Source organism: Astatotilapia calliptera, chromosome 6 (assembly GCF_900246225.1).
Source record: "Astatotilapia calliptera chromosome 6, fAstCal1.2, whole genome shotgun sequence".
Taxonomy (NCBI): Eukaryota; Metazoa; Chordata; class Actinopteri; order Cichliformes; family Cichlidae; genus Astatotilapia; species Astatotilapia calliptera.
In genome coordinates, this window is record NC_039307.1 from 11,180,425 (window position 1) to 11,300,328 (window position 119,904).

General features: G+C 38.6%; 8 protein-coding genes across 14 annotated transcripts; 6 read left to right on the plus strand and 2 right to left on the minus strand.

The window, feature by feature from the left end:
* Positions 1-26,062: 26,062 nt before the first annotated feature.
* LOC113023238 (uncharacterized) lies at positions 26,063-30,441 on the plus strand. 2 transcript variants are annotated; one of them, XM_026169264.1, is made up of 4 exons: positions 26,063-26,219; positions 26,315-26,638; positions 28,187-28,332; positions 29,911-30,441. In XM_026169264.1, exons 1-4 carry the CDS (start codon positions 26,153-26,155, stop codon positions 30,244-30,246), a joined length of 873 nt encoding a protein of 290 aa, XP_026025049.1. In that variant the 5' UTR covers positions 26,063-26,152; the 3' UTR covers positions 30,247-30,441. The 2 variants fall into 2 exon arrangements, with proteins under 2 accessions (XP_026025049.1, XP_026025050.1); XM_026169265.1 differs by having other exon boundaries at positions 26,318-26,638.
* Positions 30,442-30,822: 381 nt separating this feature from the next.
* Positions 30,823-36,543, plus strand: LOC113023239 (CMRF35-like molecule 8). Its single transcript, XM_026169266.1, has 5 exons — positions 30,823-30,933; positions 34,711-35,010; positions 35,212-35,253; positions 35,398-35,505; positions 35,719-36,543. The coding sequence occupies exons 1-5, from the start codon at positions 30,894-30,896 to the stop codon at positions 36,018-36,020; spliced, it is 792 nt and encodes a 263-aa protein (XP_026025051.1). The 5' UTR covers positions 30,823-30,893; the 3' UTR covers positions 36,021-36,543.
* Positions 36,544-46,624: 10,081 nt separating this feature from the next.
* On the plus strand, positions 46,625-55,765 carry LOC113023242 (CMRF35-like molecule 1). The gene is made up of 8 exons (XM_026169267.1): positions 46,625-46,855; positions 46,952-47,008; positions 48,653-48,970; positions 49,089-49,412; positions 53,820-53,888; positions 54,030-54,131; positions 54,431-54,486; positions 54,816-55,765. The coding sequence occupies exons 1-8, from the start codon at positions 46,819-46,821 to the stop codon at positions 55,239-55,241; spliced, it is 1,389 nt and encodes a 462-aa protein (XP_026025052.1). The 5' UTR covers positions 46,625-46,818; the 3' UTR covers positions 55,242-55,765.
* An 819-nt stretch (positions 55,766-56,584) lies between these two features.
* dnm2b (dynamin 2b) lies at positions 56,585-80,236 on the plus strand. 5 transcript variants are annotated; one of them, XM_026170278.1, is made up of 20 exons: positions 56,589-57,038; positions 59,565-59,638; positions 59,904-60,053; positions 60,146-60,349; positions 60,568-60,666; positions 63,011-63,171; positions 63,279-63,421; positions 63,512-63,647; positions 63,844-63,911; positions 64,223-64,361; positions 66,186-66,272; positions 66,362-66,432; positions 73,405-73,459; positions 75,214-75,324; positions 75,539-75,648; positions 75,748-75,859; positions 76,659-76,826; positions 77,146-77,372; positions 78,038-78,253; positions 79,741-80,236. In XM_026170278.1, exons 1-20 carry the CDS (start codon positions 56,878-56,880, stop codon positions 79,778-79,780), a joined length of 2,532 nt encoding a protein of 843 aa, XP_026026063.1. In that variant the 5' UTR covers positions 56,589-56,877; the 3' UTR covers positions 79,781-80,236. The 5 variants fall into 5 exon arrangements, with proteins under 5 accessions (XP_026026064.1, XP_026026063.1, XP_026026061.1 ...); XM_026170276.1 differs by lacking the exon at positions 79,741-80,236 and adding an exon at positions 78,482-78,889; XM_026170280.1 differs by lacking the exons at positions 64,223-64,361; positions 79,741-80,236 and adding exons at positions 65,239-65,377; positions 78,485-78,889.
* A 52-nt stretch (positions 80,237-80,288) lies between these two features.
* tmed1b (transmembrane p24 trafficking protein 1b) lies at positions 80,289-86,243 on the minus strand. The gene is made up of 5 exons (XM_026170281.1): positions 85,962-86,243; positions 84,527-84,624; positions 84,242-84,431; positions 81,443-81,610; positions 80,289-81,337 (listed from the first exon to the last, which is right to left on the minus strand). Exons 1-5 carry the CDS (start codon positions 86,157-86,159, stop codon positions 81,287-81,289), a joined length of 705 nt encoding a protein of 234 aa, XP_026026066.1. The 5' UTR covers positions 86,160-86,243; the 3' UTR covers positions 80,289-81,286.
* An 8,404-nt stretch (positions 86,244-94,647) lies between these two features.
* LOC113023243 (tumor necrosis factor ligand superfamily member 14-like) lies at positions 94,648-97,423 on the plus strand. 2 transcript variants are annotated; one of them, XM_026169268.1, is made up of 6 exons: positions 94,648-94,941; positions 95,227-95,477; positions 96,163-96,232; positions 96,477-96,524; positions 96,622-96,856; positions 96,987-97,423. In XM_026169268.1, exons 2-6 carry the CDS (start codon positions 95,280-95,282, stop codon positions 97,174-97,176), a joined length of 741 nt encoding a protein of 246 aa, XP_026025053.1. In that variant the 5' UTR covers positions 94,648-94,941; positions 95,227-95,279; the 3' UTR covers positions 97,177-97,423. The 2 variants fall into 2 exon arrangements, with proteins under 2 accessions (XP_026025053.1, XP_026025054.1); XM_026169269.1 differs by having other exon boundaries at positions 95,260-95,477.
* Positions 97,424-101,479: 4,056 nt separating this feature from the next.
* On the minus strand, positions 101,480-103,168 carry LOC113023244 (uncharacterized). The gene is made up of 3 exons (XM_026169270.1): positions 102,642-103,168; positions 102,490-102,526; positions 101,480-102,157 (listed from the first exon to the last, which is right to left on the minus strand). The coding sequence occupies exons 1-3, from the start codon at positions 102,885-102,887 to the stop codon at positions 101,781-101,783; spliced, it is 660 nt and encodes a 219-aa protein (XP_026025055.1). The 5' UTR covers positions 102,888-103,168; the 3' UTR covers positions 101,480-101,780.
* Positions 103,169-112,051: 8,883 nt separating this feature from the next.
* LOC113023865 (phospholipid phosphatase 3-like) lies at positions 112,052-118,714 on the plus strand. Its single transcript, XM_026170282.1, has 7 exons — positions 112,052-112,253; positions 112,418-112,586; positions 114,431-114,588; positions 114,695-114,981; positions 115,062-115,119; positions 117,636-117,812; positions 117,913-118,714. The coding sequence occupies exons 1-7, from the start codon at positions 112,197-112,199 to the stop codon at positions 118,009-118,011; spliced, it is 1,005 nt and encodes a 334-aa protein (XP_026026067.1). The 5' UTR covers positions 112,052-112,196; the 3' UTR covers positions 118,012-118,714.
* The last annotated feature ends 1,190 nt before the right edge of the window (positions 118,715-119,904 follow it).

Below are 119,904 nucleotides of genomic sequence, written 5' to 3' on the forward strand. Positions count from 1 at the left end.
GATTTTGGTTTGGAGAATAAACAAAAGTTTACTGATGTACTTAAGTGTGGATTACACTGCACAGGCAGCTGCAGACATGACAAATGAGGTGTCACTCCTGTCATAGTGCTTTGAAGTCGCAAAGTAACCATGTCTAGTTGTCACATTGTAGTAGTGTCTTCACTGATGACGCCACGTGGTCACAAAACAATGACAGGTACACAGATGTTTGTGCAAAGCCTTAGTTCACTGTCTGGTGATGAAATTCCCATTACTCTGACACAAGTGGACTTAGGCAGATGCAGAAACTGTATCATGCCCATAAAATTTAGTGTTGCGCGGGCAAACATTAAAGCCACCTTTGTATTACTGGTCTTAAGCTGAGGTGTGATGCTTAGAGCGTCTCTTTGTCACAACCAAAATAGCATGCTTATGGGTGATGGGAGGGGTGGAGGGTAATGATTTGGGCTAGTTTCGCAACTACAGGACTTGTTACTGTTACTTTTTGTAAGGTGTTCACACACACACACACACACACACACACACACACACACACACACACACACACACACACACACACACACACACACACACACACAGTATTGATTTTAAACCTGCAAAGGAGAACATTTGCCACAACTTTTGCCATTACAAAGTTCAAAGTAGTGTTCCAGTAAGCACTGCACACATGTACTATGGTTCCACCTTTGCACTCTTTATTCTGATCCCTTTTAAAAAATATGGCTTTAGGTCACATTTGAACCATTTTAAAGACTTCTCACCCATTTAATTCACACTTGTGTGTTGCTTGTTGTTATACATACAGCAGGCGTGTATAAAAGTCAAAGACTGAATGTAACAGCCTGCTCTGTGGAAGAAACTGGGCATCACCTTTGTCTCTGGTTATTATACAGGAAGCAAATAGAAGAGTGGAATTACCTTTATAGAGTTGTATTTTATTTGCATAGACATAGCAATAACTGCATATAACTGCTATTGCTATGATATTAGGTCAGTTTTGTTGCATTATTCCTAAGCAGATAATAAGCAAATATAAGTATGTAAGAATACTTGAAATAGTGACAATAAAACATTTTCAGTTTTTGAAGTGGCTCTGCTTTGAGACTTTAACAAAAATATTTTAGTACACTATGCTCTTTGACTACATCTATAGTATTTGTATACTGTACACATGATGTGTTGAGGACAGTGATAAAGTCAGAGAAAAGCAGTATAAACACATTTGTGACATAACATCTCTGGTCACATGAAGTCAACCAGAAATATTTCTTGAATATAAATTCTCTTTATTGAATGGTCACTACAGTCACCAGATATCAGTTCAACAGAACGCATTGGGGATGTGGAGGTACAGCTATAATTCTTCTATATAATAGGTCAAATATCGACAAATGATAACAAAAATTATACTCTATAAAATCAGGTGCTTTCCAATTTGTGAAATTAGAGATCTATAGAATCAAAGTTTGATCTTTACTTGGAAATGTTAGTCTGGAGAAGGGAAAGACGTGCAGTCCAGCAATTACACAGAATCTGCCAAAATTCCCTCCATTGATAGCTGTCAGCACATCTAATGACATAGAGTAAAAATTAACTTTGATAGTTATTTTCGCAAACCTTATTTTTTTCTAATGTATAAACAAATGTGAAGGGAAATGGCATTCATGCTACTACCACAAAGAAACTGTGTAACAGTTAAAGGAGGCGGAGGGTCATGAAGGATGTTGTGTACATGTCAGATTGAAAGAGACTATAGGACCTGCTCCTCCCTTGATGTCTGCCCATAAAACCTTCAAGAGTGAGATCAGTTTGCGTAAACAGAATGCAGCTGATATTTTAGCCTGCAGGATTGGGTCTGTTCTCCATTTGTGGTACAAGTGTTTAACTTTTAGGCTGTAAATGCAGAGCCCGTAACAACCACTTAGAATGAGAAGGATCTACAGAGCTGGCACTTTATCAGCCATAATGAAGAGCATTTTTTTCTTCTCCTGTTTTTTATATGGTAAGTGACTACCTAAAATTAATACATTAATTAATTTAAATGCTCAATTTGATGCCTTATAATGTCAAATGTAATGTCATTTGTTTTAGCAGCTGAACTAACAGAAGGAGTCATAATTAAAGTAGAGGGATTCGAGGGGAGAAATGTCTCCTTCCAATGCTCGCACACACTTGCATGGAAAAACCATAAGTATTTTTGCAAAGATCCATGCACACGCATGGAAGACATACTGGTTACTGTAGAATCTGGCAGAAGAGCAGAGTCCGGGAGGATAACTCTGGTGGACTCTGGGAATGGATCTTTCTCTGTGACCTTCAGTCATCTCCAGCTGTCAGACTCACAGAAATACCGGTGTGGAGTAGACAGGCCTGGTTTGGACTCATACATTGATGTACAGCTCACAGTAATGAAATGTACGTGTATAATCCTATTTCTTTTAGCTTGATTAAAAATGCATCACTACAGTGAATTCTATAGCTGTATCTAAAGGTTGGTAAAGTTTTACATATTCATTTCTTACTAGCAAAAATATATTACAAACAACATTGTTACAAACTCTGAACATAAATGCTGTGATTTTTTTCCGCATGTTAAATACTTTCAAGTATTTAATATATGAAAGGATAATTAAAATATTTAAAAAACCGGAGGTACCTAAAACATAAACCACATACAATACAAAATAACACCAAAACACAGTAACTCAAAAACACTGGGTCAAAATGACCCAGTACTATGACAACAATCAGAAAAACATTATATTGCAAAAAAAGAACTACTGACATGAAAATGTAAAGTGTTTTTTAAATGTAATTTAGTGAAAAAAGAAGAGAACTTTATTTTTGAATTTCATGTTGAAGCGAGCAAATATCACAAGTTGTACCAGAAAAAAACCCCCAAACAAAAGTATCCAACAATACTCTAATCAAAATAGAAAAAAAAATAACTGAGACACATTTTTTTCCTTGCGTACTTCGATATCAAAGTATAGTAAGCAGATAATACGTTTGACAAACTTTAGCATTTTAATGATTTCATTTGTATTATTTTTACAGAACTTATCATCTCTCTAAATAACTCTTCTACCACTTCTTCTTACACAGCTGTTGAAAATGAGACTGATATTTCTTCTACATTGCCATATCCGAATCCCACCTTGAAGCAGTCCACAACAGGTATAAGTTCTGTCTGATATTATGCATTATAAGAAGAAAAAGTTGTATAAAGGCTACATGATTCAAGATTTCTTTTTAATACATCAGGCAACATCATTTGTGCTACCGTTGGGGGTGTTATTCTGATCTCTGTCTTGATGATGGCAGTACGCTTCAAGAAATCCAGAAGAACATCAAACAATAAACTACAGGTTTACACCAACAGAGCAGACACCAGAAATTCAAATGAAAGCAAGGTATGAGTTAGAAAATGGAAGACACCTGTTAGGAAGAAGGAATATAAAAGAAGTTATATATAAAAAAAACTTTCTGGGTGGAATTACAGAATTATATTGAAAAGTAAATCATGAGAGTTATACAACCCCAACTCTGTACCAAAACCACTTTCATGTCCTTCTCTTAAATATAATGGCAAAACAGGAGGTGGTTGTCTGAGATTTTCAGACACTGGGACATGGGAGAAATGGTTTGTCTGGCTCTATTACCAGATAAGCATACCCGGAGGGCACTTGCTAACATTTTTATATCTCAGTTTACTTCTATTAGAGCCTCCTTGACTCCTCAAGTATTCATTAAATGGCCAGTCGACAAAACTAAAAACAAAATTACAAATCATGTCAAAGAAATCGTCTGGCTGACGGCTCCCTTAAAAATGCACCTGGTTTTTGTGTGTTTGTTTGTTTGTTTTTTGTCTTTAATGGATTAAATTTGACTAAATTTGTTTGATAGCCTATACCCCATGCTTTCTGTCTTTCAGTTAAACTAAGCAGAGCAAAGCCAACTGGCTGCGCATAAACTTTCATATTTCATATGTATCATTAAAAACTTTGGATTTTTATATATATCTATATATCTCAACACTTTTTTGTCACTTTTTAATAGGTCAGTTGTGGGTACAATGACACTGACACGAGAACAAACAACTGTAGCAAGCTGTCTGCAAGTTCTTCTGTCTCTACTCATCAACAAAGATCAGATCTACAAACATTTAAACCCACATAAACCAAATGCAGCACACTCACTGCTGTCTATAAAGCCATTTATTTCTCCAGCCCTCTGGCAGGTTCAGGGTATTCGCCCATGGAGGGCTCAAATGAATAATAATAACTGGCATCTACATTAATGTCTTGCCATCTTTAATATATGAAAGAACCTGTGATTGCAGGAACCTCAGGAAGTTAAGTTATAATCTGTACTTTTTATGGACATTTGGAGACAAATACATTTTCCAATTATGAGCAACACTTGTTTTCATTATAATATGCCTATACACTGAATTAAAAGTTATTGTTTCCACTCCATGTCTGCTGTGCTCTGTGATCACAATGTGATGTTAAGTATGGGAAAGCATGGATCCATCATGCCTTGTATGAATGGTTATCCTTTAATGACCATGTTTTATTTTCTCATGGCTGCTTCTAGCATGATGTCACAAAGCTCGTATCATCTCAACTGTTTTCCTGAAAGTGGCAATAAATTCTCTGTAGATAAATGGACTGCGCAGTCATCAGATTTCAATCCAATAGAGAACATTCACATCCATTCGTTTTTCATTTTAAAAACTGTTTCCAGTCACAAAGTAATTCACTGATAAATGTCAGTGCATCTAGTGACACGCAGCAAAGATTAACTTCAATAGTTAATTTTGAAAAACTGTTTCTCAGTGTAAACAAATGTGGAGGAAAGTAACATTCATGCTTCCTCCACAGAGTAACACTGTGTGTGGCCGTTCAATGAGGCTGAGGGTCATGAAGCATGCTGTGTATGTATTGAAAGAGGTCATTGGATCGGCTCATGACCGGCTCTTGTTTATTAATAAATATATTTCATTTGCAAATGCGTACAGTGGTGCTATAAGCCTTTAACTTTGTAACTCCAAATGCAGAGTCTGTAGCAACAACAGAGCTGGCACTTTTTCCAGCATTTCTTTCATCTCCTGTCTTTTATGTGGTAAGCGAAATCCTAAATTTATACATGAATTCATTTAAATGTTGAAGTTGATGCCTTCTTCTAATAACATGAATGGCTTTAGCAGCTGCATTGACTGAGTGAGCCATAATCAACAACAGGGCAGATCTGAGCAATGCAAACAAGAGAGGTATGAATCAGATACTGCTATCAAAGGCAGTGATCAGGGTGATCTCTAATCACTGTGAATAAAATAAAGCATAAAATATATTCGGGGTTGAATTTGCTGGAGCAAAGTGAGAGTAAGTCATTAGAAGTTGTACCAGCTGTGTTGATGTTATGGATTTTTTGTTGTGTCAGACAACCAGCTGTTTGATGGCTTGGTTTAGATTTGTCTGGAATAAATCAGAGCTAATCGCAAAGATATATGAGATTTGTGTAAATTTTATGGAAATTCCTCGACAAGTGGATACTCCGGGTATTAAAAGCTTCATCTGAAATCTTCGTCACACTGAGGGTGTATGCTAAATTTCACTGTGGTTATTTCTAATTCACCACTGTAGCTGCCTGTGTTTCTGTAACTCAAAAATTTATTTATTTATTTATTTTTTTTGGCCTGTCCCGTTTGGCTCTTTTGCCATCAGAATTGTTGTCTAAAGGCAAAGAAAGATGCCCAACGGATTTACTTTACCAAACTGACCATCCCAGCCTTGCCGTAATGGTCCATTTGATTCACCTTTTATTGTTTATTTTATTTTCACTTACTGAATACGGGACAGACTTGACTGGGGGAAAGAAGGGGAGAAAGAAAGAAGGAAAGAGAAACAGCTGAGAAGAGGGACGGGGGAGAAGGGCAAAAGACAAAAACCAACAGAACGGGCAGAGAAAAAAAAATGCATATATCAATCACCTGGATCACCTGCTGAGAAAGAAAAAAGAAAGCAAGCAGAAGAGAACAAGAGTAATAGAATAAACAACATCACAATGATATATGGGAATATGACAGTAAATACTAAATATTAAACATTATTGTGCAGCACATAAGATCAACAGAACACAGTGTGCTTTGAGGTAGGAGCCAAAAAGGGTGTAGTTTGTGGGTGTGATCACCCATGTGTACACCTGTGAGCATGGACGCGCTTGTTTTTTGTTTTTTAAAAGGTTCCTTCATGTAATAATCTGCTAGAGGGTGTGGGGGGGCCACAGCCCCGTCCTCCAGGGCGTGAAGCAGGTGTAGAGGAGATCAAAACTCCAGACATCCAGAGGCCCCCAGAACACAAGAGACCAAGGAAGACCAACAGAGGGGCAGCTGCGCCACTGTCCCGGAAAGAGCTGAGGAGAGTCCCAGATGAGGGCTCACTCAGCAGCCGCGGAGCAGAAGCCAGGGGAGTTGCAGTGACGCGCCCGTGAGCTCCGCCGGCAGCCAGCTGCGCCTGAGTGACCGAGCCCCAGGCCGAGAGGCCGGGGGCACCCCACCTTCGAAGTGGCCCGAGCGAGCCCCAGGGGCTCCAGGCCCCCGATAAGCGGCGCCAAGGGTGAGCCGGTGTGTACTGGACGCCCACGGAACAAAGACACCACGCACCGAGTTGCCGGCAGGGGAAGTGTGGTAGGGGGAGAAGCCACCAACCAGGCCTGAGTTCGAAGTGGCCTGACACCCAACCTGACATATGACAAGACAACGCCACCACAGATACAAACATCCATTCCCACCCTCATGCTCTCATATGCACTTACTCCACACTCAACCAACGTGGAGACAGACATAAAGAGACGTTGTACACACGATCACACTCCCCAAGCATACTCTACAAACCGGGTCTGCACCCAGACCCAGGTGGTGTTTCCCTTTTCCCTGCGGTGGGGGAGGCAGACCGCCCCGACTCCGCAGCAGCAGGAAGGCTCCACACTCCAGACCGCAGTCGGACGGCCAACTCCTCCTCCTAGTCCTAGCCCCCCTGCTCCAGCAGGTCGCAGAGAATGGGGGTGAGAGAAGACTCCAAACCTCCCTCCACCCGCTCATTGTAGTGTTGATGCATGTGTGTTCTAAGGTGCATTTAAAACCCAGGAGGGCTTGGAGCTACCTGCCAGAGAGCAGCAGGTAAGCGCATGGTCCCTCCTGCTAGCCCTCAATGTCTACGTGTATTTAAAATTGAGAGGTGGGCAACGATGCCAGGGGTGGGGTGTACACCCTGATGGTACTTTGGACTCCGTGTATCGTGCCCACCCCCAAGATCCTATATGTATGTGTAATGAGAGTGTGAGTAATGTGAATGTCTAAGTTGTGGGATAAAATTGAGGCAGAGGCAGCCCGAAGGGGACAGAGGGGGGGGGGGGGGGGGGGGTAGCCTCCTCTGCACCCTGGTGACATACCCCTACTCCAAGGCCCTGCATGTGTGGGTGGTTGTGGTGGAGCGGGAAGAGGGAGGCAGCTGGAGATGGGGAGGGAAGGAAGGGAGGGGCAAGTGACCCCTCCCTGGGGCCAGCTCCCCCGCTGACCCCAGTAGGCACCCCCATACTCCGCGACCCGCCAGGGAAAGGGGGCCCAGGCCCATCCAGACCGGGGCCCAGTGCAGCAGCACCGCCCGGCCCCACAGAGCCCGGGACAGTCCACCCAACCCCACCACAGAGAAAACTGCACCCACCCCACCATCCACTCATCTTCCAGACTACATAAGACAATAGACACCCAGGCTGAGATCTTCCTCCACCTCTCCTGTATCTCCCCCTCCTGCAGAGGGAGCTCCTGAGGAGAGGAAAGCTCCTGCAAGATGTGACAATCTCCCCCACCAGTTGAAGAGCCCCCCAGGTGGCTCGACACACCGGCGGCACCCTGCTCCAGGGCTGGGCCCCCATGCACCCACCCGCCCACAACCCCGGCAACACACCAACCAGGACCCAAGCCCCCGAGGCCCGGTCCGGGTCCCAGCCCAGAGACGGAGCGCCCCCAGAACCTCACGCCCATCCCGGACCCACCCAGGGGCAGCCAGGCTACCAGGTCAGTAACCCACGTCCGTCAGCACAGACCCTCCCCTAGCCCCGCTGCACGCAGCCGTGAGGAAACAGTCACCTGAGAGCCAACAGAGCCCCTAACCGGACATGACCGCTACCCCGGGTTGAGCCCCCCAAGGAAGATGCCTCCGGGGAACCCCCCGACGCCCTAAGCCTGTCCCTACCCCCACACCAATCACAACAGTGGAGGCGGGACCAGACTATGACCCCCCACCCCCACTAGGTGATGGAGCTGATCAAAGGAGCCCAGAGCAATTGATCTGATGTGGTAGCAGAGGCTGTATCAAGACTAATGTAATCTAATAGATAATTTCTATATTGGTTAGAATTAAGATTATTTTTATTTTTCCAGTTCATGAGGACAGTTTTCTTGGCTATGCATAGGGCAGTGAAAACCATATGGGCGATATTCTTTTCTGAAGTGACATTATCTAAGCTGCCCAACAAACACACTAAGGGGGAAGTTGGAATGTTGCATTTCAGACACTTCGATAAGTCTTCACATATCTCACGCCAAAACTTCTGCACTGGTGGACAGAACCAAAGAGCGTGGATATAATTGTCCGGTGAATTGGTTTGGCAGTGTGAGCAGTTGTTGGTAGACGTAAAGCCCATCTTGAACATCCGATGACCTGTATAGTGCACTCTATGTAATATTTTGTATTGAATTAATTGAAGACTGGGATTTCTAATTAGATGAAAGGTTTTTAAGCAAATCTGCCCACACAGAAAAGAAATAGTAAAAACTTATATGATTTACTCATGAAAGTGGCCACTTTCGCATTACTTTCATACATTGTTTTAGTAAGTATCCAAAACATACAAGTTTCATTATATAATTTTTCAAGGGATCTTATATCTGTTTTCACTCTTGTATGCTTTTCATACAAGTTTCACACAAGACAGATACAAACTTTATAAGATTTATATATATCTTTTCCATATGGGTGAGACCAGAAGTTTAGGTCTAAGTTAACTGATAAATCCGCTTCCCATTTTGCAATAGGAAGTGATATTGATTCATCTGTTTTAGAAAGCATTCTGTATATTTTGGATAGTAATTTGGGGGGTTTAAGAGTAAGAAATTGAACCACACTTGGTGGTGTTTGTAGTTCAACTTGACCCGGTTTAAATTTCTTTTTTACTATGGATTTAATTTGTTGATATTCTAAAAATCTTTTCTTGTTGATCCCATATTGTGTAACTAGTCCGTCAAATGAAATAAATTCTGTTCCTTCTAGTATATGTTCTAAATATTTGATTCCTTTATCACTCCAATCTGAAAAGTTTATCATATTATTGTTTTGTAATATGTCAGGGTTGTTCCAGATAGGTGTACGTTTGCATGGGATTAATGAAGACGCCGTCAATTTTAGAAACTCCCACCATGCTGTCAGAGAAGAGCTGATGTTGATGCTTTTAAAGCATTCATGTCGTTGGATGTTTGAGCTGATAAATGGTAGGTCTGAGATCTCTAGATTATTGCAGAGTGCTTGTTCTACATCTAGCCAAGGTTCATCTAAGAGGGTGTGTTTTAGCCATCCTGAGATAAACTGAAGCCTGTTGGCTAAGAAGTAGTGCTGAAAGTTAGGCAGTTCTAGTCCTCCTTTATCCTTGGTCTTTTGTAGTGTTTTTAAGCTTATACGTGGGGGTTTATTTTTCCAAAGGAATTTGGACATACATGAATCTAGAGATCTGAACCCTAACTCAAAATTTTTTTGCATTTGAATATAAAAAGCTTGTTCACATAAGGTTAACCAGGTCTGAAATACCACTTCATATGGTTGACTCCTCTGGTTAAGGTCAGAGTAAGAGGGAAGTTCAGTAGATGAAGTTTAGTCACTGTAGTATGCTGTGGTGCGTTTATTTTTTACCTTCATGACCATACTTGTGAATATTGTGGTTGTTGTCACAGAACAGGGGTTGCATTTGCAATTAGTGACACCTTGTGAAAATGTGAGTAATGTCATGTCTTTACAGATACTCTATCCTCATATAACATGCCAGATACTTGGATTTTTGTCCGTCCCAGGGGTCATATTAATAAAGACACTGTGAGGGTCAGCACTGATATAAACAACCCCAAACAGACTTTATTACTGTAAAACGGTGAAACTTCTTCTTCTTCTTTTTTTCTTTTTTTTTTGAAACATAACACCACACTGATCTGTAATTTACAATGAAGAGCAAAAGGGAAGTTTCAACATTTCTTGCATGGGTAGTGTTATAGAAGCCATGTTTACTGGAGAAGCAGATGGATAGTGATAAATTAAAGAACAGGACACATGCCAAAAGACAGCTTAAACTGAATAAAAGACCAAGAGTGGCAGGACAAACTAAACTGTCTGTGTTTTATACCTTTAATCTTTTACAAAGAAATAATCTTTAAATACTATTTATCCCTTTTTCCCATTTTTAACCATGTTCAGATGAATTACCTGGTAATGGCCTCAATTCACACACTCGCTTGTGTGAAGTGAAAATGAATAATATATGAAAATAAACAAATACATGTCTTAGAAAGTGTTCACACAGTTTAAACATTGTTTTTATGTTGTTCACAGAACAAGCTATATCCAGTCAACATCCTGGGTAATCAAGAGTCTTGTTTGGGGCCTTCTATCAATTATTTTTGAAAGAGTGTTGTTCATGCATTTTTGCATTCATAATTCCATCAATTTTGATAAGATCGCCAACACCACTGGCTGAAATGCAGGCCCCAAAAATATCAAAGCTTCCACCACATTTTACAGATAGGTATACACAACTGGAACCAAACTTTTCAAATTTTGGTTCGTCACGTATTTTCATTCCAGGTGTTGTTATTTGGCATATCTCAGTTGTTTTTTCTGTTTTTCTTCCTTAAGCATTACTTTTTGACACCCACCCTTCCACTGAGACCATTTCTCTTGAAGCTTCAACAAGGCCGGGTGTGTCTCACAGCTCCTATGTCAAAGTGTTTTAGCCATTTAATTTCATGTTGTCATATACAGTTTCAGGCCTGCCACCTTTTCCCTCCATTTGTCCAATTTCCTCATATTTTTTTCAAAAACAAACTACACACCATACATATTATGCCAGGTTTTTAATACCAGCTCTTTGGGTCTCACATTGTTGGTATTTAAAAAAATTTTTTAATAACAACAAACTTTGTCATCATGGGCTTTTTTTTTTTGTAGAATCAACTAAAGAAATGGCAATAAAGTGTCTTTTTACAACAGGCTGCTAACAAATTTCCTAAAATGATGAGAATGGCACTTATCACTGGCAGCATTTTAAATCACAAATTAGCATTCGTATCTATATACTGTCCAGATGAGCCAGACAGAGACTTTTTTACCTATTTTGCCAACGCACTATTAGAACAAAATGACTGTTCCTTAGTGTTGGGAGATGACTTCAGTGCCGTTATTAACCCTGTTTTTGATAAATCTAATCCAGATGCAGCAACTAATCTCTCATCCACTCTGCTGAATGCACTCATTAGAGATCTCACCCTTATCAATCTCTGGCGTATGCAGAACATTGACACCAAGGATTACACATTCTTCTCCAATAAACACAAGACATTCTGTAGGATAAATTACATTTTTTTTTAGCCCTTGCCTAATTTCAGGTAGTACTTCTATTCAGCCAATCTTGTTATCTGATGACTCGGCCTTATTATGGAGCATCGACCTGCCTAATACTAAGACTAGGACCCCTAGGTGGTGACTGAATACATCGCTGTTAATCAACCCTACTCTTCTTAGCATGCTTTAGCTCCAGCTGAAAGATTTCTTAGATATCAGCACCAATGTAGACATTGACCCACAGGTCTTATGGGAGACTACAAAATGTTTTATTCATGGTTTTTGCATCTCATTCTCCTCTGTGCAGGCAAAATCAAAAGTTGCTCAGGTCTCTATTTTAGAAAATCAAATAGAATTATTACAGAATTTACAAAAAAAAAGTTAGATTACCAGTCTACACTCCTAGCATCACAGACAGATGAATACAATGCAGTAACCTTATCTAAAGCAGAGTTCATCTTCCATAGAACCAGACAGAAGTACTATTTTGAATCAGAGTGTCCTTGTCATCTGTTGGTACTTATGCTTAAACAAGGACACCCATCCCAGTAATAAAAGCTGCAGATGGTAAAATTGCAACAAACCCCCAAGCAATACCACTGCCTTTTTATATTGCTTTTTGAATATCTGTATAAATCAGAGATCAATTTCAAGGAGTCTACTTGTAAGAGTTTTCTTGATAGTTTGGAACTACCATAAATCTCACAAGCAGCTCAGGACGGGTTGGAGGCCCCATTAACTCTGGATGAGCTGCATAGAGCGCTGAAAGGTCTAAATAAAAGGCTAAATCTTGGAATAGATGGCTTTGGGATATGATCGGCTCACTTATGCTTGACTCTTAATTTTGCAATCCAGAATGTCTCTTTCCAGAGAGATGAGAAAATAGCACTTATTACTCTTCTCTTAAAAAAGGTAAAGGATCCTCTGAGTGATCTAGTTTCAGACCAATATCCCTACTCACAACTGATCTCAAAGTATTAGTGATGTGTCGGTCTCGAACGAAATGGCTCTTAGAGCCGGATCTTTGACGTGAACAATGCGGGCCGTGGGGTATTTTTTCTTTCTCTCACCTTCTCTCTTGCACTTTTTTCCGCTTCACTCTGCACGCCAGCCTTGTGCTTTGTGCTGGGAAGAAGGGGGAGGGGCAGTAGTTACACTCGCAGTAGTACAGGAACAGAGAGAGAGAGAGAAAGAGAGCCAGGGACAACAACGTCACATTAGAAAGGTATAGTAGTCATCCACAACTATTTTCAGTTGCAGATGATAAAGGATTCAGAAAGTTTATTCATGCAGGCCCATATGACAGAGAATGTGCATCTTCTTTTTGTTTTCATATTTTAATTTATATTTAATTGTGTTGTAGTTTGCAGGAAAAAGCTGGAAATAGTTAAAAGTTGAAATGTGAATAGTTGGTTTTTGTATTATATGATTTATTTATTACATTTTATGTGGAGTGAATAAATAAAAGTATATTTACGGTGGCCACTAGAGACAAAGCACGTACAAACTCCGAAGCACATAAAAACTCAAAACACGTACAAAACACAGCAGAAGTGCTACAGGATGCTAGGGGCAGTGTTGAGCTTTTGTTACCTAGTGGCTACACAAGCCAGCAAGTAAAATGGCCTGACTTTGTATAGCGCTTTTCTAGTCCTTAAGGACCCCAGAGTGCTTTACACTACATTCAGTCATTCACCCATTCACACACACATTCACACACTAGCAATAGCAAGCTACATTGTAGCCACAGCTGCCCTGGGGCGCACTGACAGAAGTACCAACCACCGGATTTGGTGTGTGGTAGTAACAGGTAAATGAACTTTTTTTTTTTATTATTTGAATATATATGAGTGATTGTGTATAAATATACAAACAATATGCTTTCAATTGTGTAATTTAAGTGATCTAGGAAGCTCTGTTTGGGAAGTTCAGTTAATGCTAGAAATGTGTTTTGGAATTTGTACGTGTTTTGTCTCTAGGGGCCACCGTATATATTTATATATAAATATATATGAATAAAACCACTTTTTTTGCATTAGTAATTCCTTTTGTGCATAATTTCATATTGTTGTTAATAATAAATTAATTAAAGCAACAAAACAACCTGAAGAGCCGGTTCTCTAAAAAGATCCCATCACTACAAAGTATGTGCCAAGTCTCTCGCATTGCGCTTGGAAAGAGTTATTCACGTTTTAGTTAATGCAGACCAGACAGGATTTATCTGAGGGAGGCTCACATCTGATAACATAAGAAGGCTGTTGCATATCATAGATGCCACAGATGGCTATCATAATCCATGTGCAGTATTCTTACATGATGCGGAGAAAGCCTTTGACAGGCTAGAGTGGGAATATACATGGACAGTATTAAAACACTTTGGGTTTAAGCAGAAGTTTGTTGCAATGATTAAGACAGACCACTCACCCTTTGCAAGTGTACTAACAGGGGACCTTATTTCTCCCTTGTTTACATTCAGTGTTGTTACATCCCCACAAATGAGATCTAGGGGAAAGTGTGGGGAGCGGTAACAAACAGGACCGGAAAAGAATGAAAACGAAACCAAACAAAGGTGTTTAGCATATATTAAGATTTTATTACAAATACTCTTAACACAAAGAGACAGCAACACCACTTTATCAATAAGACTAAATAAGAAAAAGATAACAACAGCAAGAAAACAACTAATAAACAACAAAGTAAAGTGCACTTCCGAGGGCCCACAGGCCCACCCTTCGCTAGCAGCAGCAAGCTCTACTGCTGTTGAGGCCCACACTACTCACTTGGCGCAGTTACTGTCTCCACTTCTCCCAACGCTCCACACCACAGGCAGCACAATCACACAATAAGACCTTTCAATCACCTAGAAAGCAATGTAGAGACACAGGACAACCACCCTGCACCACACAATTCTTCCCAAGTAACCTCTGAGAGGTAATTGCTGACTGAGTTCAGGTGCCAAACGAGGGAAAGGGCATCAGCTAGGGCAGAGCAAAAGAAAGACAGAGGGGAGGAGCAAGAGAGGAGGAGGCGGAGAGAGAGGAACAGCACACCCACACACTCCCACAGCCTCACAAGATGTAACAACCATGGGACAAGGCAGGGTTGCCCACTTTCCCCTCTCTTGTTCTGCCTCTCTCTCTCTCTCTCTCTCTCTCTCTCTTTCTCTCTCTCTCTCTCTCTCTCTCTCTCTCTCTCGCTTTCTCTCTCTTGATGCCTTTGGACGATGAAGGTACCAAAGCTTCTTTGCCTGGGTGCATTCAGATTAAAAGCACTTTTACTTATTTGGCCAGTACAATTCATAACAACATACAAAAGATAAACAGGCACAACTTGAATACCATGCAAAAAAGGTGGTTTGGCAGTTCCAAAAACTTTACTTTTTGCTAAAGCATATCGTTAGGGCTGGATCAGGTGACCCTAAATCCTCCTTTAGTTGTGCTGCAAAAGTTGTAGGCTGCCGGGGGATTCCCATGATGCATTGAGTATCTCTTTTTCAGTCACCTTTCTCACTCACTGTGTGACTTCTCTGCACTGAATCATACTTGTTATTCATCTCTGGCTCTCTTCCACAGCATGTCTTTTATCCTGTCTTGCTTCTCTCACTCCAACTGGTCACAGCAGATAGCTGCTCATCCCTGAGCCTGGTTCTGCCGGAGGTTTCTTCCTGTTAAAATTGAGTTTTTCCTTCTACTGTCCTTAAAGTGCTAGCTCATAGGGGATCATGATTGTTGGGTTTTCCTCTGTATTTATTATTGTAGAGTCTACCTTACAATGTAAAGTAAAGTACCTTCAGGTGACTGTTGTTGTGATTTGTGTGTGTGTGTGTGTGTGTGTGTGTGTGTGTGTGTGTGTGTGTGTGTGTGAGAGGGGAGTCAGCTCGAGAAACGTTGGTGCTGAACCAAGAAAAAACATTTTTGGTGTGCTGAATAAAGTATCTGTGAGAAAGACACCTTTTTTCTTTTTTTTTTGTATACAGAACAGGGGTAACAATGGTAACTTTATTGTCCCCAGTGGGAAATTGATTTGCAGTCTGTTTATACAGACACACAAAAAAAAAAAAAATAAACCACGCACATCCTCACCACCTTGTGGGGCAGCTGCAGAGCTGAAAAAAAATAATGCACAAAAAACTCCAGATATCTACCTCTAGCAGATCTTTTAATTTTAGTTCTACAGTCTGCAAACTGTTAATTCTTTTCTATGTTTTATTTTATATTTTAAAATTGAAAAAATTTAAATCATACCTTATGAAAAGTGAATTTTATATATTTTTTTTACATGTGCAGCTTACTGCACAGTTGTTGATCGACATCAACAGATGCAGATATAAGAAGTATAAAGTAAGATGTATTCAGTATGTTGTTGTAGGTTTGTGGTGAATCTAAATTTCTGTTCCTACTTTGGTTTGGTTTGTCAAGTCACCAGAATGATACTCATGCAACTGAAACTAAATGTAGGCAAATACTGGAGTCATCATTATTTCACGTCTTCCTGTTTTTGCTTTTTGTAAAGGAGACGTTGTAGGTGTCAGGCAACAATGTGAGAAGTTTATTGAAAATGAAATCAATAGTAAATATGTTTGGGGAAATTAAATATTATTAAATATATGAGGGCCGTTACCACATTTGTACTGAAAATTCAAATTTAAATCAAGTTCTTCCCTCCCAATATTACAAAGATGAGTGGCAAAATTAAATGACCCTCTGGGATTACCAGTTAATTTGAAAGCAGAAATAGAATCAGGTGTTTTCAACTGAAAAACTTTTGATTTTTTTTTTTAAAGACCAATTAAAGCAAAGTCTGAAACAGTGTTGGATTTTCTTCTGGTCAAAACAACCATAGCACAAATACCCAAGAGGTTAAGACAGCAATGTAGTGGGAGTATAACCAGTCTTTAATCAGTTGCATGTTATTGTAAATGCTGTTACTGCTGAGTCCGGCTCCTCCTCTGTGTCTGGATCTAGTTTCAAATCAGATTTCCTTGATGACCATTTTGCTGCTTCCTCCTCGCCCTGCTGTGTCTGTGCCCCTCACTGGCTGGCACTGTGTGATTCCTCTGCCTCTTTTTAAAACCAGCTGGACTGAACGGGTGTAATTCCTATTGTTACTTACACAGATGTCGACGGGAAGTAAACCAGTTTTCAAAATTAAAGTACGGTCTTTGATTAAAATGAGTAAAATCCTGTTTGGAGAAGGAAAACACTGTAGCTAAGCTTTTAAACAGGGAGGTTTCAGAACTTTAAAATGTATTCACTATCAAACTCATCTACAGATGTAGATGACTTGATCACAAATCTAACGCTACGTGCTAAAAGAAAAAAATATAGACAACTATGGCATAAAACTGTGCTGCTGTCAACGAGTAACTGTCAGTTAACTGAGGCCGTCATCAAGTTTGTGTAGGTGTCAGTTCTTTGAAGCAGTTCCTTCCTTTCTTTGCTTTCACAAGTCAGGTCAATTCACGCGAGAGGAGTGCAGCTGTGACACATCTGCGGAGGCGTGTTTGCCCCCCACTCATCACAAACAAACGCTTCTCTGCACACCGTGACTGCTCTGTGCGCTTATAGTAAGCTCGCACCTTGTATTCTTTCGCAATCATTTGTATGTGACAGTGATTTCATTTACTTGGTAAATATTTTCGACTAGTTTACAGTTTTATCGCGATCGTGACTTACAATATAATTCAATTCATGTGCACAACCTCGTACAGTGGTGGAGCAAACTGAAAGAGTTTGACCAGTCGTAAATACCTGAAAGGACCACCAAGATAAGAACCACTGAGCTGGCAGTTTATCAGCCAAAATGAAGACCATCTATATCATCTGTCTTTTTTGCAGTAAGTGGCTTAGAAAAATTATATTAATGTAATTAATTAACGTATTAATGTTTTCTAACATTTGTTTAACTCCGGGATGCACTATATCTTGCCAATTTTAGCAGCTACGTTGGCAGATGGAAACAAGTTGATGAAGATAGAAGGATTTCAAGGCAGAAATGTCTCCTTCAAGTGCTCACACAGACTTGCATGGACGTATAATAAATACTTTTGCAAAGATCCATGTGGGAGCGAGAAAGACAGGCTGGCTACTGTAAAATCTGGTGGAAGAACAGAGTCCGGGAGGATAACTCTGGTGGATTCTGGAGATGGATCCTTCACTGTGACCTTCAGTGATCTCCAGCTGTCAGACTCACATCAGAAATATTGGTGTGGAGTGGACAGGCCTGGTTTGGACACATACACTCAGATACAGCTCACAGTAAAGAAAGGTATGTCATCATTTTATTTCTTCTGAGTTTATTTTATCAGTACGCTTAATTTGAATTATGCATCTGCATTCTTACTTCAAAAGATAAGGAAAAAAAAATACTCCACGTTTCTTATAGTTCTTTATTTCAGAAAAAAATTACTGCATATAAAAGCATAGCTTGTGAATTAAAATGCATTTTATAATCCGGTTTATAATCTGGTGGTTCCAAGTAATTTCCCCTCGTGGCTTGACTGGATCTTCTTGTTAAAAGATTCAAAAGATTTATTTCCCCTTTTTTTCTTCTCACGTGGTTTTATTGTATTTTTGGAGGCTCAGTGAAGAAAAACATCCAGTTCATAACATATTAGAAACATCAGAGCATTAAAACAATCAAATAGGTTTATTTTAACTTTTTGTTTTTCTTGTTCTAAGTCATCTCTCGATAAGCTATATTAATACAAAGTTGTTAAAACTAGCTTCTGGACACCTGAAGTGAATACATCTGTAAAATGCATCAATTCCTTTTTGCATCAGTATATTAAAAATTCCACTTATATATCCATGACATAAAACTTATTTTGCAGAAAACATCCCTAGATATATATAAAAAATAAAGGTATCTAAAAACAGTGATCTTATTGCGGAATTAAATTTTGAATGAAAAACTTTTACTTTTAGAATATATATATTGTATATTGATTAGTTAATAATAGTACCATAATTTGCCCCTTTCTCTTATACAGCTGTTGAAACTGAGACACCTGATGTTCCTACCACATGGACATATCAGAATACCAACACAACACAGTTAACAACTGGAACAGACACCATTAAGCCTACAAAACCTTCAATGGGTATAAAAACAATGTATTACAAATTATTGATTTACAGTCCTTACAAATATAAATTCTGGATACATTTTACATAAAGAAGTAATATTGAGTCCTGTTTTGCAGAATCATTCTCCACTAAAGAACAACCTAAAATCAGCACAGGTGAGTTTCCACTTGAGGATGTGATTGGTGTATGAGTTACTGATGAATAAGATGATTCTATAATCTTGTTTTCATCAGGCACCATTGTGTATGCTGCAGTCGGGGGCATTGCTATGGCATGTCTCCTGATGCTGACAGTATGCTTCAGGAAGTACAGAAAAACCTCAAAACCTCAACTACAAGTTTGCTTCAACAACACAGATGTCAGCAGTGCGCATCAACAAGAGGTATGAGATGGAAAATTGGAGATCACACTATCAGGAGGTTCATTCCCTCCTAGAGATCAGTGATTGCCTTAGACAGCAAATTAAATAAAGTAGAATATGATTGGGGTTTTTTTTTTTTATACATCAAATGTAAGTATGTGACGAGGGGTTTTCCAAAAGTCATTTCTCATTTTTTTATATTGTGGAATTTTTCAATGGGGATGTGTTAAAACCACAGTGTTACATTAGTGTTGTGCTAAAGGAATGGTTTGACATTTTAAGTAAAATGCTTCTTCCCCTTACAATTGAAAAGTCAAAAGTCATATTGTGTATAGCTCTGGTGATAAATCTGGGTCAACTAAAAAGGTATTCTTGCAAAGTAACAGATACTGGCACTGGAAGTCACTCCTGTTTCAGAAGCACACACTCACTGACACCATTAGATGCAAAGATAAGTTCTACTGTCTTCCTGTTAAAAGTAGCAAGATAAAAATACTAACCTTCAAGCAACATGATGGTTAACTAAGCACAATTAAGAAAGTGAGAAGGGGGAGAGATAGTCTGGCTATGTCTGGTGATCTGGTACACAGAGAAACTGAATTCTGCATTCAAGTGTCTCAGAAGTACACTGACTAACATTTTACATTTCTGTTTAATTTGTAGTGAATTACATTTAAAGAAGAACACAGAGGCCTTTTTGAGTAGAAAACTCATACACTACCAGTCAAAAGTTTGGACACACCTTCTCATTTAATGATTTTTCTGTATTTTTACTACTTTCTACATTGTAGATACATACTGAAGACATCAAATGTATGAATTTATGGATATTTGCAGCAAAGAAAAAATATAAATAACTCAAAAAATGTCTTATATTTTAGATTCCTGAAAGTAGCCAGCCTTTGCTTTGTAACAGCTCTGCACACCTTTCTCTCAGTGAGCTTCATGATGTAGTCACCTTTTCCTTCTTAATGGCATTGGGACCATTGTGTTGTGCAGAAGTCAGGTTGGTGCACAGCTGACAGCCCTATTTAAAAACTGTTAGAATTCATATTATGGCAAGAATCAATCAGCTAAGTAAAGAGAAATGACAGTCCCTAACCCATCATTATTTTAAGAACTGAAGGTCAGTCAGTCCAGAAAATTGCAAAAAAAAAAAAAAAAAAAGGGCTAACTGGCTCAAATGAGGACTGCCCCAGGAAAGAAAGACAAAGAATCACATCTGCTGCTTAGGATAAATTGATCTGAGTCACCAGCCTCAAAAATTGCAATTTAACCACACCTCAGATTGGAGCCCAGATCAATGTTCCAGTAGCAGATATTCCTCTACATCAGGGCTGCCCAATCCCAGTCCTCGAGAGCTACTATCCTGCAGCTTTTAGATGCATCCCTACTCCAACACAGCTGAATCAAATGAATGGCTTGTTATCAGGCCTTTGCCAAACACGATGGCATGCTGAAGAGGTAATCAAACCATTTGATTCAGCTGTGTTGGAGTAGGGATGCATCTAAAAGCTGTAGGACGGTAGCTCTCGAGGACCGGGATTGGGCACCCCTGCTCAAAATCACAAATCAAATCAAATCACTTTTTATTGTCACATCACATGTGCAGGCACACTGGCACAGCACATGCGAGTGAAATTCTTGTGTGCGAGCCCCACAAGCAACAGAGATGTGCAAACACAACAACACAAACGAGCAAAATACAATAATGGCCAACCTGAAACTAATAAATATATGTACAATATATAATAGTGTATGCATTTCTGGATGTGTATACTAAATATTTTCCTACGTGTGTGTGTGTGTGTGTGTGTATACACATTTTTACAAATTAAATAGTAAAAAAATAAAATAAAATAATAATAATAATAATAATAATAAAATATATAAAATATACAGAGTTGAATATGTGCAAAACAAGTGGCATTTATATACAGTGTGGAGTGCATAATGTTGAAGTTCCAGTAGTGAAGCTGAGGTGTCTATGACGTGTTCAGCAGTCTGATGGCCTGATGGCTCTACATCAACTGTTCAGAGGAGACTGTGCGAATCCGACCTTTATGGTCAAATAGCTTCTAAGAAACCACTACTAAGGAAAAGCAACAAGCAGAAGAGACTTGCTTGGGCCAAGAAACACAAGGAATAAACATTGGACCAGTTGAAATCTGTATTTTGGTCTTATGAGTCCAAATGTGAGATCTTTGCTTCCACCCACCATGCAGAAAAGGTGAACTGATGGTCTCTACATGCATGGTTCCCACCGTGAAGCACAGAGGAGGTGGCATGATGGTGTGCTGGTGCTTTGCTGGTGACACTGTTGGGGATTTATTCAAAATTGAAGACACACTGAACCAATATGAGTACCACAACATCGTGCAGCAACATGCTATCCCATCTGGTTTGCGTTTAGTTGGACTGTCATGTGTAATTCAACAGGACAATGACGCCAAACACGCCTCCAGGCTGTGAAGGGCTATTTGACCAAGAAGTATTGTGACAACTAACAACGAGTCTTTCACATCACTGTGGAGGAAATTCAGTCACTTTAGGAAAGCTTTTTAAGTAGGGCTGAACGATATATCGCATTTGCGATAATATCGCGACATGATCAAGTGCAATTTTCTAACCGCAAAGGCTGCGATTATACTCTGGACATGTCCAAATTCATGGGCTGCATCCTCCTGAGGCCGCATTTGTAGACCGATTACGTCACAGCGACGCGCCGAAGGCTGTCCAAATTACTACCATATCCCAGAATTCATAGCGCGGCCCAGCCAAACTCCAGTTTCCAACAATGGCGGCCGCTACTAAGTTTTAAAATTACTCATACTAATCTTTCAGGGTCACAAAATAAACTTTAAAAATATTTTCAGGCGAGAAAGTAGTTGTGTAAACATCAAATATCTGCTCGGTTTATCAAGATATCCCATATTTGCAAAAGTGCTTCGACGTTTTCAGAGGCGTCTGCTACCCACCAGCTCGACAGCTCGAGGGTTACTGATGCGGCCGAGAACGGCACAACTCCCGGCACATCATTTTCAGATCACCGCGGAGTTTCGCTGCTCGGGTTAAACGTAATATATAAGTCACTTAGACAACCTAAAAATGTTATTGTTGGGCTTTTTTCAGTGTTTTGTTTGTTCGTGAGTAAATCGGTTTGGCTGAGATTAAAGTTATTAGATTAGATAAAATAAAACTTTATTAATCCCCCGGGTGGGTTCCTCCTTGGTTTTCACACAGCTGACTAAACGTCAAACAGAAAACTTATTAAACAGAAGTATGAGACAGTCGAGAATTTACACCAGTGTCTGGTTATATTTTAGATAGCAAGAAGCAGACGGCCGAGTTTATTAAACTCCACCGAGACAGCGGTGACGCTAATCAGAAGGCTAGACCGTCCAATTTCACGCCTTTAAACTTTAAAGGCGTGTTTGTGTGTGTGTTTATACAATTGCTATTATGTTTGCACTTTATGTGTAATGTTACTGACTGCAGAGATCAGTAAGATGTGTGTATTTTTTATTTATTAGTTTTATTTATTTAATATTATTTTTTAATTGAATGACTGTCTAGTAGTTCACAGATGTCGAAAAACTGAGTGTGGTAAAGCCACTGATTTTGTTTATGTATATTTCTGCAATCTGCACATTGTACTGACTTTCATTTTAATGTTTACACCAGGGTTCCTTGTCAGCACTTTATGCTCAGATGTTTGTAAGCTAAAAATAAACTATTGTGTATGTTCAAATATACTGTTGTGATTGAAGAAGTTAAATAAAAATGTCAGTCATCAATTCATGCATCACCTCATGTCATCATAACAGAGGTCTGTCTTCCAGGAAAGAACAGTTTAAAATTAATGTAATATAGTATTGGCCATACTATATGATGTATTGCTTGTCTTTGTTTAATAATACAGAAGACAAAGACCTTAAAAAATAATCGCATATCGCATCGCAATCGCAATATTGGGGCAAAAAAATCGCAATTAGATTATTTTCCATAATCGTTCAGCCCTATTTTTAAGCCTGATCGCCTATTTAAGGTCATACAAAAGCATCTTTAAGTCTGGTCTTTGATTGGACCTAGTCTTTGACTCCCAACACCCTCTGGAACACAAACTCTCAAAACATGTGGTTAACCAGACTGGGCTTTCATCAAATCAGCAAAGATGCACAGGAAAAAAGGTCAGACACCAACTAGGGAGAATCAGGACAAACAGAACAATATTGCCATTTTTCTGCATAATCCATCATACAAAATGTAATCAAATGGAAAAGTCTCTTTTTAAAACTTGTTTTATTAGTTTTAATCTTTTAACTTTATGCATCAAGCAAAAATTTAATTATATGCAACATTCTCTGACTGGAAGAAATTTGTTTAACATTTAAACCTATTTTCTGCACATTCCAGCACATAAAATATTTTATTGTGTGTTTACACTCACTCTTTCAAATAGATGCAAGTGAAACACAGCAGAAAATAAATAAAATCAAAGACTAGCGGTCCTGTTGTTCTATTTTCACCTGTAAAGCAGGAGTGGGGTAGGCGGAGGTTTGCCCTGGTGCAGGTGTGCCGCAGCGGTCAGTTGAAGAATCCACGAGTTTCTCTGTGAATTTCCCATTAGCCTACTTTTCCTTGGCAGACAGGCTCTATTTAAGTGTTTTCTTTATCAAACAGGTCTGGACATTAGCAATTCTAGGTGTGTAGTGAAATTGAACTCAGCTTTTCAAAAACAGGTTAATTAATTACTTGATGATTTAACAAGAGGATGCATTTACTTTTTCACAAAGGGCCAGAAAGATTTGGATTACTTATTTTTCCTTAATAAACATTTTTAATGCATTTTGTATTTACTCCAGTTCTCTTTAAATAATAAACAAAAATGTATTTGATGCTCTGAAACATTTAAGTGTAAGAAATATGCAAAAAACTGAGAAATCAGGAATAGTGGAAATACATTTTGATGGCACCGTGCATGCCTCTATCCTTACTGTAGAAAGATTTAGATTTATACATTTTTGTCTAATTCACATAGTAATTACTCAGCTAATAAGTAATGCTATTCAATGCCATGTGAGTAAAATAAAATAAAATAAATATTTTGAACATATAAGAAAATTCTGATTTATTTATTTATGTTTGTTTTTTTATTTTTGTCTGTTTTCAAGGGAGCAGAGCATCTTCAGAAGTTACCTGGGCGTTCCTCTATTCATACACACCATCAAAGACTGGATCCACCAGCAACTGAACCAACAGAAACGACATCTAGCCTACACCTTCATATCTATGAGAACATATCCGTGTCCAAACTTGCTGCAGCTTCAGAACATCCACCCGCAGAGCATCAAAATGACCACGATAATAACTCTGGGATCTACATAAATCCTTTGCCAGATGTAATATCTGAAAGAACAGGTGTTAGCAAGTGTAGGAAACACAGAGATAAACCTTTGACATCCAAAAATACAACGAGCGGTACTAATAGTGCATCTCCTTGTGTCTCCAGAGCTCCCTGTGAATCCACCGAAGAGAAGCCCAGAACACTTTGGTTTGGTTTAGATTTATCAGGAGTAAATCAGAGTTGATCTCAAAGATAGAATGTATATATTTTTCTGACAGTTATAAGCAAAACCTATTTCCATCATTATAAGCTTTTACACTAAATGGTGCTGTTAAGTGTTTTGATTACACATGTGGTTTAATATGTGTCTTAATCAAATTTACCTTACACTGGAGAAAAAAATGTGTGTGAACTACCATTTGACACTGTTAATATTTCTAGGTAAGTTCAGGGGAAGTGCTGGACTACATCCCTAGTGAATGAATACATTTAGCAGCTAGACTGCGTATTTGCCTTTGGTGTGAGTTTGTAGTAAAAGTGATTTGCACTTTTTCACTTAGTTAGTTGTAGTAATGATGTAGTTCTGCATTTGTGATACATGTAGTGTATTTTGAGGTTGATGCTTATCTGGAAGTATTTTGTGGGAGGGTAGTTTCAGTAGCTCCCTTTAAAAAAAAAAAAAAAAATAGAGGTCACCACAGGAAACGCATGTATTCCGATGACTCCTAGTGGTCATGTGAATAAAGACACATTGGCAGTGAGGGCTGATATAAATAACCAAATATGAACTTCCTGTACCTTACTACAAAAAAATCATATTTTTGTAATATAATGTCACACTGATGCCTAGCTTTCAATGCAGCAAAAAAAAAAGCTCTTTCAAGATGGCGTAATTTATTTGTCAAAAAGACAGTGACTTGTTGACAGTACATCTAACATAAAATCAAAGACAAAATTAATAATTTCCAACTGGAAATAAGCCATGAAGCAGTTTCAAAAAGATGCAGCAGAGAGAAACAAACAAAAATGTTGAACCCTCTAAGCTTTTTGTTTAATGCTTTCTATAAATAATAGTTTCATGTATTTTGTCTAATATTAAAAAACTAAATCTTCTACTTAAATGTCTGCTTGGCAAACCTAGTTGGCCAACCAAGTCTTGTTAATCATGCCTGTTAACATGCAAATACCCCTAATTAATACGAATACTTAATAAATGCTATATTAGACCTCAAGAGTGTTTGTTGTTTGTTTGTTTGTTTGTTTGTTTGTTTGTTTGTTTGTTTTGTTTTGTTTGTTTGTTTTTGGGGGGGGGGGTTGACTTGGGAGTAACAGGCTATATGGAAAATTTTTCCAAGAACCTACCAAATTTTAGTCCAACATTAGTTTCTTTTACCATCTCTATGAAAAATATAAAATCTCTCTACCTGCTTAATGCTGAAGAAAGTTCGACAGTCACTAAACGTGCTGAATAACTGGTGCACAGTTGGTTTATTATAAAAAATGAAACCGCTTCCTGCAGTGGTTGAATGTTATGGGTGTACAGTTTTTTACATGAAAGAGGAAGAGTTTCAAAGCCATAACCATGAAAGCACCTGACTGAACACAGGGAGACAATCATTAGTCCAGGTTGTTACCTTCTTCAGTGGCTGAGGGGAGAACCTGACTCTGGCCTGAAGGTAAATTAGAAGTAATGGGAACCATCTTAGACTCATGGAGAATAACTACAGCTGTCATTATTACTATACTACACATCCAAGGTGAGTTTTATAGTATTTAGATTTAAAACCTAGTACTAGACTGCTTATTACAAAAATAATTAAAATGTGTAACTAACACCAATGTTTTATGACAGCAGTAATCAGCACCAAAACCACAGTTTTTTCTGGTGTGGAAGGTGAGAGTTTTGTCTTCAGATGTGAATATCCAAATGGCCTGACGGAGAATTTGAAGTACCTGTGCCGTATTGATGAATGCTCCAGTTACTTGATAATGACAGACAAACATAACCGGTGGGAGACCAAAGGACGCTTCTCCATGTACGACAACACCACTGGAAGCTTCTTCATTGTCAAGGTGGATAAACTGAGGTTAAATGACAGTGGGACGTATCAGTGTGGAGTGGATATCAGCCTCCAACCTGATTATCACAGCGCCATAAAACTGAATGTTTCCCAAGGTATAGTATAAATATTTACACCACAGTTCTCAGTTGGCTGGCTAAATATGGTCTCCAGTTATGCATATTTCAACTACTCAGAGCAGACTGGTTTCTGGTTAGTGGGAATTGTCCCATAGGACAACCACAACTGATCAAATCAAATCAAATCACTTTTATTGTCACATCACATCAACTGAGATGATATAAGTAAGTTAGATAAGTTAACTAAGGCTAAAAAATAGAAGGTATATGTGCTGTTCAGCAAGGTGATGAATTCACAGGAATAAAATATTATAGCTCTTATGAATTCTGTTTGTGACCCCAAAAATAATAGGCCATAAATGACATTCATGAGAAATCAGTCGTACTAATTCCATGTTCTGCTTTCATGAGGTTTCTGTTTCTGTAAAGATGTACAGTGGAGTCGAAAAGTTGGACTTACTTTTTATTTTAACTTTATCTTTTAAAATATTTCTATGTAAATGTGAAAATATCTTGAAAAGCTTTAAAGTACACACTTATAAATTAATTTTGTATAATTAACTGACCAAAAGCAAATTTGTGTTATTGATTGTGTTATTGCTTTGTTACAAAAGGTCAGATTCAGTTATCTCCTTTTCATGTAAACAACATTCAAGCAATATTCAAGTGTATTTAAGGACATTTTTTCCCCCGTTTAAGCATTAGTGTAGTTTAACGTTCATAGTTTCATAAGTGAAACTCAGAACATAAGGGACTTTCTCGTCAATTGACTGGAGGTTTCTTCTGAGGAAGTAAACAAGACTAAATCATTTGGGTAACATACCAGTATTTCACAGACATGATCGGAAAGGAAGCCATGTCTGCTGCTGAAAGTTTGAGACTTCTGGCCTGAACAGCCAAAATAAATGGAAGCGTTTATGAAGATAAAAAAGGAAAAGAGCGATGCAGCAGCATATCAGACCAACAGCGAAACAGGGTGGTTAGAGGCTATTTTGGGCTTGAACACGTGCACAGAATCAATTTCACTCTTAGCAAGGAGAAGTGGTACTTCAGTCTCATGAAAACTTTTCCACCCAGTAGTTTACATGCTTGCAAAGAAAAAGTCACGCTGCAGTAACATATTTAGCAATTTGAAAAAGAAAAGCATTTTTAAAAATTGAATAAGAATTCAATTAGAATTTTCAATGCATTTTCCAAGGGTTGGAGGGCCAGAGACTAAATCCCAGCCACTATAGGGTGGCCTTAAGCACACCCTGAACAGGCTGCCAATCGTATGCAGGGCTAACACATAGAGAGAGACAACCACTCACACTATGGGGCAATTTAAAATCACAAATTAACCAAACCTCATTAGTTGCATGTCTTTGGACTGTGGGAGGAAGTCGGGGTACCTCTGTGCATACTTTCATTTTATTTGCTCATTTATAAATTCCTCTTTTTGTATTTTCATTTTCCTGTAAAAGTAATACCAGCCAATAGTGAAGACACAATAGAGAGTAAGTGATGTGTTTGATGTGTTTGTGTGCGCGTGTATTTTCATCTGTTTTATTAGCACTGAGATTTGTATTTGTGTAAATGTTCCAGCATATGAACCTCAGCTGTTGTTCCACCTGCCGCTGGTCCTGACTGCTGTTATGTGCGTGGCAGCACTCATGTTTGTGTGTCTGTTCACATTATGTCTTCTACTGGTTCTGAAACACAGAAGATCAATCCCACCGCAGAATAAAGAGGTTTGTCCACCACAGACACTTTTAGATATGCTAGCAGTATAAGCAACAGCAAAGTGGTTCAACACTGTACATTTGAAGTTTCTCATTATTAGTCAGTAACATTTATGAAATGTGAAACATTCATGAAACCTAAGGTTATATCGCAATAACAGGTCAAAATGTGAAGAGGATGTCAGTGATGAGTCATAAAGGTAGAACATAACATGTCATAAGCTTACTCTGGAAAAACACACCTTCAGAAAGGAAATAATAGTAAAATCACTACATGGAGTTGACAGGCTCACAAAATACCTTTACCTGGCAAATGTTTTCTGATAACTATTTTCCTAAAGCTAATGTAAGCTGTGTGTTAGCAGAGATACCTACAAAAACAATAACATTGCTGACAAGTTCTCTGCTGTAATAACACAAATAAAAACACTTTGACCAACATAGCAAAAAGTATACAGTAATCTAAAGTTCACTTATCCCCTTAACATCTAGTTTGATACATACAGTTGAGACTTATACAGCATCAGTCTGATTTGAAGATGAATAAATACATTTTAGCAATAAACTGCAATATAAGACAAATTAAAACTCATATATGCATTTGTTTTACATTGGATTGAATTATTTCATGGTTCAGGCTTTAAAGTCTTATCATGTTTATCTTATGAGTAGCAAAATGATTCCCACAAACAGTGTGAGTGAGTGTCACGATCACACATGCATTGTGTCTTAATGCTCATGCCCACTTCTCTGGCCTGATAAAAGGTCTGGATTTTTAGTTTGGAAGCTTTAAAAGTTTCGTTTTTTGTTACAATATGTCCCACCATCTCCACTACTTCTTTGGACATGTTTTCAGATTAGTGGTAGCCGAAGGAATTGACATGGAGGTATGTTCACAAAATACACTGGAGAATGATATGCTTGTTAGCCCTGTAGTGTAGTTGAAATCTGTGTGTAATTACTCGTGTGATGACTTCTTTAATTTTCCAAGTCTCTGCTTTGATTAAAAACTGGTAGTTTTTGAAGATGTATTTATTTCCAATGAACCCTTCCTCTAAGGCAGAGGTTCTCAAACTGTGGGCTGTGCCCCCACTGGGGCATAAACAGAAGTGGTGACTTTCCATAGAGTATAAAACCATTTTGATGCTTGTTCATTAAAAACCTTTTTTTACCACTTATCTATTTTATTTTTCAATAATGTATTTAAAATAAATTAATTAATTGAAAAGGACCAGAGTTGAGGATGAGGTTGATGACCAACAAACTGACTATCGTCCTCACTTTTCCCTTACAAAACATGTGGGAGAATCTTTGGCAGCTGTCACTTGAATGTAATGTGTGGTTTGTCTGCTCTGGCCTACTGAATCTTTTTTTAAAGAAGGCTCTGTAGAAAAGGCTCATTCTAAGCTAACAAAAATACAATCATAAATAGTTACAGGTGATGAATCAAAATCTATATACTCCATGTATGCCTATAGATACACAATAGTGTTGTAATGTGTAATTTGACTGCAGAAAATGCCACATTGTTTACTCAGCACAAAGAAAACATGATCTCACTCTAAGTGTTCTTCTGGTATCTTGCAGATAACGTCTGACTATGAGACTATGATGCCAGGTCTAAAAGCTGAGCCTCAATGTTGCTGCAGCTGTTCAGCCCCAAACTGCAGTGATCCTTCATCTTTACCATTACCACCACCACCTGACCTCTGCTCCAGCTTCCTACCAAAGCATCGGGAGTCTGCTCTCTCATTCGGCGTTGGTGAATATGTTGATGTGGATGTACTAGGAAATATCTGCCAGTACCAACATCTGGATCTCAGCCAGTTAGAAGAGCATGTCTATCACAGTCTTCATGTACATAGTTGTCCTAAACATGAACCTATTAAAGAGGAGATGAACTGTTTAAATGTCAAAAGATAATTCTGGGCTAATCATACCTTAAGTCTTAGTAGTGTGGTTTCAATCAGCCTCTCACAAAAAGTACTAGTGATATAGAGTAGCTTGGTAAATCTGTAATTAATAATTCAACTAATGAAATCAAATGACCAATCCTGATCCAGATCCTGATTTAATATATTAGTTTTATCCTTTTACAGTGTTTGAATGACAGAAAGAGCTGAGTAACTCAAAACTTTTGGATCTTTATGCAATTTCTTTAAGTGTATATTTTTGTTTTGTTTAAATGGCAAAAAGAAAAAAGAAAAACAAAAAAATCTGAGTGGATGGTTTAAGCAGTGTCACTGTGCTCTACAATTTTTATAATATTTACCAAAATAAACAAACAGGTTTATATCTGAAGTTTTTCTTGTAGTTATTATTTACTGACCTGTTACCTCTTGATTACTCATTGTGAGAAAAGCGCATGGGAGGGACATGCTGATGGTCATGGTTTTTGGGGAGAGAATCAGACAGAGGAAACTGATGAAAGACAGGAAGTGAAAGGAAAAAGAGGAACCCGTGAAGAAAAGCAGACTTGGTATTCATTTAGAAAGACTCACAAGGGCAAAGAATCAGGGTGATTAAAGTAAAGCCCAAGGACGGTAACAAAAAGAAACCTTACGTGAAGCATGGAGATGACTGTGATCTTTGTGATATTTCTTTTGGAAGGTAAGTTTACTGTCCTCTTTTAACTGATCATTTTACAAAAACCTTTGCACATTTCATGGGAAATGCCTCATTTGCGTATTTAAACACAAATTTTGCGTAACAAAAATAATTATCAAAGTAGGATTGAGCGATAGTGAGAAACATCATCAAGAAATTCAAAGAGAGTCAAGCAGTACAGAATAATCCTGGCAGACACAAGAAAAGAAATCTTTCAAAGACTTCAAAACGAAAAGAGATGTGGCTAAAGACCTGAAAACAACTGCCAAGAAATTAGTGAATAACTAAGTTGGGAACTGTAGTTTCAAAGAAGACAATCACTGCAAGGTTGCAGAACAAGAAATATCTTGATGCATGCTCAATCATCCAGGTAAGTAAATCCCCAAGAGTTGATTCTGTTCCTCTGGACGTAGTGTTTTCAATGGGCGAAACATTTGACTTCTTCAGTCTCAGTTGACTGCAGGTTTCCCCAATCTTATAAACAGTACATTTGCATTATGACTGAAACTAACACCACTGAAGGAACAATGGGCTGGGAGGTCAGTTCCTTGATGATCTCGGGATGATCTGGCTCTAGAGTTGGCAGTTTGTCTTCTAATCGGAAGGTCGCCGGTTCGAGCCCTGGCTCCAACAGTCTCAGTTGTTGTGTCCTTGGGCAAGACACTTCACCCGTTGCCTACTGGTGGTGGTCAGAGGGCCCGGTGGCGCCAGTGTCCGGCAGCCTCGCCTCTGTCAGTGCGCCCCAGGGCAGCTGTGGCTACAATGTAGCTTGCCATCACCAGTGTGAATGACTGAATGTAGTGTAAAGTGCTTTGTGGCCCTTAGGGATTAAGTAAAGTGCTATACAAATACAGACCATTTATCATTTTACCATTTAATATGGAAATTCTCATGACCATTGATCAAAGATGACTGATCAAAGCACATTGGTCAAAGGCCACTAATCAAAGACCCTCTCTCTGAATGAGTACCATTCAGAGAGAGTTGGGGAATGGCTACAATCACAGCATTGTAAGATGGCGAAAGATGTACCCTTTGCTATCCTACCCTGGAATACCATGAAGTCATTGGTTCACGTATGTGGATGACACCTGGGTGAAAATCAAATCTCAGGATGTTCCACAATTCACGGATCACATTAACTTGGTGGACCAACACATCAAATTGACCAGGGAGGACATGAAAAGTAGCAGGTTAGCCTTCTTAGACTGTGAGATTTCCATCACTAACGGGGGATATCTAAAAGCTGATGTGTACCGTAAACCTACGCACAAGGATTAGTATTTAAGATTTGACTCTCATCATCCACTGGAGCATAAACTGGGTGTCATTAGGACGCTACAACATAGAGCGAATACCACAGCGGCCAGGGAAGCAGAATCACATCAAGAAGGCCCTGAGTAAATGTGGTTATCCCAGCTGGACATTTGTAAAAGCTGAGAAGGCACCTAAAGAAAGTCGATCCAAGAGAGAAGGACAACAGCTGAGATGCATTTTTTCTAAACACTGTGTCTCTGTGGCTTTTAAACCTTTTAAACCCAAAACACGCTTCACCAAAAATTGGAGAAACAGAGTAAAATAGTGTACGCTGTCAAGTGCCAGGAGTATTCCCAGGATTTATACATTGGGGAAACCAAACAACCTCTGGTGAAGCGGATGGCACAACACAGAATAGCTACCTTGTCAGGCCAGGACTCTGCAGTCTATTTACACCTACAGGCCAGTGGACACTCTTTCAAGGATGAGGATGTACACATCCTGGACAGGGAGGAACGCTGGTTTGAGTGCAGAGTCAAGGAGGCCATTTACGTGAAAAGGGAAAGACCATCCCTGAATCGAGGAGGGGACCTAAGGGTGCATCTTTCACCATCTTACAATGCTGTGATTGCAGCCATTCCCCAACTCTCTGTGAATGGTCCTCATGGCCTTTGATCAGTGGGCTTTGATCAATGGTCATGAGAATTTGCATATTAATGATCAAGGAACTGACCTCCCAGCCCTTTGTTCATTCAGTGGACTAGTTTCAGTCATTATGCAAATGTACTGTTTAAAAGATTGGGGAAACCTGCAGTCAGACTGAAGAAGTTACTTTTTTTAGTGATGAAACTTTTCGCCCACTGAAAATGTTACATCCAGATGAATCAACTTTTTGGGAGAAAAAGAAATACTAAAATTCTGCAAAAGACACATCTTCAAGACTGGAGTATGCCACGGATAACCTGGAAAACCATTATGCATACTGTAAGTGTGTCCTTTGGTCAGATGAGACAAAACTGGAGTTCTTTGGCCACAGACGCGCTGCTTATGTTTGGCAGAAAATGGGAGAGGCATACAATCCAAAGCCATCCTCACAGTGAGTATTATGCTGTGGGGATGCTTCAGTGTCTCTTAAATTGGGAATTTCATCAAGGTGGAATAAATCATGAGGAAAGAAGGAAGATTTGAAGATTGTTAAATAAAACCTCAAGCAGTCAGCATTAAAACTGGGTATTGGCTGTTGATTTGTGTTCAAACACATCAACAACCAAAAATAATCATATGTCACTTCTGCTGAAGAACTTCCTCCAGAAGATTAAATTGAAGGTTGTTGACTAGCCTGCACAAAGCCCTGATTTGAATCACATTGAAAGGCTGGGGGGTGACCAACGTCCATAAGAAATATTAAATCTGGAGGTTAAATCTGGAGGAATTTGAGAGATTTCCCAAAGAAAAATAGCTGGAATTGCTCAACATAAGACTTATTGAAAACTACAAAAAAAAGACTGCAGGCCTTTATCCAGCAAATAAACAACTGACTATTCACATCCATCCATCCATCCATCCATCCATCCATCCATCCATCAATTCGCTACCGCTTCTCCTTTTCAGGGTCGCGGGGGGTGCTGGAGCCAATCCCAGCTGTCATAGGGCGAGAGGCGGGGTACACCCTGGACAGGTTGCCAGTCTGTCGCAGGGCTAACACACAAAGACAGACAACCATTCATACTCACATTCACTCGCACATTCACACCTAGTGGCAATTTGGATAATCCAATTAACCTATCCCCACAAACTGCATGTCTTTGGACGGTGGGAGGAAGCCGGAGTATCCTCCCACCAACTATTCACATCATAGTGGCTAATAGTTTTGATTAAAAACTGTTAGTTTTTGGTTTGATTAAATAAGTTGTTTAATGAGTGCAAAGACCAAAAAAATGTAAGCATAGCATCTAGAATAAAACTATGTTGATGTTTGAAAAAACAAACAAACCCCAAAACCAAAAATAAGCTCCTTGCTTATTTTTGTACGTAAGCAAAATACTGAATATTAAACTATATTTGCACATAATACTAAAAAAGGCTAATGATTAATGCAATGAAATATGAAAGTTTTCTTTTAACTGTATTTGGTATTATAGACATGGACTCTGTGCTGCTGGGAAGTAAAAAGGATTATATATTATATCAAATGTAATGAATCATTTTTTTCCACACTTGGTTCTGTATGATGCGTAAGAGAGGGCATATTCATAATATGGTTATCTCAGAAACAGAAAGCTCTGTCTTTTAGCTAAGAAGAGCTGCCTACCAACTATTCTTATTTTGTTTTTCTGCAACAGCCAATTCAACGTATGCTGGCTGAAAGGCGGTAGTCCTAAAGAGAAGACAGCAAAAATGGCTTCAGATAGTGGATGAACTACAGATAATACAGAGTATAGTTCAAATATATACTTCTGATTATAAACCACAACATGATCTGACTGTTGGTGCTCTGTGTGTGTGCGCGTGTGTTTTTTCTAGGATTATGGGAGACTAAAGCTATGTCAGTAACAGGAAACAAGGGCAGCTCTATCACAGTAACCTGCTCTCACTCCAACGCCTACTCCACCGTCAAATATTTCTGCAAAGGACAATGCACATATCAAGACATCCTCATAAGCAGCACTACCATTTCAAATAAAAAATACAAAATTGAAGATAAAGGAAATACATTCAGTGTCACTATCTCTGACCTGAAAGAAGATGACTCTGGAACTTACTGGTGTGGAATTGAACGAGTTGGTTTGGACACATATAATCAAGTAATCCTTACAGTTTTAGGTGAGTTGATTATATTCTGTACGTAAAGCTTTCATTATGTTATCTGTTCTGACTTTCAAATTTCTTGTCATTGACAATAGTATTTCACAACAGGGTCTCAGATTGTGTTTTCTGCACCAGACAGTGAAAAAAAACGGAAACACTAGCTCAGCAGAGCTGAGGCAAAATTAACTTACTTCACTTCTTGTTATTTGTGCACAGCTAACCAAGATAAGGCAGCCTATACACATGCTTCTCTTTCTGGTAAGGAAATGGCTGTGTGTGTGTGTGTGTGTGTGTGTGTGTGTGTGTGTGTGTGTGTGTGTGTGTGTGTGTGTGTGTACATATATCTGATAAAGTCCAGTGTGATATATTGTTGCTGATTTATAAGACCTATAACGTTTTCAGAGACGGTGGTGTATACTGGAGTAACTCTCGGTGTGGTGGTGCTAGTGCTGGGCGTGGGACTTCTGATTTTCTTCAGACATCGAAACAGCAACATCAATGCATCATCTGGTATAAAAAATTAACAAACTTTTATTTGCGTAGCTTCAAAATACTAATTTAACAGCCGTTTCAAACACCACAGTTGTTGTCACTGGCTGATTAATTCAATAATGTGGAACTACATAACTAACTATTCTCAGGAAGTCAAAGTCGAGTAAGGATGAGGGTAGTTTTGATATCAGAGGAATGACTGATTGCTGGTTCGTCTTTACCTCTTTACAGGACAGTACTATGACCTGGTGTTCAGGTCCTGTCAAAAACAAGATGCCTGCAATGACAAGAATGCCTCTCCATCCAAGGAGGATCAAGAAACAGATGGTGGAACTAAGAGCGCCAATCAGCATCAAGATACATCAGAGCCTCAGAAGGACTCAGGCAATCTCATCTACACGACTGTTACCTTCACAAATCAAACAGAGTCCAGCATGGCTGCACCCGACTGTGTAGCGTCTATAAAATCATCCTCTAAGCCAAAATCATCAGAAGAATCTACAATCTATAGCAACATCTCAACTCAATGCTGATGTTAGACAAAGTATTTCTACTGGAACATTTCACTTCTTGATTATAACATGTATTTTCTTCTTGTGATTTAAATATTTTAAAAATCCAGCTCCAAGTTGTTATTTAACTTCATATCAGGCATAATGTGTAATGTGAAAATTATATACATAGCAAACAATACATAGATTTTTTCAGACTCTGTTTTTCTATTGTATACATGCTTATTTATATGAGACTGAAACTGAGAAAGTGATATGAGCAAAGAAAGAGGTTGTGGGTTCATTCGCATGTGTCTAACGTAGCTTTGTTTTGATTAAGGTCCCTAGAATAGGATCAAAGCCCTAATTTGAATTTTGACTTGGTGACCTGAAACCTGATGGATTGAAACCAAAGTTTAAAAAAAGACCATTCAGACTCAGACCATTTACCATTTGACTGTGCAGTGAGTGTTGAGCACTGAGCACAACACATCTCTTTTTCCAATGATTTAAAACAGGTTTATTGTGTCTAAAATCTTGTTTAAATAAAATCTCTGAAAATAAACAGTTCAAGTATTTCATAAACAACTCAAATTCTGCACATTTGTTTCCTCTTTGAAGATGACTGAGCAGTAGCAACAATTTTGCAAGCCTTTTTGACAGAGCTGTGATTGGGTAAGACAACTAGACCCATCAGTCACCAGAAGGTCTTTTGTAAGTAAGAAACTGTTTGAAGGAAAGCAGAGTTATACTTTGAGTCTGAATACAAAACACACAGATGATATGTGTGCCCCCAGAACCTACTTGTCAATTGTTTCTTTAGTGTTTAGTGTTGTTCTGTATGTCATTACAAATGGACTGCAGTTTGCTGAGAACCTTGTCAGTTTGCCTCTTGCCCTGTGAGAGCTGGAAGGGGCTCCAGGCTGCAAACCATTTTAGAACATTTAAGCTTGTTCTCTACTAGTGATGTGTGAATCATGAACGAATTGTTCAATACTCGAGGATCACTTTACTGACTCATGAATCATGATTCACAAGCCCAACTGACTCACTGACTCATCCCTGTTGCTGTTAGCAGCAATTTATCTAGCTTATAATTAAAATTGTGGAGAAAAACACAACATCCAGTATCTTAACAAAAAAAATTCTGCTCTGAACTGGAAGAAAAAACCCTGAGTAGAAGCTCACATCAAGAAAATAGCTCCTCGGTTCACAGTAGCATCGCTCTGCTAACATGCTAGCAGCACATTTGACCTACTGACCCCTTCCCTTCCTGTGCTGAATCATAGAGCGAACGAATCACTCACTCACCCCCTCCCTCCCGGCTCACAGCTTCTTCTTTATATTTAACACATTTAAGGAAAATACTAATAAAATAAAATAAACAAAATAAATGTTTATTAAGCAATTTTGATAGGGAATTGCTTACTTTTAGAAATGTTTTGCTCTTTTTTGCTCTATAAAATAGTTGTTTTCTTTTAGAATCATTCATCTTAGCAGTAGGATATACATGAAAAGAGAAACAAATTAAGTTTGAGTGAAAATGTAAATTTTTTTCACTCTCTGGTCAACTGACTCAGTGAAACAAATGACTCAAAAAATCCGATTCACTTTGGTGAGTGACTCATTAAAACTCGATTCAGTAAAAAGAATCAAATTTACCATCACTATTCTCTACATCAATTAATGTTACCAATCTATATTAATATGACACAATTTAACTCAAATTCCTTCAAGAAAGTGCGCTCAACATTCTTCTGTGTCTCTCATGTTTCTTGTTTGGCAGGATGATCTTGCATCATGGAACCCTTTTGTTTTTTTTAAGAGAGTAAATTGAATTTTATTTGCTCTAACTGCATTGCAGATATGCACAGTTTCACACAGGTTTCAAGCTACAGCAGTAGTAGCTGCAGTAGATTTTTACATAATTCCTTTTTGTGACTGATCTTGGGAAAATTTAGCTAAATATATAAAAGGATCCTGACTGAAAAAATGAGGATATTATTAAAATTCACTCTCTGCATATTGACTGGTAATATCATTATCATTTTTAATATTATCATTCTTTTCAACATAAACTGTAAGCACAGTAACAATGGAAAGCACAATAAAAAAAATGCCTTTGCATGATATATAAGTAAGTTAACTAATTAAATACAATCCTTGAACACAAATAAATTTCTCAGGTAGTTCTACTTACTTGGGTACTTGTATTAATTTTCTTGCTGATTTTGTAGCTGTGCTTTTTACTCAATAAAACTTATCACATGTGCACAGTAAAATAAAATAAAGTGGTCAAACAGATTTTGGAAAGTGGAACATTTTGGAATTTCTCCGCTGTACACCACCACTATACATTTATAAAAAAAAATAGATGAGATTGAAGAACAGACTTACACCTTAAAGGACTTCACATACTGGACACATAGAAATATTTGGCTTAAAAATATGTTTTTGGACTCACCTATTCTTAATGCAGCCGTTCACACCAAATGCTTAATTGCACATGACAGATTTGCAGCTCAAGCCCAATTTGTCCAACTTTGTGCATGTGACTAAATACACCTGACCAATCGGCCCACTGCATTTGTTAACAAGTGCCCCTGTGTCTCAAAATGCACTGAATGTGCAATGATCTAGATATTTCTATCTTTTCTTGTTTAGAAACGTCACAAACAGCCCATCATTGCTTAGCATTTACTCCACTTTTCTGTAATGCATTTTTTGAGGACATATTTTTGCAAAAGATGCTTTCACTGTTACACAATAAGTTTTTCTTCCAAAAGATTCTGAATTTTTTATGGTTTTGTCACAACATGCTTGGTGCAAAGGCCTTTAATTCAAGTTATTTAAAAAAATGTCTTGTATTAACATTTAGGAATTACAACCACTTTTGTCCACAGGCCCCAATTTTTAACGGGCCTAAAGCTGTTGGACAAACTAAAATAATTACACATTCAAGGAATGATTTTAACACTTAGATGAAAATTTGTTTAGGTCAGTGACTCCCTGAAGTCTTGAGCCTATGAACATCACCAAATGCTAAGTTTTCTTTCTTTGACATACAAGGCCTTTACTGTAGCCACAGTGAAGCAGTTGGTGGTCCTGGTGCTGTCTCCAGCAGCGGCTCTGGCTCTGCCTCTGGTGCCGGCTCTGCCTCCAGCACTAGACCACATTTCACAGGTATGTCTCACTAAGAAACACAGAAATAAAGATCCTCAAGTCTTTACATTTATCCTGAAAAAAAAAAAAAATTTGTGCTTTGATTTTTACACTCACTGAGACTCAGTTGGTAGACCTGGTGGTGGCACTTTCTCTGACGCCAGCACCAGTGGCAGTGCTGCCTCTGGCGATGGCTTTGTCGGCACCCCTCTCTCCAGTGACAGTGACTCATCCACATCCACTCATTCCAAGTGAGGGCTGGAAATATCATGAAATATACATACACATTCTGTTTCATCTATATTTAACAGTATCAGCTGTCAGATCAGAGACTTTCTTAAATGTGAGTTACGCCTAAATATTTCAACCATTGTCAATGGAAGATCACTAGTCCATTTTGGAGACCTGTCCCTCCCTCAATGTCCATATATGAAAAGCTAAAAGAGAGTGCAGCATTGTAGAACAGAGAGGGCATCGGGGATTATAAATATCACACTCATTAAATCTGATATAGCATGAATGGAGGATCTAGGGTGAAGCTATACTGAAAAGCAGCTTGCAGATGTTCATTGGTTGCATAGAAAGGTGTTTAGCTGAGCCATCAAATCAGCCAGATCATCTTGATTTACATTGGAGTTTCAATTTGTGGCCTCTCTGAACAAACATTCAGCTCAACTTTTGAAACAGAGTGTGTGATTTAACAGTTGAAAAGAGAACATTTACTCGCTCAGGATAAACAGACACACAATTTATGGTTTATATTTTTTCGTTTGTATTTATTCAAATCCTCCTACTCCATCTCAGCATGTCGTTGTTGAGAAATCATCAAAGGAGAGGATACAAGCTAACAAAGAGGTATGTGTGAATGCATGTGTGTGTTCAGTTGCATCATCATCCTATCATCCTGGTCTCCTTTTTCTTAACAGGAAAGTATAACAGATCATCGTTATGATGAGATAAAGGAACAGTAACAGCAAAAGACCTCACTGCCATCTGTTTATGCTACTGTCAGTCCTCTTGCAGACCTGGTCCACTATGAATCTGCCAAGTTTCAGAAAAACGGGAACACACTTCCTGACAGTAATAAAAATTGATTCACTGAAAAAGAGCAGGAAGCCACCAGTCCTCCAGCAGCAGAACCAACTCTCTATTCAGACGTCACAAAGGGGCAACACTAATAATATAGTCACTCTGTGAAGAATGTTTTCTATGTATAAACTCTGCCTATGCACCTACAAAAGATGAAGAAATGTTATATATAGTTCTATTAATAAAATAATTTGGTCATATATTTTAGTGATAGACTCTACTGTTTAATGTAAAATTAAAAGCACGTTTATACCAGAAAAACTTGGTTATGTCTTTAATTCACTGGTCATATCATTCATAAAGTATTCTATTGTTTCAATAACAAAAGAGGTTAAATCTCATATTCTGATTTTTAAAAGGATAATAGCAATAGTGTCATCTGATGTGGCATCAATCAAAAGTTTAGTTTCCAAAAGCTCTATTGGAAAAAATAATATTTGACTTAGTCTGAAATATTGAGACAAGTTTTTTTTTTCTTTATCAGAAAGCCACATGTAATGATTAATTTAATTTTTTACTCTTCTTCTTCTGTTTATGCATTTCTTTTCCACAACACCCTCCTTTGGACATATTTTGCTTTCTTTTCTATGGTAGTGTGTGTGCTAACATCAGTGGCATGTCACTGTGTACAATCATTATTGGGCCATCTAGTCCACAGAATAATGCATCTAGATACAGTGGGTCCAGAAAGTATTCAGACCCTTTTTAAGTTTTCACTCTTTGTTATATTGCAGCCATTTGCTAAAATTATTTAAGTTCATTTTATCCTTATTAATGTACACACAGCACCCCATATTGGCAGGAAAACACAGAATTCTTGACATTTTTGCAGTTTAAAAAAAAAACGAAAACTGAAATATCACATGGTCCTAAGTATTCAGACCCTTTGCTCTGTATTTAGTAGAAGCACCCTTTTCATCTAATACAGCCAAGTCTATATTAGGTCAAGCCAGTCTTTTTGGGAAAGATGCAACAAGTTTTTCACACCTGGATTTGGGGATCCTCTGCCATTCCTCCTTGCAGATCCTCTTCATTTTTTTTATTTTTTTATTTTTTGCCTGTCCCATTTGGTCCTTTAGCCGTCAGAATACCCAATGGATTTACTTTACCAAGTGGATCATCACGGCCTTGCCGTATTGGTCCATTTGATCGACCTTTGTTGTTATTATTTATTTTATTTTATTTTCAGTTGTTACAGACGGGGCAGACATGACTAGGGGATAGGAAAGGGAGAAAGAAAGCTGAAGGAAAAGAAAAACAGAGGGGAAGAGGGACAGTGAGAAAGGGCCATTGTTAATCTTTAACACTGACTAGGTTACTGGTAGAAATATAACACTGTCAAAAGTGTTAATTTAACACTCAAAGGAGTGGACACATGTAGACACTTTCTAGTGTCAATTTAACACTGGAGATTTTGCAGTGCAGGGACAAAAATAACAAAAACAAAATTCCTTCTTCAGTATTGTTTCTATTTATGCATACTTGGTCTCTGTGTGTTTGTGGCTGTGTGAATGCAAATGCATTACCTTTATGCAAATTATTTTTTTGCAACTGCACGACAGATATGCATAGTTTTTCATACGGGTTTCAGGCTACAGCTTCATAATTGCATGCTGGGTGAATGGAATTATGTATTAATAAAATAATTAATAAATTAATAAATAGTTCGTTGCAAAGATGAGAAATACACTGTAGACATGATTCTGTGTTGTATAAAGCATTTTGTCTTGTTCCATTCTCCCTCTGTTTCTCTCACTTTTTGTGTAAAGCTCCATCTACATCCAGATCCAAATCCACTTTCTGTAACATCATGCAAATACTGCCATTTATATTAGAAAGAAAGGCACGACACTGTCTCATTTGTGTAGCAATATGGAAAGTGTGGCGGTGAGAATATAACTAGATCAAAATAAAATACAGGTCTGACTGATTGCGGAGAAGTTTTTAATTCAACATTAGCTTAAATTTAATGTATAAAAGGATTCTGACTCAAAACAATGGGGATATCATCAAAAGTCACGTATTTCTATTTATTTCCTTGCTGAAGACCTCTGCTCTTCACTTCTATTGTACAACTATTGTAATTTCAACTCTATACACCACCACCACTGTAGATTTTAAATCAAACAACTGAGGTACAGACTTTCACCTTAAAGATATTTACGTCACCAAATGCTAAATGTTTCCTTCCTTGATATGCCCTGCTAGGCCTTTACTGCAGCTACATTCAGTTGCTGCATGTTCTTCCAGAGAGCAAGCTGCATTATTTGAGATCAGTTGACTAACTTGGTCTTTGAAGACTCTATTTGCACTATAAACAGTTTCTGATCACTTTTGAAACATTTGACTGGATTTTTTTTATTTTTAGTTTATATATATATTGTTGATTTAGTGGCCTTTTCTATGTAGTTGATATTTTGTTAACTTGTACAGCACTTTGGTCCATGGATGTGCTATATAAATAAACTTTGACTTGAGTTGAATCTCAGCAAACATTTCAGAATCTTGTACATTTCAGAATCATCCTACTTCCATCAGCAGTCATGAACAGTAGTATCACTGTCTGATATGACAGTGAATGACATTTTACGGCAATATTTTGTTGTTCACAGCTTCCTTTGTGCCATTCCTACTGTGATCTTATATGGAAATATTTTTTTCTGCTAATACTTACTTTTACAATCTCTGAAGGATAGAATGAACTAAGTTTCTTGCATTTAAAAAAAACTGTATTTTTTTGTAGGCAGCAATCTCAGTCATTACTTTTGTGACTAATTCATTCCACACAACGTCCCAGGTCATGCAGCCAATGTCTCAGGTCTGGTACTACACACTCCAGTTCCGCACACTCCAGTTCCACACAATCCAGTTCCACACACTCCAGTTCCACACACTCCAGTTCCACATAATCCAGTTCCACACACTGAAACTCCAGGGTGAAAACCTCCAATCCAGCACTCAATCTTGCACCCTCCACTTCTGCATCCTCCAGTCCCAGTTTTGCAACACTTGCACCAGATGTCATAGGTATGACACAGAGACAGATCCTCTTGTCCAGGTGTTTCCAACTCCAGTTCTCGAGAGCTACTCTCCTGCAGCTTTTAAATGCATCCCTCTACCAACACAACTGAATCAAATGGTTGAATTACCTCTTCAGCATGCCATCAAGTTTGGCAAAGGCGTGGTAACAAGCTATCCATTTGAATCCGGTGTGTTGGAACAAGAATGCATCTAAAAGCTGCACGACAGTAGCTCTCGGGGACTGGAGTTGGGGACTCCTGCTCTAGTCTATACATGACTCCAGAGGGCAATAAATTGTATGCATTGTTGTTTATACCTTTTTGCAGGTTGGCCTATCGTTATTGGGGTGTGTCTGGGAATATTGCTGATGATTTTTGTGATTGCACTAATACGGTACAGACAGAAACTACTCAGGATGTCAGGTGAGGACTAGAAATTTGACAAAAATGCCATTAGATCAGCCAGATCTGCCAGGATTACAGTAAAGCTTCACTTTGTGGCCCGTCTGAACAAACGCTCTGTTCAAATTTTTATAACAGAGTGTTAACAGTTAAAATGACATGATTTACTTGCTCAGGATAAACAGACACAAAAACAAATATGATGTCCTTTACATTTATTCAAATCCTCCCCCTCCTCCATCTTAGCACGTTGTGTTGTCGAGAGATCGTCAAAGCAGAGGATACAGTCTGGATATAACAAAGAGGTACGTGTGTGTGTGTGTGTGTGTGTGTGTGTGTGTGTGTGTGTGTGTGTGTGTGTGTGTGTGTGTGTGTGTGTGTGTATTTGTGTATTTGTGTATTTGTGTAGTTTGCATATGAGCACTACACCTGTATCTATCATCCTATTATTTTCTTTCTAGGGAAATACTGGAGATCCTAATCATTATGATAAGATAAATGAACAGAAACAGCAAAAGAGCTCATTGCACACTGTTTATGCTACTGTGAGTCCTCATGCAAAGTTGGTCCACTATGAATCTGTCAATATTCAGAAATGGCTCCTCTCCTGTGCAGGGCGGTGCCACCAATCCTCCAGCAGCAGAGCCAACTCTCTATGCAACTGTCACAAAATAGGGTTAACAACAACAACATCATCAAGCTGGGATGTGTTTTCCATGCATAAATATTATTCATACATCTAAAATAGATGGAGAAATGTTGAATGGATTTCAATTTAGCATATAATTTTATCAAATACTTTAGTTAAGGCTTGTTTGATACTTACGTAGTCAGCTACTGAACACAGCTTCAACCGTCTGTTTGTTGAAAAATAGTAAGGGACCGCATTTTCTTGTTAGTAACTGTAACGGCGTTGTAACGATAGGAATAGTAATTCGTTAGATTACTCATTACTGAAAAAAGTAACGCTGTTAGTAACTCCATTATTTGTAACGCCGTTATTCCCATCACTGTTTAACAGCGCTGATAAACTATGCCAATAAACCATATCACCGTAAAAAATGAGTGAACTCCCTGAACACCCACCACACCCTTAACTGGAGGCCACTTAACTGTAGAACTAAAACCTGATAAAGGGAATGAAAACTGTAAATGCACACAGCTGATGCAAAGATGATACTGAAGCTGTAAGATAAATAAAGATTGAAAAAGCTGCTAATGCACAAAAACAATTAAACGCCTATTAATTTATTGTTATTATATATATATATATATATATATATATATATATATACAGACGCAAACTGCATTATTTGCATATAAGTGAATGGCGTAACATGCAACTATGTAGTCATGCCAGCAGCCAAAAATAAATACAATAGTGAAGTCTTGTGTGTTATTACCTGTAATAAATACACAATAGGATTGGACCCAAAATTTGTAACTAGGTATTGTCAAACTACCATGTAAAATGAGGCATAGTTTTACTGTAACTCTGAATACACAACCAGAGGCACAGCACAAAACTCTTTGCCCTATACATAAGCAGTCTCTGTGCCTCCCCTTACTTTTACAATCAATATCTCATGTGCATTTTTGGATTTTTTTAATGATTAATAATTGAGTCAATAGCTGTATTGGCCACTCTGTAGTGGTCATTGGGGTTGCCAGTAATGAACTGGTCACATGCCAAATGTAATAAAAAAATCTATAAGTCTCATCATATTCTAAGTGTCATTTCTGAGCATACTACAGTCTACAGTTATTTTCTGGTTGGATGCATTTTGTGAGTCGTATTATTAGTATTATTATCATTAGTAGTAGTAGTAGTAGTATTTTCTTCACTGTAATTTACATATTACCATGTCATGAAAATCTTAAGAGTTAAGATCTGAGTTGTCTAACATATTCTGCCTTCTTATTTTTCCCAACACAACCTTTATTTGCCTCTCTCTCTCCTCATCTACATCCCCATCAATTAAATTGTGCCAAATCTGACATTCACACACTGTATTTTATTAAGTAAAACATAATTTGTTAGTTGTGCAAATCAGAGTGTCACGTTTGCCACCAGGTAGAGCAGATCTCAAATGCAGGACTCTTAAAAGACCAGTGAATTTATTTACAAAGAGGATGTGCAATAACAATCCCAAACATGAATCCCATAACAATGCTAGTCCTGATTCCCAAATCTCAAGGATTCTCTCCAAGTCAGCTCTCCACAGTTTGTACACCACTGGTCTCTAACAGGTAACTCTGCAGGTTTACTGTATACAAGAGGACACAGGTAAGTTTCTTTACAAAACAAAAGTAGCAAACCAACTAGTACCAGAGCTGGGATTTACACTGACATAGTAGCGCAACAATTCAGCAAAGACTTAAGTGCAGCCATTCCCTTAAGTAAGGCCACTGCATAAAATCCAGAACACCACAACACACATGTAGACACACAAACGAGGACAGTAGAGAGGAGAGGCAGAAAGCACGAGTGGGATAAGACAGACAGAAAACAGTCAGTTAGACGATGACAAAGGGACCATGACAAAGACAGCCTCTACTATTTTGGAATCAAAGTGCAGGCACACAGCTACTTTATCCGGAAATTTAATTATAATAAAACTCTACTACATTTTCATAATTCCATGCCTCTGGATAGACTACATTAATACTTTTTCATGCAATGGGTAGATACGTAGAACACCTGCTAACTAATATCTGGTATTATAATTATTTTGATCCAAAGATAAGAGAGACATTGTGGACATTGTTTTATGATGAATATTTTTGCTTGAAGCAGCGAAAGACGTCATAACATGCAGCTGATGATTAGCTACTATGAGTCAACACTCTCGCTCTCCATCTGTTTCTTTCTCTTCTCCTTTTCTATCTCTGTTTCTATCACTCTGCATAAAGAGATTCAAATCCTGTTTCTTCATCATGCAAATATTTGAACTTCTGTGGTGGAAAAACAAAGCTGGCACTCTCTCTTTTGTGCAGAGACATCACAAGCAAGTGAGAATATAACAATTTGATGAGAGCAGAGTACAGGTGTCATGACTGATCATAGGGGCATGCAGCTTATTTAGCTTTTTTTAAAATTTTGGATCATAATATTATAATTTTAGCTTAAAACTGTGGAAAACTATAAAACGTTTCTGACCAAAGCAATGGCAGCATCATTACAAATCATCCACTTAATAACAGGTAAGATTATTCTTCTATTTGATTTTCTTGGGGCTGAAACTCATTTTAAGTGTTATGATTAAATTATAGTTTTATTCATTTAATTTTCTATAACAGCTGCTGTGAGCTTTTTGTCTGTAATGGGAAACAAGGACAGACGTGTCAACATTAACTGTAAGTACAACAAAGATGTAAACCAACCAGCAAAATACTTCTGCACAGAGGCATGCTAGTAATTTGAGTTATTTACTGCTATACTTGAATACAAATTTCAGGTAATTAGGTAGTTACAGGTGTTTGGATTTTATGATTGTTTTTATACCTCTACTGTTCAGTTGTGAGAAAAATGTTTTTACGACATTTATCAGACAGCTATAGTTACAAACGTTGCTGTGATTAAGTTTTAAATGGTAAATGGCCTGCATTTGTATAGCGCTTTTCTAGTCCATAGGACCCCAAAGCGCTTTACACTACATTCAGTCATTCACCCATTCACACACACATTCACACACTGGCGATAGCAAGCTACATTGTAGCCACAGCTGCCCTGGGGCGCACTGACAGAGGCAAAACATGAAAGATAGCCATTGGTTAAATCATAACGCTGTATAGCAGCTAAAATTAGCTTATTTTAACAAACAGCGCGAGTGATACTCATTACTGTGCATCTGAGTTTCTTTGAGTACTTTCTTTTTTATTTTATTGCTGTTTTTATACCTTTAGTCTTCCGTTCTGATGAAAATGTTGTACATAGATTTAACAGACATCTATAGTCACAAGTAAATCCAGTGGAGTGGTTTGGTTTAAACTAGATTTAAACTAACAATGACCTTAAAAATATATAGATATTTTAAAATAATTAATTAAACATACTAACCGAAAATGGATTTAGCTACATTTTGGACCCTGTTTCCGGAATGCAGTAGCTAGCGAGCTGCTTGGAGACCGAAACAGCCAATCAGAATTTTTACATTCAAGTCTGTGATTGGCTGGTTTTATGGCACACTTATAATGCTGTAAAGAGTTAAGTGTGCACGGAGCAGAGATGTTGTGAGTGCTAACGACACACTGAGAGACGGGTTAGAAAAGTGGTAATTTTTGGCCCTGATGGCTTGCCATAGAGAGCAGATCCGCAGATGTCAGCACACAGAGCAGAGAACTGAGCAAGAGCAAATGCCAACAGCTGAGCGAGAGGGGCTGTTATTGTGTGTGTATATGGATAAGAGCAAACACTGAAATACATTTCTTGCACACAGCAATGTTTGCTCAAATTAAAATTTTCTTCACTCAAAATTATTTTCTCCTCAAAATGCAACATTTCGCTTGCAAAAATTTTTCTAAGGGCGCTCAGGCACAAATAACTCATACTACTTTTTCTTCGTTGGCGTTTAACAGCAGCATTGCTACCATCTTCTGTTTCAGTCCGTTATTACACTATTAAATCCTACAGCTCATTCCTGCGTCTTTCAGGATCTTACAAAGCTTCAAATGAGCGTTGACTATTAAATTAGTCATCGACGATTTTGATAGGTGACATAATCGTGACTGGTGAACTAACCGTGGCAGCCCTAATACACCTGCATAGGTGCTAAAATGAACTTATGAATGAACAGCATGAGTGATGCTTTTTATTGTATATTAATGTATTAATAATACAGGTTGTCTTCTTGCTGCCTAAAAAAAATGTCAAACAGCATCTACACTCTACTAATAAACAGATTAGTAATTTTAAGTGTTGCACTGATTGCACTATACACACATCTGCTGACTTTGAGTGAGAAATTAATCTTTGCTTCATACGCTTCAACTCTCTGACAGGCTACAACAAACCAGTGAACCAGACCACATTTCTTGGCGCCTCGGCTACCATCAACTGCAACTATACAAGAGTAAAAGAAAGTGGAATCAAATCCTTTTGTAGAGAAGATGCAAGCTCTTATTGCAATAATCTGATATCATCTTATGACTCAAATTACACCAGACTAGACAGATTTTCTCTCAGAGATGATAAACAGCAAAGAGTCTACACTGTGATCATTTCTGCACTGACCCAACAAGATGCTGGAAAATACCAGTGTAGTATAAAATCTGGTACATCCACTTCTTGTTTAACTGAGATCCACCTCTATATTTTGAGTGAGTATTGATCTGATTTTTGATTTAACGTAATAATAATTTTAGTAAATGAAAACACATTTATAAGTTGCAGTTTGTAAAGAAAATAGCTGCACTGACATGCATTTCCTTTTTTAAGACTGGGACGAGGTTAAACCACATGAAATAATTGGTGTTACTTCAGAGACTGCAACAATTACATGTAACTATTCTAAGAGTGAAGAGGACACTGAAAAATACCTTTGCAAAGGAAAGAATCCCTTGAGCTGTGATGAGTTAATACGGACAACAGAAGAAGACAGAGTTGTAGTTAAAGACAGATTTTACATGAGGGATAATAAAAGAAGGAACTACTTCTATGTCTACATCAGTGACCTGAGGAGAACCGACTCTGGAACGTATTGGTGCGGATCTGGTAAAACAATGACAAATGCTGAATACACCAAAATATACCTTTCTATCAGTAAGTACCCAATTTGTATACATATATATATATATATATATATATATATATATATATATATATATATCTATATATATATATATATATATATATATATATATATATATATATATATATATATATATAGCTGTGGTGTTTCACAACAACACCTTTTTATTAGAAGAAAAACCATCTGCAATAAAATTGGTTGAGGTAGAAGGTATCATTTTATTGTTCGACACATGGTTATAATTATTCTGACTTTAGTCCTGGTTTATTTGTTGACAATCAATAAACATATTTTACCACTGAAGCCATAAATTGAGTTACTTTATAGGAAATACAAAAAAAATGTATAGCAGGGGTGTCAAAGATAAGGCTCAGGGGTTCGAATTGGCTAAGCTGACTCCAGCCTACTGGATGGCTTTGGAAAAGGGAATAAACTTCAGACTGTTAAATGTATTTTCATACATTTTAAAGCTTTTCCTACATTCATACTACACTGAAAAAAATATGTTGTTGGATTTACTTAATTCAATGGTGGACATTTGTTGCACACAGATGTTTTGCTTTGGCAGCAACTTAAACAATTGAGTTAAATTAACACAATTTATTCATGTTCAATAAACCTGTGCAATTTGTGTTGATAAAATGTGACTTAAACATGTTTTGATGAAGTAATTTGAGCTCATGTTATCCCAACACGATTCAATAACTTTTACCCAATACTACTTGGTCACTTAAATACTACATGTTATCTTCAAATTACATTTTGCTATTATATTCTAGTATCAAATACACAATTTTCAAATGGAGGCCTTATAACAGATTGTATTGTTCTCTTCCAAGATGGTTGCTGGCATCCACCAGTAACCTTTCAAAACAAAATGTCTAATTTCACTGCAGTAGGTAAAGAATTAAACTGACATTACTCCTCTACTGAATCTATATAAATCAACAGTTAAATAATGTCAGTTCTTCCGTGTTCTCTGGAATCAATCACAGCAAAGAAATTAGACTGTTTCTTTTGAAAAATGTTGGGAAAGAACAATACAAAACATTCTATTTAAGGCCTCTGACGTCAAGATTCAGTTAAACAACAATTATAACTAAACAATTTGAGGTAATGTTAGTTTCCATTAACATTAAATTAGGTTACTGAATTGGCAAACACCTTCCTATTAACACTACCCATTTTACCCCAATAACTAAAGAAATTAGCACCTGCAGGTCAAAACCTTTATTCAAGAGATGCAAAAATAACATTGATACAGTGACTGTCAAAAATTACAGCACTGATCATACTGTGACATCTTGGTTCAAAACAGCACACTTAGAAATATTCAACGTTCTTTACTTCAACTGAATGAAACTGAAAATACCATTTCACACGGCCCATATGGGATATTTAGACTGTATAACTGTTCACGCTACATCTCTTCACTAGTAAAAGAAAGAAAAAATACAAAGAGAAATTTAAAAATGCTGCCAAACAGACAAACAGAACTTGTACAGAGCAAAAGGAAAAACAAACAACAACAAAAAACGGCTCGTCCTCATGGCAGTTGCAGAGTATATAAAAATGAACCCTGCGATCCGTTCCTGGAATTGAGCTTCAAAAATGCAGCAGAACAAGTGTGAGATTTAAATGTCCTCTCACCTAGAGCTGGTCACCTCACATGCATAACAGTGAGCTTCGTTGCAGGAGCAGTTTTGTCTTAGTTGTGAGCTTTCCTTGAGAGCTGAGTTGCATCCAACTCCATTACCACCCATTGAATCACCTCAAAAGTGTAGCAGAGTTGTGATGGGTAACTCATGTTGAAGGAATAAAAAAGGTCCAAACAGCATGGCTACTGCAAAGGTCACGTTATCCAGATCTTGAAGAACAACATCAGAAAAGTCATTGCCTGCCGCATCCTCTGGAGACAGATGTTCATTGTGGTTTTCTCAATCTGTGCAGTGGCCTCAGGCAAGTCCTGGTTAAACACAAAACATTTCTTTAAGATTCCTTTTTAAACTCATCTCTTTTGAATCTACCAGTTCTAATGTTAGAGTAATTTAAACCAATGCAAGCAACATAGTAAATAGCTATAGCCAAAGAGTGGCCTGCCATGCTGCCATTCATGGTCTAACAGAGTTTCTAAGAGAGGGTGAAAAACATAATAATTTCAAATGCTTTACATTAGTTTTTCTTAGAAAGACACTGGCCCATCAGAAATCCAGGTTATGTCACTCAGAAGATGTTAGAATTTAGACTTTCAGCCCCACAATTTGGTTAGCTGTTGGTCAGTTGGTCATTTTTTCAAACAAAAGCTAATATAAATATTGGTGGGATTTTCCTTTGTTCATTAGAATGACAAATTTAAAGTTTTTTCACACTGATGTGACCCCTAATACAGGGGTGGGGATGGGGCCTCAAGGGCCGGCGGCCGAGTTCACTACCAGGCCTCATGTGAACTTCAAATTATTAAAGAGGACTACTGGTCCTAACCAGTCCAATGAGGATCAAGTGGATAACTAAATGCATTTTTAAATGTTGCAAAGCCACAATCTACTCATAAAACACTCACCATGAACTCCTGCACCAAGATGTTGCAATTGTCTTTCACACAGATGCGGAGCACTTTGATGAGGGACTCCGAGCATTAATGTCATCCTTGACTATTATAACAAAGAAAACAGAGATTTGTGAACTTTTCAGTAGCACAGAAGAAAATGATCCCAGACAAAAACTCTTGACTTTTTAAACCAGTCAACATGCAACACCAGCATCTACAAAGCAATATCAAAAGTTCCTGTTTGACATCAACTTTATGGATATATAGTTTCCAGAACATTTATTTTTAAAAAAAGATAATTTTTTCTCAGTGGGCCAGTAAATGCATGACGAAAATTATGGCATCCTTTTAGTGGAATCATTACTCACAGGTAATAGTTGACTGTTTCAATGGATGTAGCATAAAAATCTTTTACTGACCTAATGCAATACATATACACTTTGTAGTTAAAGAATTTTAAAGTTCGTACTGTCATCATGGCAGCTACATCCTTTAGCTTTGTGCCCTGTTCCCCCGATCACTTTGCAAACACTTTCAGCAGACTGTCAGAGAGAAACTCAGCTCCGTCAGAAACCTTGACTGTAAAGGCATGGTTGGGATGCACTGGAATGCTGCATTTTATCTGAAATGATATAAAATTATTTTGAAATAACAGCAGGCACTGTGCTTGGTTAATCAGTAATGTTTTGTTGAATAAAAACTGTGTTTCCAGATCTTATGGGATTAAAAAAATCCAAAGATGTTTGTTTCTGATTTGCAACCCAACAACCCACAAGTTACAACCTCATTTCAGTTCAAGTGTGCATTAATGCGAGTCCAGTAATCACCTTTCTGGCAATACATACAGGTATAAGTTAAACCTATGGCAGATTTTGGATCTCTCAGTTGTATTAATAGGGTGAGTATGCATGCACCTAATAATTATAAAAAACCTATTATAATTAAGTTACAGAAACGAAAATAGAATATACTTTCTTACCATAACACCTTGAACCCACAATCCATCAGCTGACTCCTGGTGAAATGCAGAATAGAGGTCATCTCTCAATGTGCAGCAAAAAAAAACAAAAACAAAAGGACAGCGGGTGAGGGCAGGAGGGGTAGGGATGTAAGCTAGCATAATGCCGCTGATGATATTAGCTAAAGCTGTTCAATGTCCAAAATCTCACTAACACCACGGTGCAGTAAATACACAATGTAACTGAAGAGTCAGTTGGCAAATCTATTCACACAGAAAACCAAATTATGTTATGAGTGCCTCGTAATTAGGTTTAATGTGATATTACGGCTCTTGTGCCAAAGACAAATTCAAATGAAAAAGCGCCAATTCTTTGACAACAGATAAAACAGCAAATAAGCTAACGGCTCTTTTTTAGCATGTTACATGGCGACACTCTAGACGTTTAACTACATTTGGCTGAATTATGGTAAAAATGAATTCAAAAAATCAAGACATACCAAAAACGTAGAGTTGGCTGCTCGACTTGACTGAGATGGATGCCTTTTTTAAACCACGATCCAAAGCCCGCGAGATGAAATCACGCGTGGTTTCACGAGATTTAACGTTGCTATCTTATTGACTTACGTCACCTGAACATGATATGAACAATTTAATACACCCTTTCTGCATATCATGTAGTTTTTACACTATATAGTTACATTTAACTTTAAAACATGAGGCAATTGTGTTAAATGCATGCAAGATGCTTACATAAATCCAAGAGATGGCCAGTCCCTTTTTTTCAGTGTACATCAAATTAATTAAGTAATAGAAAAAAAACACTCTTTGCTACTGTATAATGATTATTTTCTGAGTATTAACAACATCAACAAAAATTGTGTAACCTTCTTTCTTTTTTTTCTCACACAGCTGAAAGACACACTCAAACCAAAGAATCAGTCGGTTTACGTTTGAAGAGAGATGTAGATGAGCATTTAGGTATGTGTCTCTGCCAAGCAGTTGCAGTTAATATCTCAGTATACAAATACACACAAATGTCTACTGCAGAAACACACTAAGCCACAGTCTCTATTCTATAAACTTTTAAGCCATATCTCTATGGCTGTCTCCTTTTTGCAGGCCTGCGTATTGGTATTGGAGTGGGTGTGGGTGTGGGATCATTAGTGGTGATTGCTGTGGTTGTGCTAATACTATACAGATGTAAAGTCCTCAAGATGTCAGGTAGGAAAATACATAAATACAATAAACAAATACATATAATTGTTTAATTTATCAGATCAAGATTGGTGTAAAACATTCAATGAAAGGTTTTTCTGACCTTAACTACAAAAGCAAAAATATTTAATTCATTTAAATATAGATAGATAGATAGATAGATAGATAGATAGATAGATAGATAGATAGATAGATAGATAGATAGATAGATAGATAGATAGATAGATAGATAGATAAGACATCAGTGAGAACAAACACACACAAAAAAACTCTTGTTGTTTATGTTCAAATTCTTCTCATCTTAGAAACTGCTGCTGAGGGGTCATCAGAGCTGAGGACAAAGTCTGGACATAACACAGAGGTGTGTGTGTGTGTGTGTGTGTGTGTGTGTGTGTGTGTGTGTGTGTGTGTGTGTGTGTGTGTGTGTGTGTGTGTGTGTGTGTGTGTGTGTGTGTGTGTGCATTTGTACATGTTTGGACATCTTTGTGAGGACAGAAAATTAGCATGTGGGGAATAACAGTCACATCTGGGTATAAAATGCTGGCCCCCACGAGTTTGAAGGCATTTTTGAGGCTCAGAATGTGTGTGTGTGTGTGGGGGGGGGGGGGGGGGGGGGGGGAGGGGCTGTTTAGTTTGATTGAGGGCACAGTTTTGCATCTGTCCCACCATTGCTCTTCATTGCTCCCCCAGGGAAATACTGGAGATCATCAATATGAAGAGATTAACATACGGAGGCAGCAAGAGAGCTCACTGCCCTCTGTTTGTGCTGTTACCAGCCCTCCTCCAGACCTGGTCTACCATGCTAATGTTGACTTTCAGAAGGATACCAATGTCAATCTTCCTGCAGACATAGTCCACTATGCCACTGTGGATTTCCAAAAAGATGAAAGAATGCTTCCTGTCACTAGTGAAAATGGCTCTACTCCCATGGGACAAGACGTCATCAGTCCTTCTGCAGACATGCTTCAGTATACCACTGTGGGTTTCCACACTGGTGGAAAAACACTTCCTGACACTAAGAAAAATAGCTCCGCTGGCAGGGGACATAGTGCTACCAGTAATCAAGCACCTGAGACAACTCTCTATTCAACTGTTATAAGACAAGGGGAGCAATAATATAGTGATGCTGTGAAGGAGCTGAATATTCTCTATGCATAGATACTATCTGTAATCTTAAAATAATAGGAAAAAGGTTGAAGCACTTCAGGTGTAACTATAGAAATGTGGTTTAAATATTACAGTTATTACAATTACAAATATTTAGGTCGCATACACGTCTGATTTCAGTTAGTGGTTTTTAGTAAAAATTTGATTTGCTATGGTCGACGCTTCAGTGTCACAAAAATGAGAACATAAATTATTGGGTTTTTTAAACAAGTAATTGGTCAAAAAGTAGTTTACAATATTTAGAAAGTGTATCGTCACTTAAATATCTGATCACTGATTAAGAAAATGAATATTCCTAAGAAATAGTTCCCGGTTTGTTTCTTTTTCAGTCGTAGTTAATGAAACAGTTTAATACAGTTCAGAGGTTGGCAGTACCTGAAGGTGCAGCTGATGAATAAACCACACACAATTTGACATGGAGTAAAACATGTTTAGTTTCCATTTCTTTAAGATAAATTAATATTTAAACTACTATGAGCTTTTCCTTGTGTCTTGTTATGATTTTTATCCTATTTGTTTTTATAATTCAAGCATGCAGTTATGATTTCCTGTTTTACGTTTGACCACCGAGCATTTCAGTGTTTGTATCTTATTTTGCTCTGCAACTCCCTCTTGTGGACTCTTTGGTGATCAGCTGCTTATAAGTAGATAACTGTATTTGTTATCGTGTGCTTCATTGTATGAACCATATCATAATTCACTATCACATTGCCTGTAAATACCTCTCTGTAACAGTCTGTCATAGTAAGTAAGTGTTTTGTTTTATTCTTTTGTATTCGCTGAAAAGTAAAGACAAAGGAAATTAATGTGGTAATACAGTAGAGAAAGTGCTTCATAAAACAAAGCAGTTTGTGTAAGATTCTTTGAAATAACGAAATATAAAGAAAAGGGTTGTTGTTAATAAAATGTTTATTCCTTCTGGGGATGTAAGTAAATTTATTGTTTACATAAGAAAGTTATGAGCCTCACTGCAGATGCTCCTAAAATAATTTCATTAAAGAGACAAAAAGTACAGTCAACCTTGTAAAAAAAATTAAATAAAGCAAAAACATTACAGACAAAACAAAGAAAAATACTGTTTAGGAATTAAACTTGAAATTCAAAATCGTTGTTTCTTAGTACCAGTGGTGAAACGAGTGTTTTTATGAATAAGATAAGTCTCTTTTCTAATTTGTCAAAGTTCAAAAACTACTGTGCTCTGTCATAAAAATGATGACATATGTATGTGTACACTGACAGACATCCCAAACGACCAATAACTGACCAAAATGACGCTCCAGGCGGAGCTACAATCTCCGGCGGAGGCTGGGTGTCGCCTGACCGGATGATGACAGAAGTTTTCAGTCTAATGTGGCGACTTTTATCATGCGATCACACATTTAAGACTCTTGCGAGTTTACTAAAGGCTGGTGGGACTTCTGACTCTTAGCTCTCTCGTGTCGTACTGAAATAAACTCCCCGAGCCTGTGACAGACTGCACTGCCATTCGGGAACTTTTGGTTTGCTGGACAAGAGACCCCCTTGGCTCCTGTTTGACCGTGGAGGAGAGCAGAATAAAGCCCACTGAGCTGACCGAGCTGCAGCTATGGGAAACCGGGGAATGGAAGACTTGATTCCCCTCATCAACAAGCTCCAAGACGCCTTCAGCTCTATCGGCCAGACCTGCAACTTGGACCTGCCTCAGATAGCGGTCGTCGGCGGTCAGAGTGCAGGGAAGAGCTCCGTGTTGGAGAATTTCGTTGGGAGGTTGTACCATTAATATGTAGAATTGGCTAAAACTGACACTGTGAAGCTTAACTTTCTTTTTTTGGCAGGAGTCTCTCGTTGTTCTTTTAATAAAAACAACACAGAGCTTTTGCGTAAAAGTCGCCAGCTAAACACTTGGTTACGCGTCTGTGTGTCGGAGCCTCCCAGTTTTCCAACAGATTATTTCCATTATGGAGCTGTGCTATTCACGATCGATAATTACGCATTTTACGCAAGAACACAGCTGTTTGTTTAGTGACTGGCAGAACTGGTACAAAACGAGTGTTAAAGTAAAGTGCAATAAAAAAAATAAAAGCTTTCGTCTTAGCGTCCATGTTCTTGAACTATACAGTCAAGAATGCGACTTTCTCATTAGATCTGTGTCCACTGTTCTTTCCAGTCATTGCTTCCTATTAGGCCCATTCTGTCAAACATTTACAAAGGCTGTTTTCCTTGAGACTGCTCATTCTGAAAAGAAAGATAGCTTCATAGTCCTCAAATTACACAGGTCAGGTAAATGTTTTACTTTCAAGGGTGAGGTATGTAAAGGTTGTTAGCAGTTATGATGAAGTCATCGTGGATTGATCATTTATTATGAGACAGTTACACCCATCGTATATATATGAAAATGCCTTGACTCTGCCCTTTCAGCATGCTAAGCACTGTTGAATTTCTTTGTGAGGCTGATGAATGAGCTAGAAGGAATTCCAGTAAGCAGTGTATGATTCTTCTTGATGATAAATAGCAGTAAAACAGCTGTTACATTATTGCCATATGTTTGAGGCACTCTGCTCACTTTATTACGTTGTGTAAAATAATCAGTATTTTACATTAAAAACACATTGACATAGCTTGAAACAAAATCCGGAAGGGGAATGTGACATGGCCGTAATGCAGTTATAGGGGCCTAATCCACAGTTTGAGTTTAGTAACAAAGTAACAGGACCACTTTAATCGACTACATGTCCAAATGATTTCATTTGTTGTTCAAGAGATCGGGAATGTGGATTAGGCTGCCATGTCTCCTTTTTCCCCGTTTCCTTTTGTCTCCAAGTCCCAAGCAGTGGCCGAGGGAGACAGTAGAGGCATTGATGTGTTTGTGCTGGGGTCATCAGTGATGTCACCAGCTGCACTGTCATGTGTATATGACACACTGGGTACCACCAGATACCCACAGAAGAGCACAGAGCTGTTTTCATGTTTGTTAGTTGCTCCACTGACATTCAGAGATGAAGCACTGCGTTTTGAGATTGGGGGGTTTACTTGTTTTACGAAGGTGGAAGTTAGTTTTTGTCAGACACATCCGGCTAACAGTTTCGATTATTGATGTAGGTTTTTTTTTTTCTATTTTATTGTTTTATTTTATTGTTTATAAAATGTTGACAAGTTTCCCTTATTTTAGTTCTCCACTAAATGGGAAAAAAAAGTTCCTTTTACATTTTGCTATAATGTAAAATTATCCCCCAAAATTAAATTTTTGTTTGTTTAAAAAAAAAGAAAGAAAAGATTATCATAATGCAAAATGTTCATGATTAATTTTGTGTTGGTGGACTAAATCATCAGTTGTTGTTTTTTTAAATTGTACTTGGTTTAGAGGACAAAAAACAGTTAGCAGTGTCCTTTGCAATTCCAGTTTAGATGACCCGCTGCTTCAACCGATTCATGTTGTGGTTTCATAAGTGACAGGAAGAGAGAGAAAAAAACAGGATGGGTCCACAGTTGTGCAATTTCCTCCCTGCGCTGTCAGCAATGACTACAAGCAGAGGCTGTATACATGTGTATAGCTTCAAATCATTATATGTTAGTGCGTGGGGCTTATTTACCTTACAATAAAACTTGGACCTTGCTGCTGGCTGGGCATGCAAACAGAAAAACAGATAAGGACATATTTTCATGGCCCAGAGAGATGTGTAGTCGGTGACCTGGAAATGATCACGATTCTATCGGACAGGAGTTTCCATTGTGATGAATGTGTATGTAATGAGAAGGGCAAACAGTGGGAGACATCTATTTGTCTTTGATCTATTTATATTGAACAGGGATGCAAGTCAATCTTGGGTTTGCATTAATAATGCAAAACCTCAGATGGAGGCCTGCATTTCCAGTTAATGGTATATGAAAGCTGTTTTACACCATGAACTCTTATTTTGGTAGGGGATGCTAAATATGTAGGATTTTGATATAGTTTCAAAATGAAATTGATGTTTTTTGTTGTTGTATTTACTTATAAGTCAAGCCCTTTTTGTAAAGCACCTTTTATTTGCCGGTTTTAAGATCACTTCACAGATGCCGTACAAGCTGATAATAAGACAGAAAAATGTTACAAAACAAATAAAAAAGTAGATTTAGTGCTATGTAAAATATATTACTAAACACAAGGAATTATAAAGTATAATAGAATAAGAAATGCAAAAAACATAAGTGCTGTAAACGCTGTATGAAACTAAAAAAGAAAAAAGAAAAAAGAAAAGCCTGTCCATTAAACATTACTTGTTGTGTTAAACTTTACCTGCTTCTCTCCTTCAGGGACTTTTTGCCCAGAGGATCTGGCATCGTCACCCGTCGCCCTCTCATCCTCCAGCTGGTTAACAGTAAAGCAGGCAAGTTGTTTCTCAGTTGTTAGGAAGTAGTTCTTGAAAATCTGGTCTTTCTTGAAGAAAGCTGGAGAAATGTACCACACAGGATTGTTTTGCGTTTACAATCCTGCACTCTAAATCCATATCAATACAGGTTTAATAATTGCATCATTTATGCCACTAATTGAGCTTCACTCACTACATCTTACAGCTGTGTTACTTTGTGCCGTTTCTTTCCAGTCCATTCGGTTTTCTCCTTGCCGTCTAAAACTTGTTTATCTCCATGTAGAGTATGCAGAGTTCTTGCACTGTAAAGGAAGGAAGTTTGTGGACTTTGATGAGGTCCGCCAGGAGATCGAAGCGGAAACAGACCGTCTCACTGGATCCAACAAAGGCATCTCCCCTATCCCCATCAACCTCCGTGTCTACTCCCCTAATGGTACCACACACACGTTTACAAACTCAGCCTTCTTAGTGCCAGTGCTCAACATCCGTCTGATCACTTTCACCGTTCCCTCTTTTCTCTGTCAGTGCTGAACCTGACCCTGATTGACCTACCGGGGATGACTAAAGTGCCTGTCGGTGACCAACCCCAGGACATTGAGCATCAGATCAGAGACATGTTGCTACAGTTCATCACTAAGGAGAGTTGTCTGATCCTGGCTGTTACCCCTGCAAACACAGACCTGGCCAACTCAGATGCCCTCAAGATAGCAAAGGAGGTGGACCCTCAGGGTAAGCCAATGTTCAGAATATGTGGACCTACACACGTCTACATATTTCTTTTTGTAACTTTTTCGGTATAATTTTTGCAGCAACTTCAGGGATTGTACAGCAACTGCAAATTATTTGTTACTCAACAGTTATTAATGCTGATGACAATAAGTTTTTATTTGAAATCATTCTGAGATTATCTATCTGAATGCTAAAACATAATTATGACTTTTCTTCAGGGCTACGGACCATTGGTGTGATCACAAAGTTGGACTTGATGGACGAGGGGACAGATGCACGAGACATCCTGGAAAACAAACTTCTGCCGCTCCGCAGAGGTACGGACACAAAACCAAAGCATTAAAACTCCCACGCCATACCCACAGCAGTATCACCTGTTGTTTTGTGGACAACAGGTTTTGCTATATTGTTGTTTTCTTTAAACCTCGCATGACTATATTGGGACAATTGCCAGAGATATTTTAAGATAGAGGCATGTCTCTCAAATAATCCCAAATTAATTGATGAATTGAATGAGGCGGAAAAAGAACTACCAGGAGGGAAAGAATTAGGCAAAATTAGCAAACATGGAGCAAAAAATCTGTGATAAACTTGAACCTAGGTTGCTGCAGTGGCCTTTGGAATATGGATTAGCCTGTGCATAAGATGCACGGTAGCAGCATGCAAGTCAGCCACATGTTTAAGCTTTTTTAAAATTTTATTTTATCTTATTTTATTTGTCAGATTTGACTGATGATTCCATACACAGTTTTTATGCTGCATTAACCAATGAAATAGAAGTTAATATTAATAATGATACAAAATAATTGCCCGATTAAGTGTGCATTTAAAGATGGCTGATTATGTAAGAGAATATGCACAAAGGGAATTGTCAGGAAAGAGATGGCTGTTTGGAGACACACCCCTTTTATTAATATTTTGAAAAACAAGTTATGGGTACATATTTGCACATGTAGTACATAACAGTAACCTACAGCACACCAGAAAAATAGATTCGGACTACCTTTTAGGCTCAGGTGCAGTGACACGGCTTTAACAAGAAGAAAAGTCAGTCATTCACCATCTTTCTCTTCTTCCTGCGCTCTAAAACCACCAAAGTCCTCTTCTCCAATGTCGGAAACGAACAGGCTCAGGATGGCTTCGTCATCCACTCTCCGCTTCTCTCCTTCGTTGTCACTTTCAAAACCAAAGAAATCCTCATTGTCAGTGTCAGAGTCGAACACCTTCAGAAGGGCCGTGGCGGTGTCCTCCTCTCCATCATGCAGCAGTCCGTTGGTGGATGTTTTCGCACTTTTCCACGCTGTCAGAATCCACCGGTGGAGTTGGGCATAACTTGCTTTTCGAAAGATGGCTGATTACTTTCCTTTGTAAAAGGATGTTGTTTTACACAGTTTTGTGTTGCCAATTAACAGCCACAGTTAGCATCATTTTAGTTAGCATCCTATTTAATACTTACTTACTGGAATAACTGAACATCAGCTCTTTAGAGTGCATTCGGGTAAAATGCTAGACAACACGACACCTACCTATTACTCAGACAGCCACAAACATAATAAAACATAATGTGGTTGCCATAAAAACAGGGGGATTAACTGTAAAGACCAAATCTATTTTGTTCCTGACTCCAACCTCCTGAGACCCAAGGACAAAAGAATCTTCCCACTGAACTTTTTTGTGATTTCCTGCCTCTTTGGAGCTAAAAGAGGCCACCCAAACACATGAGATATCAATGGAAAGTCCAGGATGTCCTCTATTTAGTACATCAGGACTTAGTAGGGTAGCTCAAATGAGTCAAAAAAGCAAATGTCCATTACAGAGGTCATAAATGAATAGCCTGGTTGTCAGGAGGATAAACAAGAAGTTGAACATTTTAATACAGGGGTAAAAAAAGCTACTGCATAGCCTCTAGTGGGGATTGGTGGAATTGCAGCTCATGTTTCAAAGAGGCTCTTTTGACTTAAGGTTTGCTTCAATTTTTACCTGTTATTTCAGATTCTGACACTTTATTGTCATTATCATTTCCACAGCAACAAAATGAAATGCATCCAGTAGAAGAATAGAGCAATAAAAAGAAAGCAAATTCATAATAACTAAGGAAAAACAACATAATAAAACACAGTCACGTGTTCTTGTTTTTTCACATATTACACATTGCCTTCCCACTGCTTTCGAAAACAGCAGTCAAAGGGCATTTATTCAGCATTAGGTGGAATAATTACTTTAGGAAAGAAACTGATCTTTAATCGGTTTGTCCTTGATTTAATAGCTCTGAATTTCCTCCCCAAGGGCAAGAGCTCAAACAGAGGTTTACTGGGTGTGTGTTGAGCCTTTGAGAGTATTTTTATGAGTTTTCTTTTTTAAATTGATGTAAAACAAACACTGTTTTAATCAGAGTTTAAGAAATTAACTTTGTAGGAACTGCATGTAGCTTTTTGTATAATATTTAGTTTTGTAATTTTTAACATATTTGGCCTAGCAACCAAAAGAACTTTTTAGTCACATGTGCTGTTGTTTTAGTAAAGTGTGGGGGGATGTTCCACTTTGTGAATTCTGTCTGGTCTTTAGTAAATCCATTAAATTTCTTGTGTGACTACAAATCAAAAAATGATGTGGTTCTGGTCTTCTAAACTCCCTGGGTGCCTTGTTTGTACTTTTCTTTAGGCTATATTGGTGTGGTGAACCGCAGTCAAAAGGACATTGATGGGAAGAAAGACATCCGTGCCGCTTTAGCCGCTGAAAGGAAGTTCTTCCTGTCTCATCCTGCATACAGGCACATTGCAGAACGCATGGGTACACCACACCTCCAGAAGTCCCTCAATCAAGTGAGACACACACCTGATTATACAAACACATATATCAGGCAACGACAGTCACTTATAGCACAGAAGTGTTCATAAAAACGTACAATTTTTTTGTAACTTCTTTACAGCAACTCACCAACCACATCCGCGACACGTTGCCAGGGTTACGCAGTAAACTCCAAAGCCAGCTGCTATCACTGGAGAAGGAGGTGGAGGAATACAAAAACTTCCGTCCTGACGACCCGGCACGCAAGACAAAGGCGTTACTTCAGTCAGTACCCACTTCCACAGACCCAGATCCACAGATGCATGAAAACTCTACAGGATATTACATTTAATATTCATTTTGTAAAACCTGCAGGATGGTGCAGCAGTTTGGTGTGGACTTTGAGAAGTGTATAGAAGGGTCTGGAGATCAAGTGGATACTTCCAACTTGTCTGGTGGAGCGAAGATTAACCGTATCTTTCATGAGCGGTTTCCCTTTGAACTAGTGAAGGTGACAAGTGTTATCATCCCTTTTCTCAAAAACAATTATTTTTCTTTGTTTTTTTGAGTTCTTTTAGGTCATATATTTTTTATTTGCCCCTGAATTACCCAAAGAACACAAGCGCCTCTTAGACTGTTGCTACTGTTAATTTGGCTGCAAGTATCACCGATGATACACATAATGAATCAAATCCACTGTGTCTTAGATGGAGTTTGATGAGAAGGAGCTGAGGAAAGAGATCAGCTATGCCATCAAGAACATCCATGGAGTCAGGCAAGTTGAGCCAGGCTGTGAAAAAACCCCACACATTTGTCTGCTCACCTGTCTTACCTCTTTTCTGTCCGCGCTTTATGTGTCCCTCTTTTGTGTCCTGGCTATAATGTGTTTTTTTTTTCTGTAACCATTTTCTGTAATCTCTCGGCTGCTTGTCAGCCTTATGTATATTTTCTTTCCTCTGCTCTTCCTCGTTTGTTTTTCTCCACTCTCCGTTCATGCCTTCCCTGTGTGTATGTACCTGTTTCACACTGTTCCCATGTGTCTCCTACTCCATGTCTCCATGTTTGTCTTGTCTGTATGTCCTTCAGGACAGGCCTGTTCACCCCAGACTTGGCGTTTGAGGCCATAGTGAAAAAGCAGATCATTAAGCTGAAAGAGCCCTGTCTGAAATGCATCGACCTGGTCATCCAGGAGCTCATCAACACAGTCAGACAGTGCACCAATAAGGTATCACTGCATGGTCGCCTGCCCGACTGCTACTCATGCATAGCTTGTACTGCCAGATGTAATTTTTCACCCAACAGTAGCCATTTTTGTGTGCATCTGGACATTTTTTTCTTGGATTGCACAACTGAAACAGGAATTTAAAGAACTATTTTATAATCCTGCTTTGAGGTTTTCTGATATGAAGAAAACAATATAAAGCTACGTGTTCTGGCTGTACTGCAGTGCATTGGAGTGTGTAGTAAGAGATAGACGGGCTGTGACACATTCCTGTACAGGTTCTTTGCAAAAAACAAGCTGCAGGCCTGGTTTGAAGAAATAGCTCGAGACAGCGTCTACAGCCACAGCTGCTTCCTGAGATTATACTTAATCAAAGCCCTGCTTTGAACTAAATTTCAGCATGCTATTGTTTCTGTTCAATCGCGAAACTCCAACATATAGCTGACACTGGGGGGAACTCTTTTTGGGCAAGTTGAAATTGTGTTATGAAGGTGGGACTAACCAAAGTTGTTAGGCTTTATTGTGATTGCCTGTACACAGTTTGATGTCGTGTTTCTACAGCGACAAAGAAGATATAAGCCGACCAGCTAACTTGCACATGTACAGGAAGCTGAAACCTCCATCAACCTGCAGCTTGTTTCTGTTCTGAACATGAAGTAGAACTAACTAACCACCTGTTTTTCCCTTTTGTCATATTCCTCAACCTTCATCTTTACATCCCCTCTTTAAATGCTTTGTTTTCCCAAACTATTCCATCCAACATGGGCTTTTTGGTTTTTTTTTATCACCATTCCCTTTTTTCTCCCACCATGGCACATACAACACTTCCTCCTCTTTCTCCTGATATTAAACCTCCAACTCCCACGATGCATCACTACAGGACAGGCCTGTTCACCCCAGACTTGGCGTTTGAAGCTATAGTGAAAAAGCAGATCATTAAGCTGAAAGATCCCTGTCTGAAATGTGTTGACCTGGTCGTCGTCGAGCTTGTCACCCTGATCAGGAAGTGCACTGAAAAGGTAAACATGAATAGCAGAGAGGCATGTTGAGGTTATGGAGAGAGAGCTAAAGGACAAAAGAGTGAAGGAGAAAAAACAGACAGGCTAAGACTAAATAGTGATAAAGAGCAGATAAATTCAATAAACTAACTCGTCCTGTCAGTGTCCCGCTGCTTGAAGGCTTTGCTGAACATCCATCCTGCTGCTCCCCTGGACCCCCAATGACAAATCCAAGAGCCCCTTCCCACTCTGATCCTGAAATCCACTCAGCCCATCATCACTGGGATTAGTGATTTAACACTACCTCACCAATATCAAATCCATTCCCCTCTCACAAGACATGTGGCTGCTTAAAATGGCACAGCTGTGGCTGGTGTTGTGTATATTTCAAGTGGTGTACCTTTTCTACACTATTCACATCCACAATGAGACACTCACAATGCTCTTCCAGACTGTTTTTTCCCTCTTTCCTATCTTTTAACCTCACTGATTTCCTGGTTTCTCTATGAGCTTGAGATTATAGTACAGTGGAAGGGGTTAATTAACCCGGTGCTGTTTTATAATATGGTTACATTTTCATAGATAAGAAAAAATCTCAAGCTGATAGAGGACTTGTTAACGCATGCCTCCTAAGGTGTTGTGTGTTAGTTGTCTGACCTCAAACATGTGTTCATGGTGTAACTTAACTGTCACTGGTTGAGTGTAGCTGCTGACAAGGAGACACAGATTGTTTTACAGTGTTGAGCCTGCATGCAGTAACAGTGTATCCGTGTGTAATCTGCATCAATCTGCAGCAGTGCATGTGTCTCTGTATGTGTGCTTTCTACAGCTGACCTCGTACCCCCGACTGAGAGAGGAGACCGAGCGGATTGTCACCACTTATATCAGAGAGAGAGACAGCAAAACCAAAGACCAGGTGCGTGCTAGAGATGGAGCTTGCCTGAACAATTATAAAGCTTGCCTTGTTTGTGTACACAACACGTCATGTTTTGCCCTCTTTGGCAGGTGCTGCTGTTGATTGACATTGAGCTGTCCTACATAAACACTAACCATGAGGACTTTATTGGATTTGCCAAGTAAGACCAACTTAAAATATAGATTATTCAGTTTAATTAGGATAAGTAAATGTGGGGGTTCATATTCACTTTTTAATTATATACATGATAGTAAAATCTTTCCATTTCCATGATAAATCGTAGTGGCTAAAACATTATCTGCCTTTTTCCACCACTAGTTGCTGCCAGAAAACATCTAAGTCTTAAATCATTTAGCAAGCAAGTGGCTGTCATGTGACCTGCCTCCTGTGTGCTCCAAACACGAACCCATAACTGAAAACTCATCTGAAGCAGACTCATATGCCACATGTGAGAAAGGGCATCTGCGTAAACAGCTTTATTCTCTTTAAGATCAATTCAGTGTGTAGAGTTTATCAATCAAATCTTGAGCTTTATCGTGTGGAACTTTCAAACTGTTCTGTAGTATCAGGAAAAAGTAAGCCTAAATTTGAAATGATGCATACACAGGCTAAGATTCTTTCTCAACACAAAAAGCATTCACTTAAATTTATTGGGATTATTTTACCTTTACAGTTAAAATACAACCTAAGGGCGGCACCGATTACCTCACACCTGTCAGTGGAATTACCCTAGAGCAGTTTCTTGTAACTTGTCAGTTAACGTGTCAGAATTTGTAGAAGTGAGAATTTGCAGTTGTTTTTCTTTTTGTGCTGTTTTAGTGATAGATATTTCGTCACACTGTTGTAAACCACATGTTTAATCATCAATTTCAGTTCTAACAATGAACAAACATAATCATTAGCCATGACTGTAGGTGATTAGTCACTGGGCACTGTATTAGGTACACCTAGTACCTAGGGTGGAGCTCCTTTTGCCTTGGGAGCTCCACCTTATGCCTTTTTTCATAGCAGAGAATCAACAAAGCACTGGAAAATATATTTTTCAAAGATTTTGGTCCATATTGAAGTGATAGCACCACAGTTGGATTTGTCAGTTGCACGTCCATCTATTCACCACCTCCCCAAAGGTCCTCCACTGGATTCAGATATAGTAAATGTGGAGGCCTTTTAAGAACATTCAACTCATTTTCATTTTCAAGAAACCAGCTCGAGATAATCTGAGCTTTGTGACATGACACTCTATCCTGTTGAACAGCCAACAGAAAGCAGGTACATTGTAATCATAAAATCATAAAAAGGTACTCAGGGAGCCTCTGTATGCTCACTGTGTATGCTCACTTGGTATTAAGGGGCCTAAAGTGTGCCAAGAAAACCTGTCTCACACCATTACACCATCACCAGCCTAAATGTTTGACACATGGTAGGATGAATCCCTCCTTTTAAGTTGTTTATGCAAAATAAAAGGAGGGATTCATCCTACTCATCCTGGTCCAGTGAGAGTCCGATTTCCACTGCTGCATTTGCATCAGAAAGTTGTTTATGCAAAATTCTGATGCAAATGCAGCAGTGGAAATCGGACTCTCACTGGACCAGGCAACATTTCTCCAGTCTTTTACTGTCCTTTTGTGTAGCCTCAGTTTTCTGTTCTTCTGCCTGTTGTGTGCTCAGTGATGCTCTTCTTCATAGCTTGGTTGTGACGAGTGGTTATTTTTATCAGCTTTAAGCAGTCTGGCTATTCTACTCTGACCTCTGACATCTACAAGTCATTTTCTCACAGAGAACTGTCGTCAGCTGCATATTATCTTTTTTCAGGACCATCTGTTGTAAACCCTAGAGATGGTTGTGTAGATCAGCACTTTCTGAAACACTCAGACAAGCTCGCCTCACACCTGTAATAGTGCCACATTCAAAGCCACTTAAACCACCTTGTTCTCAATTTTGATGCTCAGTTTGAACTTTAGCAGGTCAGCTCGAACATGCCTAAATGCACTGACTGTCTGCAAAGTGACTGACTGATTAAATATTTGCATTAATGGGCAGTTGAACGGCTAATAAAGTGGGCATTTTGTGTAAATATATTTTGGTTTGGTTAACGTTTAATCTTTCTGCCTTTTAGTTTAAAATGAAATTCTACTAAACCCAAATGCATTTAAAGGCTACTCAACAGTTCATCCTGCTCTGCCTTAACCTCCTAGGACCTGGTGTCCACATATGTGGACATCACATTTTGGGTTATTTAGACCAAAATACTCAATTCTGCTCTACAAAGGCCTGATATCCACTTACGAGGACATTATACTGCTACTGTTCTATCCAAATTTTAAACTAATATCTGTGTTGATAGGAGTTATGTGGGTAGTTCAGCTTCACCACTAGGGGGCTGTCTAACCAAATTGTGATATATACTGTGTCGTAGAAGCAGCGGCAGGTTATGTTTACGTACATGGATGTGAGCCACGTTAAAATAAAGAAGCTTGCTAACTACTACGGATGTTTTATTGAAAACACGACATGGTACCAGGAGTGGGGTAGTAAAGCAGGTCATCATGGACAGTGTTAAGCCACCAGATGCCGTCAACTGGAACGGAAATGTGGACTGTGAGTGGCGAACTTTTAAACAGCGGTTTATGCTATACCTGCAAGCTGTCGGCCTAGATAGTAAGCCTGATACACGGAAGATTGCACTGCTTCTTACCGTAGCAGGTCCACAAGCGGTGGAAGTATATAACACGTTTGTGTTCGCAACTGCAGAAGACAAAGAAAAGTTTGACGAAGTAGTGAGAAAGTTTGATGAACACTGTTCGCCCAAAAAGAATGAAACATTTGAGAGGTACGTCTTTCGGTCACGTATACAACAACCTTCAGAGAGTTTTGATACGTTTCTGGCTGACCTCAAGTTAAAGGCAAGAACATGCAATTTTGGACAGCTGCAAGAATCTATGATAAGAGATCAGATCGTATTTGGAATAAAAGATATAAAGATAAGAGAGAGGCGGATCTGACTTTAGCAAGTGCTGTGAAAGTATGTCATGCCAGCGAGCTCGCCATACAACATGCAAAAACCTTCAGCAGGTCGCCGAGGGAAACAGACACGGAAAGCACAGCTGTAGCTGCAGTTAATACACGGCAGGCAGGGCGCACGTACAAAAAAGAACAGAAAGAATCAAAAGACACTTTCTTGTGCAAAAGATGTGGCACAAAACATGGAAGGAAACAATGCCCAGCTTATGGTAAAATATGCAAAAAATGCAATGGACAAAACCATTTTGCCAAGCAATGTTTTTCAAAGAATAAACAAAAAGAAAGAGTACACACAGTAGAAGAAACTGCTCTCAGTGACACGTTTTTTGTGGGAATGGTAATGCAGCAAGATACACCCATGGACCAACCTGCAGTCAGTACAGTGAAGCAGGACAAATGGACAGAGATGTTACCAGTGAACGGAGCCCTGGTAACTTTCAAACTGGACACAGGAGCCAAGGCTAATCTGGTGAATGAGCTGGATGTGAAAGCGATGAAAACGAAACCACACATATTCCAAAATAACAGTTTACTCCAAGCATATAATGGAGAACCAATCAAAACCAAAGGTAAATGCAGGCTCCGGGTACAAGTAAAAGGAAAATATCACAGTCTGATGTTTATCATTGTGCCAGAGGGACATGAATCTCTGTTGGGAGATAAAGCATGTGAGAGACTCGGCCTAGTCAGACGGGTATACAGTATAAACAGCTCTGAGCCCAAAAGTGTGAAAGAAATCATGGATCTGTACCCAGACATATTCAAGGGGTTTGGAGTCTTACCCTTCACCTACAAGATAAAGCTGAAAGAAGGAGCTCAGCCTGTGGTTCATGCACCTCGACGTGTTCCAGCTGCTCTTAAAGACAAGCTTAAAGAGGAACTAGAGCGGATGGAGGCACTGGAAGTCATAAGAAAAGTTGAAGAACCTACTGAATGGGTTAACTCCATGGTGTGCATTAAAAAACCAACCGGCGCTCTTAGAGTCTGCATGGATCCGAAAGACTTAAATGCTAACATACAAAGAGAGCATTACCAGATACCTACAAGAGAAGAAATAACAAGTGAAATGGCTGGTGCAAAATTTTTTAGCAAACTAGATGCGTCCCAAGGATTTTGGCAACTCAAGCTTCATGAGGACAGTACAAAATACTGCACGTTCAACACGCCATTTGGGCGTTACTGCTTCTTGAGAATGCCTTTTGGAATTTCTTCAGCTCCTGAGATATTCCACAGGACCATGGAGCATATGATCGAGGGAATCGAGGGAGTCAGAGTTTATATGGACGACATCATTTTGTGGGGATCCACACTACAGCAGCACAATGAGAGACTAGTAAAGGTTTTGGAAAGGGTGAAACGTTATGGACTTAAACTGAACAGAGTAAAATGTCAGTTTGGCGTGGGTGACATTACCTTTCTCGGTGACAAGCTGACAGCCGAAGGCATCGAGCCGGACAAGGAAAAGCTACGAGCTATACTGGAAATGCCACGTCCTGAAGATAAAAAAGGTGTGTTGAGAATCCTGGGAATGGTTAACTTTATTGGAAAATTCATCCCAAGCCTGGCGGCCAAAACAGTGCACCTGAGACAGCTTCTACACAATAGCTGCGAGTTCAGATGGAATGAAGAACTGGAAAACGAGTGGCAACAACTGAAAAAGACACTTACAACAGAGCCAGTTTTGGCGTATTTTGATCCAAAAAGAAAAACAAAAGTGTCAACAGATGCATCGAAGGCCGGGATCGGCGCAGTGTTGTTGCAGGCTTATGGAGACCACTGGAGGCCAGTGGCATATGCCTCAAGAGCAATGACAGAGACAGAATCTCGCTACGCCCAAATAGAAAAAGAGACATTGGGGCTTGTTTTTGGATTTGAAAAGTTCCACACCTATGTCTATGGTTTGCCAACATTTGTGGCAGAGACTGACCACAAGCCATTGATAGCCATAATCAAGAAAAACTTAAGTGAAATGTCTCCACGCATTCAAAGATTGATGATGAAACTACAGCGCTATGATTTCAACTTGATCTACACACCAGGTAAACACATTGTGTTAGCAGATGCACTCTCTAGGGCCACAACCCCAAACAAAGAGCAAAGCTCCACAGAGATGGATGTAAATATACATGTAAACCTGGTAGCAGAGTCACTTCCTGTGTCAGACAGAAAATCACATCAGATCAAGGCTGAAACACAAAAGGACTCTAGTCTGCAAAGAGTTATAACACTGTTGAATGGGAAATGGCCAAGAGGTGAATGCAAAACATACTACAACATAAGAGCAGAACTAAGTGTTGTGAATGGACTTCTGCTAAGACAAAACAGAGTAGTAATTCCACACTCACTGAGAGGAGACATCCTGAAAAGACTGCATGAGGGACATCTAGGCATAGAGAAATGCAAACGGAGAGCCAGAACAGCAGTCTATTGGCCAGGTATAAATGCAGACATTGAGCAAATGGTTTCCACTTGTGATACGTGTATCAAACACCAGGCAAAACAACCAAAAGAGCCTCTGACCATAACAGACATACCGGAGGAACCATGGCAGAAAGTCGGAACAGACATTTTCCACCTAGGAGGAAAAAACTACCTGCTGGTTATTGATTACTTGTCAAACTATCCAGAGATGGCATTATTGTCCAACATGTCAGCTACTTGTGTCATAACGCACATGAAATCAATATTTGCTAGACATGGGATACCACAGATTGTTCATAGTGACAATGGACCTTGCTATAGTTGTAGAGAATTCCAACTATTTGCTCAGGAATATGACTTTAAACATGTGACCTCAAGCCCCCTGCATCCACAGTCCAATGGGAAAGCAGAGAAAGGTGTGCACATTGTGAAACAGTTACTAAAGAAAGCACAAGATGGTAAGGCAGATCCTTATTTGGCACTACTGAGCTACAGAGCATCACCACTGGAGCATGGCAAGTCACCAGCAGAAATATTAATGGGAAGAAAACTACGGACCACTCTTCCTTACACAACAACCAGGAAACATAAACAAGTGAGAGACAAAATGAAACAGTTGCAGAAGAGACAAAAGGTCAACTTTGACAAGTCCTCAAAAAGTCTAAAACCACTCGCACCCAATGAAGCAGTCAGAGTGGAAGATGCAAACATCTGGGAAAAGAGAGCAACTGTACTGGAGGAGGTAAACCCAAGATCGTACAATGTGAAAACTGAAGATGGACTGATATTAAGGAGAAATCGGAGGAGTTTACTGTACACTCAAAAGACAATGGGACCATCGGAAGAACAGTGTGATGACAACAACACACCACCTGAACCAACAACACCCGTGAAGGACAGTGTGGAGCAAAGAGACCAGTCACCCATTGTCAGAAGATCAGCACGCTCTATCAAGCCACCTGATAGACTAAACCTTTAAGCATATATATATATGTATATGTTGGTGTATACATATATAGCTAGATATATATGCATATATCAAAAAGGAACTTTCTGCATTATTGTGTGTTCCGTAGTTTACACTGTCACAAGTGTTTGTGATGTTATTCAAGCTATGCAATGTTAGGTATGTTTCCATAGTGTTGTTCAGCAGATAACATCTAAAGAAAGGGGGATGTGTTGATAGGAGTTATGTGGGTAGTTCAGCTTCACCACTAGGGGGCTGTCTAACCAAATTGTGATATATACTGTGTCGTAGAAGCAGCGGCAGGTTATGTTTACGTACATGGATGTGAGCCACGTTAAAATAAAGAAGCTTGCTAACTACTACGGATGTTTTATTGAAAACACGACAATATCCTCATATGTGGCTCTTATTTTTCATAAAAACAAAAATAAGGTAAAAAAAAAAATCTGGTAATTCTTTGTTTTTACATTCATCCGGCCCCAATCAGCCCAAATATCAAAGAGAAATTAAAAATGCATGCCGTGGAAGAGTTCGGGTCTTAGGAGGTTAAAGATAAAAAAAAATATATCAAAAGCAAACTGATCAAAAGGAAACTGATGTCTTAGATTCTTTTATGTTGCATGAAAGATTCCAAGAGTAGTGACAGTTATTGACTTTCTCCGTCATCTGTTCCCCGTTTGAAAACAGTTCTGTATCTGATGTTATGAAATCTGCCTCCTACAGCGCCCAGCAAAGGACTGCAGCTAATGCCACCAAGAAGCGAGCCATGCCCAATCAGGTGATCAAAGATACAGTCTACACCTCATCTAAAGTGCACATGCCTCTGTAATGTCATCATAGACCCTGCTTCCATCTGCTGTTATTCTGTTTTCATTTCTTGATGTTGTCTCAGCCTATCTCTCCTGCCATTACTACCTTGTTTCGTCACACGTTCATACTCTTGTCTGTGGCCCTCTAGTACTCTCCCTTAATTTCCCTTTCCTCTGCCTCTTCTTGTGGTTCTCCTTTAAATAGCCCAGGGAGAGATTCTTGTAAGTATGAAGCCCCCACGTCTCCATTTGTCACTTCCTTCTTCACTGGGTGCAGAGTGAATGGTCATTCGGACCATGCCGAGAAGCAAGATTTGTACTCCGTGATGAGAGGAATTGGGAAGTGAGAGTTACACTAACAAGGATGTGTTATGAGAACTGGAGTAGCTGTCATTAAAAAAAAGCAAACAAACAAAAAAACTTACAGCTTCCTTTTTTAAAATTCACTGTAATGTTCTGTATACACAAGGCAAGTTGATGTGTGGGAATTTGGGACAATTTTTATTAAACTTACGATAAGTTCACAGTCACATGTACTAAAAAAAAAATTCTGGAAAAACTTTGTTGTTTGGAGTAAATTGCAGCAAACCAGTAAAGACAACCCACTACCTAAAGAAAGTAGAAAAACTGTCTGTAAACTTGCAGTTTCAGCAGGATTTACCGGCGTTAGAAGCCCAACAGTGCATCATTTGTCAGGAGAAGCTGATTACTGATATGGTGCCAAATTAGCTAAAGAGGCGCTTGGAAATCAATCATGACATCTTAGAAATCTTAGAAAGATTGAAACCAGAAGAAAATGCCAACGGAGTGAGATTGTAGGTTTCCTGCTAGGTCCAGGGTCCACTAATGTGCCTCAAATGTACCTAAGCTCCCTCCGTGTGTGTCAGGCACAAAGAAATTGAAAACCACTGGCCAAATCATAAAGGATGCCCGTGTGGATGTGTTTTAACAGAATAGACTGATACAAACTGCTGCCATAGCATAAACAGCTGTGGCTTTGTTATTTTGTAGCTCACAGGTCAGATGCTCAGTTCTTTTGCTGTGTCAGTGACAAGAAATTTGTAGCTCCACTCCAGCACATTTGATTAATGAAATTTAGCCATCAGTAATCCCTTCCAAGCTGAACTACAGGCTCTTTTAAAAATCACATTTTAATTGCAGTATTAAGACTTTAAGTAATTAACAGTGACACATATCTGCAATTATGACTAATTATACTGGGAAATTCGTGCACTAGTGGTCTATAAAAGTTACATTTTGAACCAATTTGTCACAGCTATCCACTGTAACAAATTGTCTGCAAGGCTGACGCACCAACTGTGCAATCCATCTATGGTTACGCCAACCAGATTTCAAGTATTGCATACGTCTGCTCATTATCCCTGTGTGTTCATTTGTCTTCCTGTTCATCAGTCTGGCAGTAAAAAGGATGCAAAGAAGGTGACTTTCCATTTGAACCTATTATCACTTGTTTGTACTCTTTGTGGTGCATTTATTGATGCTGTACGGACTGATCTGATTGCTTAGTGATCTCCTTTTTTTTATTAAGAACATTGTTACACCAGCATGGCTGCTATGTTGCTGTTTTTAATGTTGCTGTGGCATTTTTTGGGGCATATATTCGGTATATGTTTAGGTTTCATTTGTTTTTACCATTCTGGTCGCTTGCTGTTGATCACCTGTCTGTACAGCTTAATCAACTGTTGGACTTAACTGTGTACAGGTCATCCGCAGAGGTTGGCTCACCATCAACATCAGCATTATGAAAGGGGGATCCAAGGAATACTGGTTTGTCCTGACTGCCGAGTCTCTGTCCTGGTACAAAGACGAAGAGGTAAGGCTGCTTTCAAAGACAAAAGGTTAAGTAATAATTTACTGGAGTAAAGCGGAAGTTACAGCATACCAACAATGGCAATATCTTACGTGTGCGTTTAAAGAAATGTCTTAAAGTTATTCCGAGCAGTGAATGAGTTTGTTTTGAAATAACTTTATGCATTTCAGTCTGTCTACTTTTAAACTTGTCAATACATAACTGTTTCTTTTATCAGGAAAAGGAAAAGAAGTATATGCTGCCTCTTGACAACCTGAAGCTGAGAGATGTGGAAAAGGGCTTCATGTCCAGCAAGCACGTCTTTGCCATCTTCAATACTGAACAGAGGTGTGGATGCTTTAATCGTCTATAATCATTACAGTGATGCTGGGATTGGTTTTTTTAGATATGATCTTTGGTCAAAGTTTGTGCATGTCTTTTTTACAGGAATGTGTACAAAGACCTGCGTCAGATTGAACTGGCATGTGACACTCAGGAGGATGTTGACAGCTGGAAGGCTTCCTTCCTGAGAGCTGGTGTTTACCCAGAAAAGGACCAGGTATTTCATTGTTACACTTACAATCTAGAAAACTGGGGAACCGTTTATTCTAGTGCTTTCAGAGGTGAGTATTACAAAGCATTATGTTCAGAGTACACTGAAGGAAACTGCAATAACAATCACAACAGTGCATTGCAAACTGTTGCATTGTCACAGGAACAACATGCAAATATCTTTATCTTTGACAAATTGCTGCTAATTCCATTTTACACAGCTTCAACTATAGAAGACAGATTTTAAAAATGGAATATTTGAGCAGCAAAATCAGTTTTGCTTTGATCTGCCCAAAAGTCATTTACATGTCTCCTTAATTGGACTATGGGGAAGTGTCAGACCTACATCTTTTAATCTTTTACGTATAAGTATAAAGTTTCACACCTTTAATGTGCAGCTGTCACATTAGAAGTGAAAAGCAGCAGCGTTAAAATTAATATAATGTTATAAATTCATGATAATTAACCACCATCTGCAAGGACTTCACTTATTCCTAGCACTATTGTGCCTTTTTCACCAAGTCTCATTTTATGTGAGCACACACAGAGGCTGAAGAAGAAACTCTCGATTCACAAAGGAATTGTATTATCGTTTATCTCTGACGGAGGTTTTATTCATATATTTATTTAAAGCTAGCTCACAAAAGAAAGCCTGGCTGTGTTGAAATACCTTTGCATCGTACCCTTCTGCTGGTACAGTCCAGAATTGGTGTTTCTAAATGTGTTAACTTTTTATCTAAAGACACCTGCTATTCATGGTCATTTTTGCTTCGTCTGTCTCTGTCCATCTGTCTGGTGTCCTGCAGACTGAGAATGAAGATGCGATTAATTCTAGCGACACCGTGTCCATGGACCCGCAGCTGGAGCGACAGGTGGAGACTATCCGCAACCTTGTGGACTCATACATCAGCATTGTCAACAAGTCCATCAGAGATCTCATGCCCAAGACCATCATGCATCTCATGATCAACAGCGTATGTCTACTGCTTTACTGCTGTGACTCAACATTAGTCGGAGACTTTACTCAAAGCAGGCAGGAAGCAGACAGCTGCTGAGTGTAGTGGTACAGATAAAAGAGTCATACATTTCCCCTCAGGAGTTGGCAAAGACTAAAACAGTGTTAAAAAGGGGGGCTGGGAATAATTATATAATAATTTAAACATTGCACTTTATCTAAAAAGCAACTTTATAGAGTCCTGCTCAAAATTATTTATAGCTTTTCAAATATGGAATACCAAATCTTATTAGAATTCGTTTTCTAAACTGCTGCCCTTTTCCCACTCGCACTTCCAGGCCAAGGACTTCATCCACTCAGAGCTGCTTGCCTACCTGTACTCTGCAGGGGACCAGGGCAGCTTGATGGAGGAGTCAGCAGAGCAGGCTCAGAGGAGAGATGAGATGCTGAGGATGTACCACGCTCTGAAAGAGGCTCTGGTCATCATCGGAGACATCAGCACCACCACGATTTCTACTCCAGTCCCGCCACCCGTCGACGATACCTGGATTGCCAAAGAGCCAAGGTACAACATAATTTTGGACAAATTCACACAACACTTACATAAAATATTACATTAAAACTTAAATACAAGATAAAACAAAGCTGCTGAGACTATGGAAATAATAAAGGGAAATAAAAAAACAATATTAATAATAATTAAAACCCTTTTCACACTTGTATTAACAATGAACTCATGTGATTTGGGAAGTACCCACAACATCTGTGTTTTGGGCAACACAAAGACAAGTTCACTCTAAATTTACTGACATCTGTGGTCACCAGGTAGAGACCCAGTGTTACTATTAATAGACATATAGTCACTGTTGATTTGTTTCAATGTTTCCAAACCACTGAATATCCCAAAGTAATGTTAGTTCTCTGCAAAACAGACAAACTAGGCTTGACTCATTTTATTACTCCAGATGTCCAGCAGAGGTCAGCTAAAGACTGTTTTTTCCACCAATGCAAAAGAGCATTTTCAGTTATACCAGCATCCAACTATGTTCATGTTTTTTGCAGTAATGAAACAGATTGAAGTATAAAAGTCACATAATATGAGTTCTGTCGGCTGGAACATCAAAAAAGACAGTATCGTTTACCCTATTTAAATATATGCTATGCTAAAATTAAATATATGACATTTGTTTTTGACATGATATTAAATATCTTTCCGTATCTTTCTTTCAGTCCTCCAGCATCCCGTCCTGGCACCGCATCAGGGGCCCCTCCCAGCCGACCCCCAGGGGTGAGGGGGTCCACTCCAGGTCCTCCATCTGCTGTCAACCCATCACCAGCATTTGGACCTCCCGTGCCTTCCCGGCCTCCAGGCGATCCCAACTCTGTTCCTCTAGTCCCATCAAGGCCGGCCCGTGTGCCTCCAGCGCTGCCACCGGGCGTTCCTAGGTAAAACTACACACACACACACATACAGACCTTGAAGCTTTTTTTGTGTGGCTTTGGTATTGGGGAAAGTTGCACTGAAACATTTGGTGAAGGGCTGCACTATGTGTTACTCAGGCTTTTGTTGGTGGTTTGGGAAAAACTAATGCATGACCTTCTGATAATATTTTTCCTTGCATGTTCCCTCCCCTTCCCTTCCCCCAATACCTCTTCTCCTCTCTTTTCCTGCAGCAGAAGACCACCGGCTGCTCCCAACCGACCTACTATCATACGTCCTTCAGAGCCCTCGCTTCTTGATTAGAAACCTTTTTTTTATCTGGTCTTAAAGACTTTGTTTACACTTATATATTTCTTTTAAGCAGAAATAGTCACTAATTTTTTTCCTGTAACTTTAGACTACTGTTAAGTAGTAATCTGATGCTGTTTCAGTCTGTGCATTTCAGAAGCATATTGTATGTAATTGTGAGATTTTTTTTAACAAGTACATAATGACATTTCCTGCATTTAGTATTATGAAAGGGGATAAATTTGATGACTTTAATGGCTCAAAAGTGTGGAACCAGCAAGTCAGGCTGAATTTTTCATTGTGCATTTAAATTGAAATGTGTCTTACAACAATACAATTTATAACTTTTTGTATTATGTGTACTTGCTAATATTTTGTCAGCAATTTTACACACTATTCACCTCAATAAGTAAAACCGCACTTTTCTCTCAATTTTTCTCAGCTTCAAACAGGCTTATACAAATTAGTGACCAGTATTTTATATGCTTGATAATTTTGACTAATTAAGTTTTTATGGGTAAGGTTTTACCATTTCTGTTTTAAAGACCAAGTAAACAAGAGACAGAAGAGGGGAAAAACCCACTGCTGCTGGAGCAGTGGGGTTTTTTCTGGTTTAACAACAATAAATATACAGTAGTTGAGGTAAGAGTGAACTTACCCAGTCAAACACCCAGTCTGACAATTACCTCCCACAACTGTTCATCCTCATTAGTGCCTACAGTAAAGAAAGAAATTATAATTACTTAAAAAAAATCTAAGCCATAATGGAAAAAAATGTAAGGAAGACGTTCTTCTTCTTCATGAAGTGATGGAGTGAATAAATGAATAGAAAAAGACAAGTGTTTGGTGGCTGCAGCTTCTTCTTCTTCACTTTTCTCAAGTTTTTTTTTTTTTTTGCACAAAGAGTGAAACATGCAGAACATGCTTCTTGTGACAGCATTTACACAGAATTGAGGTTAAGAACTTTTGATTTGTAAGATTAGGAGACCAAGAGAAAAATTTCACTTTCTGTATGCGGCATGATAAGATCTTCTGCAAAGCATGATGAAAGCTAGTTGCTTTTGGTGTTTTGCCGTTCATGTAGCTGGGAAGGAATTACTAAAGGTATGCAATCCTGTTCTTCCTCACCTTTTCTTCTGTCCGCTGTGTTTTACTGATACCGTTACCCAAAATCTTTTTTTCTTCTCGTGACCTTTTAATACAGGCGGCCACCGCAAGTCCCTGCTCGTCCCAACCACTGGTGAGGGAAACTCAGACTCTACAGCAGGAGGAAGATTGTCCTACGTATAATTGTTAAGCTAGACACTTAAATAACAAGTGCATGCAGAAATAATGGTTATACATTACAAGAGAAGTCGTGGCTGGACAAAAGTTGACACTCTGTATGCGTTGGCTTCTAGAATGAGAAATGCTGGCATCCTCTGTATATTCAAGTAGACTATTAAGTTTACTTAGTATTTCTATTATTTAATTTACTGTGTAGCAATCATGAAAAAAATTTTTGTTTTGTTCTTTATCAGAAATGTTTATCAAACCTGAGGAAATAAAAGTAAATTGAAGGCAAAGCTTTGTGATAACATTTAGCTTAACTGTCCTACTAGGTGTGTTTACCTTGGCATGCTGATCTACTGCATGTTATTCATTCAAGACTGATGTGGAATTCATCATGTGACTTATTTATAAAGACAATTCTTTAATCAGTTCTGTTTGCAGCTGCTTTTTATCCCGAAAAAAAATCCTCACATCAAAGTATTTCTGTGTAAAAATGCATTTATTCTGATCAGTGACTCCCATGAAAACTTGATTTTTAAGTATCTCACACACAATGCATCTGGTAAAAAATAAAAAGCTGAGTAGAATCAAAATTACATTCTTTTCACACACAAACATCAGAAGAAGAAAAAAAAAGGCCGATCTGATTCCCCAGAAGCCAAAATGTCAGAAACCAAACATGCATGTAACAATCCTGATATATACACATGAACTTACATTCACATACATCCTGCATGTATACAAGTCTAAAAGAGAACTGACACGCGTTTGTCATCATTAATCACTAAAAATAATCCCTCATTCTTGTTCTGCATTTTTATTTGTAAGTATGTCAGCTGTCCTTTAATGGCACATAACAATAAATCAGTAACCTCTCAAAGAAAAAGAAAAACATCCCTAAGGCTATAACCGAGGAAACACTTGGAGTGATGACAATTAAAATCGCTGTTACGATGGCAGGATCTGTTGAGGACAAATAAGCCAGCAACACTATTGCACAATGTTATCCCCTGTAAACCAGCAGTCAAAGAAGTTACACAGATCAGTTGTTAAGTGTTGTTACACTATTGACTTTCAAAGGTAATGACACCTTTGGTGAAAATTTCCCAAAACCTTTACACAGTTTCAGAAGTATGGGACAGTACAACAGGACAACATTTCCTCGATGGCTTGTGGTAAGATCTGACGTTAAAGGCACTAAATGACAGAAATGACTAACTAACCTAAACTTCCTAAACCCTTTACTCATCTGGTTACCCTTAAGGGTGTAACAATGTTACTTATTGCTCACAAAGAAATGTGGAACAAGGTCTCAGAAATTAAATACAACTCCAGCAGAATTTATTGTGACTGTTTGTGTCCATGTGGATTATAAGAGCAATAATACACAATAGTAATAATTTGAATGGGTAACCACATGCCTTGTTCTCAGCTGATTTTCTTCCCGGTCTGTCATGTATTACTTCAAAACAATCCCTCTATGTGCGGACCCTCCGCTTATCATCAAACAGTTTGCGGACTGTGTAGACCTGTGAACAAAGATGGCAGGATATCAGGTTTGAAAAGTGTCTGCCTAAAGTACAAAACAAATCATTTTCCCTTATTGAGGTTGTGAAGCTGAGATGTTTATTTACCTGTGTAAGAGCCACGCACAACATCACCACCACGCTGGCACACGACCAGAACGAGACTCTCCACAGGTTATCTTCCAAAAGGTTTCGGTCCCGTGCCTCGAAAGCGCGCAGCACCGTCTGCATCTGTCGGCTGCGCTCCAAGCGTTTGTAAAGAGATTCCATGGATTCCTGAGGGGAATGAAGCCCGGCATGAAAACATGGATAGCAACAGGGAGCAAAGATTTAAGGGATTTGAAAAAGAAACGAGAGGGGAAAAAATGACAGGCTATGCTTGGTCTCAAAAGTACCGAGCTTTCAATTGTGTAGTTGGTAAAGTGGAAGAAATAGAAGTTGCAAATGGCTTAATGACTTTTCTAAACTTCCATTTTGGTGTCAAAACAGAACTTAGAGATGCGTTTTCTGTGCCGTTTCAGTTCATGTCAAATGTAAGTTTGTCAGCTAGAAAACCCATAATACGTCATGCAGCAATCGTGTGGTTTAGTTTAACTAGTTTGACTTGCCAAGTAGGCAATGATTTTCCAGCAGGTGCATCAGTATTTAAGTCTTCAAAACTGGCAAACACTGTGTAAAGATTGAAGCAGATGTTATTTGACATTTTCTATATCGTCGGCAAAATCCCACAAAAACAAAACAAAACCAAGAGTGTATTAGTTTGTCTTTTAAAACTTTCCCACTTCCCCTGCCTGTCTGTGTCTCACAGCTCAAGCATAATTTGTTCGAACTGAATATCAAAGAATGACAGGTAAAAGACATATGATTTCCTTTTCTAAAAACACTATCCAAGTAGAGGCTAGTAGCAGAAGCATACTAGTATGTGTAGTAAGTGTTGGTCGAAAGCAGCTGGACATCTTTCAGGTTTTTGAAAAATCACCTTTCAACTAAAAGGCCTTTTCAGTTTCATAAGCTGTACTTGCATATATGGGACTCTCCATCATCTCTAGTGGGGTTAAATAAAATAGTTTGAAATGTGTTCAAAACCCAAACGAAATTCAGTTCCCTTTTACTCAAATACTTTAATGATCTGATCACTTCACAGATGAGTGTCAGAGTATACGCTGCTTCAGACACATGGTTAAGTTGTGGCTAATTTCTAAGTCTGTATAACCACCATGGAAAGTTGCGTCGTAAGTCAACTGTAAATCAACTGTAAATGACCACATGATCACATGTTAGAAAGGCTTTATTAAGATGTGATCAAGTCATTCATCTCTCAGTGTCGCATCTTCCCGTCCTCTTCTCACCCACTGTTTCTCTGTATGATGGTTGCTTTTTATTTTCTCCTCCCTTAATATCCGGTGAGGTAAAATAACGTAAATAAATAACCATTTGTCATAGTGTGCATTTCCCTTGCATATATAATTTTGGAGCCTGTGAAATATTTATGTAATTTATACCATTTTGAGTTTCTTACAACATGCTTAGTGTGAAGCAGATGTTACACACTAAAAGCAAAGTGTAGTATTTCTAATGAAATGATTTTTTTCCTAAACAGTGTAATGTAATTTTAAAAGAGGACGGCAGTCAAAGAACACTAACACCAAGTGGCAAACACCAGGGCTAAGTAACGAAGCCAAGGCAAAATAGTGCCAAAAATAGTCAAATTCCTTTTTAAGCCACTTGAAGCTCCAAAAGAGAGTCAACACAAAAACTCGCATGTTAAAATGTCCAAGTTTACACCATTAAAAAGCATGTTTACAGTGACTTTGGTCTCTATGAACAGTTTGCCCCATTTGTCACAACTAAACTAACATGGATTTTTTTTTTTTTTTAATATTCTTTCATGATTGTGTCCATGTGAACTAAGAGGCACGCCGACACAGGCTAATCTGTAGCTCCAGTGCTTCACTTGGTCCGCTACGCTGTGTTTGTGCTTTTTTCGCCATTTTTGGCAAATTTTTAATAGACTGTATGGCAAATACTATGTCTGCCTGTGAGACCATCCAAGAAGTTGGTTCTCCAGTTTTTATGAGTGAATTTCAAGTATTTCACTTGGCTTGTAATTAGCTATAATTGGTAGGCATATGTGTGTTGGTGTGCCACACACGTACTCCGTATTAACACAGTTGCTAACCAAGCTTGCTGGTGGTAGCCTATAACAGAGCACTAACAATCTCCTGCCCCAATATGGTGAATTTAAGCCTCAAAAACAAACAGACAACATTTGCAGGTGTCCAAAATGCTTTGAAGCTTTAAACCCAGACACTGCGATGGATGACATCACAGTGTCTACATTACCCACAAACTGGGACTAAATTACTAATTTTACTAATAACTTATTAAAGTAAAGGGAAGAGGATACAAACAGTTAAGGTAAAAAAGAAATTAAATAACAGTAAATTACTATAAAAATTACAGTATTTATGTGAACGAATCAAAAACCGTATCCTTTTGAGTCAATGAAAAGCAGCTTTCCAGCATGCATGAGTTTACGCCGTGAATCAGTAAACACACTGTAAATATCATGATGACAGTTTTGAGTATTCACTGTGTGTTTTATGATTCACTTGAATTTATTTTTTTAATGATGACTCATTTTCAAGTGGACTGAGTGAGGATGTCCAAACTTCCTCGCTTGGGAACTATTTTTATAACAACAAACGACACACTCTGAAGAAAGTTTCTGTAAAACCAGACGAGGTGTGTGGAACTGATGACAAAAAAAGCTGCGGCGTTTTTAAATTCCTAGTGGTGACGTTAATTACGCAATAAGGTATCAATGACAGTAAAAGGATTTTTATCAGTGGAACAAATGATGCAACTTGCCCTTTTTCTGCTTGAATTCAAAAAGCTAAAACTCACCCTGATGTCTTCCAGTTTGTATTCAAGAAGGCTTCCCTCAGGCTCCTCTAAGCCCGCCCACTCATCATCTCCTCCCACATCTCCTCCTTGGCCCTCAATAATGATCTCAAAGAACACCATCTTTTCTGAGAAGCGACTGAAGCTGTTGTCAAAACAGATTTCATAGTCTCCCTCCTCTGTGGGCTCCACCCTGAAAGAACAGAGAGTGCAAATATCAAATATAAACTAAGTTGTAATAACCCACAGGGTATATATGAAGAATGATCACAGATTCAGGCCACTTACACGTGGACTCCATCAGAGCGTCGTGACTCATATATGAGCCGGATGCCCTGAGGGGAGACTACTGTGAAGTCTACATCCATACCAGCACCTGCTATTACCTGGAAAAATAGACATTCACATAAGCACATTGTGCACCTTCAAATTCAAATGTCAAACATTTTGCAGTAAAAGAAAAGTCTCTAGCCAAACTAATACTAACACTTTCAAGAGGGACTCTCCCACTAAACAAACAACAGGTTGACTTGTATTACTTCCTGTCTTAAAGCCTGTTTAAACTGATACTTACAAGGTGCTGCCTTGTTTGGACAGTCATAAAGGTAATATAATGCCTTCCTCCATGAATCAGCAACAAGTTAGATCAGTGACTAAATCATCTAATTAGAACAATATAATTTCACAACATTGGGTCCCACATTGTTTTTTGTATATTGCGCAATTTGTAATTTTTCTGCAGCATACAACTTTTAATACCATGCCCAACAGTTACTTTTCTACTTCTGTGTTCAGCTGATTTTCCAACTGGTCTCTGTTGTTATATTTACATAATCTTTTTTTTACATTATTGTTTGCATTATTGTTGAGATACTGTTTAATATTTCTGCCGTTTAATGAGATTGGTGATGTTGCTGATTCTTTGCAGTCTGATTTTACACAGCAAACAATGAATCCTAAGAAAATAGAGCTGCTCATTTAGAGCAAAGACTACTGCATATTCATAATTATTTTGGTCATGATTCTTAAACACTTTAACTCACAAACGTTTTTTTTTTAAAAAAAAGGAAAACTTCACTGTTTCTTCTTTCTTTCTTTTTGCATCACACAGAATCACAATGAATCAGTATGAAGAGACTGTCTGAACTGAGATCTGAGTCACTGTCAGTTTTACACACTTCTTACTGGCATAGACATTTCCCATGGGGGTTGTTAGACCATGGTTTTACTAGTTCTAGTATTAGTCCTAGTACCAGCTGGGTCAAGAACTACAGCGAGTTGGCATCACGGGTTTACCTCGAACAGCAGGATCTGAAACCATCAGACACGTGACTGATTAAAATCTTTTATGTTATTTCCGGTACGCTATTTTTTTTATCATTGATCTGTACAGGGAAAGCATCTGACTTTCGGGAAGCACCTTATTTATAAAACGGTGGCAGATAAATTAGATTTGATTTGACGTGTTGGTTTGGTTTGACTTGCTTACCGTTTCAGGAAAATGTGGAACAAAAGATGCATTGGTAATAACTTATTATTCTTCAAAGTGACGTTAATGGTGGCTTATTAAAATACCTGCACAATGCATGCATGCATGCCAGCTAACGTTAGCTGAAAGGAGTGACGCAAGGCATCTACAACATGTTCCGCTATCGCTGCTATTATGAAATAAACTGTGTAGACATTGAGTGGTTATTTCTTCGGACCCCCCATACACAGTTACCTGATATTCGACCTCCATCGTACCGTTCTTTACTGCGTTTTGAAAGAAACACTCGGATCTTCCTGCTGGCAACAGAAACGTAAACTCGCTGTCTTGGCTCTGACCGAAACAGCTCACAGACCCTGCATACCACACAAAGACTGCTGCAAACACAAGCAGCCGTCCTCTGTTTCTAGATTTCCTCCAAAGTGCATCCATGGCGAAAATATTATTGGAAAAACACAGGGCTATCTAAGTTGAGCCATCTCCTTAGCATCCCCTCTTCCGCAGCAGAACTTTACGATGCCGGGATTGGGTGGAGGCCCGCAATAGATGGTACTGCTACGGGCCAATCAGAGAAAGAAGAGTAGCAGTCTTCCTCCAATCAGTGAGGGCTGAGGTCTTCGCTGAGTCAGCTTGTACATGCTCTACTCACAGGACTCCGGATGCAGTGACAAATGCGACCTAGTCAGTAGGCGCGCTCCCGGAGATGGGGGAGAACAACGCAGTATGGGAGTCTATGTTAAATCCAGATAAATGAACTCTAAACATTGCCATAAAAAACACTGTGTATGATTTTAGGGCTCATGCAGTCGGCACCAGAGCATGTGAAGTGGGACAACCAACCAACCAACTTTGACAAGGAGACATTTAGCTCAGCTCAGTTGAGTAGACATTTGTACTGACACATGCTACCATACAAAACAAAAGTTATAAGCCTATATCTACAGTAAAATAAATATATAAATAAAGTGCTGCAAGGGACAACCTTTAATCCTCATGATAGCCCATATACTGACCCACTTTTACAGGCTGTACAACCAATGTATGAAATAAACCGAATATACATCCTGTATGGGTAATCACAACCATACTGTGCTTATGGAGAAATATTATTTAAGGTACAAAAATATCCCTCATATAGTATACTGTGCAAAAGAAGAGAAATATTTTCTCAAGGTGCCGACATGGATTAATGAAGTTGGAGTCGCCGACTGTGAGTGTAGAACATCCTCAACACATTTTCGTTTGTTTTGTAATTTCTGAGTGAGATCATGTTTCATAGCTGGACTCAGAAGCTGGTGAATGTATCCAAAGAGACAACTGAAAGATACTTTTCAAAGTCTGTCTTGCAAAGGTCAATGCAGTCCAGAGTTAATGTCCTCTTCATCATGCTAGTTTCCACGGTTGTTGTGAATGCACTAAGCTATTATTAATCGAATAATAAAGATGATCTTGGGTATTCCCACAATGAGGTGTCAGTGATGAAGTTTTCACTACCAAACTGTGTGACTTAGTTTTACTCATAGATGTAAAAGTGTTCTCAGTAGAATTCAGCCGAGCGGGCACAATGGTGTTTGTTTTTGACAGGCCTAGACTCCACGGGCCTGTACATAACATCAACACTGTACACACACCCAGGGAGCTAAATCAGGATCAGTGTAACTTCCTTCTTACTGGAAAGACATCATCCCCGGTTTTCCAAACCACACTGAGCTAAGATGGTAAAGCGCCTGATCTTTGCTGACGTAATTCCCAGTGTTTCTCATAAAAAGTGAGATATCAACACTGAGAAATATTGCTGAAATTGCATTTATTTTTCTTAAGAACTCTCAAGCTGTTCACCGCCTGTTTTGGATGGTTTATTAAATGCAAACACTTTCACATGTACTTTTACGATCACACAAAAAAGGAGGGATTTTTGCTTTTGTGGGTTTTTTTTTAAATAGGTTATTATGCTATTGGTTTACTTATTTGGGCCACTGAACATTTATTTGGGCTATGTGTGGTCCCTAAATTAATAAGACTTTGACAGTAGTAGTTCTAATGCCTAAATAAGATGACAAATGTTTTATCAAAATATACTTACGATGGATAAAGTAAAAGTACTCATTATACAGAATGGTCCTTTTCAGAGTTTCATGCAATACAGTGGGGCAAAAAAGTATTTAGTCAGCCACCGATTGTGTAAGTTCCCCCACCTAAAATGATGACAGAGGTCAGTAATTTGCACCAGAGGTACACTTCAACTGTGAGAGACAGAATGTGAAAAAAAAATCCATGAATCCACATGGTAGGATTTGTAAAGAATTTATTCGTAAATCAGGGTGGAAAATAAGTATTTGGTCAATAACAAAAATACAACTCAATACTTTGTAACATAACCTTTGTTGGCAATAACAGAGGTCAAACGTTTACTATAGGTCTTTACCAGGTTTGCACACACAGTAGCTGGTATTTTGGCCCATTCCTCCATGCAGATCTTCTCGAGAGCAGTGATGTTTTGGGGCTGTCGCCGAGCAACACGGACTTTCAACTCCCGCCACAGATTTTCTATGGGGTTGAGGTCTGGAGACTGGCTAGGCCACTCCAGGACTTTCAAATGCTTCTTACGGAGCCACTCCTCGTTTCATCTTCAAAGTTCTCACTGATGGAAGGAGGTTTTGGCTCAAAATCTCACGATACATGGCCCCATTCATTCTGTCCTTAACACGGATCAGTCGTCCTGTCCCCTTGGCAGAAAAACAGCCCCATAGCATGATGTTTCCACCCCCATGCTTCACAGTAGGTATGGTGTTCTTGGGATGCAACTCAGTATTCTTCTTCCTCCAAACACGACGAGTTGAGTTTATACCAAAAAGTTCTACTTTGGTTTCATCTGACCACATGACATTCTCCCAATCCTCTGCTGTATCATCCATGTGCTCTCTGGCAAACTTCAGACGGGCCTGGACATGCACTGGCTTCAGCAGCGGAACACGTCTGGCACTGCGGGATTTGATTCCCTGCCGTTGTAGTGTGTTACTGATGGTGACCTTTGTTACTTTGGTCCCAGCTCTCTGCAGGTCATTCACCAGGTCCCCCCGTGTGGTTCTGGGATCTTTGCTCACCGTTCTCATCATCATTTTGACCCCACGGGATGAGATCTTGCGTGGAGCCCCAGATCGAGGGAGATTATCAGTGGTCTTGTATGTCTTCCATTTTCTGATGATTGCTCCCACAGTTGATTTTTTCACACCAAGCTGCTTGCCTATTGTAGATTCACTCTTCCCAGTCTGGTGCAGGTCTACAATACTTTTCCTGGTGTCCTTCGAAAGCTCTTTGGTCTTGGCCATGGCGGAGTTTGGAGTCTGACTGTTTGAGGCTGTGGACAGGTGTCTTTTATACAGATGATTAGTTCAAACAAGTGCCATTCATACAGGTAACGAGTGGGGGACAGAAAAGCTTCTTACAGAAGACGTTACAGGTCTGTGAGAGCCAGAGATTTTCCTTGTTTGAGGTGACCAAATACTTATTTTCCACCCTGATTTACGAATAAATTCTTTACAAATCCTACCATGTGAATTCATGGATTTTTTTTTCACATTCTGTCTCTCACAGTTGAAGTGTACCTCTGGTGCAAATTACTGACCTCTGTCATCATTTTAAGTGGGGGAACTTGCACAATCGGTGGCTGACTAAATACTTTTTTGCCCCACTGTATATTACTGGGCCATGGTTACTGATTAACTAACATCTATCTATCTATCTATCTATCTATCTATCTATCTATCTATCTATCTATCTATCTATCTATCTATCTATCTATCTATCTATCTATCTATCTATCTATCTATCTATCTATCTTTACAACACTGTAGCCTCCTATATCACAGAAATGCCTCGTAAGCTATGAATACATTAAAAACTGTACTTTAGCGATGCTATTGAGTAACTGCACCTAATTACAGCTCACCAGTAATTCTCATTATTTCATCTAGTGACATATTAACGGTACAGTGTTCTAGTACTTTGGTGCCACCTCAGTGCTTTTTCCATTTCATGGTTTCAGTTGTTCTTTTTTTCTTTTTTTAATAAACGAATCAGTGAACACTATAAACTGAAAAACAAAACTGAAAACCAACTTTTATTTTTCACAGAAAGCCGTCTCACATTTGAAGAACAAGAAGGGTTTTTTTTTTTTAGTAAACTGGCCAATCAGCAACAAGCCAGTATTCAACATTTCTTCCAAAGTCTAAATAAAACCTAATGATCATTATTATTGGTGTCATATGCAGCAGTGTCTGTCCTTCTCTGACAATTCACTTTTCGATTAAAAAGTATTGGATATCGACACACTTTGGTTATTTTTCCCATGTACACCACCACAGTGGATTTATAGTCAAACATTGAGGGTGGCTGTAGCTCTGAAGGTCTCCGGAGGTCCATGATCAGTAACGTACAACTCTATAAGCAGTCTATAATCTACTTAGACACTTGTGAAAGTCTATAATGAAGAGACTCCTTCATGAAAATATGGAGGGTTTGCAACAACATACAAACCACTAGTTAAAGTGGTTAAAAAGAGATTTCTTAGATTAGAAATGACCAGTTAACATATAAAAGAGCCTAGACCGTTCTGGAAAAAAAATTGACAGATGAAACCAAGTTTAACATGTACCATAAATATGTGAAGAAAAGGCTAGAGAAGGAAAGGAACAACTCCTGATCCAAAGAATCCCATGTGATCTGTCAAACATGGAGGAGGCCACGTTATGATGTTTGATTTAAAATGTATCTAAGAGTTCTGTCCTTAATATTTACATAACCTGGAAGGGAAAGTCTGCAGATTTATAATACGTTTACAATGTCTGTCCTGCACCAAGGCAGACAGTTTTTTATGTTTACTAAATAGAGTGATTGTGTGAAACAGTGCTGTTACATTTGCAGACATGGTTTACCACTTTACAGTCTGTATAATCAGCACATTTGGTTTCAAGGAAAATGGGTAATTTTCTGGGTCTCGGAACTTCTGAAATAGGACACAAACTGTGACACTCCTTGACACATCCATCTCTGTCTGTTGCCCTACTTTGTGCTCTTTTAGTACCAACCACAGCCCAAACAAATGTTTTCCCTAGATATAGATATAAATTATTTTTACGCAAATAAGCATCAAAGATGATTGAAGTAGGCAATGCACATAATGAACCATTACAAATGGAAATTACAAAAAAGAAATGGCTCATGTTGAAATAAACGCATTCATGTATTCTTGTTCAAAATATCGACTCCTCATTTGTTAAACTTATATCACCCGTTGATGTTAATTTCATTATTTTGTTTTATTTTAATATGTTCAGCATAATTAGTTACTGCCTTAACAAGTATGGCAGCACGTTATATTAAAGCTCAGTAATAAATAAAATAATAGGTAATATTAGGGTAACAAGGCAGAAACAAGAATTTCATAAAGTGGTAATTTCCACATTTTTACATTATTATTATTACATTATTAAGTTATTACCACTCAATTAGCAAAGTTATAACCAGTTAATATCCAAGTAATACCATGGTAGCAACAGTGGTTACAGATGGGTAATATTACACATGTCAATATGTCATATGTCAATTTATTTAATTTATGAATAATAAGGGCCCATGGATTTGATTTCAAATATCCATCCATTTTCTTCCGCTTATCCAGGGCCGGGTCGCAGGGGCAGCAGCCCAAGCGGAGAAGCCCAGACCTCCCTCTCCCCAGCCACCTCCCCCAGCTTATCCGGGGGAACACCAAGGCGTTCCCAGCCCAGCTGGGAGATATAATCTCTCCAGCGTGTCCTGGGTCTGACCCGGAGAACCTCGCCCAGGAGGCGCCCAGGAGCCCCTCCCAAATGGCCGAACTTCTCACCCTATCTCTAAGGGAGAGGCCAGCCACCCTTCGGAGGAAACCCATTTTCGCCGCTTGTATTCGTGATCTCGTTCTTTCGGTCACTACCCACAGCTCGTGACCATAGATGAGGGTAGGGGTGTAGATTGACCGGTAAATTGAGAGCTTCACTTTTAAGCTCAGCTCTCTCTTCACCACAACAGCGCCCGCATCACTGCAGCCGCTGCACCAATCCATCTGTCGATCGCCCACTCCCTTCTCCCATCACTCGTGAACAAGACCCCGAGATACTTAAACTCCTCCACTTGGGGCAGGGTCTTGTCCCTAACCCGCAGTGGGCACTCAAATATTAGATTTCAAATATGTATTTAAAATCAACTGGTTTAAGCAAGCATGGATCTATTAGGGAAGGCAAAAAGGAGGCAAAAAGTGGCTAAAGTTAGCAGGTGGCACCCCACTTCTTCTTTGTCTTTATCTATGGATAAATACAAAGCAGTCCACTGAATTAAATCCACATTCTAACTACTGCTGTAGAACTGCATGGTAAGTAAAACCTTTATATTTTTCCTTAAGGTATATTTAGAGCTGTGTCTCATGTAGTTATTAACTCAAACCACATACTATTAGCTTGCACAGCTGATAGAGTAGCTAAAAGTAGCTTAGCAGCTAACTTTAGCTGAGTAGCTAATATTAATTAAAGCTGAACCACATTAAAGTAAAAACAAAAGGTTGCATAAAAGTAAGGTTGTTGTGAAATAAGCTGCCAATTATTATTGTAAATATGAATAGAGAACTAGATGTTGTTATACGTTCAGATAATACCGATATAAAGTCGCTAATGTTATTAAGAGTATTCATTAAAAAATGAAGCACTCAAGGTTCAACAGTTTAGGTGAGGGGATTAGAGGTGTGGCGTTCTCAGAATATAGCTATCCAACCAAAGCACTAAATTTCAATGTTTTCCAATTTGTTATTTTGAGCAGAAAAGTAAAAAAGATAAATTATGCAATATGTTGCCTAATCTCTTAAATACATCTACAGTAGCACAGTTTCAAGCTGACTAAACAATGTAAGCTGACTAAAGCTCTAGATTCCTCCCCCCAGATGATTGAGACTCCAATTCTATTGTTTAAGGGATTCTGTAACATTGTAGATTTTCACCGATACTGCAGAGTTTTTAATTTCATTTTCAAATCTCATTTACTTAAAAGTAAATGCAAATATTGCAGTTACACTCAGAGTATTACCGAACTTACATTTTTTCTCAAACTAAATGCTTCCTCTTCAGTGTCTGCACTCCCTGACATTTTGTTTCCTGACCCATTTTCTTTCATTGCACTGTGCTGCTCTTGATAATTTCCTTGCATCTCATCTTAAGAGCCATTAAGTTACAGCGATGATTCAATTCAATACATTATTCAATGACTACCATTTTTATGTATTGTTACAGTATTAAGTTATAATTTGCTTGTTAGTGTGAGTGCTAATTTGTCCTTTAATTTCTTAGTAATACAGATTTGTTGAAATTTATTTCAATGAAAGTTATTTGGATTGTGTGTATTCTTGACCAGGAATTCCCTGCTTACAGGGGGATTGTACATGCTGGGTTTGTGTAAATCACAAAGTTCTGCCTTAACTTTCTCTCCCACTTTCTGAATGTATCAGTAGGTTTCCTACAGTAGGTTTTATTTCTCTTAATGTGTCTAAAACTAGTCAACTTTATACTCTCTGAAATAAAAGAAGTTCCTTTAGTCTTGCTTTTTTGTTTGTCTTAGCACTTTTACTGTAACTCACCACTGGGTCTGTCAGAGTCTGTTCATTTTGTCATTCATGTTGGACTGAGCATGCAACGACCACAACAACTACAGTCAGGCCTTCCTTGGCAGCAGACTTGTCTCTGCCCTCCTTGCAACTTGCAAGTGCCCTGTGCACACACTGCATATCTCTGTTTGTGTGTCTAAATGTATGTGTCTGAAGTAGTAATTTATATTGCAAGTCAGTAAGTGTGTGTGTGTAGTTTCACCATATGGAGTATGTCACGTCAAACTTTCCCCTCCTACAGCAGAAAACAGATTGTAAAAATACTGGTTTCAGGTTATGATAAAGAGGATACCAAAAAGACTGTTTCTTCATAACATTAGAGACAGTGTTTAAGCAGCAGGGAGAAAAAGAAAGCATTCAGTACCACAATTCAAAACGAGGATTGCATTATGAAACAGGAAATGCGAAAGAACAAAAAAAAAAAGAACCATAACCAACACAGACTGCCTGCATTTCTGTACTCCTACTTAGCTGTCCACATTTACATGAAGATGAATCACACTTTCAGGATGTTAGATAATAAAAGTAAATACATTTAAAAAATGACATGTCACTAAAACATTTTTTCAAAGGAAAAAAGTGAGAACTACATCAATACTACTTACAAAAGTGAGGAAAAAATGTCTCGTTGTCTCACTTTTTCCAAACTGCTGCAAACCATCAAGCTCAATCACTGCAAGCTGTTGCTTGTTGAAAAAAAAAAGAAAAGAGAAAGAAACACCGCAAGTTCCTCAAAATGAAAATAAAAGCAAGTTGCTTAATCCACCTGAGACACCTAGAATACAGAAAGAAATTTTATGTGTGAAAGGGGGGGTTTAATGCAAGATTATCACTTACAATGTGGGTGATAGTGCAACACTGTGGTGGGAGGGCTGGGTAGTGGTCAAGAGTGCGGATGTGTGTTACAACTTGCCACCCCAGCTCATCTGGTTTTGCTGTACTTAGTTTAACATCACACTGCGTACTTGCTTAGTATTAGAAATGCTATAAATGTGCATAGCTAGATGAAGCGACTTTCTTAGAAACTGATAAAAAAAAATCTAAACAACTTAAAACCAACATCGACTGTTCAATAAAACATCAAGAACAGTGAGGCAGAAACTAAAGAGTAAGAAAAGGAAGTGTCAGCTGTGATGATAACTATATTCAGCAGTTGTAGGGAGTGCCCCACACACACGCACACTACTCACTCTCTCACTCTTTGTCTCTGTGTCTTTGCTCCTTCCCCGTGTCATCTTCATTTCCTCCTTATATGAGCTGAAAAGCAATATTTGCGATAGTTGACAGCAGGCAAGCGGACACTAGAGGTTGGACTGAGTGCCAATATCTGCTCCGAGAGAAAATATCTAGAGAGGGAAAAAAATTTAATAAATGAGTCAGTAGCATAGTTCAGAGAATGTTGTTAGGTCTATATTTTTGAAATGCGTTAAGAATACATTTGCTATTAAATATCCCAAACGAGCTTCAGAGGACTGTGTAGAGACTACACTGGATGGTTGGCTGAGCGGTGGAGGAACATTTAAATCCAAGGTAATTTCCCTTTCCCTTACAAGAGTTTTGTTTTTATTATTCTTTCATTTGATTGACAAGCTGTCTTTCACTGTGCTGTTCAAGTAGTCGGGATATGAAGAAATCACATTGTTTTCAGAAACTGCTTGCATCATGGCTACTTAACCTAAATAGACCGTAAAATAACTGATTTGTTTATGTGTAGATTGTTGCTTTGTCACACATTCTTTTTTTAAATATTTCCTGTCCGATCTTCCTTTTCCCCCCATTTCTTTACACTCTACTGTACAACTTTTTTTCCTTCAGTATCTCCTTTGACCTTTACCCTTAACATCTTAGGTTGTCTCTGATCTGGTGGGATGTCAGAGGGCGGCGCAGGTGCCTGCCCCCAGGTGTTTGTGGTGGACAGTCAGGCCAGCTACATTAAAATGCCCCCTGAAAGGAAACCAAGGTGGGGGAGTCAGCTCCAAAAGTTTCTTCTCTTGCTGGTGGGACTGGCCATGTTGGGAATAATCGTCGAGGGATTTTTAATCTACAAACTTTACCAAAGGACAGAGGTGAGCATGAGGTCTGTGTGTGATTGCGTACATGTCTGCTGTAAGAGAGAAGAGAGAAGTGTCAGTGCTTGGACTGACTGGAAATTCCTTCTCTTTAGAATTTCCCTGCTTGCCCCTACGTCATATTGAGACATGTCATTGCAGGGCTAAATGCGTTTCGGTGTGGGTCCTCGTTTGCTCTTTAAGCTATAGGTCGATAGTGACACGTTTTTCAACTGGACTCTTTCTCTAGTTGTACTTCCCTTTATTTGTATCTCAAGCACAAAGCTGCAACATTAACTTCACTTTTTTTAAAGACAGTTTCATAATGCTGTTTATTATTCACCTGCCTCTCACGTGTTATGCCCTCTGTTTGTATATAATATGAACTGCACTTAAAAATCAAACCTAAGATCTCAGGTTTTATTGAAAATATTATTGTTACATTTAGGTTACTATTGAAAAAAATATTGGAGTATGTGGTTTCATACAAAAATAATCTAATGTGTAAAACATTACTTGTATATATACATATATATATATATATATAATGTATTTGCAGAATTTACATTTAGTGTGCATGTGTTTTTCCATACATCTCTAAAGGACACCTTCCCTTATTGCATGAGGTTCCTACATTTTGACAAACACACAAAGATTTTCACTCAGTATTTGTTGTGTTGTATTTATCTTTCCTTCCCTGTAGGCTTCTTCTTCTAACCATGAGCCTGACCTTAAGAACCGGACAAACCCCAAGCCAGAAAGTCTGGTGGGAGGTATTGAGATGCCCATTCTTAACATGATTCATTGATAATTCATGATCTGCATAGAAGACTGTCTGTGAAGGGAAGCCAGAACAATTAAATCATCATATAATTTAGACCATTAGACTGCTAACACGTTGAAATTTTGTATTGTTTTTCCCCACAACTTCATCTTAAGAATTTTATGTGTATATTTAAAAATGTTTTTTTACACTGGTTGATCAATTAGTTGATCTGCCCTTGCTTTCTTGAACAGGTAGGAAGATGAGCAGAGATGAGAGGAGACCCTTTGCTCACCTGCTGGGTAAGAGGCTCCCCTCATCACTCAAACATGAACACTGCATATGAGCTCTTCAGATAAATTATGGTCCAAGCAACTGCTTTCTCTCTCTTTATCCAAGGCTCCAATAATCCTATGGGGACAAACGATGTAGTGCAATGGACAAAAGAGGGTGACGCAGTCACCCAAAACATGACGTATAAAGAAGGCCGACTGACAGTAGAAAAGGAGGGCTACTACTATATCTACTCCAAAGTGATTATGAATGCAGCAGAAGAGTGTTCACTTAGCCAGCACAAAGTCATGAAGGAGACCAAAGCCTATGATAAGCCTATAGAACTTATGCAATCAAAAAGGTACTCTTTCTTTCCTTTCTTTCCTCTCTCCTGTCGTTACTGGTGTGCTTATTTGTGAGTTGCCTGTCTGTAATTTTTATGTTTGTGCTGAGTTGATTTAAATGTGACACCTATCATATTTTTCTTCTAGTATTCATTGCTCAACCTCAAAACCTCATTTGAAGCCTCCAGAGGCTTCAGAAGATTTGTGGAACAGTTACCTGGCTGGGATTTTCCAGCTGCAAGTTGGAGATGAAATTTATGTGACACTGAAGAATATAATGAAGATTCATGGAGGGTCTACTCTTAACTTTATGGGGGCCTTTATGGTATATCCCTAGAGACACGTGTGTGCCAGTTTATCTTATTCTATTTACTCAATGTTAATTTTACACCATCTGTTTGGATGATTTCTATGTATAATATATGCACAAAATAGATAATATATGCTGTACCCGGTGTATGTATTTGGATCACCAATGAAGAAATAACATTTTGTTGTTTTATAAAAAAGTATCTGATATTCAGGTTATATAATGCTATTTTTGCAATGTGGTTTCTTGTTTAAAATAAATAATGTTTTTTTCATCAAACAAATTGCAAAGCAGTATCATATCCTGATTATGACACACAACAAGAACAACGAATAAGAAGGTATCTCATAAGTGAAAGAATGAGATGCGGCAGATTTTTTTCTTGTTCACATATAAAACTGTGTGAACACTCATAAAATCATTTGGAAACAGCTTGGATACCTTAAACACACTGTGATGAACCACAGACAACCCACATTACATAGCTGCATATTGAGAGATGCAACAAACACCAATGTCTGCAAGGCACTATATGTGTGTGTGAAGTGCAGGATGTGGTTGAGTAAGGATGCAGTGAGGAGAAAATGGGGGAGGGAGTGGAGTGGAGGTTTGGGGGGGGGGGGGGGTATTGAGATGCTGGGTCTAGTGTTCCTGACTCAGCTACTTTCACACTTTAGGGGAAAGTTTCACATCACTGAAGCAGTTTCAAGTGGAAAGAAGTAAACCATATAGATAGTCAATGAGGGTTCATTAGCCAAAAATGGCTTCTTCCATGGCAGTAGAGTGGAAAGACAGAAAAATGAAAGTGTGTGATGTGGAGTGAGAATAAAACTAAAGCACATGGACTAGTAAAGACAGGTGCAGAGACAGGTAACTAAATCACCACTAAGACAGAGACATAAGTAAGTGGAAAGACTGACCTCAGATACCTTTGAAATATTTGGGTCATTTCCTGCCACAATACACAGATAAGCATCTGTGCAGAGAGGAACAGGCTCAAACCAAGATAGTCTTTGCAAACTTGAGCTCGAAAGCAATGGTTGTACAAACATATCATGTTGCTGAGGTTTATTACTTGCAGCGGTGCAATGTGTCCATTGTCTATTTATGTTAGTGCTTTATTTTACATAGTTTTCTTGGGTTTTACACCCATGTTTTACATACTATTTCAAGTCTCTGTTTTCACTACATTTCTTCAACTTCAACTACATTTCAGAAGCAAGCGTGGCACATTTTGCTTCATTCTACTAACCTGACAAATTTTCTTGTGAACATCATGAGCTTTCAAACACAGCATGTATTCAGGTCATAAAATCTGATGCATTCCTCCTCAACAGTAACAGGATGCATCGATAAAAGGCTGCTTGCACCTTAATGCTTCAGTAGTAACGATCTGTTTGACGTGATAAATGTCCACTGAAAAGGGAATAAGTAATTCCACATATAGTAAAAGTCTTGTGTTTCATGCACATGCAAATTCACATGCACTTTCACAATGCAATACGTTTCAAGGGCTGCACATTCACAGATCTGGTGGTAAGAGCCAGAGATGTGCAAACAGGGACACTGACACACATGAGTCCTGAAAAGCAGCTGCAGCCATACACAATGCAAGGTTTAAACTGAAGAAAGAAAGAAGCTTGACTAGTGTTTTGTGAATCTTCACCTCAGCGAAAGCACTTTTACAGCTCCATTTCAGACTTGTCTCTTGTAAGCAAGTAAAGGGTACGTTGCCATCATGCATCAACTGTATGTAATCTTACAGCTAATCTTGTTTAATGCATATGTTAACAGGTCAAATGTTTGAAAATAATTTTGATAGAGTACTTTTAAGTCAGCAAAATCAGATTTATTATCCATGTTTGTTGCCAAAAATATTGTCAGTTCCGTTGTTTGGAATTTACTGTAAATTTGGGGTTTTTTTGTTCATTTTTAAGGTGAAAAAAGGTCACTTTCTCTTTCAGCTTGCAGGTACATGTTGGTATGTGTTTTCTTTGGCAGGAGCTGCCATGCTTTGAGGTGTGTGGGTGTTGTGGCACAAGGAGTGACTGACAAAGCATATGAAATTGCACTGTTGCATATGTGTGGGGAAACCAGCACTTAATCATAAAGGTATAAGGGCAATTTGATGTGCTGCAACAGAGCTGCTATAAACTATTCAGCGTGCAAACTTTTCACGAGTTTCTATGTGCGGTGGCGGTTATAGTTGGCTAAGAAAGCTGCAGAGAAGTGGTTTACTTTTCAAAATCTGTCTTTTATTTACAATGCTACTGTCCTATCTAACTTGATCTGAATTTAGATAGAACTGAAGCTTATTTGACAGGCTATTGACTATTTGACTGCACTATGAAATAAGGGAAATCACTGAGGAAACAACATGAAGTCAAAAAAGGTAAACTACGCAGCAACTTTTTCCCTTTTGTTTTCAGATTTTGCTCAAAGATAAACAAATAAAAATTTATTAGAAGTAAAGACATTTGTTCTAGAGTAAAAATAAGAGAAGAAAACTATAAAACTACCACAACAACCTGGGACATGTATTACAAACCAAGTTTATCATACCAAAGATTTCTCAGCTGCTAGCACACTAAGTATATGTGGGTGCATATAGCAGAACTCACCAAAGATGGAAACTCCCAAAAAACAGTAATTGTTATACAAGAAAGAGAGATTAAACAACTTTATGGCCTTTTGCCCTAAGCTTTACAGTTTGTAGAAACACATTACGAGGAGGTTTCTTAACAGAAAGTTTGCAACGCCGCATTTGCCCGCTTGTAGTCCATGAAAGACAAAGCAGGAGTCAAAGAGTTGGCCAATCAGGTTCACCAGGGTTTTTGACTGGTTGCAGGAAGCTGTACCAAAGGTGGAACACCTGCCACTACCTAGTCACCTATTAAGGGTGCAATGCTGGTAGGTGGTGACTTCTCGTGTCCAAAGACACTACTGCAGATGTGCCATAAGTGAACCAAGATTTTTTTAACTTAGCTATACACATTACAGCAGTGTAACAGCACCAAACAAGTCTTGTCCATGTTTGGAAGGCTGGCAGAAAATTGCTAAATGTTAAATAAAAAGTCAATAAAGTTATAAATGTATCTGCCTAATTTTTAAGGTACAGCTATGTACAGCTGTGTGCGCCACTGAATCGTTTAGAGGAATGAACAAAAACAACAAACTTGCGGGCTAAACCAGCTGTAAACAACTTCAATAAAGATAACGGGAGCTGTAGGTTCACTCGTAACCACTGGTCCCAAAAACAATGCATCACACCAAATGTGTACCTGTAAAAATAAACAACTGATTGAACTTGAAATTTCTTTATTTATATGTTTCTTTCAGTTTTGAAAATCACTAGTTTAGAAAAGTGAGTCCATATAAGCAAAAAAAGAAAAAAAAAAGAAAAACACTGTACCTGCATATGCACAAAAACACATGCACTGATAGTGCATGTGTTTTTGTCATATGCAGAAAGTGTACATTCATCTTTAAAAGTAAGGATATGATTAAACTTACTTTGTTTTAGTTCGTTACATTCAGTACTTACTTTTAGACCAAAACCATCTTTTTATATGTACATGTACTAAAGCCTGCTTTTTGCTTTGAGCATTTGTTGGAACCATGAAAATCCTCATTCATTATGACAGCACCAGATGAAATTTTGTTTCACTTGACATCTCCATCTCACGTATATACGGGAGGTGTTTGTTTGGTGGCTTATAGGTTTTTTTTTTCTTCACCACACATCATGGTAAATAAACAGGATGTGATGTGCATCCAGTTCCCGGAATGAGGTGTGTAACATTGAGGTAAAATTTGTCACAGTCGCTTTCACATTTTCTTATTTAACACTAAAAAATACTTCATGTCACCACATCCATGTTTTTAATATGGATAACAGAGAAATACATTCAACAATGGGTTCGTCCACAGGACTTAGACATCTTTTAAAAGCAAAACAATTTCTTAGGTTGAGTCTTTACACTTAATTGTAATTAATAAACAAATAAACTGAATGTTTTAGAAATTCTGGATATGTTTTGATTAACTCTGACTTTTTTTCTGCATAAGTGCACAATCTCACTCATCACTTGGTTACTCATTGCTTCCAAGAACAGATTAACAACAGAAGAACTAAATGCATCCCTGAAAGGGTTTTTTTTTTATTGTGGTTGCAGAGGCCTAATGACAACTTGAAATCTGTATATTGCACATCAATATCAGTGTAGTGACATCTACTGTACATTTAAAAAAAATCCTATACAAAATATAAACATTTCTATAAATAAAAGTTATAAATAAAAGCAACATAAGTACATAAATAATTCCATATCACCAAATAAATATACAGAGAAACATTTTTACATAATTACATACAATGAGGCAAGTTTCTAGTCTCTCCATATTCTCTTTGCATTATCACAAATGCAGCTTTTCTTGAGTCTCATAAGGTTCTTTCTCCTAGAACCTTTGCAAGGAAGCTCGTCATAGCTGTGAAAAACGGCACCCAAGCCTGTCCGTTTTCAACTATGTGGGTTTATGAAAAAACAGACTTCTGTTCTTACTCGTTACAACCCACGTGTCTCGGGTCCATTTACTTCTAGATAACAGCAGTAGCACTCCAGCATGTGCATCTATGGGTCTATGAGGAAAATTCCAAATCCTGAGCTTTGCAGCTCCAGTTTCCAGTCTTCTAGGCCTTTCTGTACTGTCATCTGAGTGAGCATTCCCTGGTTTTTTAGTTGAGCAACAGTCCAGCATTTCCTGCTCACAGGTAGTATACCTGCTGGAAGCTCCACTTTGCAGGTAAGTTTATCACCTACTTTCACCGTGAGAACACCCGCGTTGCATGTGGAAGTGCAGGTGAAATTTAGCTCAACATACATGAAGTAGGCTCCATCTTGTACTGGCGTCAGTGAATGCCGCTCTGGGTCGAAGACAAAGTTGCTTCCTACAGTTGTCCGTTTACCATATGAGATGGATTTCCATTGCATGGTGGAGTTTTCCAACTCTGCAAGAGGAGACAATTACATTTATTTTAGTTTTTGTTTACACAAGATAATCAGATTTGGCGGTTACACTTATAGATTTGCTAAGACTTGTAACCCCATTTGTTGTAATGCAAAATAGGGTTTTTATTTTTCTCAAAAACTTAAATGTACACTTTTCATATAAACAGCAAACAGTAAAAGACTAACAATAACGTTAAACCACGAGGTCATTATTTTCTGCCTACTCTAAATCTTTTGCAAAAAAAATGTTATAACTTCCGTTTTTTCTGTAGATTCAAAAGACTTTATGTTACATGGCTTTATATATTTGGAAAATCAGTAAAAGACTTACTTGAGTTGGCGGCTTGTAAATAGGAAAATTTCTCCATCTGTTGGCAAAACAGTAAAGAATTTGTGAATCAAAATGGATAAATGTAAGAAAAGAAACGATATAAAGTAAAAGGTTATACAAACTTTCTGAACAAAATGATAATAATTAATTACCTTATATGCTGGGGAAGATGCGTCTCCCGTCTGCTTCTGCGGCGTCCCAACTGATGGGGGCGAACTCAAGGACTTCATGTCCGACCGCAGTTCCATCACAACCATCGCTCCTCCGACTGCAAGAGCTGTGGTTGCCACAAAAAGAAAGCTGATGGACATGACTAAAAAATTGTCCAGGCACCTTCCACGCTGAGGGCTTCTTTCCTGAAGCGCTTCAACGTCCACGTCTTTGGCTTGCTGTCCCATCAATCCGCAGTAGGGTCGCTTGAGCTTCGGTCAAAAAGTTCACACTGAGCAGCTTTTATCTTCTCAGAATAAAAGGTTTGAGCGAGCTTTAAAGTTTTATAGGTCCGGCTTTGGTTGGTTGACGACCAAAAGATAGTCCGCTCGTCCGCCGAGTCCACTGCGTGTCTTGGTTTAAATGTTTCAACTGTAAGCACCCATAGCTATTTATGTACGTGAAGTCACTTTCAGACAGGGAGGAAAAACGCGGAAGTCATGGGTTTCCCTACCGTCCCCACACATTCACACCCCCTCCTTCCCTGGTCTTACAGGAGGTGAGAAAATAGACGCGCAGATTTTCCGCAGCGCTCTTCGCTATTGCGCAAGTGCACCCTAGAGAAGTGCGGTGGAAAACGAAAGGGACAGAAGAGACGATACCTTCAACTGCACTACATTCCGAAACAGTCAAACATAGCTAACCTTTTCACTTTGAACAAAGCAGGACTGGCAAAAGTGGCACAATGGAGATAATGATCGCATGAAAAAAGCGAATATGGACGCGGCTGTCTTAGGCCTTATGGGAGTTTTTTTTTTCTTTCATTTTTTTTATGTCGGTGTGTGTTTGGGGTTTGTGGGTGATTGGACAGTGTAGGGCATTTGTATGTATAATAATAAAGAGAGAGAGAGAGAGAGAGAGAGAGCGAAAGAGAGAGCACGAGAGAGGGGGGAAGAGAGTACTAGGAGCAGTTTTACCAGGAGCATGTCAAATGACAGTGTGACTGGTTGCACAAAAAATAACCAGGAATATCCCTTCTTGCGTTTGAGAAAGCGAGAGAGCGAGAGAGTTTTATCTGCTAGGAGCAACTACAAGCAGTTTCACCAGAGGCATGTGAAATGAGACTGACTTTAGCTTGAAAAACAAAAAAAAAAGCTAGGGATATCCCTTTGTTTTGTGTGTGTGTGTGTGTGTGTGTGTGTGTGTGTGTGTGTGTGTGTGTGTGTGTGTGTGTGTGTGTGTGTGTGTGAGTGAGAGAGAGAGGGAGAGAGAGGGAGCCCAAGAAAGAGAAAGACCGCAAGAGGTTCAGCTATTAAGAGGAGCTGGATGGTGGAATCTATTAATACTGCAAAAACTATTTTCCCTTTTCAGCTAGTCAAACTTTAGTCTTAACAGGTACAGTTCAATGCTTTGATAATAGAAGTATGGGAATTCCCCACCATATCTGTATAAGAGAGGGGAAAGGCACGAAGAGTTGAAGAGTGACACTAAAAGGATTACATAGTGAGAGTGATTTTCTCAAAAAAAAAAAAAAAAGTAATGCTTTTATTTAAGAAAGGAACTTCTGTCTTACACAAAGTCAAAATATAACTGGCCAATATTATTATCTTTATTCTATTATTATTATTTTATTTCATTGTCTTTCTAAATATTTTACATGCCATGTAATAGCTTGGTCTTCTATTCATTAGCATATCAGTTTCACCATCACAGTCACCACTTGCTTCACCATCAAAGAACGTTTAGAAACCCAAACGAGGTACATGCCGCAAAACCATGAATTCTATCAGAGTGGCATGGCTATCTGGCTTTCTGAATTCAAAATGTGATGTTTACATATGCATTAACTTACTTACAGGATGCTTCAGTTTTTCAACATGTTTGACATGTCTGTCTTCCAGTTTATGCAGTTGTTATAAAAACTAACCATTAACACAAAAGGCAGTTATTAGCTATAGAAGCAGCTAATAACTTGTGACTGACATTTCAAGTTGAAACAAACAGAACATGCTTGTGCTGCTTTCTGCACAGACGTGACATTTACAATGAGATGTTAAATATAAACTTATCAATTAATTACTTTTTTGTCCTTTCCTTACCTCACGAGTGCTCATTTCACTGATCCTCTTGCAATAGAGTCTACGCCGACATCGCTATCCACACACATTTGAGAAAGGGCTTTTTGCTATCTGTATGCTACATAAACACTTTATTCGCATTCATATAAATAGTCATGCTGAAGTTAGATGTTGGTCCAGACTAAAATATATCAACAACTATTTGATAGTTTACAGTGAAATTTTCTGCTGGATAGTGCAGCATAAAAAAAGCTGCAAGACAGGGAAGTCAAGGTAGCAATAAACCAGTAATAAAAACACATGGACAGCCATTTGTTTATGTTTCTATTTATTTATTATCACCGGTGTAAAAGTGACTTACACATTTTAAAAAAACTTGTAAAAAAAACTAGTAATAATTAAATGCAGATATGAATACATGCGGGGGGGGGGGGGGGGGGGTTACTGTAAAAGAACTAACTGGACTGATCACAGGCATTACAGTCTATTGTGTAATTGATGGTGAATAACTAGTGAAGACTCTTCCTCTAGCATCAGGTGATGATCTGTAGAGTCAGCATAGTGTATATTGGGATTTATGGTAATGGCACTCTAATACTATTTTTGGATCATGTTAAGGGAATGTTTGTGGCTGTTCCTGAACAAGAAGTCATGGGTAAAAGGAAGTGGCTACCACTTAGATAACAAACACAGTGCAAATTCTGGCACTAATGTATACAAAAAAATATTTAAATATATATATAGCTTTATCATAGAAACCAAAAAGATGGTGTATTGTTCACACAGAGGGTAATGTTTGTGCTGTATTTTGTACTTTTTAGATCACGTGAATTCAAAAGAGGTTATGGGTTAGTAAGAATAACATTTAAAAACATTATTGCTCTGCTGTCGTGTACTTACAAACTTATTTTGAATACAATAAAACACATTTACGTGCCTGTGCGTCATGTTTAGTTCCTGTGTTTGTTTCTTCATCTCTGACATCATTGCTTAGCCTTTTAGTGCTGTTAAGTAGAAAACTAGTGAACAACTTGTGGTAGAGAAATATTGCCACTTTTTATTTATTTGAATGATTTTTAAGTTCCAATACTTCTACTTTTATGTCTCCTAATAGGGCCCTGATTTACAAGATATTTTGTTGGCTACAGACAAGTTTAAAACAGAGCATGGAACTCAATAGTTTATATTGAGTCTATTGTGATTACAAATTTTCAACTCCCAATTTTTCTTTTACATATTTTGTATGCACTGTACAAAACTCACTGTGATTTGCTCAATAAATTTGCATACCTACAGTTGAGCTGTTCATTCCATATATGTATACATATGATAGCAGCTCAAACATCCACTTATTATTAATCAGTTTGTAAACGCTCAAAAAAGTGGGGCGACTGAAGACTGGAAAACTGTTGCTAGGTCTGATGACCCACGATGTCAGTTGCAACATTTGGGTGGTATGGTCAAAATTTGCTGAAAGCACCATAAAAACTTGGATCGAGCTTCCTTTGCATCAAAAATTTGGGCTGGTGGTGTTGTTGGTTGTGCAGGGGATTGCTTACTGGCACACTTTGGGCTCTTTAATAACTACTAAGAATTGCTTAAATTCCACCTGAGTATTGTTGCTGACCATATGTCTTCCCTCATGATCACACTTTACCCATCTTGTGATTGCTCCTTCCAGCAGGGTGAAGGGCCATGTCTCAAAGCTCAGGTCATCTCAAAGTGAATATTCCAATATGATAGTAAGTTCACTGTAATTGCTTCCACACTAGATTAAAAGATTTGCGTGATGGATGTGCGGCGGACAAATCTGAAGCAGCTGTGTGACGCTATTGTGTCAATCATCTTGTTAAATGTATGCCAGATAGAAGTAAGGATGTTCTGAAAGCCACAGTTTATCTGCTATATTTTGTAGATAAACTGTATCTGCGGGCTATTAATTCTCCAAAATGTAGGCTCAGGGTTAGAGTAGGCACTTTCACCTCACAGGGTTGAACCATTCCAGTACAGACCTGACAGGAGGGCCACTGTCACTATTTACATTGACTGACTACAGGTTAGTTCTGCCAAAACTTTCAGCTCAGTTTCTCTCAAATTAGATTTTCAGCTGAACTGTCTCAAAGTTTTTCTTAGTTTCTTCTCTGTTGAGTTTTTGGGGGATTTTTTCGAAAGTTTAAGTGATGTCCAAAAACCTTTATTGCTGCATTCATGCAAAGCCCAATAACAATGTTTTTTACATTATAATACACAGGTAAGTTTTACATCTTCCATTGCTTTTTGTTTAGTAACATTAGATAATGTCATGGCCTTTGTGACGCTATCTAACCTTAAACTTTGGGGAAGACAAAAACAAAAAAGTACTTAATTAAAATATCATGAGGAATGACAACTGAGAAGCATGACACGGTAATGGGAAAAATGTGGGGATTCTTGCTGTGTGGGTGACTGAGATGAGGAAGTCAGTCTGAAACAGAGAAAATAAGAAATTTAGCATTACGAGCATTTGTAGAAGGTCATATGCTCCACCAGGGCAAACCCATGTCTTCTGTTCCTCAATGAAACTAACCACAAATATACAAATAAGCAAACTATTAAAAATAAGGCAGCACAGACAAATTCCTCAAGAGTTTCCCAGCTGTTTTGAAAAAGATTGAGCTTGTTAAAAACGAACAGCATCTGTGTGTGTGTGTGTGTGTGGTATTTAGTTTATCTGAATTTATGATCTACATCTGTTCACCTTGCGTGCTGTTTTAAAAGATTTCAGAGACCTTTGTTAAGAGGAAGTTGCATAGAGGCCTTGTAATGTATGAGAATAAAATCATTTTACAAAATGACGCTCGAGCTTCCTTACGGAAAGTGACGAAATGTCGGAGGAAGGTAAAAGAGGAACTATGTCACTGTTAAATGCCTCAGATAAAGTAAACAACTGCTAAACGTACAACCTTGCACAAATACACACCCACGCACATTTCGTCCTGGATTTTCTGTGGTCAGGATTACATGTGGCCCCACTTCACCTAATTGACCAAAAAAACAAACAAACGTTATGATGTGCTGGGTTTTCTCACAGGGAAGTAGCTCTCTGTGTTTTCACTTCACAGTCAGGATCATGCTATCTTTCTATCTTCCTCCATGTATGAAAACAAAAACAAAAATGGCTAAACCCCAGGATAATTGCTAGAGTAGAGCATCCACTGATAGGGGTTTTGCTGCCACCTACTGCTGACAACTGTTTATCTTGAATGTTGTGCTGCAGTTTCACTTAACAAAATAAGTTAATCACCAATTTCTTAATTTACTCTTAATTTAAAAAAGAAAAGAATATTTTTTATACATTGTAACACTACTTGTGAGGATAAAACGACTCGTAAAGTTGTTGTGTTTTATTTCCTTGTGAGCAAGCTTTTGTTTTCCATGTCCCACGTAATGAAAATAAATGCAACATATTAAAAAATCAAGCTTATCGCACCAGGTCATCTAAAAAATGGAAATTTATAAGTACATTTAAAGTGTATGAAAACTGGAAAAGGGTACAGCAAAATGTAAAGTCTTTAATTGTACTCGTCTCTTGTAAGACGAGGCAAAAATTGTTTTTTTTTTAAAACATATCTTTGGTGCCTTTTTGGTTATTCCCCTCCTTGGTTCGTTCAGGAGTCAACCACCACAAAGTTTCTAAAAGAAAACATACAACTGGGACTTTTTGTTTCTGTCATTGTAAATAGGGTCACTTTTTGTTGTGCTGATATTTTTCAGTGTACACGTTGGTTTGCTTACTTTTAGGAAAGTGGTGCTACTGATTTTGCTACACAAAAACAAAGGCATAAATGAACAAAATGTCACGAGTTCGAAAATGTTGAGAAATGAAACAAACCAACGGAGGCCCAGGAGAGTGCAATCAAACAATGAGTTTATTAAAACACACGCAGGAGGAGAAGTATACAGCATCACATCAGCACACCATCTCCTGCTAAAAATACATTTGGCAATAGTTATATAACATCAGGGTTAACGCCCCTTCTTGCGTCGATTACAGATCAAATACATCGATTACAGTAAAAGGTACATCTTAGATGGCTAAAAACAGACACAGAAGTTCTTTTTTCTATAACATCTTTCATACATGGCAATACATTTCAAGTCTAGATGGTCTCTGAGTACTTGTCCTTTTCTTAACTGGTCTTCTGTCATCTGTTACTAAGTAAACTGAAATGCAGTTAGAAGCTAAATGAATTTCGGGCCTTTGGCCTGGCAGGCTTCTGGATTATATGTGTGTTGTAAGCGTGTTTGCTGTCTATCCTTCTATGCTCCAAGTCACCTACACAATAGATTGTGAAGACATAGCGCTCCACAAAGCTTAAAACCTTCTTTAATAGACTGAGCATCAACACTAAATGAGCACAAACATGCAATGTGTGTAAAATAATCATAGCTGCACCTGTAATAAAAAGGTTAAGGTGATGGCCATAGCTTTAATAAACATCTTTAATGCAATATCAAGGCTGTAGGATATATTATTAATCCAATGTTAATAATGCAGGTTATATTCTAGCAGTAAAATAATTTCTGTATCTCCACATTCCCTCTTTTGACATTTTGAAAGAAATCAGTGGCATTATGGACATCGGAACAACCGCTCCGGGGTCCACAGCCCTTGTTATTACCTTTACCAACAATGCTCTGGCACACGGAATGAGACAAAAACCACAGGTGACCAGTATCCCTAAAAATGTAGCAATTGAAAGCATAACCGACATAGCCAAACCCTTCCATTGGCCAAACACGGATGACATCCAGCTCTCCAGCGGGTTGTCGATACCTGAGTCCTCATGCATGGTTTTAGACAGAGTTTTCAGGCCCTCCAGAGCTCGGGTTACCGAGCCATCTGGAGCAGTATTATTGGGGATAAAGGTGCAGCACATTCTCCACCAACAACATGTCAAGGGCCATTCGATTTTGCACTCCCATCAACGAGGTCGGACCCAATTGTTCTGCGAACCCTTCCATGGCATCCCTAGTAAGGTTAGAGAGTCTCAGCACATTGTAATGTACATAGTTAATGCGATCAACATTCTTATTAGGCGTTACCCAGATGAATATACTTTCAAATCCTGAAGCTACTTGGTCTGCTAGTTTATACTCGTTCGGAACTCCCCTGGGCACCCCTATGGAGTCAATCCAGGTAGGAGAGTTCAGTCTGGGGTCGTACGCATGGGTACCCTGGGTCCCTCTTTTTTGCCAAAATGTGTCTTTTACGTTTGGCTGTTAAAGTACGTGTGGTGCGTTGTGGAATGGCTTTTACCTGGTTTCCAATGAGTATGAGTGGAGCTCCCAGCCGCACCATAGCACATGTCCCTTCACTTCCCAGAGGAACATGGACCAAAAGGGTTTTCTGCCCACAATAATAATATAACCCACTTCTTGCCCATGTTCCAATCACTGTGTTTGGGTCACTTACATTGTTTGTGGTTCTTCCCGTGAGTGTGACAGCACACCAGCTTGGGTCAATTTCTCCCAGTATATAGCATTGCCGGTAGATAGACTGTGCTCCCTTTTGTCATATAGACTGTATCCAGTATAGACGTTATCAGCTGTTTCCAGTCTTCATGCCTAGCTTTTAAGCTAAAATAACTGGTTGCTGGCTCTGTAGTTTCACGTTGCATGGAACTGCATGTTCCAGTTACCACAGTTCTTTCACACATTGGCATCAAACCACTGTGGGTATTTTCCAAAAGCTGAACTTTACTATTATTTGTCACTGACACAAGAACCACATCTTTATAAAGTACTTACTTGTAATGTTTTAAATTGGTTTTCAGTCATCATTCTCCAAACTTTCTGAAGGTCTTTCTAAGTTTTTCTTTGGACATTGGTTACTTTTTCACTCATTTATAGTTCAGGCACAAACCTGACCATTTTTAAAGGAATGCTTTTTGTTTTGTTTCTTTAGCCGCTTAACACAGGCCCACAGTATAAAATATAAACTTAATATTGTTGTGTACAACAGGGTATTGAATTAGGGTGTTATTAGGGTAGTTATTAGGATAGTATTAGGGACATATTAAGAAGAACAAAATATATATTATTAAGACCCGACACGGGAACTGAAAGTTCCATCTGGCCCTTCAGTTGAGCCATTCTGTTCACTAGAAGCCTCAAAATTTTGACCTCAGTGGAAGGGTGAATGTCAAGAAGCTACGTTCAAGGAAAGGAAACAGGAAGAAAAGAATAGGGTATGCCAAATTTCACAAAAACCACAGTGAATGAGTCAAATAGAGCTATTAATCCAAATTTGAAATTTATGGCTGAAATCATCCACAATATGTATGGAAGAGATCTGGAAAACGTGGAGGGCCAAAATTAATTAAATATATACATCATGAAATAATTAACTAAGTGTGTTGTTAATGAATAAAAATCTGTAACAAGCAATTAATTAAATATCAGTAAATTTAATTTAAATATTTAATAAACTGTTTGTTTATTACAAATGCAAAATAATTAATTGCACATTTATTTAATAATGTGTTAATTTATTTCTTTTGGGCACTCGTGTCCCTCAATAGAAGAAAGATAATGCCAATTCTAGAAAAGCATAGCTGGAAAGAAAAACATATGATGACTCACTGTTAGTCGTGGACTGCTCTCCTCATAACCTGGAACTCAACATCCTTGAAGCAGTGGGATCATCTTGACAGAGAAAAGAGTATACCAGCATCCAAAAGAAGAGCTCAAGAAGGTTTGCCTGAGAGTTTAAACTGTATTGGAAAAGAAAAGAAAAGAAAAGAAAAGAAAAGAAAAGAAAATTCAGTCTTGTTAAGATTGTATGAACTCAAAATACTGTTAACATCTTTTTCTCCACTTGTTACTTCTACCACCATCTTGTAGAATTCGCCTATAGATTTCAGTTGAGGATTATTCTTACTTATGATATATTTGAAGGGGTCAATAAACCACGATAAAAAAAAAAGCACGATGTGTTTTTCAAACAACTATGTAAAAATTACATTTAAAAAGTACTAAAGTAATCAGACTCAAAAAGTAAAATATGTCCAGATCAATGGCAAATATTTGTATTTTTTTTAACTGTGGGCTAAATTACTTAAAATACTTCGAATCTCAGTGTTTTTTTTTTTAAAGTGATAAGAAGTTTTATTTAGTCTACTTGTGAATTCTTCCCAATCCCCCATCACCTGCATTTTTGTAGGCGATAAGTCATACAGTAGTAGTGATGGAGAAATATCTTCCAGACTGCATCCATGCAATAACCACCGTCACACCGTGACACATATCTGATGTGCTGCCTCTAATTAGGACTTGCGGATTTTTCCCTCCCTGTTTTCCCTAATGTTCGATGAGCTGACAGGAAGAGAGAGGGAGAGAGTGAGAGATTTTATCAACTAGTTTCGCAAACCACGCATATCTTTAAGCTGACGGAGGCACTTCAGCGAGTCTGAACGAGCCCTGCAGACTGACACCAACATGAGTAAAACATTTCTCCACTTTGACAGCGAAGAAACACGTCACCACGCGCTCCAGGTAGCATATTAAATACTCCGGGAACTTTTGGATTAACTTTCACTTTCCCTGGAGATCTGCACATGAGTAGCCAAAGGGCGCTCCCAAGTTTCTGATGCCAGTAAGATCTACAACCGACCTACAATTCGCAGCTAATCGTCATGTTGGATACGTTTGCCCCGCAGAGCGCCGGTGTGCCCGTCTCCAGCGCGGACCTCCAGCTTAAACTGACGGAAAACAAGAGCGGCCTGGGGATGGAGAACGGCACTGGGAAGAAACTCATAGAGATAACTGGACCGGCTTTATCCAAAAGAAAACTTCTGGTCGGCTTAGACCTGCTCTGCCTCTTTCTTGGTAAGAAGGCCTAGCTAATTGGATTTGTCAGTGTTTAACATAACACTATATTGCTTATTGAGGGGTCTGCATTGCCTTGTACAAGGCCATGTATTCCGCAGCATAACATACTTCAACATTTAACCCTGTGTTATAAGCTGATACAGCCCTGTGTTCATTGTGTTACTGGACTTCCGTGCAGTTTTTTTTTTCATTAATTACAACTACACTGGTGCCAGTGTGCATTAGTACAAACTACACTAACCGATATGCTGAATGGGTCTCTGTATTTTTTTAACTGTAGGCTACAACGTAAGAAACTTGTTTTCTCGTGAATGTTTTTATAGCTGAAATCTGCAGTCGATTCAGCAGTGAGTTGATAGACTTCAATCAGCTAATAACATTCTGTTGTCTCGAAAAGGGTTTGTGGATGTTTTTGCACAATTCTGTTAAATTCTTCCAAATAATTCAAGAAATATGGGTATTATCAAAGCGAGTCATTTGTTGTTTGTTTAAATCCATATGTTCTCCTACAGTCTCGAGTCATTGAGGAATTTGTTCATCAGCGACAAAATCCCGTGCACTTGTTATTGCTTTCAATAAGATCACGTCGCCCATATTAAGTGCTGTTCCACTTTGTTTTCATCCCTTCATCAAGAAATCAGTGGGTATTTGGGTACTTATAAACGTGATGATCTTAGAGTCTTCAAAAAAAAAAGCAGCAAATATAAAAAGGTGAAAAAAGGAGGAAACCAGAAAAGTAAAAGAGACAGAAAGTTCGTTTTCGCCCCTTTCATCTACATGCCACCCCTCTTTTTCTGCTGCTCTTCAGCTCTTTGTGCCAGCTGGTTTGTGCATTGCCCAGGGAATTGTGCAGTTTCCATGACAACATACAGTTCTCAGGGTAGAGTCAGGCCAGGGGGAATTCAATAAATAATGTACGATCCATGACTATCACATGTGTGTGTACACATACATGATCACGACTCTACTTGTTGACCCTAGCTCATAGTGGTATTGGTGGTGGGAGAGGGGTTATGTAATGCTGGCTGACTGGAGCAAGCTGGACAGAGAAGTAGCCTATAAACAGATTGGATCTGTGCAGAAGGGTGGAGGCCCTGCGAGAAGTCTCTGTTTCTCTCTTTCTTTGTCTGTTTTGATGTCTGTTCCCCACCCTTGTCTTTTCTGTGTGTGCGTGCAGGCATGCAAACAGGAGGCAGAGAAGGAGAGAGGACATGAGAGACAAACAGAGACAGTGTGAGGCTGGTTCTGGCTCGGGTCTATTGGCGCTTTTACGCTTTGTTTTGTTGGGAAGAGCTCAACTGGAGTCACAAACAACCCCCCCTTTCTCTCCTCATCAACAGAAATGCATACACTTAGACACAAATACACACATGCGCAGCCAAACTGGGTCTTTTACTGAGCGCTGCCTTGCTCCGCTCTTCCACTCTCAGTGGATTCAGCTTTTATTCAGTAAGGAAACTGGAGCTTTCGGCTGTTCTCTGAGTTTCTTTGGTCCCAGTGGAGGAGTGTTACGACCCCGACATTCCTAATGGTTGTTCTCCAAAGAAAAAGTTGGATTTCCTTTTTTCTGTAACCGTCTTACTTTCCCAAACTTTTTTTCCTTTCTCAAAATCCCTATTCATCTGTCTTCTATGTAGCTTTAAATTTATGTTTTGATTATATTATTTTTGTCTATCATTAACAATGTCTCTTCTTGGTTAACCTGAGATGAGAACTTACTCCTCTTTTCTCCTCCCATGTATCACTTTCAAAGAATACTTTCACCCAGAGGGAAACTGGGGATTTAAAATACTTAATTTTGGTCTAATTCTATTTTTCTCCCTTTTCTTCCTCCCACTCAGCTTCCATCCCTTTATTTGCATGTGAGCTAAAGGCACTGAGTCCTTACAGAAGAGGCTTCATTTGTGGGGATCCCAGCATCACGTATCCTTACCTGCACAGAGAAGCCATACCAGATGAATTACTCATCACAGGTGGCATCATCATCACCGGCCTCACTGTGAGTATTCATCATCTTCATCATTCCTGTCGCATCAGTCACCCCATTGTCATTTATTGTACAACAACATGTAATCTTGCGATTCTCACGTTGCATCTGAATCTAGATCGCCCTCGGCGAGTGTTATCGGGTGCGTTTCCACGGTGTCAGCTCGAAGGCCTTTGTGAGGAACGTATACGTTTCGTGCCTGTACAAGGAGCTGGGGTGCTTCCTGTTTGGATGTTGTGTTGGCCAATCACTGACCAACATGGCCAAGCTCAGCGTGGGACGGCTGCGACCGCACTTCCTGTCAGTGTGCGGCATTACCTATGCATCACTCAACTGCACACCTGGGACCTACATTGAAACAGTGACTTGTCGCCAGCCTGACCACCAGTTAGAGGAGGAAGCCAGGTGTGTGTCTGCATTCATGAATTTGTGCTTTTAATGTCGTATTGAAATTTGCAATTCTAAATACTTCTCCACTTTTTCAGGAAGTCCTTTTTCTCGGGCCATGCTTCTTTTGCAATGTTCACAATGCTCTACTTAGCTGTGAGTATCTCTATTTATTAGTCACTTTTTCAAAAATGTTTCTCTTCCTCTATCTCTCTCTCTTTTTCTCTCCCACACACCACACATTCATACTGGCAAAGAAAATTGACTGTCTCTCCAATTTCCAATTACCATCACTCTGTAAAATGCTGAGAGAGAATGAATGAAACAGGGACTCATCCCCAGTCCAGTTAGCATCAAAGAGCGAGAGAATAAGAGATGAGGGAATGGAGGGAGATACGGCACAAACAGAGACTGCTTTGTTCTGCTTTGGGAGGAGTGTGACCTCGTCTCACTGTGCTGCTCTATTGTACAAGAGTGTGTGTGTGTGTGTGTGTGTGTGTGTGTGTGTGTGTGTGTGTGTGTGTGTGTGTGTGTGTGTGTGTGCGTGCGTGCGTGTGTGTGAATATGTGTACTCATTTTTATGCAGACGTAAATGGTGCATCAGCAGAAATTCAAGTATTTTTACAGCTAACAAGCTCAGCGTAAAGAAAATATAACATGATTGTTCATGATTGATCTTAAATGTTCTATAGTGTCCTATAGAACTTTACATATTTATATTACATGCAAAGAGAGCGTATTTCACTATTAACCTTTGGTGGGAAGATTTGGACCTGGCTTAGACAAAGTCTGAGTCAACAAACTGTAAAGTTTTCAGCTTACAACAGCATTTTAAGGAGGGTTTACCCACTTTAAAGTGAAACAGATGCACAGGAATCACTTTTACTGCTGTTGCTGCTGTTATATAAAACAGTGTTTCACAGCTTTCAGTGACTAAAGCACAGAGGGGTCATTGCGACATCTATTATTTCAGGAGCACACATCTGGATCTTTAGCTACCCGACTTTGTTCTCTCACAGTGTCACTAGCACCACTTTATTTCAAGAGGGAAATTATTATTCATAATTTTTTTTAAAAAAAATCTTTTTTAAACTTAGGAACTCACTGCCTAATTCATAAGTGGAACTGAAGGCACAGTTGTGCACTTTCAGTCTTTTCTTTGTCCTGACTTTGTCTTCTTTTGACTTTCTATGTTACCTTTTTTGGTGGGAGTGGGGGGTTGATAATTTAATGTGATTTTCATGCATCTCTCTGAGCAAATGAACACTAGGGTGCCAAAAGTGGAAGCCACTTTGTTAGATGACAATGAGAGCCGACTCACAACAGTCTCTCGTCACAATATCGGGTGTTTTATGATGTGAGTGGCGCGTTGGCTGTGACACACCTGTGACAGTAGATCAGGAATAATTTCAGAATAATTTTTGCTGCTCGTGTGTCCATAAAACAACACTTAACTGTTAATTTACCATTAAACAATAACAAGATTATTTGCCTCCTGTTGTATTGAAAGTTATCGTGAAAGCTTTAACAGTGCACTGGTGAAAAAGAGGGGAGATGGATAAAAAGTCAAGTTAAAATGGTTATAAAGTGCCTTAAGAGAGTAATTCCCAGCCATGTTCCCAAGAAGGGGCACAAGTATCACCGGTGGTATTTCTTTAGTATCTAAGTTTTCAGCTAACAGAGCTCAACTAAATCAAAAAAATGAAATAACCATTAAATTAAAGAACTGCACCCATACAAGTCTGAACAGTAAACTTAAGTAAGACTAAGCAGTAGAGAAAAAGATGAATGCATAAATGATTAAAGCTGGTGAGGAAACCTACACAGAAGTACATCATTAGCTCGTTGACACTGTTAACTAATAGTAAACCAAATGCTGCCTAAGCATAACGGATAAACACTTTAAATAGCTAGTTAATCTTATGAATAAAATTATTACTCATTATTTAGCTAAAATATGGCTAACAGTTAAATTGTTCATCAAGAGTTCAAACACAAATGCTAGCAAAATATTATAGATAAAATGTTGAACTTGGTCACCAAGACTCAAGAAAGTAATGCATACAAAGGTAGTAGTTGATGAATGCTTACATTATAAATATATATATTTATGAATATCTATGAATAGTCTTTTGCCATGTTTCTGCCATTTCGGGATTTCTTTCTAATATTGCAGGGTCTTTACCCTTTATGTACGATATAAAGCACTTTGAGGTATTGTGGACTGGAGCTATATAAATAAAACTCAATTGAATTGAATTAACTATCCATAACTGATAAGTCCAGAAACAGGTGTTGAGTACTCTCAAAGATGCTTCAGATTCTATAACCGCCTATAACCTTCATATGCAATGTTTAATCATTTGTAGTATCAAAATTAAATATATTTGTCATTACCACACCACTCACATTTATGAAACCTCTCTCACAAAAAAACAAAAACATATCTTAACCCATCTCAGAAACCACTTATCCAATCACCATCCACCATAGCCCTTACCTTCTGGTGGAAGCTGTAATTCCCTGACCGTCAACACAAAGAGAGAACTTTTGTTCCCCCTCCCCACTGTAATCCGTAGCTTTAGCCACAATTATCTCTTCACTTGTAAACGTCTTGTATCTGTAATGTATTGCTCAGCGCATTTAATATTGTTTTTGTTTCTGTAATATAGTTTTACCTGCAGGCACGGCTGACGTGGCGTGGAGCTCGGCTGCTGAGACCCATGCTGCAGTTTTTCTTGATTATGCTGGCAATCTACACAGGCCTGACCCGTATCTCAGACTACAGGCACCACCCGTCTGATGTATTAACAGGCTACATACAGGGAGCTCTCACTGCCTACTGGGTGGTCAGTATAACTTGCCTGCTTGTCTTTGTGCATCAATGCGTGTCCACATGTCAAAGTCTGCTTAATCCTCAAGTTGGGCATGTGTTTATATTTCTCCCAGGCCTTCCACATCTCGGCTATGTTTAAAAGCTCCAGTTCAGATCTCTCTCCGACCGAGACCCCTGACAGCCCCCTGTCACCCCACCATACTGTTTGCTAAACCTCATTCCCACTTACCGCTGCATCTGCCTGCATCCACCTGCATCCACCTGCTGCCTGAAGACTGATTTGGACAGACAAGAGATCTGAAGAATGCAAGACCATTTCCTGTGAAATCAAACTACAAACCTCAGTATTTTGACAGAGTGAGGGGAGAAAAGGAAAGCAGACCTTATGAAATACTGTCAAAGCAAGCAGTCAACATTTTGTCCTTGAAACTGACATTAGCTTCACATGTAACACTTACCTGTGAGATGAGACTACAAACAAGACTGAACGCAGAATCACTATCACTCCACATATCACTTGTAAATATATAGTTTTTTTTTACAATTCAAAAACTGTAAAAGCACTTTTTTATGTCCATGATAGTGTTAATAATTAGCACTCTACAATGACTTAGTATGTAGCATGTAAAATATTTCATACAAAAGTTAATTATTTTGTGTAGTTTATTTATCCACCCACTGAATGTTGTTGAAGGAAAGCACAAATAGCAAAAAAGCAATTCATTTAAAAGGTTTGCATCGGGTGTTTTCATTGGATGCATCCGTCCATCTCTGTGTTATGTAAGTGAGAGGACTCCTAACAGGATCTTTGTTTATGGAAGAGGATGGATGCCACTAGTTCTCAGACATTATGAAGTTATGCATGCTTGTAGATAACAGATCATTAAAAATAAAAGTTATTTTTAGTTGTTTAAATTTCATTGTAATGTATGTAATTAAAGGGTTTGACCACTTGGGGGCACTACTGCAAGCGTGTAAAACAGCTTTCACATGTTTACATAAGCAGACAGAGAACATGTCATCTCTCATTTGGACTAAAGCGTCTCTGTCCACCTGAGAATTCCAACATTTTTTCTCTTTTCGCTTTGATTTGGTCTCCCCAGACTCCACGGGTAAGTTTCTAATTTTTCAGAAAGTCACTAACTTTGTCTTCTTGCTGTTTGGTGCTGGCCAGGTGGCACGGGGTAGATTTATCAAAGCTTGCCTAAAACAGCAGCCTGCTGCGACTGAAACAAGATTAAAGAGAACCCGGATCAAAACAGTAGAGTTATTAGCTGTAAAAATCAAAACAATGAGCCAAAGATGTTCAATTAGCACTGTGCAAATGAGCTGGAAAGTGGGCGATAATTCTCTGCTGTTTTGTCATAACAAGCAACACTTTACATTACACTGTGTCATTTGATCTGTTTCGGGGCTAATCCAGAAATATTGATTAGTGGAGCTTTAAGCAGATAGCACAAGAAAGCAAACAGCATCATTCACATTTATTATATGGACTGCTTTTTTTGTCTATATGTTTTTGTGATGAACCCATGCAACTGTAGTTCATTTAGTATTGAATTCATTTCATCACACTTCTCTTCTTATATTCGTCATCTTTGGGAGAATCCAAAACCTTATTTAGGGAAATGTAAAAGTGTTATCAACTTTTCTTTAAAATATCAAAATTAAAAGCAATCACTGTGCCGCTAAATAGTTCCTGACAGAATGACATTGCACTATTATTAATGCATGGATGTGTCCAAAGCATTTAAATTTTGCAACGGGATTGACTTTGAGCTCATTCTCATTACTGTCTATTTTGGGGAAATCTCTCTTATCATTCGAATTTGTTGCTTTGCATGTAATATCTTAATTAGATGTAAGATCGATGCATTAAGGTTCAATATTTCCCTATAAAATAACATATTAATTTAAAACACCAATGGCAGTCACCTTAGACTACATTGCTTCTTAGACACGAACATTTCTCACTCTCCTCACATCACATACCAAGCACACCCTCCCAACTTGTTGGTCTATTAAAGCTGCAGAATTTTCCATCTCTCCCTCTGATCTGTCAATGAGGTGGCTGCACTGAATTGCTTCCTGCTGTGTCGACCTCT

Coding starts and splice junctions, on each gene's coding strand:
- LOC113023238 (XM_026169264.1), top strand. CDS start 26,153: ATGGGAACCATCTTAGACTCATGGAGAATAACTACAGCTGTCATTATT. Junction 26,220..26,314: donor TACTATACTACACATCCAAG/GTGAGTTTTATA, acceptor GTTTTATGACAG/CAGTAATCAGCACCAAAACC. Junction 28,333..29,910: donor TCCCACCGCAGAATAAAGAG/GTTTGTCCACCA, acceptor GGTATCTTGCAG/ATAACGTCTGACTATGAGAC.
- LOC113023239 (XM_026169266.1), top strand. CDS start 30,894: ATGGAGATGACTGTGATCTTTGTGATATTTCTTTTGGAAG. Junction 30,934..34,710: donor TGTGATATTTCTTTTGGAAG/GTAAGTTTACTG, acceptor TGTTTTTTCTAG/GATTATGGGAGACTAAAGCT. Junction 35,011..35,211: donor AGTAATCCTTACAGTTTTAG/GTGAGTTGATTA, acceptor ATTTGTGCACAG/CTAACCAAGATAAGGCAGCC.
- LOC113023242 (XM_026169267.1), top strand. CDS start 46,819: ATGGCAGCATCATTACAAATCATCCACTTAATAACAG. Junction 47,009..48,652: donor CAGACGTGTCAACATTAACT/GTAAGTACAACA, acceptor ACTCTCTGACAG/GCTACAACAAACCAGTGAAC. Junction 54,132..54,430: donor TAAAGTCCTCAAGATGTCAG/GTAGGAAAATAC, acceptor TTCTCATCTTAG/AAACTGCTGCTGAGGGGTCA.
- dnm2b (XM_026170276.1), top strand. CDS start 56,878: ATGGGAAACCGGGGAATGGAAGACTTGATTCCCCTCATCAACAAGCTC. Junction 63,422..63,511: donor AAGACAAAGGCGTTACTTCA/GTCAGTACCCAC, acceptor TAAAACCTGCAG/GATGGTGCAGCAGTTTGGTG. Junction 77,373..78,037: donor TGGATTGCCAAAGAGCCAAG/GTACAACATAAT, acceptor TCTTTCTTTCAG/TCCTCCAGCATCCCGTCCTG.
- tmed1b (XM_026170281.1), bottom strand. CDS start 86,159: ATGGATGCACTTTGGAGGAAATCTAGAAACAGAGGACGGCTGCTTGTG. Junction 84,432..84,526: donor CGCTCTGATGGAGTCCACGT/GTAAGTGGCCTG, acceptor CTGTTCTTTCAG/GGTGGAGCCCACAGAGGAGG. Junction 81,338..81,442: donor TGTGCGTGGCTCTTACACAG/GTAAATAAACAT, acceptor CTTTGTTCACAG/GTCTACACAGTCCGCAAACT.
- LOC113023243 (XM_026169268.1), top strand. CDS start 95,280: ATGTCAGAGGGCGGCGCAGGTGCCTGCCCCCAGGTGTTTGTGGTGGAC. Junction 95,478..96,162: donor AACTTTACCAAAGGACAGAG/GTGAGCATGAGG, acceptor CCTTCCCTGTAG/GCTTCTTCTTCTAACCATGA. Junction 96,233..96,476: donor GCCAGAAAGTCTGGTGGGAG/GTATTGAGATGC, acceptor TTTCTTGAACAG/GTAGGAAGATGAGCAGAGAT.
- LOC113023244 (XM_026169270.1), bottom strand. CDS start 102,887: ATGGGACAGCAAGCCAAAGACGTGGACGTTGAAGCGCTTCAGGAAAGA. Junction 102,527..102,641: donor CATCTTCCCCAGCATATAAG/GTAATTAATTAT, acceptor TTTTGCCAACAG/ATGGAGAAATTTTCCTATTT. Junction 102,158..102,489: donor TTTACAAGCCGCCAACTCAA/GTAAGTCTTTTA, acceptor CTCCTCTTGCAG/AGTTGGAAAACTCCACCATG.
- LOC113023865 (XM_026170282.1), top strand. CDS start 112,197: ATGAGTAAAACATTTCTCCACTTTGACAGCGAAGAAACACGTCACCAC. Junction 115,120..117,635: donor TCACAATGCTCTACTTAGCT/GTGAGTATCTCT, acceptor TCTGTAATATAG/TTTTACCTGCAGGCACGGCT. Junction 117,813..117,912: donor CTCTCACTGCCTACTGGGTG/GTCAGTATAACT, acceptor TATTTCTCCCAG/GCCTTCCACATCTCGGCTAT.